At 43.7% G+C, this 144,179-nt stretch overlaps 3 protein-coding genes across 6 annotated transcripts in view; 2 read left to right on the forward strand and 1 right to left on the reverse strand.

Annotated features, from left to right (window-relative positions):
• Positions 1-54,997: 54,997 nt before the first annotated feature.
• On the reverse strand, positions 54,998-59,858 carry prorsd1 (prolyl-tRNA synthetase domain containing 1). The gene is made up of 4 exons (XM_075483396.1): positions 59,728-59,858; positions 56,527-56,652; positions 56,360-56,449; positions 54,998-55,474 (listed from the first exon to the last, which is right to left on the reverse strand). The coding sequence occupies exons 1-4, from the start codon at positions 59,806-59,808 to the stop codon at positions 55,262-55,264; spliced, it is 510 nt and encodes a 169-aa protein (XP_075339511.1). The 5' UTR covers positions 59,809-59,858; the 3' UTR covers positions 54,998-55,261.
• Positions 59,859-77,833: 17,975 nt separating this feature from the next.
• On the forward strand, positions 77,834-118,182 carry LOC142399042 (melanopsin-A-like). Its single transcript, XM_075483409.1, has 11 exons — positions 77,834-77,902; positions 95,873-96,015; positions 100,625-100,758; positions 106,011-106,214; positions 112,666-112,837; positions 113,015-113,173; positions 114,513-114,620; positions 115,720-115,915; positions 116,001-116,162; positions 116,293-116,349; positions 117,685-118,182. The coding sequence occupies exons 2-11, from the start codon at positions 95,879-95,881 to the stop codon at positions 117,847-117,849; spliced, it is 1,494 nt and encodes a 497-aa protein (XP_075339524.1). The 5' UTR covers positions 77,834-77,902; positions 95,873-95,878; the 3' UTR covers positions 117,850-118,182.
• A 5,660-nt stretch (positions 118,183-123,842) lies between these two features.
• Positions 123,843-144,179, forward strand: part of LOC142388581 (LIM domain-binding protein 3-like) — a 65,339-nt gene continuing 45,002 nt past the window's right edge. For 3 of the 4 annotated variants that reach the window (XM_075474022.1, XM_075474004.1, XM_075474030.1), the window contains exons 1-2: positions 123,843-123,958; positions 135,562-135,747. In XM_075474022.1, the coding sequence (XP_075330137.1) occupies positions 135,652-135,747 (96 nt within the window). In that variant the 5' untranslated portion in view covers positions 123,843-123,958; positions 135,562-135,651. Of the gene's footprint in view, positions 123,959-135,353; positions 135,462-135,561; positions 135,748-144,179 lie in introns of those variants that run through there. The other variant, XM_075474013.1, reaches the window with a different exon arrangement.

The raw sequence follows: 144,179 nt of genomic DNA on the forward strand, positions 1-144,179 counted from the left end.
AAACGATGTTTGTTAACGGATGAAACGATGTTTGTTAACGGATGAAACGATGTTTGTTAACGGATGAAACGATGTTTGTTAACGGATGAAACGATGTTTGTTAACAGATGAAACGATGTTTGTTAACAGATGAAACGATGTTAACGGATGAAACGATGTTTGTTAACAGATGAAACGATGTTAACGGATGAAACGATGTTTGTTAACGGATGAAACGATGTTTGTTAACAGATGAAACGATGTTTGTTCAGGGATGAAACGATGTTTGTTAACAGATGAAACGATGTTTGTTAACGGATGAAACGATGTTTGTTAACAGATGAAACGATGTTAACGGATGAAACGATGTTTGTTAACGGATGAAACGATGTTTGTTAACGGATGAAACGATGTTTGTTAACAGATGAAACGATGTTTGTTAACAGATGAAACGATGTTTGTTAACAGATGAAACGATGTTAACGGATGAAACGATGTTTGTTAACGGATGAAACGATGTTAACGGATGAAACGATGTTTGTTAACAGATGAAACGATGTTTGTTAACGGATGAAACGATGTTTGTTAACGGATGAAACGATGTTTGTTAACGGATGAAACGATGTTTGTTAACAGATGAAACGATGTTTGTTAACAGATGAAACGATGTTTGTTAACAGATGAAACGATGTTAACGGATGAAACGATGTTTGTTAACGGATGAAACGATGTTTGTTAACGGATGAAACGACGTTTGTTCAGGGATGAAACGACGTTTAACGGATGAAACGACGTTTAACGGATGAAACGATGTTTGTTCAGGGATGAAACGATGTTTAACGGATGAAACGACGTTTGTTCAGGGATGAAACGACGTTTGTTCAGGGATGAAACGACGTTTAACGGATGAAACGACGTTTAACGGGTGAAACGACGTTTAACAGATGAAACGATGTTTAACAGATGAAACGATGTTTGTTAACAGATGAAACGATGTTTGTTAACAGATGAAACGATGTTTGTTCAGGGATGAAACGATGTTTGTTCAGGGATGAAACGACGTTTAACGGGTGAAACGATGTTTGTTCAGGGATGAAACGATGTTTAACGGATGAAACGACGTTTGTTCAGGGATGAAACGACGTTTGTTCAGGGATGAAACGACGTTTAACGGGTGAAACGACGTTTAACTGATGAAACGACGTTTAGCGGATGAAACAACGTTTAACGGATGAAACGATGTTTGTTAACAGATGAAACGACGTTTAACGGATGAAACGATGTTTGTTAACGGATAAAACGATGTTTGTTAACAGATGAAACGATGTTTGTTAACAGATGAAACGATGTTAACGGATGAAACGATGTTTGTTAACAGATGAAACGACGTTTAACGGATGAAACGATGTTTGTTAACGGATGAAACGATGTTTGTTAACAGATGAAACGATGTTTGTTAACAGATGAAACGATGTTAACGGATGAAACGATGTTAACGGATGAAACGATGTTTGTTAACAGATGAAACGATGTTTGTTAACAGATGAAACGATGTTAACGGATGAAACGATGTTAACGGATGAAACGATGTTTGTTCAGGGATGAAACGATGTTTGTTAACAGATGAAACGATGTTAACGGATGAAACGATGTTTGTTAACAGATGAAACGATGTTAACGGATGAAACGATGTTTGTTAACGGATGAAACGATGTTTGTTAACAGATGAAACGATGTTAACGGATGAAACGATGTTTGTTAACAGATGAAACGATGTTAACGGATGAAACGATGTTTGTTAACGGATGAAACGATGTTTGTTAACAGATGAAACGATGTTTGTTAACGGATGAAACGATGTTTGTTAACGGATGAAACGATGTTTGTTAACAGATGAAACGATGTTAACGGATGAAACGATGTTTGTTAACAGATGAAACGATGTTAACGGATGAAACGATGTTTGTTCAGGGATGAAACGATGTTTGTTAACAGATGAAACGATGTTTGTTAACGGATGAAACGATGTTTGTTAACAGATGAAACGATGTTAACGGATGAAACGATGTTTGTTCAGGGATGAAACGATGTTTGTTCAGGGATGAAACGATGTTTAACGGATGAAACGACGTTTGTTCAGGGATGAAACGACGTTTGTTCAGGGATGAAACGACGTTTGTTCAGGGATGAAACGACGTTTAACGGGTGAAACGATGTTTAACGGATGAAACGACGTTTAACTGATGAAACGACGTTTAGCGGATGAAACGACGTTTAGCGGATGAAACGACGTTTGTTAACGGATGAAACGACGTTTAACGGATGAAACGATGTTTGTTAACAGATGAAACGATGTTAACGGATGAAACGATGTTTGTTAACAGATGAAACGATGTTTGTTAACGGATGAAACGATGTTTGTTAACGGATGAAACGATGTTTGTTAACGGATGAAACGATGTTTGTTAACGGATGAAACGATGTTTGTTAACGGATGAAACGATGTTTGTTAACAGATGAAACGATGTTTGTTAACAGATGAAACGATGTTAACGGATGAAACGATGTTAACGGATGAAACGATGTTTGTTAACGGATGAAACGATGTTTGTTAACGGATGAAACGATGTTTGTTAACGGATGAAACGATGTTAACGGATGAAACGATGTTAACGGATGAAACGATGTTTGTTAACGGATGAAACGATGTTTGTTCAGGGATGAAACGACGTTTGTTCAGGGATGAAACGACGTTTAACGGATGAAACGACGTTTAACGGGTGAAACGACGTTTAACAGATGAAACGATGTTTAACAGATGAAACGATGTTTGTTAACAGATGAAACGATGTTTGTTAACAGATGAAACGATGTTTGTTCAGGGATGAAACGATGTTTGTTAACAGATGAAACGATGTTTGTTCAGGGATGAAACGACGTTTAACGGGTGAAACGATGTTAACGGATGAAACGATGTTTGTTAACGGATGAAACGATGTTTGTTAACGGATGAAACGATGTTTGTTAACGGATGAAACGATGTTTGTTAACAGATGAAACGATGTTAACGGATGAAACGATGTTAACGGATGAAACGATGTTTGTTAACGGATGAAACGATGTTTGTTAACAGATGAAACGATGTTTGTTAACAGATGAAACGATGTTTGTTAACAGATGAAACGATGTTAACGGATGAAACGATGTTAACGGATGAAACGATGTTTGTTAACGGATGAAACGATGTTTGTTAACGGATAAAACGATGTTTGTTAACGGATGAAACGATGTTTGTTAACAGATGAAACGATGTTTGTTAACAGATGAAACGATGTTAACGGATGAAACGATGTTAACGGATGAAACGATGTTTGTTAACGGATGAAACGATGTTTGTTAACAGATGAAACGATGTTTGTTAACGGATGAAACGATGTTTGTTAACGGATGAAACGATGTTTGTTAACAGATGAAACGATGTTAACGGATGAAACGATGTTTGTTAACAGATGAAACGATGTTTGTTCAGGGATGAAACGATGTTTGTTAACAGATGAAACGATGTTTGTTAACGGATGAAACGATGTTTGTTCAGGGATGAAACGATGTTTGTTAACAGATGAAACGATGTTTGTTAACAGATGAAACGATGTTAACGGATGAAACGATGTTTGTTCAGGGATGAAACGATGTTTGTTCAGGGATGAAACGATGTTTAACGGATGAAACGACGTTTGTTCAGGGATGAAACGACGTTTGTTCAGGGATGAAACGACGTTTAACGGGTGAAACGATGTTTAACGGATGAAACGACGTTTAACTGATGAAACGACGTTTAGCGGATGAAACGACGTTTAGCGGATGAAACGACGTTTGTTAACGGATGAAACGACGTTTAACGGATGAAACGATGTTTGTTAACAGATGAAACGATGTTAACGGATGAAACGATGTTTGTTAACAGATGAAACGATGTTTGTTAACGGATGAAACGATGTTTGTTAACGGATGAAACGATGTTTGTTAACGGATGAAACGATGTTTGTTAACGGATGAAACGATGTTTGTTAACGGATGAAACGATGTTTGTTAACAGATGAAACGATGTTTGTTAACAGATGAAACGATGTTAACGGATGAAACGATGTTAACGGATGAAACGATGTTTGTTAACGGATGAAACGATGTTTGTTAACGGATGAAACGATGTTTGTTAACAGATGAAACGATGTTAACGGATGAAACGATGTTAACGGATGAAACGATGTTTGTTAACGGATGAAACGATGTTTGTTCAGGGATGAAACGACGTTTGTTCAGGGATGAAACGACGTTTAACGGATGAAACGACGTTTAACGGGTGAAACGACGTTTAACAGATGAAACGATGTTTAACAGATGAAACGATGTTTGTTAACAGATGAAACGATGTTTGTTAACAGATGAAACGATGTTTGTTCAGGGATGAAACGATGTTTGTTAACAGATGAAACGATGTTTGTTCAGGGATGAAACGACGTTTAACGGGTGAAACGATGTTAACGGATGAAACGATGTTTGTTAACGGATGAAACGATGTTTGTTAACGGATGAAACGATGTTTGTTAACGGATGAAACGATGTTTGTTAACGGATGAAACGATGTTTGTTAACAGATGAAACGATGTTAACGGATGAAACGATGTTAACGGATGAAACGATGTTTGTTAACGGATGAAACGATGTTTGTTAACAGATGAAACGATGTTTGTTAACAGATGAAACGATGTTAACGGATGAAACGATGTTAACGGATGAAACGATGTTTGTTAACGGATGAAACGATGTTTGTTAACGGATGAAACGATGTTTGTTAACGGATGAAACGATGTTTGTTAACAGATGAAACGATGTTTGTTAACAGATGAAACGATGTTAACGGATGAAACGATGTTAACGGATGAAACGATGTTTGTTAACGGATGAAACGATGTTTGTTAACGGATGAAACGATGTTTGTTAACGGATGAAACGATGTTTGTTAACAGATGAAACGATGTTTGTTAACAGATGAAACGATGTTAACAGATGAAACGATGTTAACGGATGAAACGATGTTTGTTAACGGATGAAACGATGTTTGTTAACAGATGAAACGATGTTTGTTCAGGGATGAAACGATGTTTGTTAACAGATGAAACGATGTTTGTTAACAGATGAAACGATGTTAACGGATGAAACGATGTTAACGGATGAAACGATGTTTGTTAACAGATGAAACGACGTTTAACGGATGAAACGATGTTTGTTAACGGATGAAACGATGTTTGTTAACAGATGAAACGATGTTTGTTAACAGATGAAACGATGTTAACGGATGAAACGATGTTAACGGATGAAACGATGTTTGTTAACAGATGAAACGATGTTTGTTAACAGATGAAACGATGTTAACGGATGAAACGATGTTAACGGATGAAACGATGTTTGTTAACAGATGAAACGATGTTTGTTCAGGGATGAAACGATGTTTGTTAACAGATGAAACGATGTTAACGGATGAAACGATGTTTGTTAACAGATGAAACGATGTTAACGGATGAAACGATGTTTGTTAACGGATGAAACGATGTTTGTTAACAGATGAAACGATGTTAACGGATGAAACGATGTTTGTTAACAGATGAAACGATGTTAACGGATGAAACGATGTTTGTTAACGGATGAAACGATGTTTGTTAACAGATGAAACGATGTTTGTTAACGGATGAAACGATGTTTGTTAACAGATGAAACGATGTTAACGGATGAAACGATGTTTGTTAACAGATGAAACGATGTTAACGGATGAAACGATGTTTGTTCAGGGATGAAACGATGTTTGTTAACAGATGAAACGATGTTTGTTAACGGATGAAACGATGTTTGTTAACAGATGAAACGATGTTAACGGATGAAACGATGTTTGTTCAGGGATGAAACGATGTTTGTTCAGGGATGAAACGATGTTTAACGGATGAAACGACGTTTGTTCAGGGATGAAACGACGTTTGTTCAGGGATGAAACGACGTTTAACGGGTGAAACGATGTTTAACGGATGAAACGACGTTTAACTGATGAAACGACGTTTAGCGGATGAAACGACGTTTAGCGGATGAAACGACGTTTGTTAACGGATGAAACGACGTTTAACGGATGAAACGATGTTTGTTAACAGATGAAACGATGTTAACGGATGAAACGATGTTTGTTAACAGATGAAACGATGTTTGTTAACGGATGAAACGATGTTTGTTAACGGATGAAACGATGTTTGTTAACGGATGAAACGATGTTTGTTAACGGATGAAACGATGTTTGTTAACGGATGAAACGATGTTTGTTAACAGATGAAACGATGTTTGTTAACAGATGAAACGATGTTAACGGATGAAACGATGTTTGTTAACAGATGAAACGATGTTTAACGGATGAAACGACGTTTGTTCAGGGATGAAACGACGTTTGTTCAGGGATGAAACGACGTTTAACGGATGAAACGACGTTTAACGGGTGAAACGACGTTTAACAGATGAAACGATGTTTAACAGATGAAACGATGTTTGTTAACAGATGAAACGATGTTTGTTAACAGATGAAACGATGTTTGTTCAGGGATGAAACGATGTTTGTTAACAGATGAAACGATGTTTGTTCAGGGATGAAACGACGTTTAACGGGTGAAACGATGTTTGTTCAGGGATGAAACGATGTTTAACGGATGAAACGACGTTTGTTCAGGGATGAAACGACGTTTGTTCAGGGATGAAACGACGTTTAACGGGTGAAACGACGTTTAACGGATGAAACGACGTTTAACTGATGAAACGACGTTTAGCGGATGAAACAACGTTTGTTAACGGATGAAACGATGTTTGTTAACAGATGAAACGACGTTTAACGGATGAAACGATGTTTGTTAACGGATAAAACGATGTTTGTTAACAGATGAAACGATGTTTGTTAACAGATGAAACGATGTTAACGGATGAAACGATGTTAACGGATGAAACGATGTTTGTTAACAGATGAAACGACGTTTAACGGATGAAACGATGTTTGTTAACGGATGAAACGATGTTTGTTAACAGATGAAACGATGTTTGTTAACAGATGAAACGATGTTAACGGATGAAACGATGTTAACGGATGAAACGATGTTTGTTAACAGATGAAACGATGTTTGTTAACAGATGAAACGATGTTAACGGATGAAACGATGTTAACGGATGAAACGATGTTTGTTAACAGATGAAACGATGTTTGTTCAGGGATGAAACGATGTTTGTTAACAGATGAAACGATGTTAACGGATGAAACGATGTTTGTTAACAGATGAAACGATGTTAACGGATGAAACGATGTTTGTTAACGGATGAAACGATGTTTGTTAACAGATGAAACGATGTTAACGGATGAAACGATGTTTGTTAACAGATGAAACGATGTTAACGGATGAAACGATGTTTGTTAACGGATGAAACGATGTTTGTTAACAGATGAAACGATGTTTGTTAACGGATGAAACGATGTTTGTTAACAGATGAAACGATGTTAACGGATGAAACGATGTTTGTTAACAGATGAAACGATGTTAACGGATGAAACGATGTTTGTTCAGGGATGAAACGATGTTTGTTAACAGATGAAACGATGTTTGTTAACGGATGAAACGATGTTTGTTAACAGATGAAACGATGTTAACGGATGAAACGATGTTTGTTCAGGGATGAAACGATGTTTGTTAACGGATGAAACGATGTTTGTTAACAGATGAAACGATGTTAACGGATGAAACGATGTTTGTTCAGGGATGAAACGATGTTTGTTCAGGGATGAAACGATGTTTAACGGATGAAACGACGTTTGTTCAGGGATGAAACGACGTTTGTTCAGGGATGAAACGACGTTTAACGGGTGAAACGATGTTTAACGGATGAAACGACGTTTAACTGATGAAACGACGTTTAGCGGATGAAACGACGTTTAGCGGATGAAACGACGTTTGTTAACGGATGAAACGACGTTTAACGGATGAAACGATGTTTGTTAACAGATGAAACGATGTTAACGGATGAAACGATGTTTGTTAACAGATGAAACGATGTTTGTTAACGGATGAAACGATGTTTGTTAACGGATGAAACGATGTTTGTTAACGGATGAAACGATGTTTGTTAACGGATGAAACGATGTTTGTTAACGGATGAAACGATGTTTGTTAACAGATGAAACGATGTTTGTTAACAGATGAAACGATGTTAACGGATGAAACGATGTTTGTTAACAGATGAAACGATGTTAACGGATGAAACGATGTTTGTTAACGGATGAAACGATGTTTGTTAACAGATGAAACGATGTTTGTTCAGGGATGAAACGATGTTTGTTAACAGATGAAACGATGTTTGTTAACGGATGAAACGATGTTTGTTAACAGATGAAACGATGTTAACGGATGAAACGATGTTTGTTAACGGATGAAACGATGTTTGTTAACGGATGAAACGATGTTTGTTAACGGATGAAACGATGTTTGTTAACAGATGAAACGATGTTTGTTAACAGATGAAACGATGTTAACGGATGAAACGATGTTTGTTAACGGATGAAACGATGTTAACGGATGAAACGATGTTTGTTAACAGATGAAACGATGTTTGTTAACGGATGAAACGATGTTTGTTAACGGATGAAACGATGTTTGATAACGGATGAAACGATGTTTGTTAACAGATGAAACGATGTTTGTTAACAGATGAAACGATGTTTGTTAACAGATGAAACGATGTTTGTTAACAGATGAAACGATGTTTGTTAACAGATGAAACGATGTTAACGGATGAAACGATGTTTGTTAACGGATGAAACGATGTTAACGGATGAAACGATGTTTGTTAACGGATGAAACGACGTTTGTTCAGGGATGAAACGACGTTTAACGGATGAAACGACGTTTAACGGATGAAACGATGTTTGTTCAGGGATGAAACGATGTTTAACGGATGAAACGACGTTTGTTCAGGGATGAAACGACGTTTAACGGATGAAACGACGTTTAACGGGTGAAACGACGTTTAACAGATGAAACGATGTTTAACAGATGAAACGATGTTTGTTAACAGATGAAACGATGTTTGTTAACAGATGAAACGATGTTTGTTCAGGGATGAAACGATGTTTGTTAACAGATGAAACGATGTTTGTTCAGGGATGAAACGACGTTTAACGGGTGAAACGATGTTTGTTCAGGGATGAAACGATGTTTAACGGATGAAACGACGTTTGTTCAGGGATGAAACGACGTTTGTTCAGGGATGAAACGACGTTTAACGGGTGAAACGACGTTTAACTGATGAAACGACGTTTAGCGGATGAAACAACGTTTAACGGATGAAACGATGTTTGTTAACAGATGAAACGACGTTTAACGGATGAAACGATGTTTGTTAACGGATAAAACGATGTTTGTTAACAGATGAAACGATGTTTGTTAACAGATGAAACGATGTTAACGGATGAAACGATGTTTGTTAACAGATGAAACGACGTTTAACGGATGAAACGATGTTTGTTAACGGATGAAACGATGTTTGTTAACAGATGAAACGATGTTTGTTAACAGATGAAACGATGTTAACGGATGAAACGATGTTAACGGATGAAACGATGTTTGTTAACAGATGAAACGATGTTTGTTAACAGATGAAACGATGTTAACGGATGAAACGATGTTAACGGATGAAACGATGTTTGTTCAGGGATGAAACGATGTTTGTTAACAGATGAAACGATGTTAACGGATGAAACGATGTTTGTTAACAGATGAAACGATGTTAACGGATGAAACGATGTTTGTTAACGGATGAAACGATGTTTGTTAACAGATGAAACGATGTTTGTTAACGGATGAAACGATGTTTGTTAACAGATGAAACGATGTTAACGGATGAAACGATGTTTGTTAACGGATGAAACGATGTTTGTTAACAGATGAAACGATGTTTGTTAACGGATGAAACGATGTTTGTTAACGGATGAAACGATGTTTGTTAACGGATGAAACGATGTTTGTTAACAGATGAAACGATGTTAACGGATGAAACGATGTTTGTTAACGGATGAAACGATGTTTGTTAACAGATGAAACGATGTTTGTTAACAGATGAAACGATGTTTGTTAACGGATGAAACGATGTTTGTTAACAGATGAAACGATGTTAACGGATGAAACGATGTTTGTTAACGGATGAAACGATGTTTGTTAACAGATGAAACGATGTTTGTTAACGGATGAAACGATGTTAACGGATGAAACGATGTTTGTTAACAGATGAAACGATGTTTGTTCAGGGATGAAACGATGTTTGTTAACAGATGAAACGATGTTAACGGATGAAACGATGTTTGTTAACGGATGAAACGATGTTTGTTAACAGATGAAACGATGTTAACGGATGAAACGATGTTAACGGATGAAACGATGTTTGTTAACAGATGAAACGACGTTTAACGGATGAAACGATGTTTGTTAACGGATGAAACGATGTTTGTTAACAGATGAAACGATGTTTGTTAACAGATGAAACGATGTTAACGGATGAAACGATGTTAACGGATGAAACGATGTTTGTTAACAGATGAAACGATGTTTGTTAACAGATGAAACGATGTTAACGGATGAAACGATGTTAACGGATGAAACGATGTTTGTTAACAGATGAAACGATGTTTGTTCAGGGATGAAACGATGTTTGTTAACAGATGAAACGATGTTTGTTAACGGATGAAACGATGTTTGTTAACAGATGAAACGATGTTAACGGATGAAACGATGTTTGTTCAGGGATGAAACGATGTTTGTTCAGGGATGAAACGATGTTTAACGGATGAAACGACGTTTGTTCAGGGATGAAACGACGTTTGTTCAGGGATGAAACGACGTTTGTTCAGGGATGAAACGACGTTTAACGGGTGAAACGATGTTTAACGGATGAAACGACGTTTAACTGATGAAACGACGTTTAGCGGATGAAACGACGTTTAGCGGATGAAACGACGTTTGTTAACGGATGAAACGACGTTTAACGGATGAAACGATGTTTGTTAACAGATGAAACGATGTTAACGGATGAAACGATGTTTGTTAACAGATGAAACGATGTTTGTTAACGGATGAAACGATGTTTGTTAACGGATGAAACGATGTTTGTTAACGGATGAAACGATGTTTGTTAACGGATGAAACGATGTTTGTTAACGGATGAAACGATGTTTGTTAACAGATGAAACGATGTTTGTTAACAGATGAAACGATGTTAACGGATGAAACGATGTTAACGGATGAAACGATGTTTGTTAACGGATGAAACGATGTTTGTTCAGGGATGAAACGACGTTTGTTCAGGGATGAAACGACGTTTAACGGATGAAACGACGTTTAACGGGTGAAACGACGTTTAACAGATGAAACGATGTTTAACAGATGAAACGATGTTTGTTAACAGATGAAACGATGTTTGTTAACAGATGAAACGATGTTTGTTCAGGGATGAAACGATGTTTGTTAACAGATGAAACGATGTTTGTTCAGGGATGAAACGACGTTTAACGGGTGAAACGATGTTAACGGATGAAACGATGTTTGTTAACGGATGAAACGATGTTTGTTAACGGATGAAACGATGTTTGTTAACGGATGAAACGATGTTTGTTAACGGATGAAACGATGTTAACGGATGAAACGATGTTTGTTAACGGATGAAACGATGTTTGTTAACAGATGAAACGATGTTTGTTAACAGATGAAACGATGTTAACGGATGAAACGATGTTAACGGATGAAACGATGTTTGTTAACGGATGAAACGATGTTTGTTAACGGATGAAACGATGTTTGTTAACGGATGAAACGATGTTTGTTAACAGATGAAACGATGTTTGTTAACAGATGAAACGATGTTAACGGATGAAACGATGTTAACGGATGAAACGATGTTTGTTAACGGATGAAACGATGTTTGTTAACAGATGAAACGATGTTTGTTAACGGATGAAACGATGTTTGTTAACGGATGAAACGATGTTTGTTAACAGATGAAACGATGTTAACGGATGAAACGATGTTTGTTAACAGATGAAACGATGTTAACGGATGAAACGATGTTTGTTCAGGGATGAAACGATGTTTGTTAACAGATGAAACGATGTTTGTTAACAGATGAAACGATGTTAACGGATGAAACGATGTTTGTTCAGGGATGAAACGATGTTTGTTCAGGGATGAAACGATGTTTAACGGATGAAACGACGTTTGTTCAGGGATGAAACGACGTTTGTTCAGGGATGAAACGACGTTTAACGGGTGAAACGATGTTTAACGGATGAAACGACGTTTAACTGATGAAACGACGTTTAGCGGATGAAACGACGTTTAGCGGATGAAACGACGTTTGTTAACGGATGAAACGACGTTTAACGGATGAAACGATGTTTGTTAACAGATGAAACGATGTTAACGGATGAAACGATGTTTGTTAACAGATGAAACGATGTTTGTTAACGGATGAAACGATGTTTGTTAACAGATGAAACGATGTTTGTTCAGGGATGAAACGATGTTTGTTAACAGATGAAACGATGTTAACGGATGAAACGATGTTTGTTAACAGATGAAACGATGTTAACGGATGAAACGATGTTTGTTAACGGATGAAACGATGTTTGTTAACAGATGAAACGATGTTAACGGATGAAACGATGTTTGTTAACAGATGAAACGATGTTAACGGATGAAACGATGTTTGTTAACGGATGAAACGATGTTTGTTAACAGATGAAACGATGTTTGTTAACGGATGAAACGATGTTTGTTAACAGATGAAACGATGTTAACGGATGAAACGATGTTTGTTAACGGATGAAACGATGTTAACGGATGAAACGATGTTTGTTCAGGGATGAAACGATGTTTGTTAACAGATGAAACGATGTTTGTTAACGGATGAAACGATGTTTGTTAACAGATGAAACGATGTTAACGGATGAAACGATGTTTGTTCAGGGATGAAACGATGTTTAACGGATGAAACGACGTTTGTTCAGGGATGAAACGACGTTTGTTCAGGGATGAAACGACGTTTAACGGGTGAAACGATGTTTGTTCAGGGATGAAACGATGTTTAACGGATGAAACGACGTTTAACGGGTGAAACGACGTTTAACGGATGAAACGACGTTTAGCGGATGAAACAACGTTTGTTAACGGATGAAACGATGTTTGTTAACAGATGAAACGACGTTTAACGGATGAAACGATGTTTGTTAACGGATAAAACGATGTTTGTTAACAGATGAAACGATGTTTGTTAACAGATGAAACGATGTTAACGGATGAAACGATGTTAACGGATGAAACGATGTTTGTTAACAGATGAAACGACGTTTAACGGATGAAACGATGTTTGTTAACGGATGAAACGATGTTTGTTAACAGATGAAACGATGTTTGTTAACAGATGAAACGATGTTAACGGATGAAACGATGTTAACGGATGAAACGATGTTTGTTAACAGATGAAACGATGTTTGTTAACAGATGAAACGATGTTAACGGATGAAACGATGTTAACGGATGAAACGATGTTTGTTAACAGATGAAACGATGTTTGTTCAGGGATGAAACGATGTTTGTTAACAGATGAAACGATGTTAACGGATGAAACGATGTTTGTTAACAGATGAAACGATGTTAACGGATGAAACGATGTTTGTTAACGGATGAAACGATGTTTGTTAACAGATGAAACGATGTTAACGGATGAAACGATGTTTGTTAACAGATGAAACGATGTTAACGGATGAAACGATGTTTGTTAACGGATGAAACGATGTTTGTTAACAGATGAAACGATGTTTGTTAACGGATGAAACGATGTTTGTTAACAGATGAAACGATGTTAACGGATGAAACGATGTTTGTTAACGGATGAAACGATGTTAACGGATGAAACGATGTTTGTTCAGGGATGAAACGATGTTTGTTAACAGATGAAACGATGTTTGTTAACGGATGAAACGATGTTTGTTAACAGATGAAACGATGTTAACGGATGAAACGATGTTTGTTCAGGGATGAAACGATGTTTAACGGATGAAACGACGTTTGTTCAGGGATGAAACGACGTTTGTTCAGGGATGAAACGACGTTTAACGGGTGAAACGATGTTTAACGGATGAAACGACGTTTAACTGATGAAACGACGTTTAGCGGATGAAACGACGTTTAGCGGATGAAACGACGTTTGTTAACGGATGAAACGATGTTTGTTAACGGATGAAACGATGTTAACGGATGAAACGATGTTTGTTAACGGATGAAACGATGTTTGTTAACGGATGAAACGATGTTTGTTAACGGATGAAACGATGTTTGTTAACAGATGAAACGATGTTTGTTAACAGATGAAACGATGTTTGTTAACGGATGAAACGATGTTTGTTAACGGATGAAACGATGTTTGTTAACGGATGAAACGATGTTTGTTAACAGATGAAACGATGTTTGTTAACAGATGAAACGATGTTTGTTAACAGATGAAACGATGTTAACGGATGAAACGATGTTTGTTAACAGATGAAACGATGTTAACGGATGAAACGATGTTTGTTAACGGATGAAACGATGTTTGTTAACAGATGAAACGATGTTTGTTCAGGGATGAAACGATGTTTGTTAACAGATGAAACGATGTTTGTTAACGGATGAAACGATGTTTGTTAACAGATGAAACGATGTTAACGGATGAAACGATGTTTGTTAACGGATGAAACGATGTTTGTTAACGGATGAAACGATGTTTGTTAACGGATGAAACGATGTTTGTTAACAGATGAAACGATGTTAACGGATGAAACGATGTTTGTTAACGGATGAAACGATGTTAACGGATGAAACGATGTTTGTTAACGGATGAAACGATGTTAACGGATGAAACGATGTTTGTTAACGGATGAAACGATGTTAACGGATGAAACGATGTTAACGGATGAAACGATGTTTGTTAACGGATGAAACGATGTTTGTTAACGGATGAAACGATGTTTGTTAACAGATGAAACGATGTTAACGGATGAAACGATGTTTGTTCAGGGATGAAACGATGTTAACGGATGAAACGATGTTTGTTCAGGGATGAAACGATGTTTAACGGATGAAACGATGTTTGTTCAGGGATGAAACGATGTTTAATGGATGAAACGATGTTTGTTCAGGGATGAAACTATGTTTAACGGATGAAACGATGTTTGTTAATGGATGAAACGATGTTTGTTCAGGGATGAAACGATGTTTGTTAATGGATGAAACGATGTTTGTTAACAGATGAAACGATGTTTGTTAATGGATGAAACGATGTTTGTTAACAGATGAAACGATGTTTGTTCAGGGATGAAACGATGTTTGTTAACAGATGAAACGATGTTAACGGATGAAACGATGTTTGTTAACGGATGAAACGATGTTTGTTAACAGATGAAACGATGTTTGTTCAGGGATGAAACGATGTTAACGGATGAAACGATGTTTGTTAACGGATGAAACGATGTTTGTTAACAGATGAAACGATGTTTGTTAACAGATGAAACGATGTTAACGGATGAAACGATGTTTGTTAACGGATGAAACGATGTTTGTTAACAGATGAAACGATGTTTGTTAACGGATGAAACGATGTTTGTTAACAGATGAAACGATGTTAACGGATGAAACGATGTTTGTTAACGGATGAAACGATGTTAACGGATGAAACGATGTTTGTTCAGGGATGAAACGATGTTTAACGGATGAAACGATGTTTGTTCAGGGATGAAACGATGTTTAATGGATGAAACGATGTTTGTTCAGGGATGAAACGATGTTTAACGGATGAAACGATGTTTGTTAACAGATGAAACGATGTTAACGGATGAAACGATGTTTGTTAACGGATGAAACGATGTTTGTTAACAGATGAAACGATGTTTGTTCAGGGATGAAACGATGTTTGTTAACAGATGAAACGATGTTAACGGATGAAACGATGTTTGTTAACGGATGAAACGATGTTAACGGATGAAACGATGTTTGTTCAGGGATGAAACGATGTTTAACGGATGAAACGATGTTTGTTCAGGGATGAAACGATGTTTAATGGATGAAACGATGTTTGTTCAGGGATGAAACGATGTTTAACGGATGAAACGATGTTTGTTAATGGATGAAACGATGTTTGTTCAGGGATGAAACGATGTTTGTTCAGGGATGAAACGATGTTTGTTCAGGGATGAAACGATGTTTGTTCAGGGATGAAACGATGTTTGTTAACGGATGAAACGATGTTTGTTAACGGATGAAACGATGTTTGTTCAGGGATGAAACGATGTTTGTTCAGGGATGAAACGACGTTTGTTAACGGATGAAACGACGTTTAACGGATGAAACGACGTTTGTTAACGGATTAAATGAAGCTGAACAGGAAACATGCTGAGTTGTAAATCTCAGGACTTCCCGGTGAGCAGACAGCAGCTTCCCAGCAGAGCTCCTGAGGACTCAAACGTGTCCGAACCGGCTCTGCGGGTCCTGAGAACCTCCAGGTGGTTTCAGAAAAGTCAGTTTGGATTAAAAAGCCCTGCAGCCGCTTCGTGCTGTGGCATCAGAGCAGTTGTTTACTACACCGGGGATCAGCTGACAGCCTCCTCCCTGCAGCAGTGTTTACACAACCCGGAGCGACCTTTTCACCTGAAGAGCGGTGAAGGATTCCCCGTCAGCCTGCTGGAGACTGACGTGTTGGCTCTGTGAGGCCGTAACAGGAATCCTGAGGATGTAAACGATTAAAGTTCAGCCCGATTCTGAGGTCTAAGGTTGCAACGAGTGTCTGAGATGTGAATGAAGTCGGTGCGTGAGAGGTAACCTGCAGGTCAGAGCAGGAGGTGAGGGGGGATTAGGCTGATCAGACTGCTCAGGATTACACCGTCTGTCTGCGTGTGAGCGTGCACGTGGGTGTGTGAGCGTGCACGTTCAGTCAGGAAAGGTGATAAAATCACCTGGAAACAAACAGAAACCTGCTGAACTTCTCATCTCTGAGCACGTTTACAGAAAGTGAATCCAGAACCGGACTTTAGTCGGATTAAAAAGGTTGAAGTAGAATTGTATATAGCTGATGTTTATTCTCTAGTTTTATTCTATTCTATTTGCTTGTTTTTCCTTTAATTGTTTACATATCTTTTATACTGTACGCTAATTTCCCAAATTGGGATGAATAAAGTATTTATCTATCTTCTTCTCAAACTGGACCGACACACCAGGAAGTCAGAGTGAGATGAAGGAACCACGGAGAAGATGTTTAAATCCCACAGAAGCATCCGTCCCAGGAAAAGAGAGGCTGAGCGACAGGTATTCAGCGGCTTCTGGAGCCTCAAGGATCCTCAAGCAAGGGTTGGAATAAAAGCTGAAACAGACTGAACCAGGAACACAAAAAGCTTTTCTATCATCAGAGGAAGCGTTTAAAGATCCGTCAGAGAATCAGAATCCTTAAAAACAGACACACGGGCTGTGTTCGAAACCGCCTACTTCTCATACTTCTCCTACTACTCCTACTACTCCTACAAACTTTAACTTTTTTTAAGTTCCCGGATGCATACTAGATTCTCTGAAATGTTGGGTATGCATCATGAGGTTACTACTCATACTCAAACTACCCAAGATGCAACGTAACGTGACGTCGCCGATCGTCATTTCCTGTCAAAACGGCAGTTTCAAGCTAGCTACAACGAGGGTAGGTTCACTTCCTGTTTTCAAAACAAAAGCACCAATTGTATGGTAATGGCTTTCCCTATGATAAAAGGCAACGGGTATTTTATTTTGTGAAAATAACAGGAAGTGCGTTAGCTCACTGCGGCTAGCTTTAGTAGCGCCGAATTCATGGGAACAAAATTGTAAACAGCCGGTATTTTGTCAGGTTTTCAACACGTTGGGGATCTAAACGACTACTTTCTCACCTGAAAATGTTTCAAATGTTGCTAAAGTTTACAGAGTTTAGAGCTTAAGGGAAATCAGCTTCAGGCCGGCTGATTTCGGCTCGGGCAGGAGCGAAATGCATTGTGGGTAAACGCTCTGTATTCTGTCTGATCGATGAGTATGCAGAATAGAAGTATGCAGTATGTAGTATGTAGTCGGCGGTTTCGAACACAGCCATGCTTTTATCTTCCATCAGAGCAGCTGTTTTATTTGAAGGAAAACCTCCAAACTCATCGAATTTTATTATCTAATCATTTCGGCTCAAACACGACGGTCGCTGATGGGATTGATGGGACCGATCGATCAGATTGATTGGATCGATCAGCCTGATCGGTGTCCCCCAGCAGAGGCACTAACCGCAGGTCAGAGGTTGTTTCCGGTCCTGCTGAGCAACCCTCGGGTGTAGAACTGCTTATGTAACTTAACGGCAGTCTGCCGCAGAGGATTAACACACACGCACACGTGCACGTGCACACACACACACACCCCTGAGCACTATAATCACCTCTAATTCGGCAGGCTGGCTCCGAGCAGCCGCCCTGCAGGGCTGACAGAGCTGAGAGTGGGCCGGGGGCCCCGGCCCCAACCCTGATAAACAGTCCAACTCTGTTTGTGTCACCTGTTGACACTTTTTTCCTTTAAAATCTGGCAGCCATCGACTTCTCTGTTAAAGTTTTTCACGATGAAACACGAACCTCCAGCACGGCTCTGATCTAAAATCTTTTCCTGGTTTCCATTTGCAACTTTAACTTAAATAATCTAAATAATTTAAGGGATTTTTGGGCCGTTTTTCTGCCTTATTTTCCTGTTTTGTTGCTCCAGGTTCTGGAAAAAGTTCCCCCTGATACAGGTGTTTTCTGTGGGCTCACCGAGCCTTCCACACGGCCTCAGATCCTCTTCACTGAGGACGGAACTCGTCACTCTAACTGGGATTTCTGCTGCCGTCTCCCAGCAGGAAACAGACCTATTAATAAGTCATCAATAAGTCTGGAAATTAAGCGCATGAGAGGAACAACACTCAATACTGAGAGGAGATGAGGACTGACCCGTGTTTTTAGGAAGTGAAGCTGCTCTGGATGCTGACCTGCTTGGCAGCGACTCCGAGGGAAGATTTAGAGCTGGTGAATTTGCAGCCGTCCTTCGGCCCCCGAAATAACTGAGAATTTGGGAATGTGGAGCACTTTAATCACATCGTTTCCCTCAGTGAAAGGAGGGATTAGGGGAACAGTTCAGAGCTGCAGGTGGCAGAACATCATCGTCCCGGAGAGACGGCCGAGGACCAAGAAACCATCTAAGTTAAAGGTTAAAGGAACATTTCAGCCCAAAGCACAAGGAGCTTTTTAAGGCTGAAAGGTTATTTCAGGAGTGAACGGCCGCCCGCAGAGAAGTAGAACCAGAAGGTTTCCACTTTATTCTGATTTTAGTTCCTATTCAGAGCTGATTTACTGACTCCTACTGATAGTTCACGTCAGTCTAAATCAGAGATGCTCACTGTGCGGCTCGCACTCGCATAGCAGCTTATAACAATATGGTAACAATAACAATGCATTTTTTCAAATAACACACAGCGAATACTGCACAGTATTAAGTATTTTTATTAAGTTTGCGTTTTTGTAGTTTTAAGTATTTTTATTAAGTATTATTTAAGGCTTAATGTTTTTTCCTAAAGGGGGAAATGTTAAACCTGGCAACGCAGCCCGCTTAAACCACCCTCACACTTGACCGCAGAGCACATTAGCTCCTTTAGCCAGAGCACGCTAGCTCCTTTAGCCAGAGCACATTAGCTCCTTTAGCCAGAGCACGCTAGCTCCTTTAGCCAGAGCACATTAGCTCCTTTAGCCAGAACACGCTAGCTCCTTTAGCCAGAGCACATTAGCTCCTTTAGTCAGAGCACATTAGCTCCTTTAGCCAGAGCACATTAGCTCCTTTAGCCAGAGCACGCTAGCTCCTTTAGCCAGCGCGAGATGCAGGCACAATGGGTCGGTTTTTATTTAAAAAAGGGCAAAAACCAGCACAGAAACCAGCACAGAAACCATGCTCATCCTGAATGTCTCACTGTGATTACAACAACAAACTACAAATACAACATGAAGAAAGTCGAGGACATGCAGGCCAGCTTCTGCTCATCCCAGTATTAAGGTAAATGTGTCTGAATTGATAATGTATTGGCTGTGTTGTTGCTTTTTCTGTGGGATGTTTCATATGTAAATAAAGCAGCTCCCATTCACAGATATTCTTTTTAGGGCTGGGCGAGTTAACTCGTTATTATCGCGTTAACTGGGCTGCTCAACCCACTACGCCACGGACCACCCCTGTTTTATTATTTATTTTATTATTGTAAAAGTCTGTTGCTCACAGGCTTTTATTCTGTAAAAGTCTGTCTCTCACAGGCTTTTATTCTGTAAAAGTCTGTTGCTCACAGGCTTTTATTCTGTAAAAGTCTGTTGCTCACAGGCTTTTATTTTGTAAAAGTCTGTTGCTCACAGGCTTTTATTCTGTAAAAGTCTGTTGCTCACAGGCTTTTATTTTGTAAAAGTCTGCTGCTCAGAGGCTTTTATTATTGTAAAAGTCTGTCTCTCACAGGCTTTTATTCTGTAAAAGTCTGTCTCTCACAGGCTTTTATTCTGTAAAAGTCTGTTGCTCACAGGCTTTTATTCTGTAAAAGTCTGTTGCTCACAGGCTTTTATTTTGTAAAAGTCTGTTGCTCACAGGCTTTTATTTTGTAAAAGTCTGTCTCTCACAGGCTTTTATTCTGTAAAAGTCTGTTGCTCACAGGCTTTTATTTTGTAAAAGTCTGTTGCTCACAGGCTTTTATTTTGTAAAAGTCTGTCGCTCACAGGCTTTTATTTTGTAAAAGTCTGCTGCTCACAGGCTTTTATTTTGTAAAAGTCTGTTGCTCACAGGCTTTTATTTTGTAAAAGTCTGTTGCTCACAGGCTTTTATTTTGTAAAAGTCTGTTACAACAGGCTTTTATTTTGTAAAAGTCTGTTGCTCACAGGCTTTTATTTTGTAAAGTCTGTTACAACAGGCTTTTATTTTGTAAAAGTCTGTTGCTCTCAGGCTTTTATTTTGTAAAAGTCTGCTGCTCACAGGCTTTTATTTTGTAAAAGTCTGTTACAACAGGCTTTTATTCTGTAAAAGTCTGTTGCTCACAGGCTTTTATTTTGTAAAAGTCTGTTGCTCACAGGCTTTTATTTTGTAAAAGTCTGTCTCTCACAGGCTTTTATTCTGTAAAAGTCTGTTGCTCACAGGCTTTTATTTTGTAAAAGTCTGTTGCTCACAGGCTTTTATTTTGTAAAAGTCTGTCGCTCACAGGCTTTTATTTTGTAAAAGTCTGCTGCTCACAGGCTTTTATTTTGTAAAAGTCTGTTGCTCACAGGCTTTTATTTTGTAAAAGTCTGTTGCTCACAGGCTTTTATTTTGTAAAAGTCTGTCGCTCACAGGCTTTTATTTTGTAAAAGTCTGTCGCTCACAGGCTTTTATTTTGTAAAAGTCTGTCGCTCACAGGCTTTTATTTTGTAAAAGTCTGCTGCTCACAGGCTTTTATTCTGTAAAAGTCTGCTGCTGTCTGCTGTGGAACAGGAAAAGAAAGTAATCGGCGGATCCACCAAACATGGAGAAGGGTACGGAACTTTTACTCGGCCATTTTCATGTTAAAGTTCTTCCAGACGGCGGAGTCGACAGAACCAAAGTCATCTGTAAACTCTGCCAAGTTGAATTGTCTTCTCAGCGTAGTAGTTCCAGTCTAAAATATCACTTAAAGGCAAAACACACAACTGATAGCAGCAAGTCATTCAAGGAAACAGACAGTGGAGCGAGGCTTCTACATAAAAACTACAGAAAGATGCTGATGTTAAAAGTGTGTTTGCACAACAAATGTTATGGCACTTTCATTCATATGGCAGCACATTTAAAATAAAGCTAAATGCTAAAAGCTATACACTACTTTTGGATTCATTTTTGGATTCTGCGTACAAATGAGATTAATCGTGATTAATCAGGGAAATCATGTGATTAATTAGATTAAACTTTTTAATCGTTGCCCAGCCCTAATTCTTTTATCAGAAACTGGAGGTGAAAATCAGCCCATTTAGATTCACTGAAAGCATCTCCAGGCTGTCGCTCTGCTCTCATAAAATCCTGATTTCAGAACCACAGAATCTCCATTAAAGTGACTTAAAGACAGAGTTCAGCTGTTCTTACAGGCACCAGGAGACAGTTAAATGTGCAGGTCAAACATTAACCGTGCAGACCGAAGCCGAGGCTGAATCTGGTGTTTTTCTCAGGCTGTGTTGGGGAATAAACACCAGATAAATGAGGAACAATGGAGGGGATGGGATCCTGGGTTTGTTCAACAAAAGATACCGCTGAAGAGTAATAATACATGAGGAACATATCGGAGGTGTGAAGCAGAAGAAGAGGCCAGGGAAGCCTCGAGTTAACCATCAGAGAGACAGAAAGACTGCTCAGCTGTGTGAGAAGAAGCTGTGTGAGCATCATCAGCTTCTTCCAACTTCTTCCAACAGTTAGGAGCACAAAGAATGAGCACGAAGAAGCACGAAGAAGAAGCACGAAGAAGCAGCACAAAGAATGAGCACGAAGAAGCACAAAAAATGAGCACGAAGAAGCACGAAGAAGAAGCACGAAGAAGAAGCACAAAGAATGAGCACGAAGAAGCACGAAGAAGGAGCACGAAGAATGAGCACGAAGAAGCAGCACGAAGAAGCAGCACGAAGAAGCAGCACGAAGAAGCAGCACGAAGAAGCAGCACGAAGAAGCAGCACGAAGAAGCAGCACGAAGAATGAGCACGAAGAAAGGAGGAGCACGAAGAAGGAGCACGAAGAAAGGAGGAGCACGAAGAAGCAGCACGAAGAAAGAAGAAGCACGAAGAAAGGAGGAGCACGAAGAAGGAGCACGAAGAAGAAGCACGAAGAAGCACGAAGAAGGAGCACGAAGAAGAAGCACAAAGAAGGAGCACGAAGAAGAAGCACGAAGAATGAGCACGAAGAAGGACCACGAAGAAGAAACACGAAGGAGCACGAAGCAGGAAGGAGCACGAAGAAGAAGCACGAAGAAGCAGCACAAAGAAGGAGCACGAAGAAGAAGCACGAAGAAGGAGCACGAAGAAGAAGCACGAAGAAGGAGCACGAAGAAGAAGCACAAAGAAGGAGCACGAAGAAGAAGCACGAAGAATGAGCACGAAGAATGAGCACGAAGAAGGAGCACGAAGAAGGAGCAGCACGAAGAAGGAGCACAAAGAAGGAGCACGAAGAATGAGCACGAAGAAGCAGCACGAAGAATGAGCACGAAGAAGCAGCACGAAGAATGAGCACGAAGAAGAAACACGAAGGAGCACGAAGCAAAAAGGAGCACGAAGCAAGGAGGAGCACGAAGAAGAAGCACGAAGAATGAGCACGAAGAAGCAGCACGAAGAATGAGCACGAAGAAGCAGCACGAAGAATGAGCACGAAGAAGAAACACGAAGGAGCACGAAGCAAAAAGGAGCACGAAGCAAGGAGGAGCACGAAGAAGAAGCACGAAGAAGCACGAAGAAAGAGCACGAAGAAAGGAGCACGAAGCAAGGAGGAGCACGAAGAAGAAGCACGAAGAAGCACGAAGAAGGAGCACGAAGAATGAGCACGAAGAAGAAGCACGAAGAATGAGCACGAAGAAGAAGCACGAAGAAGCACGAAGAAGGAGCACGAAGAATGAGCACGAAGAATGAGCACGAAGAAGAAGCACGAAGAAGGAGCACGAAGAAGGAGCACGAAGAAGAAGCACGAAGAAGGAGAACGAAGAATGAGCACGAAGAATGAGCACGAAGAAGAAGCACGAAGAAGGAGCACGAAGAATGAGCACGAAGAATGAGCACGAAGAATGAGCACGAAGAAGAAGCACGAAGAAGGAGCACGAAGAAGGAGCACGAAGAAGGAGCACGAAGAAGGAGCACGAAGAAGAAGCACGAAGAATGAGCACGAAGAAGAAGCACGAAGAAGGAGCACGAAGAAGGAGCACGAAGAATGAGCACGAAGAAGGAGCACGAAGAATGAGCACGAAGAATGAGCACGAAGAAGAAACACGAAGGAGCACGAAGCAGGAAGGAGCACGAAGAAGAAGCACGAAGAAGCACAAAGAAGGAGCACGAAGAAAGGAGGAGCACGAAGAAGAAGCACGAAGAAGCACGAAGAAGGAGCACGAAGAAGGAGCACGAAGAAGAAGCACGAAGAAGGAGCACGAAGAAGGAGCACGAAGAAGGAGCACGAAGAAGAAGCACGAAGAATGAGCACGAAGAAGAAACACGAAGAAGAAGCACGAAGAAGGAGCACGAAGAAGGAGCACGAAGAAGGAGCACGAAGAAGGAGCACGAAGAAGGAGCACGAAGAAGGAGCACGAAGAATGAGCACGAAGAAGAAGCACGAAGAATGAGCACGAAGAAGGAGCACGAAGAATGAGCACGAAGAAGGAGCACGAAGAAGGAGCACGAAGAAGAAGCACGAAGAAGGAGCACGAAGAAGCACGAAGAAGGAGCACGAAGAAGCACGAAGAATGAGCACGAAGAAGCACGAAGAAGGAGCACGAAGAAGAAGCACGAAGAAGGAGCACGAAGAAGGAGCACGAAGAAGGAGCACGAAGAAGGAGCACGAAGAAGGAGCACGAAGAATGAGCACGAAGAATGAGCACGAAGAAGGAGCACGAAGAAGGAGCACGAAGAAGGAGCACGAAGAAGAAGCACGAAGGAGCACGAAGAAGAAGCACGAAGAAGGAGCACGAAGAAGGAGCACGAAGAAGGAGCACGAAGAAGGAGCACGAAGAAGGAGCACGAAGAAGGAGCACGAAGAAGGAGCAGCACGAAGAAGGAGCAGCACGAAGAAGGAGCAGCACGAAGAAGGAGCAGCACGAAGAAGGAGCACGAAGAATGAGCACGAAGAATGAGCACGAAGAAGGAGCACGAAGAAGGAGCACGAAGAAGGAGCACGAAGAAGCAGCACGAAGAAGGAGCACGAAGAAGAAGCACGAAGAATGAGCACGAAGAATGAGCACGAAGAAGGAGCACGAAGAAGGAGCAGCACGAAGAAGGAGCACGAAGAAGGAGCAGCACGAAGAAGGAGCACGAAGAAGGAGCACGAAGAAGCAGCACGAAGAATGAGCACGAAGAAGCAGCACGAAGAATGAGCACGAAGAAGAAACACGAAGGAGCACGAAGCAAAAAGGAGCACGAAGCAAGGAGGAGCACGAAGAAGAAGCACGAAGAAGCACGAAGAAAGAGCACGAAGAAAGGAGCACGAAGCAAGGAGGAGCACGAAGAAGAAGCACGAAGAAGGAGCACGAAGAATGAGCACGAAGAAGGAGCACGAAGAATGAGCACGAAGAATGAGCACGAAGAAGAAGCACGAATAAGGAGCACGAAGAAGGAGCACGAAGAAGAAGCACGAAGAAGGAGCACGAAGAATGAGCACGAAGAATGAGCACGAAGAAGAAGCACGAAGAAGGAGCACGAAGAATGAGCACGAAGAATGAGCACGAAGAATGAGCACGAAGAAGAAGCACGAAGAAGGAGCACGAAGAAGGAGCACGAAGAAGGAGCACGAAGAATGAGCACGAAGAATGAGCACGAAGAAGAAGCACGAAGAAGGAGCACGAAGAATGAGCACGAAGAAGGAGCACGAAGAATGAGCACGAAGAATGAGCACGAAGAATGAGCACGAAGAAGAAGCACGAAGAAGGAGCACGAAGAAGGAGCACGAAGAATGAGCACGAAGAATGAGCACGAAGAAGAAACACGAAGGAGCACGAAGAAGGAGCACGAAGAATGAGCACGAAGAAGAAACACGAAGGAGCACGAAGCAGGAAGGAGCACGAAGAAGAAGCACGAAGAAGCACGAAGAAGGAGCACGAAGAAAGAAGAAGCACGAAGAAGCACGAAGAAGGAGCACGAAGAAGAAGCACGAAGAAGAAGCACGAAGAAGGAGCACGAAGAAGGAGCACGAAGAAGGAGCACGAAGAAGAAGCACGAAGAAGAAGCACGAAGAAGGAGCACGAAGAAGGAGCACGAAGAAGGAGCACGAAGAATGAGCACGAAGAAGAAGCACGAAGAAGCACGAAGAAGGAGCACGAAGAAGAAGCACGAAGAAGGAGCACGAAGAAGGAGCAAGAAGAATGAGCACGAAGAATGAGCACGAAGAATGAGCACGAAGAAGGAGCACGAAGAATGAGCACGAAGAATGAGCACGAAGAATGAGCACGAAGAATGAGCACGAAGAAGCACGAAGAAGGAGCACGAAGAAGGAGCACGAAGAATGAGCACGAAGAATGAGCACGAAGAAGCACGAAGAAGGAGCACGAAGAAGGAGCACGAAGAAGAAGCACGAAGAAGCACGAAGAAGGAGCACGAAGAAGGAGCACGAAGAAGCAGCACGAAGAAAGAGCACGAAGAAGGAGCACGAAGAAGCAGCACGAAAAAGGAGCACGAAGAATGAGCACGAAGAATGAGCACGAAGAAGCAGCACGAAGAATGAGCACGAAGAATGAGCACGAAGAAGAAGCACTAAGAAGGAGCACGAAGAAGGAGCACGAAGAAGGAGCACCAAGAAGGAGCACGAAGAAGGAGCACGAAGAAGGAGCACGAAGAATGAGCACGAAGAAGCAGCACGAAGAATGAGCACGAAGAAGCAGCACGAAGAATGAGCACGAAGATGCAGCACTAAGAAGGAGCACGAAGAATGAGCACGAAGAAGAAGCACTAAGAAGGAGCACGAAGAAGAAACACGAAGAATGAGCACGAAGAAGCAGCACGAAGAAGGAGCACGAAGAATGAGCACGAAGAATGAGCACGAAGAAGCAGCACGAAGAAGGAGCACGAAGAAGCAGCACGAAGAAGCAGCACGAAGAAGCAGCACGAAGAGGGACCACGAAGAAGAAACACGAAGGAGCACGAAGAAGGAGCACGAAGAAAGGAGGAGCACGAAGAGGGACCACGAAGAAGAAACACGAAGGAGCACGAAGAAGGAGCACGAAGAAAGGAGGAGCACGAAGAAGGAGCACGAAGAAAGGAGGAGCACGAAGAAGGAGCACGAAGAAGCAGCACGAAGAATGAGCACGAAGAATGAGCACGAAGAATGAGCACGAAGAATGAGCACGAAGAAGGAGCACGAAGAAGCAGCACGAAGAAGGAGCACGAAGAAGGAGCACGAAGAAGCAGCACGAAGAATGAGCACGAAGAAGCAGCACGAAGAAGGAGCACGAAGAATGAGCACGAAGAATGAGCACGAAGAATGAGCACGAAGAAGGAGCACGAAGAAGCAGCACGAAGAAGGAGCACGAAGAAGGAGCACGAAGAAGCAGCACGAAGAATGAGCACGAAGAAGCAGCACGAAGAAGGAGCACGAAGAAGCAGCACGAAGAAGCAGCACGAAGAAGCAGCACGAAGAATGAGCACGAAGAAGAAACACGAAGAATGAGCACGAAGAAGGAGTCACGAAGAAGGAGCACGAAGAAGGAGCACGAAGAAGGAGCACGAAGAATGAGCACGAAGAATGAGCACGAAGAATGAGCACGAAGAATGAGCACGAAGAAGGAGCACGAAGAAGCAGCACGAAGAAGCAGCACGAAGAAGGAGCACGAAGAATGAGGAAGAAGGAGCACGAAGAATGAGCACGAAGAAGAAACACGAAGAATGAGCACGAAGAAGGAGTCACGAAGAAGGAGCACGAAGAATGAGCACGAAGAAGAAACACGAAGAATGAGCACGAAGAAGAAACACGAAGAATGAGCACGAAGAAGGAGTCACGAAGAAGGAGCACGAAGAAGGAGCACGAAGAAGCAGCACGAAGAATGAGCACGAAGAATGAGCACGAAGAATGAGCACGAAGAATGAGCACGAAGAATGAGCACGAAGAATGAGCACGAAGAATGAGCACGAAGAAGGAGCACGAAGAAAGAGCACGAAGAAGGAGCACGAAGAAGGAGCACGAAGAAGAAACACGAAGAAGGAGCACGAAGAATGAGCACGAAGAAGAAACACGAAGAATGAGCACGAAGAATGAGCACGAAGAAGAAACACGAAGAAGGAGTCACGAAGAATGAGCACGAAGAATGAGCACGAAGAAGGAGCACGAAGAAGGAGCACGAAGAATGAGCACGAAGAAGGAGCACGAAGAAGGAGCACGAAGAAGGAGCACGAAGAATGAGCACGAAGAAAGAGCACGAAGAAGGAGCACGAAGAAGAAACACGAAGAATGAGCACGAAGAATGAGCACGAAGAATGAGCACGAAGAAGAAACACGAAGAAGCACGAAGAAGGAGCACGAAGAAGCACGAAGAAGGAGCACGAAGAAGCACGAAGAATGAGCACGAAGAAGCACGAAGAAGGAGCACGAAGAAGAAGCACGAAGAAGGAGCACGAAGAAGGAGCACGAAGAAGGAGCACGAAGAAGGAGCACGAAGAAGGAGCACGAAGAATGAGCACGAAGAAGCACGAAGAAGGAGCACGAAGAAGGAGCACGAAGAAGAAGCACGAAGGAGCACGAAGAAGAAGCACGAAGAAGGAGCACGAAGAAGGAGCACGAAGAAGGAGCACGAAGAAGGAGCACGAAGAAGGAGCACGAAGAAGGAGCACGAAGAAGCAGCACGAAGAAGGAGCACGAAGAAGGAGCACGAAGAAGAAGCACGAAGAATGAGCACGAAGAATGAGCACGAAGAATGAGCACGAAGAAGGAGCAGCACGAAGAAGGAGCACGAAGAAGGAGCACGAAGAAGGAGCACGAAGAATGAGCACGAAGAAGCAGCACGAAGAATGAGCACGAAGAAGCAGCACGAAGAATGAGCACGAAGAAGAAACACGAAGGAGCACGAAGCAAAAAGGAGCACGAAGCAAGGAGGAGCACGAAGAAGAAGCACGAAGAAGCACGAAGAAAGAGCACGAAGAAAGGAGCACGAAGCAAGGAGGAGCACGAAGAAGAAGCACGAAGAATGAGCACGAAGAAGGAGCACGAAGAATGAGCACGAAGAATGAGCACGAAGAAGGAGCACGAAGAAGGAGCACGAAGAATGAGCACGAAGAATGAGCACGAAGAATGAGCACGAAGAATGAGCACGAAGAAGAAGCACGAAGAAGGAGCACGAAGAAGGAGCACGAAGAAGGAGCACGAAGAAGGAGCACGAAGAATGAGCACGAAGAATGAGCACGAAGAATGAGCACGAAGAATGAGCACGAAGAATGAGCACGAAGAAGGAGCACGAAGAATGAGCACGAAGAAGGAGCACGAAGAAGGAGCACGAAGAAGGAGCACGAAGAAGGAGCACGAAGAATGAGCACGAAGAAGGAGCACGAAGAAGGAGCACGAAGAATGAGCACGAAGAATGAGCACGAAGAAGAAGCACGAAGAAGGAGCACGAAGAAGAAGCACGAAGAATGAGCACGAAGAAGGAGCACGAAGAATGAGCACGAAGAATGAGCACGAAGAAGAAACACGAAGGAGCACGAAGCAGGAAGGAGCACGAAGAAGAAGCACGAAGAAGCACGAAGAAGGAGCACGAAGAAAGAAGAAGCACGAAGAAGCACGAAGAAGGAGCACGAAGAAGGAGCACGAAGAAGAAGCACGAAGAAGAAGCACGAAGAAGGAGCACGAAGAAGGAGCACGAAGAAGGAGCACGAAGAAGAAGCACGAAGAAGAAGCACGAAGAATGAGCACGAAGAAGCAGCACGAAGAATGAGCACGAAGAATGAGCACGAAGAAGAAGCACGAAGAAGGAGCACGAAGAAGGAGCAAGAAGAATGAGCACGAAGAAGAAGCACGAAGAAGGAGCACGAAGAAGGAGCAAGAAGAATGAGCACGAAGAATGAGCACGAAGAATGAGCACGAAGAAGCAGCACGAAGAATGAGCACGAAGAATGAGCACGAAGAAGAAGCACGAAGAAGGAGCACGAAGAAGGAGCACGAAGAAGGAGCACGAAGAAGGAGCACGAAGAATGAGCACGAAGAAGGAGCACGAAGAAGGAGCACGAAGAAGGAGCACGAAGAATGAGCACGAAGAATGAGCACGAAGAAGAAGCACGAAGAAGGAGCACGAAGAAGAAGCACGAAGAATGAGCACGAAGAAGGAGCACGAAGAATGAGCACGAAGAATGAGCACGAAGAAGAAACACGAAGGAGCACGAAGCAGGAAGGAGCACGAAGAAGAAGCACGAAGAAGCACGAAGAAGGAGCACGAAGAAAGAAGAAGCACGAAGAAGCACGAAGAAGGAGCACGAAGAAGGAGCACGAAGAAGAAGCACGAAGAAGAAGCACGAAGAAGGAGCACGAAGAAGGAGCACGAAGAAGGAGCACGAAGAAGAAGCACGAAGAAGAAGCACGAAGAATGAGCACGAAGAAGCAGCACGAAGAATGAGCACGAAGAATGAGCACGAAGAAGAAGCACGAAGAAGGAGCACGAAGAAGGAGCAAGAAGAATGAGCACGAAGAATGAGCACGAAGAATGAGCACGAAGAATGAGCACGAAGAAGGAGCACGAAGAAGGAGCACGAAGAATGAGCACGAAGAATGAGCACGAAGAATGAGCACGAAGAATGAGCACGAAGAATGAGCACGAAGAATGAGCACGAAGAATGAGCACGAAGAAGGAGCACGAAGAATGAGCACGAAGAATGAGCACGAAGGAGCACGAAGAAGGAGCACGAAGAAGAAGCACGAAGAAGCACGAAGAAGGAGCACGAAGAAGGAGCACGAAGAAGCAGCACGAAGAAAGAGCACGAAGAAGGAGCACGAAGAAGCAGCACGAAAAAGGAGCACGAAGAATGAGCACGAAGAAGGAGCACGAAGAAGCAGCACGAAGAATGAGCACGAAGAATGAGCACGAAGAAGAAGCACTAAGAAGGAGCACCAAGAAGGAGCACCAAGAAGGAGCACGAAGAAGGAGCACGAAGAAGGAGCACGAAGAAGGAGCACGAAGAATGAGCACGAAGAAGCAGCACGAAGAATGAGCACGAAGAAGCAGCACGAAGAATGAGCACGAAGATGCAGCACTAAGAAGGAGCACGAAGAATGAGCACGAAGAAGAAGCACTAAGAAGGAGCACGAAGAAGAAACACGAAGAATGAGCACGAAGAAGCAGCACGAAGAAGGAGCACGAAGAAGGAGCACGAAGAGGGACCACGAAGAAGAAACACGAAGGAGCACGAAGAAGGAGCACGAAGAAAGGAGGAGCACGAAGAGGGACCACGAAGAAGAAACACGAAGGAGCACGAAGAAGGAGCACGAAGAAAGGAGGAGCACGAAGAAGGAGCACGAAGAAGGAGCACGAAGAAGGAGCACGAAGAAGGAGCACGAAGAAGGAGCACGAAGAATGAGCACGAAGAAGGAGCACGAAGAAAGAGCACGAAGAAGGAGCACGAAGAATGAGCACGAAGAAGGAGCACGAAGAAGGAGCACGAAGAAGGAGCACGAAGAATGAGCACGAAGAAGAAACACGAAGAAGCAGCACGAAGAATGAGCACGAAGAATGAGCACGAAGAAGCAGCACGAAGAATGAGCACGAAGAAGCAGCACGAAGAAGGAGCACGAAGAAGGAGTCACGAAGAAGGAGCACGAAGAAGAAGCACGAAGAATGAGCACGAAGAAGGAGTCACGAAGAAGGAGTCACGAAGAAGGAGCACGAAGAATGAGCACGAAGAAGGAGCACGAAGAATGAGCACGAAGAAGGAGTCACGAAGAAGGAGCACGAAGAAGGAGCACGAAGAATGAGCACGAAGAAGGAGTCACGAAGAAGGAGTCACGAAGAAGGAGCACGAAGAATGAGCACGAAGAAGGAGCACGAAGAATGAGCACGAAGAAGGAGTCACGAAGAAGGAGTCACGAAGAAGGAGCACGAAGAATGAGCACGAAGAATGAGCACGAAGAATGAGCACGAAGAAGGAGCACGAAGAAGGAGCACGAAGAAGCAGCACGAAGAAGGAGCACGAAGAAGGAGCACGAAGAAGGAGCACGAAGAATGAGCACGAAGAAGGAGCACGAAGAAGAAACACGAAGAATGAGCACGAAGAATGAGCACGAAGAATGAGCACGAAGAAGGAGCACGAAGAATGAGCACGAAGAAGAAACACGAAGAAGGAGCACGAAGAATGAGCACGAAGGAGCCACGAAGAAGCAGCACGAAGAATGAGCACGAAGAAGAAGCACGAAGAATGAGCACGAAGAAGGAGCACGAAGAAGGAGCACGAAGAAGGAGCACGAAGAAGAAACACGAAGGAGCACGAAGAAGGAGCACGAAGAAGGAGCACGAAGAATGAGCACGAAGAAGAAGCACGAAGAATGAGCACGAAGAAGAAACACGAAGGAGCACGAAGAAGAAGCACGAAGAAGAAGCACGAAGAAGAAACACGAATGAGCACGAAGAAGGAGCACGAAGAATGAGCACGAAGAAGAAGCACGAAGAATGAGCACGAAGAAGAAACACGAAGGAGCACGAAGAAGGAGCACGAAGAAGGAGCACGAAGAAGGAGCACGAAGAAGAAACACGAATGAGCACGAAGAAGGAGCACGAAGAAGAAGCACGAAGAATGAGCACGAAGAAGAAACACGAAGGAGCACGAAGAAGGAAGGAGCATATATATATGCTATATATATCATGTTATAGCTCATGCTAACATGTTTTCATCCTTTTCAGCCTGATGGATGCAGCTGCTCTGATTTCACTCCAAAACAACCAACTAATCCCCAAACTTTTCCCTGGGAGCTGCGGCCGTCACACCCCCTCCTGTGGAGGTATTGTTCTAATTTCTCTCTCCCACATTCCACCCAGCAGCGGCAGCAGCTCCCATCAGTTGGGTGAGTAAACAGTAAATCACCCAGACTGGGAGGAGCTCCTCCTCCTCCTCTTTCAGCACATTATTCTCCCATGAATCCTCTGATTTAAAGCTCTGACGGAGCATCTCTGCACAGAAAGCCCTCGGAGGCACTTTGTGCATGAGAAGTTTCTGCTCAGTCCAGCATGATTCAGAACCAGGAGCCACACTTCTGCAGGATGTCTGATGGATGACGCAGGAAACGAGCCCACAAACTCATTTCCAATGAACAGTTTCCCCCTTTACACATGCACACACCTGACACTGGAAACTTTCTGTGATTAACTGCCACAGAAAACAGGCAAACTCATGGGAATCAGGTACTTTTATCATCCAATCAGGTACTTTTATCATCCAATCAGGTACTTTTATCATCCACATGAACCTCTGCTCACACAGGAAGAAAGAAGCTGATAAATCCCTTTTAAAACGGCTCTGTTGGGTGGAAACTGCAGCCGGGAGTGGGAGCACCATGAGAGCAAAGCCAGGACCGGTGTAAAAGCTGAAATAACCGGAGCAAAACAGGCCGAAACCCGTTTCAACACATGAGCAGAAACACGGCAGCGATGAGGCGTTAAAACGGCCCCTTTTTAAAGGGAGTCCGGCGCGGCGCCTGCTCCGCACCGGGGATACATTACATCACTTCCAGCAAACTTCACCGAGAACAATGAGGGCAAAACGGCATCAGTGGCCCGTTCCCCCCCGGTAATGTCTCATGTGCTTTGGATAAAAAGCCCAGAAAACACGGAACCCGTGAGAACATTTGCCCCCAGTGCTGGTGACGACAGAACCGGTTTGTGAACCGGTACCGACGGCGTAGTAGCAGCCGGTGAATGAGAGTAACGGCTGCTCCGTCTGGAAGCATCACGGCGGGCACGCAGGAGGGAAAACGGTCCGACAAACAACATGGAGGCGCGGGAGGAGCTCACCTGTGGCCGAGGAGGAGCAGAGGAGAGGCGGACAAGGCGACCCGTTGGTCCCGGAGGAGCTGCGGCTGGAGTCCCGGATCCCGACGAGAAGCGGCGGTTATTGTGTTTAAAGCGGCAGGACGGAGGGGGCGGGGCTATAAAGCGGCAGGACGGAGGGGGCGGGGCTACTACCTGCGGCAAGGGGCGCGTGCGCAAGAGCGAGCGCGTGTGTGTGACATGTCAGCAGAGAACCAAAGTGTTTATGGAGGTAAACAGAACCGGAGAGTACTAATACTACAACAACAGTAGTAATACTACAACAACAGCACTAATACTACAACAACAGTAGTAATACTACAACAACAGCACTAATACTACAACAACAGTAGTAATACTACAACAACAGCACTAATACTACAACAACAATAGTAATACTGCAGTACTAATACTACAACAACAGCACTAATACTACAACAACAGCACTAATACTACAACAACAGTAGTAATACTACAACAACAGCACTAATACTACAACAACAGTAGTAATACTGTGGTACTAATATTACAACAACAGCACTAATGCTACAACAATAGTACTAATACTACAACAACAGTAGTAATACTGCAGTACTAATACTACAACAACAGCACTAATACTACAACAACAGCACTAATACTACAACAACAGTAGTAATACTACAACAACAGCACTAATACTACAACAACAGTAGTAATACTGCAGTACTAATACTACAACAACAGCACTAATACTACAACAACAGCACTAATACTACAACAACAGCACTAATACTACAACAACAGTAGTAATACTGCAGTACTAATACTACAACAACAGTAGTAATACTACAACAACAGCACTAATACTACAACAACAGTAGTAATACTGTGGTACTAATATTACAACAACAGCACTAATGCTACAACAATAGTACTAATACTACAACAACAGCACTAATACTGCAGTACTAATACTACAACAACAGCACTAATACTACAACAACAGTACTAATACTACAACAACAGCACTAATACTACAACAACAGTAGTAATAAAGCAGTACTAATACTACAACAACAGCACTAATACTACAACAACAGCACTAATACTACAACAACAGTAGTAATAAAGCAGTACTAATATTACAACAACAGTAGTAATACTACAACAACAGCACTAATACTACAACAACAGTAGTAATACTGTGGTACTAATATTACAACAACAGCACTAATGCTACAACAATAGTACTAATACTACAACAACAGTAGTAATACTGCAGTACTAATACTACAACAACAGCACTAATACTACTACAACAGTACTAATACTACTACAACAGCACTAATACTACAACAACAGCACTAATACTACAACAACAGTAGTAATACTGTGGTACTAATATTACAACAACAGCACTAATGCTACAACAATAGTACTAATACTACAACAACAGTAGTAATACTGCAGTACTAATACTACAACAACAGCACTAATACTACAACAACAGCACTAATACTACAACAACAGTAGTAATACTACAACAACAGCACTAATACTACAACAACAGTAGTAATACTACAACAACAGCACTAATACTACAACAACAGTACTAATACTACAACAACAGCACTAATACTACAACAACAGTAGTAATACAGCAGTACTAATACTACAACAACAGCACTAATACTACAACAACAGTAGTAATACTACAACAACAGCACTAATACTACAACAACAGTAGTAATACTGTGGTACTAATATTACAACAACAGCACTAATGCTACAACAATAGTACTAATACTACAACAACAGTAGTAATACTGCAGTACTAATACTACAACAACAGCACGAATACTACTACAACAGTACTAATACTACTACAACAGCACTAATACTACAACAGCACTAATACTACAACAACAGTAGTAATACTGCAGTACTAATACTACAACAACAGCACGAATACTACAACAACAGTACTAATACTACTACAACAGCACTAATACTACAACAACAGCACTAATACTACAACAACAGTAGTAATACTGCAGTACTAATACTACAACAACAGCACTAATACTACAACAACAGTAGTAATAATGTGGTACTAATATTACAACAACAGCACTAATGCTACAACAATAGTACTAATACAACAACAACAGTAGTAATACTGCAGTACTAATACTACAACAACAGCACTAATACTACAACAACAGCACTAATACTACTACAACAGTACAAATACTACAACAACAGCACTAATACTGCAACAACAGCACTAATACTACAACAAGAGTACTAATACAACAACAGCACTAATAGTACAACAACAGTACTAATACTACAACAGCACAAATACTACAACAACAGTAGTAATACTACAACAACAGCACTAATACTACAACAACAGTAGTAATACTGCAGTACTAATACTACAACAACAGCACTAATACTACAACAACAGCACTAATACTACAACAACAGTAGTAATACTACAACAACAGCACTAATACTACAACAACAGTAGTAATACTACAACAACAGCACTAATACTACAACAACAGTACTAATACTACAACAACAGCACTAATACTACAACAACAGTAGTAATACTACAACAACAGTAGTAATACTACAACAACAGCACTAATACTACAACAACAGTAGTAATACTGTGGTACTAATATTACAACAACAGCACTAATGCTACAACAATAGTACTAATACTACAACAACAGTAGTAATACTGCAGTACTAATACTACAACAACAGCACGAATACTACTACAACAGTACTAATACTACTACAACAGCACTAATACTACAACAACAGCACTAACACTACAACACCAGTAGTAATACTGCAGTACTAATACTACAACAACAGCACGAATACTACTACAACAGCACTAATACTACAACAACAGCACTAATACTACAACAACAGTAGTAATACTGCGGTACTAATACTACAACAACAGCACTAATACTACAACAACAGTAGTAATAATGTGGTACTAATATTACAACAACAGCACTAATGCTACAACAATAGTACTAATACAACAACAACAGTAGTAATACTGCAGTACTAATACTACAACAACAGCACTAATACTACAACAACAGCACTAATACTACTACAACAGTACAAATACTACAACAACAGCACTAATACTGCAACAACAGCACTAATACTACAACAAGAGTACTAATACAACAACAGCACTAATAGTACAACAACAGTACTAATACTACAACAGCAGTACAAATACTACAACAACAGCACAAATACTACAACAGTAGTAATACTGCAGTACTAATACTACAACAACAGCAATGATACTACAAATACTACGGTACTAATACAACAACAGTACTAATACTACAACAACAGTACAAATACTACGGTACTAATACTACAACAACATTAGTAATACTACGCTACTAATACTACAACTGTACAAATACAACAGCACTAATACTACAACAACAGTAGTAATACAGCAGTACTAATACTACAACAACAGCACTAATACTACAACAACAGTAGTAATACTACAACAACAGCACTAATACTACAACAACAGTAGTAATACTGTGGTACTAATATTACAACAACAGCACTAATGCTACAACAATAGTACTAATACTACAACAACAGTAGTAATACTGCAGTACTAATACTACAACAACAGCACGAATACTACTACAACAGTACTAATACTACTACAACAGCACTAATACTACAACAACAGCACTAATACTACAACAACAGTAGTAATACTGCAGTACTAATACTACAACAACAGCACGAATACTACAACAACAGTACTAATACTACTACAACAGCACTAATACTACAACAACAGCACTAATACTACAACAACAGTAGTAATACTGCAGTACTAATACTACAACAACAGCACTAATACTACAACAACAGTAGTAATAATGTGGTACTAATATTACAACAACAGCACTAATGCTACAACAATAGTACTAATACAACAACAACAGTAGTAATACTGCAGTACTAATACTACAACAACAGCACTAATACTACAACAACAGCACTAATACTACTACAACAGTACAAATACTACAACAACAGCACTAATACTGCAACAACAGCACTAATACTACAACAAGAGTACTAATACAACAACAGCACTAATAGTACAACAACAGTACTAATACTACAACAGCAGTACAAATACTACAACAACAGCACAAATACTACAACAGTAGTAATACTGCAGTACTAATACTACAACAACAGCAATGATACTACAAATACTACGGTACTAATACAACAACAGTACTAATACTACAACAACAGTACAAATACTACGGTACTAATACTACAACAACATTAGTAATACTACGCTACTAATACTACAACTGTACAAATACTACGGTACTAATACTACAACAACAGTACAAATACTACAATAACATACTACAACAACAGTATTAATACTACAACAACAGCACTAATACTACAACAACAGTACTAATACTATGGTACTAATACAACAACAACAGTACAAATACTACAGTACTATTACTACAACAACAGTCCAAATACTGTGGTACTAATACTACAACAACAGTACAGATACTACAACAACAGTACTAATACTATGGTACTAATACTACAACAACAGTACAAATACTATGGTACTTATACTACAACAACAGTACAAATACTACAACAAAAGCACTAATACTACAACAACAGTAGTAATACTATGGTACTAATACTACAACAACGGTACTAATACTACAACAACAGTACAAATACTACGGTACTAATACTACAACAACAGTACAAATACTACAATAACAGTACTAATACTACAACAACAGTACAAATACTACGGTACTAATACTACAACAACAGTACAAATACTGCAGTACTACTAAAACAACAGTACTAATACTACAACAACAGCACTAATACTACAACAACAGTAGTAATACTATGGTAATAATACTACAACAACAGTACAAATACTACAACAACAGTAAAAATACTGCAGTACTACTACTACAACAACAGTACTAATACTGCAACAACCGTACAAATACTACAACAGCAGTACAAATACTGTGGTACTACTACTACAACAACAACAACAGTACAAATACTACAACAGCTGGGGGGCCTCTGTGCTGGGGGCCTCTCTGCCCGGGGCCCTCTGCTGGTGGCCTTTGCTGGGGCCCTGTGCTGGGGGCCTCTGTGCTGGGGTTCCTCTGCTGGGGGCCTCTGTGCTGGGGGCCTCTCTGCTGGGGGCCCTCTGCTGGTGGCCTTTGCTGGGGCCCTGTGCTGGGGGCCTCTGTGCTGGGGGCCTCTCTGCTGGGGGCCTCTGTGCTGGGGGCCTCTCTGCTGGGGGCCCTCTGCTGGTGGCCTTTGCTGGGGCCCTGTGCTGGGGGCCTCTGTGCTGGGGGCCTCTCTGCTGGGGGCCCTCTGCTGGTGGCCTTTGCTGGGGCCCTGAGCTGGGGGCCTCTGCTGAGGGCTCTGTGCTGGGGGCCTCTGCTGGGGGCCCCTGTGCTGGGGGCCTCTGTGCTGGGGCCCTGTGTTGGGGCCCTGTGCTGGGGGCCTCTGTGCTGGGGCCCTGTGTTGGGGCCCTGTTCTGGGGGCCCATCTGCTGGGGGCCCTGTGCTGGGGCCCTGTGCTGGGGCCCTGTGCTGGGGCCCATCTGCTGGGGGCCCTCTGCTGGGGCCCTGTTCTGGGGGCCCATCTGCTGGGGGCCCTGTGCTGGGGCCCTGTGCTGGGGGCCCTGTGCTGGGGGTCAATCTGCTGGGGGCCTCTGCTTGGGGCCCTCTGCTGGGGCCCTGTTCTGGGGGCCCATCTGCTGGGGGCCCTGTGCTAGGGCCCTGTGCTGGGGCCCTGTGCTGGGGGCCCTGTGCTGGGGGTCCATCTGCTGGGGGCCCTGTGCTGGGGCCCTGTGCTGGGGGCCCTGTGCTGGGGGTCCATCTGCTGGGGGCCTCTGCTTGGGGCCCCTGTGCTGAAGGTCACGGCGTGTAATTAGATCGCTGTAAACGTATCGATCAGCTGGAGGGGACGACAGAGGAGTCAGAGCTGAGAGCAGCAGCACCACATCCATCAGGTTATCGATCGGGTTATCGATCGGGTTATCGATCGGGTTAGCAGCACAGGGCGGCCCGGCAGGATCAATACAGGGCAGCTCCCACTGCAGGAGCAGCCGAGGACTCAGAGGGCCGACCCGTGTGTTCTGATCCGAGCTCAGAGAGAGAGGTGGCTGCTGCGTCTGCTCTGGCTCTGATGCTGGTTCTGATGCTGGTTCTGGTTGTCAGGATCTGGGTTTCTGTGCTCTCAGGTTAGTAAAGAAGCTAACGCACCACGTCTTAAAGGGACAGTTCGCCTCTTTAAAGGGACAGTTCTCCTCTTTAAAGGGACAGTTCTCCTCTTTAAAGGGACAGTTCTCCTCTTTAAAGGGACAGTTCGCCTCTTTAAAGGGACAGTTTGCCTCTTTAAAGGGACAGTTCTCCTCTTTAAAGGGACAGTTCTCCTCTTTAAAGGGACAGTTCGCCTCTTTAAAGGGACAGTTTGCCTCTTTAAAGGGACAGTTTGCCTCTTTAAAGGGACAGTTCTCCTCTTCTGACATGAAGCTGTGTAACATCCCATATCAGCAACATCATTTCTGAACATCTTCTTACCCCCTGCTGCGTCCTGTGAGCAGAGTTCCAGCCTCGTTTTGGTGTTGATGAAGGTAGTCCGGCTAGTTGGCTGGGGTTTAAAAAATAAAGCGTTTTGCTTCTCAGAACAATATGCGTTCAACAGAGTAATACATTTGCATCACAAAATGGTTCTCCAGGAAAAAGTCAGACCTCACAATCTCTTGGCCCTATTTTCTCTCTCTTCGTATTACTGCCTGCTGCCGCCTGCCGACAGCCGCGCCTGTTACGCTGTTTGCTGCTCGGAAGCAGGGGACTGCTCGGTCTGCACAGCAGGTAAAGGAAAGGAAAGGAAACAAAAGGAAAGGAAACAGAAGGAAAGGAAAGGAAAGGAAAGGAAACAAAAGGAAAGAGAAAGAAAGGAAAGGAAACATAAGGAAAGGAAAGGAAAGGAAAGGAAACAAAAGGAAAGGAAACATAAGGAAAGGAAAGGAAACAAAAGGAAAGGAAACAGAAGGAAAGGAAAGGAAAGGAAAGGAAACAAAAGGAAAGAGAAAGAAAGGAAAGGAAACATAAGGAAAGGAAAGGAAAGGAAAGGAAACAAAAGGAAAGGAAACATAAGGAAAGGAAAGGAAACAAAAGGAAAGGAAAGGAAAGGAAACAAAAGGAAAGAGAAAGAAAGGAAAGGAAACAAAAGGAAAGGAACGGAAAGGAAAAAAGAAGGAAAGGAAAGTACTAATACTACAACAATACTACAACAACAGTACAAATATTGTGGTACTAATACTACAACAACAGTACTAATACTGTGGTACTAATACAACAACAACAGTACAAATATTGTGGTACTAATACTACAACTACAGTACTAATGCTGTGGTACTAATACTACAACAACAGTACAAATACTACAACAACAGTACTAATACTACAACAACAGTACCAACACTACAACAACAGTACCAACACTAAAAAAACGGTACCAACACTACAACAACAGTACTAATACAACAACAACAGTACAAATATTGTGGTACCAATACTACAACAACAGTACTAATACAACAACAACAGTACAAATATTGTGGTACCAATAATACAACAACAGTACTAATACTACAACAACAGTACCAACACTAAAACAACGGTACCAACACTACAACAACAGTACTAATACAACAACAACAGTACAAATATTGTGGTACTAATACAACAACAACAGTACAAATACTACAACAACAGTACTAATACAACAACAACAGTACAAATATTGTGGTACTAATACTACAACAACAGTACAAATACTACAACAACAACAGTACTAATACAACAACAACAGTACAAATATTGTGGTACCAATACTACAACAACAGTACTAATACTACAACAACAGTACTAATACTACAACAACAGTACCAACACTACAACAACAGTACCAACACTAAAACAACAGTACTAATACTACAACAACAGTTCTAATACAACAACAACAGTACAAATATTGTGGTACTAATACTACAACAACAGTACCAACACTACAACAACAGTACTAATACTACAACAACAGTACCAACACTACAACAACAGTACTAATACAACAACAACAGTACAAATATTGTGGTACTAATACTACAACAACAGTTCTAATACAACAACAACAGTACAAATATTGTGGTACTAATACTACAACAACAGTACCAACACTACAACAACAGTACTAATACTACAACAACAGTACCAACACTACAACAACAGTACCAACACTACAACAACAGTACTAATACTACAACAACAGTACCAACACTACAACAACAGTACTAATACTACAACAACAGTACCAACACTACAACAACAGTACCAACACTACAACAACAGTACTAATACTACAACAACAGTACCAACACTACAACAACAGTACCAACACTACAACAACAGTTCTAATACAACAACAACAGTACAAATATTGTGGTACTAATACTACAACAACAGTACCAACACTACAACAACAGTACTAATACTACAACAACAGTACCAACACTACAACAACAGTACTAATACTACAACAACAGTACCAACACTACAACAACAGTACTAATACTACAACAACAGTACCAACACTACAACAACAGTACTAATACAACAACAACAGTACCAACACTACAACAACAGTACTAATACTACAACAACAGTACCAACACTACAACAACAGTACTAATACAACAACAACAGTACCAACACTACAACAACAGTACTAATACTACAACAACAGTACAAATACTGTGTTACTAATACTACAACAACAGTACAAATAGTGTGGTACTAATACTACAACAACAGTACAAATATTGTGGTACCAACACTACAACAACAGTACTAATACTACAACAACAGTACAAATAGTGTGGTACTAATACTACAACAACAGTACAAATATTGTGGTACTAATACTACAACAACAGTACCAACACTACAACAACAGTACTAATACAACAACAACAGTACCAACACTACAACAACAGTACTAATACTACAACAACAGTACCAACACTACAACAACAGTACTAATACTACAACAACAGTACCAACACTACAACAACAGTACTAATACAACAACAACAGTACCAACACTACAACAACAGTACTAATACTACAACAACAGTACAAATACTGTGTTACTAATACTACAACAACAGTACAAATAGTGTGGTACTAATACTACAACAACAGTACAAATATTGTGGTACCAACACTACAACAACAGTACTAATACTACAACAACAGTACCAACACTACAACAACAGTACCAACACTACAACAACAGTACTAATACTACAACAACAGTACCAACACTACAACAACAGTACCAACACTACAACAACAGTTCTAATACAACAACAACAGTACAAATATTGTGGTACTAATACTACAACAACAGTACCAACACTACAACAACAGTACTAATACTACAACAACAGTACCAACACTACAACAACAGTACTAATACTACAACAACAGTACCAACACTACAACAACAGTACTAATACTACAACAACAGTACCAACACTACAACAACAGTACTAATACAACAACAACAGTACCAACACTACAACAACAGTACTAATACTACAACAACAGTACCAACACTACAACAACAGTACTAATACAACAACAACAGTACCAACACTACAACAACAGTACTAATACTACAACAACAGTACAAATACTGTGTTACTAATACTACAACAACAGTACAAATAGTGTGGTACTAATACTAGAACAACAGTACAAATATTGTGGTACTAATACTACAACAACAGTACAAATATTGTGGTACCAACACTACAACAACAGTACTAATACTACAACAACAGTACCAACACTACAACAACAGTACCAACACTACAACAACAGTACTAATACTACAACAACAGTACCAACACTACAACAACAGTACCAACACTACAACAACAGTTCTAATACAACAACAACAGTACAAATATTGTGGTACTAATACTACAACAACAGTACCAACACTACAACAACAGTACTAATACTACAACAACAGTACCAACACTACAACAACAGTACTAATACTACAACAACAGTACCAACACTACAACAACAGTACTAATACTACAACAACAGTACCAACACTACAACAACAGTACTAATACAACAACAACAGTACCAACACTACAACAACAGTACTAATACTACAACAACAGTACTAATACTACAACAACAGTACAAATACTGTGTTACTAATACTACAACAACAGTACAAATAGTGTGGTACTAATACTACAACAACAGTACAAATATTGTGGTACTAATACTACAACAACAGTACAAATATTGTGGTACTAATACTACAACAACATGAAGAAGGAAAGGAAAGCTCTGACTTTTTCCTGGAGAATCATTTTGTGATGCAAATGTATTACTCTGTTGAACGCATATTGTTCTGAGAAGCAAAATGCTTTATTTTTTAAACCCCAGCCAACTAGCCGGACTACCTTCATCAACACCAAAACGAGGCTGGAACTCTGCTCACAGGACGCAGCAGGGGGTAAGAAGATGTTCAGAAATGATGCTGCTGATATGGGATATTACACAGCTTCATGTCAGAAGAGGCGAACTGTCCCTTTAAAGAGGCGAACTGTCCCTTTAAAGAAGTGAGTTCATAGTTTCCAACCTGAGCAGCCTGCTGCTGCTGCAGGTCAGAGGTGGCTGGTGTGCTGCTGGTGTGCTGCTGGTGTGCTGCTGTAAAAAACACAGATGAACTCTCCTTCCTGCCTCAGAGCTCCAGAGGAACAGCAGCCTGGGACCGGCGGGCCGCGGCCGCCCTGCGGTCAGCTGTGGATCTGTGATGTTTGATGGAATAACAGCAGCAGCTGCAGCTCAGATCTGGGTGGAGTTCCCATCCGAACCGCAGCGCAGCCTCAAACATTCCTCTGCTGCAGACTGCTCCGCCTGGCTTCCATTAACCCGGCTGAGCGGCACCAAACTGGGCTGATCCGGATCAAACGGAGGCCTGGTTCAGAAGCGCCTTTCCTTCTCTCAAAGCTAAAGAAAGGCAGGGTTTTAATCCGTCCAAACGTTCCTGCTGCTGCTTCAAACAAAAAGCTTCTGTCTGCAGACTGCTGCCAAGGAGGCCGGGTTCAAGGTTTCCCTTCAAGTTTAAACGTTTCAGGAGACAGAATCAGCTGTTACCATGGAAACATCTGCAGATATTCACTTTAAAGCTGCTCAGAACTGAACTAACTCTGGTTCTGCCTCAGATTCTGGGTTTATGTTCATGTTGGAACATGTTTCAGTGAATCTCTGCAGCTGTTACCATGGAAACATCTGCAGATATTCACTTTAAAGCTGCTCAGAACTGAACTAACTCTGGTTCTGCCTCAGATTCTGGGTTTATGTTCATGTTGGAACATGTTTCAGTGAATCTCTGCAGCTGTTACCATGGAAACATCTGCAGATATTCACTTTAAAGCTGCTCAGAACTGAACTAACTCTGGTTCTGCCTCAGATTCTGGGTTTATGTTCATGTTGGAACATGTTTCAGTGAATCTCTGCAGCTGTTACCATGGAAACATCTGCAGATATTCACTTTAAAGCTGCTCAGAACTGAACTAACTCTGGTTCTGCCTCAGATTCTGGGTTTATGTTCATGTTGGAACATGTTTCAGTGAATCTCTGCAGCTGTTACCATGGAAACATCTGCAGATATTCACTTTAAAGCTGCTCAGAACTGAACTAACTCTGGTTCTGCCTCAGATTCTGGGTTTATGTTCATGTTGGAACATGTTTCAGTGAATCTCTGCAGCTGTTACCATGGAAACATCTGCAGATATTCACTTTAAAGCTGCTCAGAACTGAACTAACTCTGGTTCTGCCTCAGATTCTGGGTTTATGTTCATGTTGGAACATGTTTCAGTGAATCTCTGCAGCTGTTACCATGGAAACATCTGCAGATATTCACTTTAAAGCTGCTCAGAACTGAACTAACTCTGCTTCTGCCTCAGATTCTGGGTTTATGTTCATGTTGGAACATGTTTCAGTGAATCTCTGCAGCTGTTACCATGGAAACATCTGCAGATATTCACTTTAAAGCTGCTCAGAACTGAACTAACTCTGGTTCTGCCTCAGATTCTGGGTTTATGTTCATGTTGGAACATGTTTCAGTGAATCTCTGCAGCTGTTACCATGGAAACATCAAAGTTCAAAGTTCAGTTTTATTGTCATTGCACAAATAGTATAAAAAAAAAATATACATTAGACAACGAAATTAAGTTACAAACTCTCACCTCAGTGCCAAGGAATAAATAATAAATAAACAAGACATGTAACTTATCAAATAGACAAACACACAAAAAAGGACACTATACTAATTTACACAAAAGTGACCGTAAACAGATACATATGCGTCAGTATGAGAGAGAGAATATTGCACTTTCCGTATATTGCACATGTATTTCCAGAGCTTATTTCAACTGTTATTGCACATGAGAGATGTTGTGGAAGATTGTGTCATGTGTTTTCATTTAACAGAGCTATGGCCCTGTTGTAGAAGCCATCTCTGAGTCTGTTAGTGCGTGTTTTGAGCATCCTGAAACGTCTGCCAGAGGGCAGTAGCTGGAACACCCGATGGCCTGGGTGGGACCTGTCTTTCAGGATGCTGCGTGCCTTTCTCAGGCAACGGGTGCTGTGGAGGTCCTGTAGGGAGGGAAGGGGGTGGCCGATGATTTTCTGGGCCGTGTTAATGACCCTCTGCAGTGTCTTCCTTTGTGCCATGGTGCAGCTGGAAAACCACACACATAGACAGTAGGTCAGCACACTCTCGATGGAGCAGCGGTAGAAGACAGTCAGCAGCTCCCTCTTTAAGTTGGTCCTCTTGAGGATCCTCAGGAAGTGGAGCCGCTGTTGGGCTTTCTTCACAACCGCCGAGGTGTTGGAGCTCCATCTGAGGTCTGTGTCCATGTGCACACCCAGGAACTTGAAGCTGTGCACCCTCTCCACAGACTCCCCGTGTATGTGGATGGGCTGCAGGTCAGTCTTCCTCCTTCTGTAGTCCACAATCATCTCCTTTGTTTTTGCAGATATTCACTTTAAAGCTGCTCAGAACTGAACTAACTCTGGTTCTGACTCAGATTCTGGGTTTATGTTCATGTTGGAACATGTTTCAGTGAATCTCTGCAGCTGCTTCCTGTTTTTATATAAAACAGAAAGAAATGAGGCTCATCAGGACAGAAGTCCTGTTTTACAGATGCTTTAATGCTCTTCCAGCTCAGCTGACAGAAGATGAAACATGACAACAGAAGCTCAGACCGACGGGAACGACAGCTAAAGTGGAGCCGGATGTTTCCAGCAGTGGAAAACATTTCAGCCTGTTTTTAAGCTGGTGGTGAGAAGTTCCTCTGCAGTGTGACAGAAACTCTGATGTCACTCATCACTGCAGCGACGGCTGCTTTCAGCTCCTAAAGTCAACAAACGGGTTCTCTGAAACACGCCGATAGTTCCAAACCATTTCAGCCGTCTCTGTGCAGCTGAGGAGCAAAACACAGGATCAGTTAGTCTGAGATCAGAAGGATCTCTGCAGGAAGAGTTCAGTTTCCCCAGAGGAGGATCCAGAGTGGCAACCTCAGCATCAGGTCAAAGGTCAGAGGTCAGCGCACATGCAGTCAGCGACGCTGAGCAGGAAAACAGAAACATTTACCCATCAGTTACGTTAAACTCCAGAAAAGTTGGGACGCTGTAATGAAAGTAACGATGTTCAGATCTGATAAACGGATGTTTCATCAGCAACGTACGAGCTCGTCCTGAATCCGGTTAGATAAATATTGCACGTGTCCCGACTCTTTTGGAACTTTTTGCTTCGGATTCTCGTGTTTTCACCAAAAATCTGATTTTTTTTTTTCGTTCAGAAAATGTAAAACATGTTTTCTGTCACATCCAGATAATGAAAAGTTAGTAAAAACATGGTCAGAATTTAAGGTTTAATACTTTTGGAGATAAGAAAGAAAGATGGCGTCCACCTTAAAGGTTAAAGGTTAACCCTGATGCGAAGGAGCGTTTTCAGAATAAATAAAAGAAAAATGTAATAATTTATGCTTTATGAATCTTCTTAAATAACCTTTTCTTGGCACACATAAAGCAACATTTCCAACTTCCCTCCCTTCTCCTGAAGGATCTGTGTTTATTCTGTAAACCGTGAAGTTAAACTGCTCGGCTTGTTTTAATCACGCCTTTCTGCACACAAACAACAACCTTCCAGTCCTGACCCGGTTACTGTGGGACGTTTTCTGAGTGATTTCCTGCTCCCAGCTCCTCACACGATGCTGTGAGGATGAACAAAGTGCTCAGTGAACTGAAAGCTGCTCCATCTGAGCACAAAGAGACGGAAACTGTGTCGACCTGCTGCTCAGAACAAGGTTCATGGGGGAGCCGCTCGCCCTGTTCCCACAGCGACCGCTGACATCACCGATGCTCCCCAAACCCCCCAAACAGACGGCAGGTGTAATCTGCAGTTTGACCTGAAGGTGGCAGCGTGGCCTCACTGTTCCAAACCCAAACTCTGTGAGAATGAGCCTGAGGAGGAAGTTTGTGTCGCGCTGCAGTGACATTCAGACAGATGGGCTGTGTTCAAAACCGCCTACTGCATACTCATCGATCAGACAGTATGCAGAGCGTTTACCCACAATGCATTTCGCTCCTGCCCGAGCCGAAATCAGCCGGGCTGAAGCTGATTTCCCTTAAGCTCTAAACTCTGTAAACTTTAGCAACATTTGAAACATTTTCAGGTGAGAAAGTAGTCGTTTAGATCCCCAACGTGTTGAAAACCTGACAAAATACCGGCTGTTTACCATTTTGTTCCCACGAATTCGGCGCTACTAAAGCTAGCCGCAGTGAGCAACGCACTTCCTGTTATTTTCACAAAATAAAATACCCGTTGCCTTTTATCATAGGGAAAGCCATTACCATACAATTGGTGCTTTTGTTTTGAAAACAGGAAGTGAACCTACCCTCGTTGTAGCTAGCTTGAAACTGCCGTTTTGACAGGAAATAACGATCGGCGACGTCACGTTACGTTGCATCTTGGGTAGTTTGAGTATGAGTAGTAACCTCATGATGCATACCCAACATTTAGGAGAATCTAGTATGCATCCGGGAACTTCTGCTTACTCAAACTCGCATACTAACTCAAAACGTTGGTAGGAGTAGTAGGAGAAGTATGCGGTTTCGAACACAGCCATACACTCTGAGTCTTTGTGTAATTATATAAAACATGCAGTTCAGTTCATCAGTTATTGAAAAACAAAAACAAAAACAAACAAACAAAAACACAAACAAAAAACAAAAGCAAACAAACAGAAACAAACAAAAACAAAAAAACACAAACGTGATCACGTGATCTCAGCTGTTTGGGAGCTGCTTTACGGTTCTGGATGGAACTGATCCTGCTGCTGAAGAACCACAGTGAGGATTCTGTGGGAATCAGCAGAACCAGCTTGTGTTTCTTTGGGTCTTTCCTGTAGTTTCTTCTTTGGTTCTGGTAGTTTTTCCACACACCCGAATCTCGGTTGTCTCACCTGCTCTCCTCATCACCTCCATCAGGATTGGTCCTCTTTAGTTTTCTCTCTGTCAGAACCTTCTGGCTCCGGTGGTTCTGGTCGGGGTTCTACCTGATCTGCGTGGTTCCTGGACCTTTCTTCCCCAGCAGCACCTTTACGGTGACAGTTTGATCATCCAGCTGAACATTAAACACCGTCATGTGACACCTGAGTGTGTGTTCACCTCAGCGTGTCACTGTACTGTTTGCTCTCGCGGTCACATGACGCTAACACACACACTGACCCTCAGATGCCCTGGATGTGTGTTTGCTCTCAGCTGCTCATCACTCAGTGAGGTCACATGGCCCTGAAAGGATCGGATTATTGGCTAAACTACAATCAGACTGAGTTATTAAGTGCATGTAGACACCTTAAGGCTGATTTATGGTCGGAAACCAGGTCGTCTGCGTGTGTGTCGCAGTTAACGCAGACATGCCCCCCCCCCTTACGCAGACACTCTGGTGCACCTCCTCAAAACTGTAACTCACCGCAGAGAGTGCCGCAGATATCGCCGCAGGGAGGAGAGAAAGGAGTCTTCTGATTGGTCAACTCTACATCCGCTCTACACTATGCGTATTTCCGGTTTGCTAACCGGCTGACGCTAACCGTGCTAACCGTGACGATTCGTTCGCCTCTCTGCCAGCTCCAGTAGTAGCAATATTTCTTCTATTTCTAGATCGATCAGCTGCATCTCAATCAAAGTGCGCATTCGTCCAGTCGCCATTGTTGTTGAATGACCTCCGTAACCGTAACACCCACAATCCTAGCTTGTTCGTGATTGTCCCTCTTGCGTTGTGGCGTGGGATTAACATAGCGCAGACAGCGCTTCAAAAGTAGGCATAAATCAAAAATAACTGCGTCGTGTCTGCGACACACTGCTGCGAGAGTATACACGAGCCTTTAATCTGACTAAGAACTGGATCGGATGGGATTCAGACCCCGAGATAACTGGGTTGAAAGTCACTCTAAACCTGCTTGTAGACGCTGAAGCTCGTGGTGAATCAGACTTTGCGTTCTGCGCATGCTCCAGATGTTTTCCCGGGGTCGTGACCCGGAAGTCAAAGGAGACGATATTCCTGTTGTTGTCGCCGTCAGAAAGAAACAAACAACGCGATGGAGAATGCTCCGTTGGGCATCGAGTTTGTGCAACAAGCAGCTCATCACAGAGCAAATGTAGAGGGACGTAGCTTCATCTGGCTCTGCGTTCTCCATCTTTCTCCAATGCCTGAGTTTGTTCAAAACTGCATACTTCTCCTGCTAACTTTCTGAGTTAGTAAGCGAGTTTGAGTAAGCAGAAGTTCCCGGATGCATACTAGATTCTCCTAAATGTTGGGTATGCATCATGAGGTTACTACTCATACTCAAACTACCCAAGATGCAACGTAACGTGACGTCGCCGATCGTCATTTCCTGTCAAAACGGCAGTTTCAAGCTAGCTACAACGAGGGTAGGTTCACTTCCTGTTTTCAAAACAAAAACACCAATTGTATGGTAATGGCTTTCCCTATGATAAAAGGCAACGGGTATTTTATTTTGTGAAAATAACAGGAAGTGCGTTGCTCACTGCGGCTAGCTTTAGTAGCGCCGAATTCGTGGGAACAAAATGGTAAATAGCCGGTATTTTGTCAGGTTTTCAACACGTTGGGGATCTAAACGACTACTTTCTCTCCTGAAAATGTTTCAAATGTTGCTAAAGTTTACAGAGTTTAGAGTTTAAGGGAAATCAGCTTCAGGCCGGCTGATTTCGGCTCGGGCAGGAGCGAAATGCATTGTGGGTAAACGCTCTGCATACTGTCTGATCCATGAGTATGCAGTATGCGTTTTGGAACACAGCCCCTGAGTTTGTTGTTGTTGTTGTTGTTGGTGGTGAAGAGGTCAACAGGAAGTGGCTCTATTAGCAACAGCTGGAATGGGTACAGCGCCACCTCTCATACCGGGGTATGACACGCTTTGTGCCTCTGATCCCATTCATTCAGCGCCAGATATCCAAGGAGAATTACCCTTTAATAACTCAGTCTGATTGTAATTTAGCCAATAATCTGATCCTTTCAGAGCCATGTGACCCCACTGAGTGACACACCGACTCCTTCAGATCAGGACAGGCAGAGTTACAGGATGCTCTTCATCCTCATCCTCCTCTGCAGATCTGAGGCTTCCACTTCTCAGACCATCAATTCAAAACATCATATTTCTGTGGGGTTCCAGAAGAGAAAGTTAATCTGAACGAATCCTGAACACAACCTTAGAAACTCGCTCTGTTCCAGGACAAAGCTCCTCGGTCGGGCATCAAAGTGAAGCTCACCGCAGCGTGTGATGGTGAACACGATGCCTCTGATGTCTGAACTCTGCTCTGAGTCTGTCCCACAGCTGGAACATCTGGAACAGCTGCCTGCAGGGCTGCTGCCGCGGCTTCCAGAAGATCAAACCAGGTTCAAATGTTTAAAGAGAAGAAATCTCTGAGGACATTTAGATCTGTTTTACAGGATTGATGTGAGGAAGGAGAGCTGAACACATTTAGATGTTACAGATGTTACAGATGTTAAACACGTGTTTTATTAGAGTTTTTTTAGGGCTGGGCAACGATTAAAGTCTTTAATCTAATTAATCACATGATTTCCCTGATTAATCACGATTAATCACATTTGTACGCAGAATCCAAAAATGAATCCAAAAGTAGTGTATAGCTTTTAGCATTTAGCTTTATTTTAAATGTGCTGCCATATGAATGAAAGTGCCATAACATTTGTTGTGCAAACACACTTTTAACATCAGCATCTTTCTGTAGTTTTTATGTAGAAGCCTCGCTCCACTGTCTGTTTCCTTGAATGACTTGCTGCTATCAGTTGTGTGTTTTGCCTTTAAGTGATATTTTAGACTGGAACTACTACGCTGAGAAGACAATTCAACTTGGCAGTGTTTACAGATGACTTTGGTTCCGTCGACTCCGCCGTCTGGAAGAACTTTAAAATGAAAAAATGGCCGAGTAAAAGTTCCGTACCCTTCTCCATGTTTGGTGGATCCAAAGATTACTTTCTTTTCCTGTTCCACAGCAGACAGCAACAGACTTTTACAAAATAAAAGCCTGTGAGCAGCAGACTTTTACAGAATAAAAGCCTGTGAGCAACAGACTTTTACAAAATAAAAGCCTGTGAGCAACAGACTTTTACAAAATAAAAGCCTGTGAGTAACAGACTTTAACAAAATAAAAGCCTGTGAGCAACAGACTTTTACAGAATAAAAGCCTGTGAGCAGGCGCCCCATGTACAGAGGCTATAGTCCTCGCTGCAGCTGGCCCCGTTCCAGTCCCGCATCAGACGGCCCTGTGCTGCTTGTTGTTCCCACTCTCTCTGCTTCCTGTCTCTCTGAACTTTCCTGTCCATTAAAGGCACAAAAGCCCCAAAAAATATTTATCGGCGTTTAACGCGATAATAATGAGTTAACTCGTCTTCCTCCTCCTCTTCCCAGCAGAGCTCTTAGATCCAAGGACTCAGGCCAGCTGGTCCAGTCCAGAGTCCAGACTAAACATGGAGAAGCAGCATTTAGCTGTTATGCTGCAAACAAGTGGAACAAACTGCCAGTGGAGATTAAACTTTCACCAAATGGAGACATTTTAAATCCAGGTTAAAAACATTTCTGTTCTCATGTGTCTATGCATGAAATCTGCACGATATCTTTTTTTTTTTTTTTACATATATATCTTTATTAGGTTGTCAATATACAATCCAAGATCAATCTGAAAGGATACATTTCACCTATTTTTCCCCTTTTAGAACTCCCACAACCCAGAGTCACATAACAATGGGTAATGATAATAAGCAAACACAACTGTATCCCCACCCCAAAGAAAAAAATAAATAATAATAATAAAAGGGAACATTCAGAGGAGTCCAAACAGCACAGATACACTATGACCACCACTACACTGGATCATAGACACTCGGGCTTCTTCCAGAACTCTGACAGGATATATACACACCAACATCTGAATTAGCACCAACCATCCTAATCATTCATCATCTGGAGATGGAATGACATGAAGTCCTTTAGCCAAGAGTTAGGGGAGGGAGGATTCTCATCCTTCCAATGAAGTAAAACACGTCTACGAGCTCCCAAAGATGCAAAAGCCGTGCGATTATTTTCCCTGTTGGTGAAGAGTGTGAAACCAAAGATGGAGGTTAAAGGGCTCGGAGGCACTGGCTTGTTTAGAGCTTTTGAAAGAGGAGGACCAATAAGAGCTCGATCTCAGGCAAGAAAAACACACACATGTGTGTGACGAGCTGGTCTGCACGGTATCTTTGAACTTATCTGGACTGTTGCTTGTTTTTAAATTCATTTAAATGATTTTATTTGTTTCTCTTTATATTCTTTTATGTATTTTAATGCTTCTTCCACTCCCTGCTGCAATGCTTTTATTTTATGTAAAGCACTTTGAACTGTTTGTACATGAAATGTGCTATATAAATAAATTTGATTTGATTTCCTCTTCCTCTCAGCAGCAGGTGACTCAGCCAGAGGATGACATCATCTCTGTCAGCACACACACCTGTTTCCTGAACAAAGCCCCCCCCCCCCCTCCTCCTGCCTGCTCCCTGCACTTCCTGGTTCTCTTAAAGGGGCAGCACCACTCTGAAACAACAGGTGAGTCTCCTCTGACATCATCAGTTCTTATTATTATAATATAATTATTTCCAGATGATTCTTCATTCATTTAACAACAGAAATCTGTTTATTTAGTTTGAACCTCAGATATTCAGATCAACAAAGAAAAGCAGCTGAAACCATCACTGATAGTTGAATATATTTCAGAAACCGTCTTTAATGTCAGAATCTCCTTTTTAATCACAGTTTAAAATAAACCAGCGAACACGTGTGGATGATGAGATTTATATGAAAAAATGATCAATATTAAAACAACAGATTCAGACGCTCAGTAAAAACATCTTTAATTTACAGCAAAGCTTCATCAAATGTTCAGTTTCGTCTGAACCTTCAGGATTCAGTTCATGTTTCACCAAATAAATTCAGAAAAACCCGTTTTAACCCTTTAAGGCAAAGTTTAGTCTGCAGCTCCTCCCTGAAGGCCGCCAACACCCACATTTTAACCCGCTCCGGGTCCAGGACTCGGCCCCGGGACTCGGCCCCCGGAACTCGGCCCCAGGACTCGGCCCCCGGACTCGGCCCCGGGACTCGGCCCCCCGGGACTCGGCCCCGGGACTCTGCCCCCCGGGACTCGGCCCCGGGACTCTGCCCCCCCGGACTCGGCCCCGGGACTCGGCCCCCGGAACTCGGCCCCAGGACTCGGCCCCCGGACTCGGCCCCGGGACTCGGCCCCCAGGACTCGGCCCCGGGACTCGGCCCCCGGAACTCGGCCCCAGGACTCGGCCCCGGGACTCGGCCCGGGACTCGGCCCCCGGGACTCGGCCCCCGGACTCGGCCCCGGGACTCGGCCCGGGACTCGGCCCCCGGGACTCGGCCCCCGGGACTCGGCCCCGGGACTCGGCCCCGGGACTCGGGCCCCGGGACTCGGCCCCGGGACTCGGCCCCCGGGACTCGGCCCCCGGGACTCGGACCCCGGGACTCGGGCCCCGGGACTCGGCCCCCGGACTCGGCCCCCGGACTCGGCCCCCGGGACTCGGCCCCCGGACTCGGCCCCCGGGACTCGGCCCCCGGGACTCGGCCCTACTCAAAGCTCTCCAGGATGGGCTCGTGTCCCGTGTCTCTGAGGAAGCGCAGCAGGTCCTCCGGTCCGAGGCCCATGGTGGCGGCGTTGGTCATGGGGTGGAAGTAGACCATCTGATGCCCCCCCTCCACCAGGTCCCGGTCCAGAACAAACTTCACGCTCCGGTCTTTATCGAACAGCAGAGCGAGAGCCGTGGCGCAGCCCTGACCCACCTGGGAGGAGGCGGGAAGAGAGTCAGACAACGAGAAAAAATGACCCGAAAGAGAAGAAGAAACGATGCAAAAATACAGAAAAGCACAAAAACAGAACTGCAAAGAAACAAAGTGAAAACTAAAACAAAGCGTCTCCATGGTAACCGTTCTGCTTTTAGAACCCGTCGCACAACTGCTGCAAATGTTGATGCTGAAGAGTGGAAACTACTTCCTGTTTACCAGCAGTGACACCTGCTGGTCAGAGTGAGAACTGCAGCCAGTCCAATCACAGCTGAGGACACGAGTCATGTGACCAACCCCTTTAATTCTTCCTGGTTCTGAAAGTAGTCGTTTAGATCCCCAACGTGTTGAAAATACCGGCTATTTACAATTTTGTTCCCACGAATTCGGCGCTACTAAAGCTAGCCGCAGTGAGCTAACACACTTCCGGTTATTTTCACAAAATAAAATACCCGTTGCCTTTTATCATAGGGAAAGCCATTACCATACAATTAGTGCTTTTGTTTTGAAAACAGGAAGTGAACCTACCCTCGTTGAAACTGCCGTTTTGACAGGAAATAACGATCTGCGACGTCACGTTACGTTGCATCTTGGGTAGTTTGAGTATGAGTAGTAATCTCATGATGCATTTAGGAGAATCTAGTATGCATCCGGGAACTTACTCTTACTCAAACTAGCATACTAACTCAGAAAGTTAGTAGGAGTAGTATGCGGTTTGGAACACAGCTGTTGTTTCCTGCTCAGACTACTTCTTCTACTGACTTACAACCCTAAAAGCGTAGCCTGTACCGCCCCCTGTGGTGATGTTTATTCACTTCAAACTGTGACAGGAAACGAGTTGGATTTGTGTTTGTTTAATTTAAGCCTGAGCAGAGTTTTTCCAACCTTGAGCTTTTCCAACATGGCTGCCTCGTCTGCAAAGCGCAGGTTGCCGCTGCCGACGCCGAGCTTCTTGGCGAGGTCGTTGAGGTTCACCTGCAGACAGACGGAGAGGGTCGGGGTCGTCTCAGGTATCCAGGTGTGGCGTTTAAACCGGTAAAAGCGGCGCTCACCTGGCGGTCGTGGCGGGCCGACACCAGCCACAGGCTCTTCTTCTTCTTGTCCTTCAGGAAGAGGTTCTTGGTGACGGCGCCGCTCACGTCTTGCAGGTGGGGCATCATCTCCTCCACCGTGAACACCTGCGGGCGGGCGGGGCGGAGGTCACAGTAAGGTCAGATGTCACAGAAAGGTCAGAGGTCACAGTAAGGTCAGAGGTCACAGTAAGGTCAGAGGTCAGCGGGGAACCCGCCCTGCGTGGCGTTCTGCAGGTTCATCACATCTCTGAACTTTTAAACCAGACACTTTTTACCGTTTTTACAAACATGTGTTGTGCCCCTGTAAACATGCGTTGTGCCCCTGTAAACATGCGTTGTGCCTCTGTAAACATGCGTTGTGCCCCTGTAAACATGCGTTGTGCCCCTGTAAACATGCATTGTGCCCCTGTAAACATGCGTTGTGCCTCTGTAAACATGCGTTGTGCCCCTGTAAACATGCATTGTGCCCCTGTAAACATGCGTTGTGCCCCTGTAAACATGCGTTGTGCCCCTGTAAACATGCGCTGTGCCCCTGTAAACATGCGTTGTGCCCCTGTAAACATGCATTGTGCCCCTGTAAACATGCGTTGTGCCCCTGTAAACATGCATTGTGCCCCTGTAAACATGCGTTGTGCCCCTGTAAACATGCGTTGTGCCCCTGTAAACATGCATTGTGCCCCTCTAAACATGCATTGTGCCCCTGTAAACATGCATTGTGCCCCTGTAAACATGCGTTGTGCCCCTGTAAACATGCGCTGTGCCCCTGTAAACATGCGTTGTGCCCCTGTAAACATGCGTTGTGCCCCTGTAAACATGCGTTGTGCCCCTGTAAACATGCATTGTGCCCCTGTAAACATGCGTTGTGCCCCTCTAAACATGCATTGTGCCCCTGTAAACATGCGTTGTGCCCCTGTAAACATGCGCTGTGCCCCTGTAAACATGCGTTGTGCCCCTGTAAACATGCGTTGTGCCCCTGTAAACATGCGTTGTGCCCCTGTAAACATGCGTTGTGCCCCTGTAAACATGCGTTGTGCCCCTGTAAACATGCGTTGTGCCCCTGTAAACATGCATTGTGCCCCTGTAAACATGCGTTGTGCCCCTGTAAACATGCCTTGTGCCCCTGTAAACATGCCTTGTGCCCCTGTAAACATGCGTTGTGCCCCTGTAAACATGCGTTGTGCCCCTGTAAACATGCATTGTGCCCCTCTAAACATGCATTGTGCCCCTGTAAACATGCATTGTGCCCCTGTAAACATGCGTTGTGCCCCTGTAAACATGGGCTGTGCCCCTGTAAACATGCGTTGTGCCCCTGTAAACATGCATTGTGCCCCTGTAAACATGCGTTGTGCCCCTGTAAACATGCGTTGTGCCCCTGTAAACATGCGTTGTGCCCCTGTAAACATGCGTTGTGCCCCTGTAAACATGCGTTGTGCCCCTGTAAACATGCATTGTGCCCCTCTAAACATGCATTGTGCCCCTGTAAACATGCGTTGTGCCCCTGTAAACATGCGTTGTGCCCCTGTAAACATGCATTGTGCCCCTCTAAACATGCATTGTGCCCCTGTAAACATGCGTTGTGCCCCTGTAAACATGCGCTGTGCCCCTGTAAACATGCGTTGTGCCCCTGTAAACATGCGTTGTGCCCCTGTAAACATGCGTTGTGCCCCTGTAAACATGCATTGTGCCCCTGTAAACATGCATTGTGCCCCTGTAAACATGCATTGTGCCCCTGTAAACATGCACGATTTTCATTATTTCAGCCACCTAACCTCCTTCAGCCAATGCTGCACAGGTCTACCAAAGAGTGATGTGAAGAGGTTGTATTCGCAGGCGTTAGGCACTGTGCACGTTCAGCAAATGGACCGTGTGTGATGCGTAGCGCTTGATTTGGAAGTTAAGACACTGCGGCCCGCACGTCTTATTTATCAGCGGATAGTCGCCCAACATGTTGCCAATGGAAACGCAGTCGGCTGTATGAACCACTGCACACTGATGGATTGCCGTCATCGTGGTCATGGACATAAGGAAATTCTTACAGAGTCAGAAGCAACAAGGAGAACTGAGAGTGAAGTGGAGGGAGGTGAGAGGCCGACCTATAGGTCTCTGTAATGTCTTACATCAAATAAACAGCGTCTGGTTACATGGCAGATGGAAAACGGGAGACAATATCCTATTCTGCCTATTAAAGCCTATTTACTAAACTATCTTAGGCAATACAAATGGGTAAAATGTGGGTAGGCTAGTTTAAAAGGCTACTCAATCAGGGGAAAAACTCATCAGACCATATCACGGACTCTTAATTTAGGATTCTGACTTTTTATTTTGCAATATTCCCTCTTGTAGAAGTATTTATTGACTGTGATACAGTAAGATTACAACATGTTCAGTACCTGGACTGAAATATTGTTTTTATTATTTTGTTGCACACTGTGTTCTTTAGTAATATTTCCTCTTGTAAAAGGCGGACTTGATTATGTTTGATGAGCTACAGAAGGAGGAACTAAAAACCTAAATGGCTGAACTCAAAAGTGTTTTTATTTGCTTGGATAGCCTGTAGCTCTGTTAAACCTGTTGAGGTTCATGCACATTTGAATAAATGTTCTTATACATCCAGTACAGGCTCATTTTCTGTATACAGTACACAGTGTTGGGGGGGGGGGGGGGGCGGTTCTGGGGGGCCTGGGCCCCGTACAGCTGTATGCCCAGCACCGCTCCTGGTTTAAACCCAACAGAACAGCTTCATCAAACTGCCTGCTGTGCATGGACTCTGACACGTGGACCTGTGCGCGGACTCGCTGTCCTGTGGCGCCCCCTGCCGGCCGCAGCGGGTCAGTGCGTCAGACCGGTTATAAAAGCTCCAGGAAACTAAACTTTCTGCAACATTTCCACAGATTTTACATTTCAGAGACACAATGAGCCTCACAGCTGATGGGAAAGCTGCTAAATAAACTGCATTAACCGCCGGCTCGGCCAGACTCCTTTTAAAAACGGCTAATTTTTTAACTAAACCAGCTCTGTGCGCGTGTGCACGAGAGCTCGGACGCGCTTTCCCGCAGGTTCAGCGCGTGCTGGACGTGCTGGGAAATTCGGCTCATAGAAAAAAAGTGATGGACCTCGCGCGCACTGTAAAAGAGAACTTCTGTGCGCGCGCACGTGTCCCTTGGAGGCTTCAGGACTCACCGGCGGGTGCTCCACGCAGCTGGTCGGGATGTTTAAGCTCTGCAGATGTTGCTCCAGCTGTGCGCGCAGATCCTCCGACATCTTGACGAAACCAGGAGAGCAACAAGGTGGAGGTGGAGGTGGAGCTCAGGAACAGCTGCAGCCGTAGAAAACTCTCCTTCTTGTTGGTTGGTAAAGCCCCTCAGAGGGGCTGCAGCGCCCTCTGCTGGAGGAGGACCAACAGGTGTATTATTCATGAACGTAGGAGCTATTTGTAAAGTTAGTTTTTGTTTTTTGTTTTAGTTGTAAATCTAATTTGCCAATTATGAGTAACTTTATTTATATGATTAATTTCAGTGCTTCATTTGGATTAGATTTTTTAGTTATTTGTTGAGGATACTTTGGTAATTGGGTCACACTGAAGGCACCTGGAGTCCCAGCATGCACCTGGGTGGGCCAATGTTTTTTTTTACCAGGGAAAAGGAGAGAGCAGCAGGTTTTATTTATATATTTATTTTATATATTTTTGTTTGTTTTATTGCTTTGAAATAAATCATCAGAAAACACAAGAATTCATTTTAGACATTCATCTTCTTTTGCCTGCGTTAAACCACATCCCCCATGGTGCATCAGTGGCCTTTTGATTGGTTTAAGTTTAATTAGTTTTTTATGGACAAATGGTCACTACAATGAAGAAACGAGAGAAAAGATGAACGAATAAAGCACCACTGTCAGCTCAATAGTATCACTCTAACTTCATTGGATGATGTAATGATCCACACCTGGAACGGCTTCATGTTTTAATGTTTCTAACAGCGGAAGTGGAACAAGCTGCCGTTCATCAGCCGGAGGTTCTATCAGTTTCCCAACATCACCTTAGGTGTCGCCTAAAAGCAGCGCAAAGTGGTTTAATGCATACCATTTAAAACAATGGCTCCTTTAGCGGTATTAGAAGACTTTGCAAATGGTGCAATTAGAAGAGAGCGTGTGTTTAGAGACAGAGAGGATTTGCTGGCACATGATGGCGACTCATTAGCCGTTTTGAGGGAAATCCTCCTTGAACTGTGCGCAGAGCTGCGGCCGACGTTGGAGCGCAACACAGCGAGGAGCCATGTGCACACTGGGGTTCCTATAGCAACCAGGGCATTCCACAGGTGATCTGCACACTGGGGTTCCTATAGCAACCGGTTCTCAGGTGGGTCTCTGGTGGGTCTCTGGGGGACTTTTGAACTCCTTTCTGGTCTGAATCTAAATGTTTTCCGGTCTAAATGTAAATGTTTTCCGGTTCCGGACTAAATGTAAATGTCTTCGGCGGATCTCTTTGGGCTTATTTTCATCACATGATTTCTCTCTGATGATTTCTCAGCAGTAGGTCAGCGGATAATCAACCAAATGACTTTCCGTCAGCGCGCTGACCCACAGCCCTACATATCCCATAATAAGCGAGTCCTTATAAACACGATGTGAGCGCTGATCTGTTCCTCCACTGTCAGCTGCTGGATGGGAGTGTTACCGCTGGTTCTTGTGATCCGGCTCTTCATCCTTAAGGTGCATCGCTGAGCAGACGTGAACATAAACCGGATGCTGACTCAGAAACACTTTTCAGACGGGAAGGCGCAGGAATCCTGGGAGAACTTTTCAAACTGAAAGTGACCGTAAGGATCCACAGATTCTTCCTGCCTGCAGGTTAGAGGAAATCACTTTTACTGTCTCTGTTTTACTAAAAAAAAAAAAAAAAAAAGTGCTGATTTGGTCTTTTCGGATCTCAGTTTGGTCTATTTGGAGCTCAGTTTGGTCATTTTGGAGCTCAGATTTGGTCTTTTTGGAGCTCAGTTTGGTCTTTTTAGAGCTCAGTTTGGTCATTTTGGAGCTCAGATTTGGTCTTTTTGGAGCTCAGTTTTGTCATTTTGGAGCTCAGTTTGGTCTTTTTGGAGCTCAGTTTGGTCATTTTGGAGCTCAGTTTGGTCTCTTTGGAGCTACGTTTGGTCTTTTTGGAGCTCTGATTGGTCATTTTGGAGCTAAGTTTGGTCTTTTTGGAGCTCTGATTGGTCATTTTGAAGCTCAATTTAGTCTATTTGGAGCTCAGTTTGGTCTTTTTGGAGCTCAGTTTGGTCATTTTGGAGCTCAGTTTGTCTTTTTTGGAGCTCAGTTTGGTCATTTTGAAGCTCAATTTGGTCTTTTTGGAGCTCAGTTTGGTCTTTTTGGAGCTCAGTTTGGTCTTTTTGGAGCTCAGTTTGGTCTTTTTGGAGCTCAGTTTGGTCATTTTGGAGCTCAGTTTGGTCTTTTTGGAGCTCAGTTTGGTCATTTTGAAGCTCAATTTGGTCTTTTTGGAGCTCAGTTTGGTCTTTTTGGAGCTCAGTTTGGTCTTTTTGGAGCTCAGTTTGGTCTATTTGGAGCTCAGTTTGGTCATTTTGGAGCTCAGTTTGGTCTTTTTGGAGCTCAGTTCGGTCATTTTGGAGCTGAGTTTGGTCTTTTTGGAGCTCAGTTTGGTCTATTTGGAGCTCAGTTTGGTCTATTTGGAACTCAGTTTGGTCATTTTGGAGCTCAGTTTGGTCTTTTTGGAGCTCAGTTCGGTCATTTTGGAGCTCAGTTTGGTCTTTTTGGAGCTCAGTTTGGTCTTTTTGGAGCTGAGTTTGGTCTTTTTGGAGCTGAGTTTGGTCTTTTTGGAGCTCAGTTTGGTCTCTTTGGAGCTCAGTTTGGTCATTTCGGAGCTCAGTTTGGTCTTTTTGGAGCTCAGTTTGGTCTATTTGGAGCTCAGTTTGGTCTATTTGGAGCTCAGTTTGGTCTTTTTGGAGCTCAGTTTGGTCTTTTTGGAGCTCAGTTTGGTCATTTTGGAGCTCAGTTTGGTCTTTTTGGAGCTCAGTTTGGTTATTTAGAGCTCAGTTTGGTCTATTTGGAGCTGAGTTTGGTCTTTTTGGAGCTCAGTTTGGTCTTTTTGGAGCTCAGTTTGGTTATTTAGAGCTCAGTTTGGTCTTTTTGGAGCTCAGTTTGGTCTTTTTGGAGCTCAGTTTGGTCTTTTTGGAGCTCAGTTTGGTCATTTTGGAGCTCAGTTTGGTCATTTTGAAGCTCAATTTGGTCATTTTGGAGCTCAATTTGGTCTTTTTGGAGCTCAGCTTGGTCTTTTTGGAGCTCAGTTTGGTCTATTTGGAGCTCAGTTTGGTCTTTTTGGAGCTCAGCTTGGTCTTTTTGGAGCTCAGTTTGGTCATTTTGGAGCTCAGTTTGGTCATTTTGGAGCTCAGTTTGGTCTTTGTGGAGCTACGTTTGGTCTTTTTGGAGCTGAGTTTGGTCTTTTTGGAGCTCAGTTTGGTCTTTTTGGAGCTCAGTTTGGTCTCTTTGGAGCTCAGTTTGGTCATTTCGGAGCTCAGTTTGGTCTTTTTGGAGCTCAGTTTGGTCTATTTGGAGCTCAGTTTGGTCTATTTGGAGCTCAGTTTGGTCTTTTTGGAGCTCAGTTTGGTAATTTTGGAGCTCAGTTTGGTCTTTTTGGAGCTCAGTTTGGTCATTTTGGAGCTCAGTTTGGTCTTTTTGGAGCTCAGTTTGGTTATTTAGAGCTCAGTTTGGTCATTTTGGAGCTGAGTTTGGTCTTTTTGGAGCTCAGTTTGGTCTTTTTGGAGCTCAGTTTGGTTATTTAGAGCTCAGTTTGGTCTTTTTGGAGCTCAGTTTGGTCTTTTTGGAGCTCAGTTTGGTCTTTTTGGAGCTCAGTTTGGTCATTTTGGAGCTCAGTTTGGTCATTTTGAAGCTCAATTTGGTCATTTTGGAGCTCAATTTGGTCTTTTTGGAGCTCAGCTTGGTCTTTTTGGAGCTCAGTTTGGTCTATTTGGAGCTCAATTTGGTCTTTTTGGAGCTCACTTTGGTCTTTTTGGAGCTCAGTTTGGTCATTTTGGAGCTACGTTTGGTCTTTTTGGAGCTCAGTTTGGTCTTTGTGGAGCTACGTTTGGTCTTTTTGGAGCTCAGTTTGGTCTATTTGGAGCTCAGTTTGGTCATTTTGGAGCTCAGTTTGGTCTTTTTGGAGCTCAGCTTGGTCTTTTTGGAGCTCAGTTTGGTCTATTTGGAGCTCAGTTTGGTCATTTTGGAGCTCAGTTTGGTCTTTTTAGAGCTCAGTTTGGTCATTTTGGAGCTACGTTTGGTCTTTTTGGAGCTCAGTTTGGTCTTTGTGGAGCTACGTTTGGTCTTTTTGGAGCTCTGATTGGTCATTTTGGAGCTACGTTTGGTCTTTTTGGAGCTCTGATTGGTCATTTTGGAGCTAAGTTTGGTCATTTTGGAGCTCAGTTTGGTCATTTTGGAGCTCAATTTGGTCTATTTGGAGCTCAGTTTGGTCTTTTTGGAGCTCAGTTTGGTCTATTTAGAGCTCACTTTTGTCTTTTTGGAGCTCACTTTGGTAATTTTGGAGCTCTGTTTGGTCATTTTGGAGCTCAATTTGATCTTTTTGGAGCTCAGTTTGGTCTTTTTGGAGCTCAGTTTGGTCATTTTGAAGCTCAATTTGATCTTTTTGGAGCTCAGTTTGGTCTTTTTGGAGCTCAGTTTGGTCTTTTTGGAGCTCAGTTTGGTCATTTTGGAGCTCAGTTTGGTCATTTTGAAGCTCAATTTGGTCATTTTGGAGCTCAATTTGGTCTTTTTGGAGCTCAGCTTGGTCTTTTTGGAGCTCAGTTTGGTCTATTTGGAGCTCAGTTTGGTCTATTTGGAACTCAGTTTGGTCATTTTGGAGCTCAGTTTGGTCTTTTTGGAGCTCAGTTTGGTCATTTTGGAGCTCAGTTTGGTCTTTTTGGAGCTCAGTTTGGTCTTTTTGGAGCTGAGTTTGGTCTTTTTGGAGCTCAGTTTGGTCTTTTTGGAGCTCAGTTTGGTCTCTTTGGAGCTCAGTTTGGTCATTTCGGAGCTCAGTTTGGTCTTTTTGGAGCCCAGTTTGGTCTATTTGGAGCTCAGTTTGGTCTATTTGGAGCTCAGTTTGGTCTTTTTGGAGCTCAGTTTGGTCTTTTTGGAGCTCAGTTTGGTCATTTTGGAGCTCAGTTTGGTCTTTTTGGAGCTCAGTTTGGTTATTTAGAGCTCAGTTTGGTCATTTTGGAGCTGAGTTTGGTCTTTTTGGAGCTCAGTTTGGTCTTTTTGGAGCTCAGTTTGGTTATTTAGAGCTCAGTTTGGTCTTTTTGGAGCTCAGTTTGGTCTTTTTGGAGCTCAGTTTGGTCTTTTTGGAGCTCAGTTTGGTCATTTTGGAGCTCAGTTTGGTCATTTTGAAGCTCAATTTGGTCATTTTGGAGCTCAATTTGGTCTTTTTGGAGCTCAGCTTGGTCTTTTTGGAGCTCAGTTTGGTCTATTTGGAGCTCAATTTGGTCTTTTTGGAGCTCACTTTGGTCTTTTTGGAGCTCAGTTTGGTCATTTTGGAGCTACGTTTGGTCTTTTTGGAGCTCAGTTTGGTCTTTGTGGAGCTACGTTTGGTCTTTTTGGAGCTCAGTTTGGTCTTTTTGGAGCTCAGTTTGGTCATTTTGGAGCTCAGTTTGGTCTTTTTGGAGCTCAGCTTGGTCTTTTTGGAGCTCAGTTTGGTCTATTTGGAGCTCAGTTTGGTCATTTTGGAGCTCAGTTTGGTCTTTTTGGAGCTGAGTTTGGTCTTTTTGGAGCTGAGTTTGGTCTTTTTGGAGCTCAGTTTGGTCTTTTTGGAGATCAGTTTGGTCTCTTTGGAGCTCAGTTTGGTCATTTCGGAGCTCAGTTTGGTCTTTTTGGAGCTCAGTTTGGTCTATTTGGAGCTCAGTTTGGTCTATTTGGAGCTCAGTTTGGTCTTTTTGGAGCTCAGTTTGGTAATTTTGGAGCTCAGTTTGGTCTTTTTGGAGCTCAGTTTGGTCATTTTGGAGCTCAGTTTGGTCTTTTTGGAGCTCAGTTTGGTTATTTAGAGCTCAGTTTGGTCATTTTGGAGCTGAGTTTGGTCTTTTTGGAGCTCAGTTTGGTCTTTTTGGAGCTCAGTTTGGTTATTTAGAGCTCAGTTTGGTCTTTTTGGAGCTCAGTTTGGTCTTTTTGGAGCTCAGTTTGGTCTTTTTGGAGCTCAGTTTGGTCATTTTGGAGCTCAGTTTGGTCATTTTGAAGCTCAATTTGGTCATTTTGGAGCTCAATTTGGTCTTTTTGGAGCTCAGTTTGGTCTTTTTGGAGCTCAGTTTGGTCTATTTGGAGCTCAATTTGGTCTTTTTGGAGCTCACTTTGGTCTTTTTGGAGCTCAGTTTGGTCATTTTGGAGCTACGTTTGGTCTTTTTGGAGCTCAGTTTGGTCTTTGTGGAGCTACGTTTGGTCTTTTTGGAGCTCAGTTTGGTCTATTTGGAGCTCAGTTTGGTCATTTTGGAGCTCAGTTTGGTCTTTTTGGAGCTCAGCTTGGTCTTTTTGGAGCTCAGTTTGGTCTATTTGGAGCTCAGTTTGGTCATTTTGGAGCTCAGTTTGGTCTTTTTAGAGCTCAGTTTGGTCATTTTGGAGCTACGTTTGGTCTTTTTGGAGCTCAGTTTGGTCTTTGTGGAGCTACGTTTGGTCTTTTTGGAGCTCTGATTGGTCATTTTGGAGCTACGTTTGGTCTTTTTGGAGCTCTGATTGGTCATTTTGGAGCTAAGTTTGGTCATTTTGGAGCTCAGTTTGGTCATTTTGGAGCTCAATTTGGTCTATTTGGAGCTCAGTTTGGTCTTTTTGGAGCTCAGTTTGGTCTATTTAGAGCTCACTTTTGTCTTTTTGGAGCTCACTTTGGTAATTTTGGAGCTCTGTTTGGTCATTTTGGAGCTCAATTTGATCTTTTTGGAGCTCAGTTTGGTCTTTTTGGAGCTCAGTTTGGTCATTTTGAAGCTCAATTTGATCTTTTTGGAGCTCAGTTTGGTCTTTTTGGAGCTCAGTTTGGTCTTTTTGGAGCTCAGTTTGGTCATTTTGGAGCTCAGTTTGGTCATTTTGAAGCTCAATTTGGTCATTTTGGAGCTCAATTTGGTCTTTTTGGAGCTCAGCTTGGTCTTTTTGGAGCTCAGTTTGGTCTATTTGGAGCTCAATTTGGTCTTTTTGGAGCTCACTTTGGTCTTTTTGGAGCTCAGCTTGGTCTTTTTGGAGCTCAGTTTGGTCTATTTGGAGCTCAGTTTGGTCATTTTGGAGCTCAGTTTGGTCTTTTTGGAGCTCAGTTTGGTCATTTTGGAGCTACGTTTGGTCTTTTTGGAGCTCAGTTTGGTCTTTGTGGAGCTACGTTTGGTCTTTTTGGAGCTCTGATTGGTCATTTTGGAGCTACGTTTGGTCTTTTTGGAGCTCTGATTGGTCATTTTGGAGCTAAGTTTGGTCATTTTGGAGCTCAGTTTGGTCATTTTGGAGCTCAATTTGGTCTATTTGGAGCTCAGTTTGGTCTTTTTGGAGCTCAGTTTGGTCTATTTAGAGCTCACTTTTGTCTTTTTGGAGCTCACTTTGGTAATTTTGGAGCTCTGTTTGGTCATTTTGGAGCTCAATTTGATCTTTTTGGAGCTCAGTTTGGTCTTTTTGGAGCTCAGTTTGGTCATTTTGAAGCTCAATTTGATCTTTTTGGAGCTCAGTTTGGTCTTTTTGGAGCTCAGTTTGGTCATTTTGGAGCTCAATTTGATCTTTTTGGAGCTCAGTTTGGTCTTTTTGGAGCTCAGTTTGGTCATTTTGAAGCTCAATTTGATCTTTTTGGAGCTCAGTTTGGTCTTTTTTGAGCTCAGTTTGGTCTATTTAGAGCTCACTTTTGTCTTTTTGGAGCTCACTTTGGTAATTTTGGAGCTCTGTTTGGTCATTTTGGAGCTCTGTTTGTCTTTTTGGAGCTCAGTTTGGTCATTTTGAAGCTCAATTTGATCTTTTTGGAGCTCAGTTTGGTCATTTTGGAGCTCAGCTTGGTCTTTTTGGAGCTCACTTTGGTCTTTTTGGAGCTCAGTTTGGTCTTTTTGGAGCTCAGTTTGGTCTTTTTGGAGCTCACTTTGGTCATTTTGGAGCTAACTTTGGTCATTTTGGAGCTGAGTTTGGTCATTTTGGAGCTGAGTTTGGTCATTTTGGAGCTCAGTTTGGTCATTTTGGAGCTCAGCTTGGTCTTTTTGGAGCTCACTTTGGTCTTTTTGGAGCTCAGTTTGGTCTATTTGGAGCTCAATTTGGTCTTTTTGGAGCTCACTTTGGTCTTTTTGGAGCTCAGTTTGGTCATTTTGAAGCTCAATTTGGTCATTTTGGAGCTCAGTTTGGTCATTTTGGAGCTCAGATTTGGTCTATTTGGAGCTCAGTTTGGTCTTTTTGGAGCTCAATTTGGTCTTTTTGGAGCTCACTTTGGTCTTTTTGGAGCTCAGTTTGGTCATTTTGGAGCTCAGATTTGGTCATTTTGGAGCTCAGTTTGGTCATTTTGGAGCTCTGTTTGGTCTTTTTGGAGCTCTGTTTGGTCTTTTTGGAGCTCAGTTTGGTCATTTTGGAGCTCAGATTTGGTCATTTTGGAGCTCTGTTTGGTCTTTTTGGAGCTCTGTTTGGTCTTTTTGGAGCTCAGTTTGGTCATTTTGGAGCTCAGATTTGGTCTATTTGGAGCTCAGTTTGGTCTATTTGGAGCTCAGTTTGGTCTTTTTGGAGCTCAGTTTGGTCATTTTTTAGCTCAGTTTGGTCTTTTTGGAGCTCAGTTTGGTCTATTTGGAGCTCAGTTTGGTCTATTTGGAGCTCTGTTTGGTCTTTTTGGAGCTCAGTTTGGTCTTTTTTGAGCTCAGTTTGGTCTTTTCTCTCAGCATGTTATTTTCATCATTCTGCACCTCTGATTCTGTCATTTGGAGCCACTTTGTGTCTCAGATTTGATGGTTTTTCACCTCATCTTCTGTGTTTTTTTTACTTCTTTCTCTGAGTTAAACTTTTATTTCTTTCTAATTTTCTCATTTTAGTCTTTAAATGTAAATCTTGTTTTTGCTTAAAAAATGTAAATCTAAATGTAAGAAAGGAACAAAAGTGAATGAGCAAAGACTCCACTTCACAGATTATTCTGTCCATTACTTGATGAAATTCTCCCATTATTAACTCAACACGAACAGAAACAACAGCGCAAACACACAGATCTAATTCAAAGATTATTACATGTGTTCAAGGACAAAGACTGACGTGTTGTTTCCACGTTGTTGTGATGCTTGTTGAACTGCATAAATGCTTCTTTTTCTGTTAATAAAAACGCTTTAAATCTTTTAATTTGCTGATATCGCAGCTTTTTTTGTTTTACTTCTGTTCTGTGTGCGTGTGCACGAGTGTATAAATGTTGGTATTTGTTCACACTTTGTTCAAACAGAAAAAATCATATGTTTGACATTAGAAACAATAAGAAGCCTCGATCTGTGATCCGAACAGCTTATATGTCCCATTTAAAGTCCCAGAGAAGACTCATCTTCAGCTCTGATGAACTCATCTCAGAACATCCGAACTCACTGTGGAATAACCAGAAGTCTTTGCCTAAATAAGACTAAATATTCACAGAATTATTTAAAAATAATCCACTCCTCTGTTACATATACACAGATTAATGAATGTTCCATTAACTGTATCTATCATTTTTAATATAACAGAACATACAGTATATTTTCACTACTGTTGCTTGTAAATAAGAGTTCATTCTTTATTCACTTTGTTTTTTTTCATTATTTGCACATCGTTATTGACCTTTGACCTTTGACAGAGAGCTAAACTGAGGTACGTGCGCACAGACCTGGCCAATGAAGCTGATGTGCAGATGTACAGGGACACCTCACCTCCGTGGTTCTTTACATTCGCTTTCTGTTCACATCAATAAATATATCATTTATGAGTACAAAGCCGAACAAAGAATCTTGTATGTGAAAAGTCCTCGCCCAGAATACAGCGTTCTGAAGTAGCCTTTATTGAGTGAGCTACGTGCTGTTGCCGTGGAAACTCGTTAAATTACTGAGGACACGCATCTGACAGCAGTGATGAAAAATGAGTTTTGATTAAATTGCCCACATGGATGTGTTTGATTTAAACTTAAACTCAAATTTATCACCAAAGCAGTTACTTGTTGTTTGCTGTCACATGAGTCGTTTTTAATGACAAAGAAATGAACACAAAGTACTATATTAAGAAGCAAACTAACCACAGGGACACATAACAGGTAGATAAAACAACAAATGGTGCACACAAAAATGAAAAACAAAACAAAACAGAGACACTAAATTACAGAAAAGGGAAAATGACACAAAAGAAACACAAAATACCTGCAAAAACACACAAATTTACCACAAACCGACAACAATAAGGAGATTAAACAACAGAGAATCCTTTTCTCCAATTCGGACTCAATGGGTCGCTTTTTCCAGCAGCTGCTGTATGATTGAGTTGAAGCATATGCGCCCCCTAGTGGACCAGAGAGCGGCTGCATGTGAGGTTTCAAAATGGCGTTCATAAAGATGCCAGTCGCCATGTAAAAAGAATGTATTTTACAGAACTAACCAGGAAAGAAACATTGTTAAAAGTTGTTTTTTTTTTGGAGCTCAGTTTGGTCTTTTTGGAGCTCAGTTTGGTCTTTTTGGAGCTCAGTTTGGTCATTTTGGAGCTCAGTTTGGTCTTTTTGGAGCTCAGTTTGGTCATTTTGGAGCTCAGTTTGGTCTATTTGGAGCTCAGTTTGATCATTTCTGGAGCTCAGTTTGGTCTATTTGGAGCTCAGTTTGGTCATTTTGGAGCTCAGTTTGGTCAATTTGGAGCTTACTTTGGTCTTTTTAGAGCTCAGTTTGGTCATTTTAGAGCTCAGTTTGGTCTTTTTAGAGCTCAGTATGGTCTATTTGGAGCTTAGTTTGGTCTTTTTGGAGCTCAGTTTGATCTTTTTGGAGCTCAGTTTGGTCTTTTTGGAGCTCAGTTTGGTCAGTTTGGAGCTCAGTTTGGTCTATTTGGAGCTCAGTTTGGTCTATTTGGAGCTCAGTTTGGTCATTTCTGGAGCTCAGTTTGGTCTATTTGGAGCTCAGTTTGGTCTTTTTAGAGCTCAGTTTGGTCTATTTGGAGCTTAGTTTGGTCATTTTGGAGCTCAGTTTGGTCTTTTTGGAGCTCAGTTTGGTCATTTTGGAGCTCAGTTTGGTCTATTTGGAGCTCAGTTTGATCATTTCTGGAGCTCAGTTTGGTCTATTTGGAGCTCAGTTTGATCATTTCTGGAGCTCAGTTTGGTCTATTTGGAGCTCAGTTTGGTCTTTTTAGAGCTCAGTTTGGTCATTTTAGAGCTCAGTTTGGTCTTTTTAGAGCTCAGTTTGGTCTATTTGGAGCTTAGTTTGGTCTTTTTGGAGCTCAGTTTGATCTTTTTGGAGCTCAGTTTGGTCTTTTTGGAGCTCAGTTTGGTCAGTTTGGAGCTCAGTTTGGTCTATTTGGAGCTCAGTTTGGTCTATTTGGAGCTCAGTTTGGTCATTTTGGAGCTGAGTTTGGTCATTTTGGAGCTGAGTTTGGTCTTTTTGGAGCTCAGTTTAGTCATTTTGGAGCTCAGATTTGGTCTTTTTGGAGCTCATTTTGGTCTTTTTGGAGCTCAGTTTGGTCATTTTGGAGCTCAGTTTGGTCATTTTGGAGCTCAGTTTGGTCATTTTGGAGTTCAGTTTGATCATTTCTGGAGCTCAGTTTGGTCTTTTTGGAGCTCATTTTGGTCTTTTTGGAGCTCAGTTTGGTCATTTTGGAGCTCAGTTTGGTCATTTTGGAGCTCAGTTTGGTCATTTTGGAGTTCAGTTTGATCATTTCTGGAGCTCAGTTTGGTCTTTTTGGAGCTCAGTTTGGTCATTTTGGAGCTCAGTTTGATCATTTCTGGAGCTCAGTTTGGTCTATTTGGAGCTCAGTTTGGTCATTTTGGAGCTGAGTTTGGTCTTTTTGGAGCTCAGTTTGATCATTTTGGAGCTCAGTTTGGTCTTTTTGGAGTTCAGTTTGGTCTTTTTGGAGCTCAGTTTGGTCTATTTGGAGCTTAGTTTGGTCTTTTTGGAGCTCAGTTTGATCATTTCTGGAGCTCAGTTTGGTCTTTTTGGAGCTCAGTTTGGTCATTTTGGAGCTCAGTTTGGTCATTTTGGAACTCAGTTTGGTCATTTTGGAGTTCAGTTTGGTCTTTTTGGAGCTCAGTTTGGTCCATTTGGAGCTCAGTTTGGTCTTTTTGGAGTTCAGTTTGGTCTTTTTGGAGCTCAGTTTGGTCTATTTGGAGCTCAGTTTGGTCATTTCTTGAGCTCAGTTTGGTCTTTTTGGAGCTGAGTTTGGTCTTTTTGGAGCTCAGTTTGGTCATTTTGGAGCTCAGTTTGGTCTATTTGGAGCTAAGTTTGGTCATTTTGGAGCTCAGTTTGGTCATTTTGGAGCTCAGTTTGGTCTATTTCGAGCTCAGTTTGGTCTATTTCGAGCTCAGTTTGGTCTATTTGGAGCTCAGTTTGGTCTTTTTGGAGCTCAGTTTGATCATTTCTGGAGCTCAGTTTGGTCATTTTGGAGCTCAGATTTGGTCTATTTCGAGCTCAGATTTGGTCTATTTGGAGCTCAGTTTGATAATTTCTGGAGCTCAGTTTGGTCTTTTTGGAGCTCAGTTTGGTCCATTTGGAGCTCTGTTTGGTCTTTTTGGAGCTCAGTTTGGTCCATTTGGAGCTCAGTTTGGTCTTTTTGGAGCTCAGTTTGGTCTATTTGGAGCTCAGTATGGTCTTTTTGGAGCTCAGTTCGGTCATTTTGGAGCTCAGTTTGGTCTATTTTGAGCTCAGTTTGGTCATTTTGGAGCTCAGTTTGGTCTATTTGGAGCTCAGATTTGGTCTATTTGGAGCTCAGTTTGGTCTTTTTGGAGCTCAGTTTGGTCCATTTGGAGCTCAGTTTGGTCTTTTTGGAGCTGAGTTTGGTCCATTTGGAGCTCTGTTTGGTCTTTTTGGAGCTCAGTTTGGTCTATTTGGAGCTCAGTATGGTCTTTTTGGAGCTCAGTTTGGTCATTTTGGAGCTCAGTTTGGTCTATTTTGAGCTCAGTTTGATCATTTTGGAGCTCAGTTTGGTCATTGTGGCGCTCAGTTTGGTCTTTTTGGAGCTCAGTTTGGTCTATTTGGAGCTCACTTTGGTCTTTTTGGAGCTCAGTTTGGTCATTTTGGAGCTGAGTTTGGTCATTTTGGAACTCAGTTTGGTCATTTCGGAGTTCAGTTTGGTCTTTTTGGAGCTCAGTTTGGTCCATTTGGAGCTCAGTTTGGTCTTTTTGGAGTTCAGTTTGGTCTTTTTGGAGCTCAGTTTGGTCTATTTGGAGCTCACTTTGGTCATTTCTTGAGCTCAGTTTGGTCTTTTTGGAGCTGAGTTTGGTCTTTTTGGAGCTCAGTTTGGTCATTTTGGAGCTCAGTTTGGTCTATTTGGAGCTAAGTTTGATCATTTCTTGAGCTCAGTTTGGTCTTTTTGGAGCTCAGTTTGGTCTTTTTGGAGCTCAGTTTGGTCATTTTGGAGCTGAGTTTGGTCTTTTTGGAGCTCAGTTTGGTCATTTTGGAGCTCAGTTTGGTCTTTTTGGAGCTCAGTTTGGTCATTTTGGAGCTCAGTTTGGTCATTTTGGAGCTCAGTTTGGTCTATTTCGAGCTCAGTTTGGTCTATTTCGAGCTCAGTTTGGTCTATTTGGAGCTCAGTTTGGTCTTTTTGGAGCTCAGTATGATCATTTCTGGAGCTCAGTTTGGTCATTTTGGAGCTCAGATTTGGTCTATTTCGAGCTCAGATTTGGTCTATTTGGAGCTCAGTTTGATAATTTCTGGAGCTCAGTTTGGTCTTTTTGGAGCTCAGTTTGGTCCATTTGGAGCTCTGTTTGGTCTTTTTGGAGCTCAGTTTGGTCCATTTGGAGCTCAGTTTGGTCTTTTTGGAGCTCAGTTTGGTCATTTTGGAGCTCAGTTTGATCATTTCTGGAGCTCAGTTTGGTCTATTTGGAGCTCAGTTTGGTCATTTTGGAGCTGAGTTTGGTCTTTTTGGAGCTCAGTTTGATCATTTTGGAGCTCAGTTTGGTCTTTTTGGAGTTCAGTTTGGTCTTTTTGGAGCTCAGTTTGGTCTATTTGGAGCTTAGTTTGGTCTTTTTGGAGCTCAGTTTGATCATTTCTGGAGCTCAGTTTGGTCTTTTTGGAGCTCAGTTTGGTCATTTTGGAGCTCAGTTTGGTCATTTTGGAACTCAGTTTGGTCATTTTGGAGTTCAGTTTGGTCTTTTTGGAGCTCAGTTTGGTCCATTTGGAGCTCAGTTTGGTCTTTTTGGAGTTCAGTTTGGTCTTTTTGGAGCTCAGTTTGGTCTATTTGGAGCTCAGTTTGGTCATTTCTTGAGCTCAGTTTGGTCTTTTTGGAGCTGAGTTTGGTCTTTTTGGAGCTCAGTTTGGTCATTTTGGAGCTCAGTTTGGTCTATTTGGAGCTAAGTTTGGTCATTTTGGAGCTCAGTTTGGTCATTTTGGAGCTCAGTTTGGTCTATTTCGAGCTCAGTTTGGTCTATTTCGAGCTCAGTTTGGTCTATTTGGAGCTCAGTTTGGTCTTTTTGGAGCTCAGTTTGATCATTTCTGGAGCTCAGTTTGGTCATTTTGGAGCTCAGATTTGGTCTATTTCGAGCTCAGATTTGGTCTATTTGGAGCTCAGTTTGATAATTTCTGGAGCTCAGTTTGGTCTTTTTGGAGCTCAGTTTGGTCCATTTGGAGCTCTGTTTGGTCTTTTTGGAGCTCAGTTTGGTCCATTTGGAGCTCAGTTTGGTCTTTTTGGAGCTCAGTTTGGTCTATTTGGAGCTCAGTATGGTCTTTTTGGAGCTCAGTTCGGTCATTTTGGAGCTCAGTTTGGTCTATTTTGAGCTCAGTTTGGTCATTTTGGAGCTCAGTTTGGTCTATTTGGAGCTCAGATTTGGTCTATTTGGAGCTCAGTTTGGTCTTTTTGGAGCTCAGTTTGGTCCATTTGGAGCTCAGTTTGGTCTTTTTGGAGCTGAGTTTGGTCCATTTGGAGCTCTGTTTGGTCTTTTTGGAGCTCAGTTTGGTCTATTTGGAGCTCAGTATGGTCTTTTTGGAGCTCAGTTTGGTCATTTTGGAGCTCAGTTTGGTCTATTTTGAGCTCAGTTTGATCATTTTGGAGCTCAGTTTGGTCATTGTGGCGCTCAGTTTGGTCTTTTTGGAGCTCAGTTTGGTCTATTTGGAGCTCACTTTGGTCTTTTTGGAGCTCAGTTTGGTCATTTTGGAGCTGAGTTTGGTCATTTTGGAACTCAGTTTGGTCATTTCGGAGTTCAGTTTGGTCTTTTTGGAGCTCAGTTTGGTCCATTTGGAGCTCAGTTTGGTCTTTTTGGAGTTCAGTTTGGTCTTTTTGGAGCTCAGTTTGGTCTATTTGGAGCTCACTTTGGTCATTTCTTGAGCTCAGTTTGGTCTTTTTGGAGCTGAGTTTGGTCTTTTTGGAGCTCAGTTTGGTCATTTTGGAGCTCAGTTTGGTCTATTTGGAGCTAAGTTTGATCATTTCTTGAGCTCAGTTTGGTCTTTTTGGAGCTCAGTTTGGTCTTTTTGGAGCTCAGTTTGGTCATTTTGGAGCTGAGTTTGGTCTTTTTGGAGCTCAGTTTGGTCATTTTGGAGCTCAGTTTGGTCTTTTTGGAGCTCAGTTTGGTCATTTTGGAGCTCAGTTTGGTCATTTTGGAGCTCAGTTTGGTCTATTTCGAGCTCAGTTTGGTCTATTTCGAGCTCAGTTTGGTCTATTTGGAGCTCAGTTTGGTCTTTTTGGAGCTCAGTATGATCATTTCTGGAGCTCAGTTTGGTCATTTTGGAGCTCAGATTTGGTCTATTTCGAGCTCAGATTTGGTCTATTTGGAGCTCAGTTTGATAATTTCTGGAGCTCAGTTTGGTCTTTTTGGAGCTCAGTTTGGTCCATTTGGAGCTCTGTTTGGTCTTTTTGGAGCTCAGTTTGGTCCATTTGGAGCTCAGTTTGGTCTTTTTGGAGCTCAGTTTGGTCTATTTGGAGCTCAGTATGGTCTTTTTGGAGCTCAGTTCGGTCATTTTGGAGCTCAGTTTGGTCTATTTTGAGCTCAGTTTGGTCATTTTGGAGCTCAGTTTGGTCTATTTGGAGCTCAGATTTGGTCTATTTGGAGCTCAGTTTGGTCTTTTTGGAGCTCAGTTTGGTCCATTTGGAGCTCAGTTTGGTCTTTTTGGAGCTCAGTTTGGTCCATTTGGAGCTCTGTTTGGTCTTTTTGGAGCTCAGTTTGGTCTATTTGGAGCTCAGTATGGTCTTTTTGGAGCTCAGTTTGGTCATTTTGGAGCTCAGTTTGGTCTATTTTGAGCTCAGTTTGATCATTTTGGAGCTCAGTTTGGTCATTGTGGCGCTCAGTTTGGTCTTTTTGGAGCTCAGTTTGGTCTATTTGGAGCTCACTTTGGTCTTTTTGGAGCTCAGTTTGGTCATTTTGGAGCTGAGTTTGGTCTATTTGGAGCTCAGTGTGATCATTTTTGGAGCTCAGTTTGGTCTTTTTGGAGCTCAGTTTGGTCCATTTGGAGCTCTGTTTGGTCTTTTTGGAGCTCAGTTTGGTCCATTTGGAGCTCAGTTTGGTCTTTTTGGAGCTCAGTTTGGTCTATTTGGAGCTCAGTATGGTCTTTTTGGAGCTCAGTTCGGTCATTTTGGAGCTCAGTTTGGTCTATTTTGAGCTCAGTTTGGTCATTTTGGAGCTCAGTTTGGTCTATTTGGAGCTCAGATTTGGTCTATTTGGAGCTCAGTTTGGTCTTTTTGGAGCTCAGTTTGGTCCATTTGGAGCTCAGTTTGGTCTTTTTGGAGCTCAGTTTGGTCCATTTGGAGCTCTGTTTGGTCTTTTTGGAGCTCAGTTTGGTCTATTTGGAGCTCAGTATGGTCTTTTTGGAGCTCAGTTTGGTCATTTTGGAGCTCAGTTTGGTCTATTTTGAGCTCAGTTTGATCATTTTGGAGCTCAGTTTGGTCATTGTGGCGCTCAGTTTGGTCTTTTTGGAGCTCAGTTTGGTCTATTTGGAGCTCACTTTGGTCTTTTTGGAGCTCAGTTTGGTCATTTTGGAGCTGAGTTTGGTCTATTTGGAGCTCAGTGTGATCATTTTTGGAGCTCAGTTTGGTCTATTTGGAGGTCAGTTTGGTCTATTTGGAGCTCAGTTTGGTCTATTTGGAACTCAGATTGGTCATTTTGGAGCTCAGTTTGGTCATTTTGGAGCTCAGTTTGGTCATTTCTCTCAGCATGTTATTTTCATCATTCTGCACTTCTGATTCTTTCATTTGGAGCCACTTTGTGTCTCACATTTGGTAGTTTTTCACCTCATCTTCTGTGTTTTTTTTTACTCCTTTCTCTGAGTTAAACTTTCATTTATTTCTGAATTTCTTATTTTAGTTTAAATGTAAATCTTGTTTTTGCTTAAAAAATGTAAATCTAATTGTAAGAAATGGATGTGAGGTTTCAAAATGGCGTCCATAAAGATGCGGGTCGCCACGTAAAAAGAATGTATTTTACAGAACTAATAAAACTTGGTACTAAACCTGCGTCCCACAGATGAAAAAGCATGAATGATTCTACTGTGCATGGCCTGATATCCACCCCGCTCCCTCCTGATGAGGAGTTTGTAACACTTGAATACATCCGCTGGCTGCAGAGAACAACATGGCTCTATGCAAGGACAAGCCAAGAAGGCTTGTTGAAGGACAACAGACACAAAACAAACCAAATGATCTCAGAGAGAAACACATCAGGCCCAGAAAAGAGACGAAATACAACAAGAAGATGGAAAATCATCACAACATGTTCAATTCAATTCAATTTAGTTTTATTTATATAGAAACATTACAACAAATGTCATCTCAAGGCACTTAAATAATAAAGTCCAATTCAATAATTACAATTATTATTATAAATTATTATTACGTTATAAATCATAACTATTATAACCGGTAACCACAGAAAAGCGAACCCAGGGACCATGAAATGACTCTAAAGTGACCTGATGACGTAATGAACATCCGCTCCGCACAGCTGGGGCTCAGTGTCAGTCTGATCTCACGCAGGTGCGCAGCACACCTGTTGTCATGGTGACAGCTGTCAGTCAGACCCACGTTGAGCCTTTCTCTCCCTCCTCGTGCAGGCGGAGCGCGTGAGGAGGAGCGAGGCAGAGGAGGCACGATGGACGGCGGGGAGAGCGCGCGGCAGAGCAACACCTCCTGCAGCGACCGCGAGACGAACTGCGCGGCGGCGCGAGGCACGGACACCCTGGCGCTGTCATCAGTGCCCGCGTGGAGGGACAACAGTTCGGTTGTAGATGCGCTCCGGCGCGTGGAGCTCCAGCTTCCCGCCACAACGGTGAGGAACTTTCTGCCTTTTCTCTGGTTAAAACAGGTTAAAACTGGTTAAAACTGCTTTAAACTGGTTAAAACTGGTTAAAACTGCTTTAAACTGGTTATAGGTTTAAACTGGTTATGGGTTTAAACTGCTTTAAACCGATTATGGGTTTAAACTGATTATGGGTTTAAACTGGTTATGGGTTTAAACTGCTTTAAACTGATTATGGGTTTAAACTGATTATGGGTTTAAACTGGTTATGGGTTTAAACTGCTTTAAACTGCTTTAAACTGATTATGGGTTTAAACTGGTTATGGGTTTAAACTGGTTTAAACTGGTTTAAACTGCTTTAAACTGGTTATGGGTTTAAACTGGTTTAAACTGGTTATGGGTTTAAACTGGTTTAAACTGGTTTAAACTGCTTTAAACTGGTTATGGGTTTAAACTGGTTTAAACTGGTTATGGGTTTAAACTGGTTTAAACTGGTTATGGGTTTAAACTGGTTATGGGTTTAAACTGCTTTAAACTGCTTTAAACTGGTTATGGGTTTAAACTGGTGGTGGGTTTAAACTGGTTTAAACTGGTTATGGGTTTAAACTGGTTTAAATTGGTTATGGGTTTAAACTGGTTTAAACTGGTTATAGATTTAAACTGGTTTAAACTGGTTATGGGTTTAAATTGGTGGTGGGTTTAAACTGGTTTAAACTGGTTATAGATTTAAACTGGTTTAAACTGGTTATGGGTTTAAACTGGTTATGGGTTTAAACTGGTTTAAACTGGTGGTGGTTTTAAACTGGTTTAAACTGTTTATGGGTTTAAATTGGTTATGGATTGGAACTGGTTTAAACTGGTTATGGGTTTAAATTGGTTATGGATTGGAACTGGTTTAAACTGGTTATGGGTTTAAACTGGTTTAAACTGGTGGTGGGTTTAAACTGGTTTAAACTGGTTATGGGTTTAAATTGGTTATGGATTGGAACTGGTTTAAACTGGTTATAGATTTAAACTGGTTTAAACTGGTTATGGGTTTAAACTGGTTATAGGTTAAAACTGGTTATAGGTTAAAACTGGTGGTGGGTTTAAACTGGTTTAAACTGGTTATGGGTTTAAACTGGTTATGGGTTTAAACTGGTTTAAACTGGTTATAGATTTAAACTGGTTTAAACTGGTTATGGGTTTAAACTGGTTATAGGTTTAAACTGGTTATAGGTTAAAACTGGTGGTGGGTTTAAACTGGTTATGGGTTTAAACTGGTTTAAACTGGTTATGGGTTTAAACTGGTTTAAACTGGTTATAGATTTAAACTGGTTTAAACTGGTTATGGGTTTAAACTGGTGGTGGGTTTAAACTGGTTTAAACTGGTTATGGGTTTAAACTGGTTTAAACTGGTTATAGATTTAAACTTGTTTAAACTGGTTATGGGTTTAAATTGGTTATGGATTGGAACTGGTTTAAACTGGTTACGGGTTTAAACTGGTTTAAACTGGTTATGGGTTTAAACTGGTTATAGGTTAAAACTGGTTATAGGTTCAAACTGGTTATGGGTTTAAACTGGTTTAAACTGGTTATAGATTTAAACTGGTTATGGGTTTAAACTGGTTATAGGTTTAAACTGGTTATAGGTTAAAACTGGTTATGGGTTTAAACTGGTTTAAACTGGTTATGGGTTTAAACTGGTTATGGGTTTAAACTGGTTTAAACTGGTTATGGGTTTAAACTGGTTATGGGTTTAAACTGGTTTAAACTGGTTATGGGTTTAAACTGGTGGTGGGTTTAAACTGGTTTAAACTGGTTATAGATTTAAACTTGTTTAAACTGGTTATGGGTTTAAACTGGTGGTGGGTTTAAACTGGTTTAAACTGGTTATGGGTTTAAATTGGTTATGGATTGGAACTGGTTTAAACTGGTTATGGGTTTAAACTGGTTTAAACTGGTTATGGGTTTAAACTGGTTATAGGTTAAAACTGGTGGTGGGTTTAAACTGGTTATGGGTTTAAACTGGTTTAAACTGGTTATAGATTTAAACTGGTTTAAACTGGTTATGGGTTTAAACTGGTTATGGGTTTAAACTGGTTATAGGTTTAAACTGGTTATGGGTTTAAACTGGTTTAAACTGGTTATGGGTTTAAACTGGTTTAAACTGGTTATGGGTTTAAACTGGTTTAAACTGGTTATAGATTTAAACTGGTTTAAACTGGTTATGGGTTTAAACTGGTGGTGGGTTTAAACTGGTTTAAACTGGTTATGGGTTTAAACTGGTTTAAACTGGTTATGGGTTTAAACTGGTGGTGGGTTTAAACTGGTTTAAACTGGTTATAGATTTAAACTTGTTTAAACTGGTTATGGGTTTAAACTGGTGGTGGGTTTAAACTGGTTTAAACTGGTTATGGGTTTAAATTGGTTATGGATTGGAACTGGTTTAAACTGGTTATAGATTTAAACTGGTTTAAACTGGTTATAGGTTAAAACTGGTGGTGGGTTTAAACTGGTTATGGGTTTAAACTGGTTATGGGTTTAAATTGGTTATGGATTGGAACTGGTTTAAACTGGTTATGGGTTTAAATTGGTTATGGATTGGAACTGGTTTAAACTGGTTATGGGTTTAAACTGGTTTAAACTGGTGGTGTGTTTAAACTGGTTTAAACTGGTTATGGGTTTAAACTGGTTATGGATTGGAAGTGGTTTAAACTGGTTATGGGTTTAAACTGGTTTAAACTGGTTATGGGTTTAAACTGGTTATAGGTTAAAACTGGTTATAGGTTAAAACTGGTGGTGGGTTTAAACTGGTTTAAACTGGTTATGGGTTTAAACTGGTTATGGGTTTAAACTGGTTTAAACTGGTTATGGGTTTAAACTGGTTTAAACTGGTTATAGGTTAAAACTGGTGGTGGGTTTAAACTGGTTATGGGTTTAAACTGGTTTAAACTGGTTATGGGTTTAAACTGGTGGTGGGTTTAAACTGGTTTAAACTGGTTATAGATTTAAACTTGTTTAAACTGGTTATGGGTTTAAACTGGTGGTGGGTTTAAACTGGTTTAAACTGGTTATGGGTTTAAATTGGTTATGGATTGGAACTGGTTTAAACTGGTTATAGATTTAAACTGGTTTAAACTGGTTATAGGTTAAAACTGGTGGTGGGTTTAAACTGGTTATGGGTTTAAACTGGTTATGGGTTTAAATTGGTTATGGATTGGAACTGGTTTAAACTGGTTATGGGTTTAAATTGGTTATGGATTGGAACTGGTTTAAACTGGTTATGTGTTTAAACTGGTTTAAACTGGTGGTGTGTTTAAACTGGTTTAAACTGGTTATGGGTTTAAACTGGTTATGGATTGGAAGTGGTTTAAACTGGTTATGGGTTTAAACTGGTTTAAACTGGTTATGGGTTTAAACTGGTTATAGGTTAAAACTGGTTATAGGTTAAAACTGGTGGTGGGTTTAAACTGGTTTAAACTGGTTATGGGTTTAAACTGGTTATGGGTTTAAACTGGTTTAAACTGGTTATGGGTTTAAACTGGTTTAAACTGGTTATGGGTTTAAACTGGTTTAAACTGGTTATGGGTTTAAACTGGTTATGGGTTTAAACTGGTTATGGGTTTAAACTGGTTATGGGTTTAAACTGGTTTAAACTGGTTATGGGTTTAAACTGGTTATGGGTTTAAACTGGTTATGGGTTTAAACTGGTTATGGGTTTAAACTGGTTATAGGTTAAAACTGGTGGTGGGTTTAAACTGGTTATGGGTTTAAACTGGTTTAAACTGGTTATGGGTTTAAACTGGTGGTGGGTTTAAACTGGTTTAAACTGGTTATGGGTTTAAATTGGTTATGGATTTGAACTGGTTTAAACTGGTTATGGGTTTAAACTGGTTTAAACTGGTTATGGGTTGGAACTGGTTATGGGTTTAAACTGGTTTAAACTGGTTATGGGTTGGAACTGGTTATGGGTCTAATCATTACTCACTTGGCGGTGTGTTTAATGGAAACGCGCAGTGCACGTGGCAGAACCGTGAACATCCTTAAAGCTGAGTTCTCTGCTGTTTCATGATGAAAACTGTTGGTTTTAGTAAATACAAATGAAATCCAGCTTTTTTCTCATAAGTTTGTTGTGGCCTCAGACTGTATAAAAATACAGCTGCTCATTATATTTGACTGGCACACATGAGTGAAATATGATTGGACCACACATGATATAAGCTATCTATTGATCGGATGAAATGACCTATTTCACTCTGGCAGCAGCAGAGAACAAGAACAGAACATCCCAGCACATTAAAAACACCAGAAATAAATAATTAAATATGATTCAGTTTGAGCCTTAAGCAGCTGCAGGAATTTTACTGTGATGGAGTTTAATAAATGCAGTTAGAGGTGATGAATAAATATAGTTTGTCCTGATCAGCCTCATCTCTGTGACCTTTAAAGTGTCCTGATCACCAAAACAGTCAAATTAATATATGAAATTCAGTTTAAAAAAAATCCTAATCCCTAAAAAATGAACTTTATCACGTCTAAAAGTAGGAAAAAAACAGACAATAATAAGAATTATATGTTATTCAACATCAAGAAAAAGTAAATAAGATTCAATTTAAAGCTTAAAAAAGGAATATAAGATATAATCTAATGACTAATTATGGAACAATCAATATAAATGAAATGATTAAACTGTTTTATGCCACCAGAAATGAATAATCTAGAAGCTCTTTGTGGGTTTTAGGCTGGAATTAAGATTTGTTCCCATTTCTTTAGCTGCATGTGTGAAAAACAGCAAAGATAACACAGTGTGACAGACAGAAAACAGGATTTCTGCAGCGACAAGGTGATTCCCAAAGAGCTGTTAGCTGAAAACTCGGCATATCTCAGCATGGTGTGCAGTGTGTCCTTAAAACATTTGAGGAAACTGGACAAGTGGAGGACAGAAGAAGAAGTGTCAGGCCTAAAGAACTATCTCTATCAGCCAGCTGCTGTGGACAGATGTTAGCAGGGCTGTTGCCCAGCCTGCCGGCCTCTGGATCATCAGCCAGCTGCTGTGGACAGATGTTAGCAGGGCTGTTGCCCAGCCTGCCGGCCTCTGGATCATCAGCCAGCTGCTGTGGACAGATGTTAGCAGAACTGTTGCCCAGCCTGCCGGCCTCTGGATCATCAGCCAGCTGCTGTGGACAGATGTTAGCAGGGCTGTTGCCCAGCCTGCCGGCCTCTGGACCATCAGCCAGCTGCTGTGGACAGATGTTAGCAGAACTGTTGCCCAGCCTGCCGGCCTCTGGATCAGCAGCCAGCTGCTGTGGACAGATGTTAGCAGGGCTGTTGCCCAGCCTGCCGGCCTCTGGATCATCAGCCAGCTGCTGTGGACAGATGTTAGCAGGGCTGTTGCCCAGCCTGCCGGCCTCTGGATCATCAGCCAGCTGCTGTGGACAGATGTTAGCAGGGCTGTTGCCCAGCCTGCCGGCCTCTGGATCATCAGCCAGCTGCTGTGGACAGATGTTAGCAGGGCTGTTGCCCAGCCTGCCGGCCTCTGGATCATCAGCCAGCTGCTGTGGACAGATGTTAGCAGGGCTGTTGCCCAGCCTGCCGGCCTCTGGATCATCAGCCAGCTGCTGTGGACAGATGTTAGCAGGGCTGTTGCCCAGCCTGCCGGCCTCTGGATCAGCAGCCAGCTGCTGTGGACAGATGTTAGCAGGGCTGTTGCCCAGCCTGCCGGCCTCTGGATCATCAGCCAGCTGCTGTGGACAGATGTTAGCAGAACTGTTGCCCAGCCTGCCGGCCTCTGGATCATCAGCCAGCTGCTGTGGACAGATGTTAGCAGGGCTGTTGCCCAGCCTGCCGGCCTCTGGATCATCAGCCAGCTGCTGTGGACAGATGTTAGCAGGGCTGTTGCCCAGCCTGCCGGCCTCTGGATCATCAGCCAGCTGCTGTGGACAGATGTTAGCAGGGCTGTTGCCCAGCCTGCCGGCCTCTGGATCATCAGCCAGCTGCTGTGGACAGATGTTAGCAGGGCTGTTGCCCAGCCTGCCGGCCTCTGGATCATCAGCCAGCTGCTGTGGACAGATGTTAGCAGGGCTGTTGCCCAGCCTGCCGGCCTCTGGATCAGCAGCCAGCTGCTGTGGACAGATGTTAGCAGGGCTGTTGCCCAGCCTGCCGGCCTCTGGATCATCAGCCAGCTGCTGTGGACAGATGTTAGCAGAACTGTTGCCCAGCCTGCCGGCCTCTGGATCATCAGCCAGCTGCTGTGGACAGATGTTAGCAGGGCTGTTGCCCAGCCTGCCGGCCTCTGGATCATCAGCCAGCTGCTGTGGACAGATGTTAGCAGGACTGTTGCCCAGCCTGCCGGCCTCTGGATCATCAGCCAGCTGCTGTGGACAGATGTTAGCAGGAGTATTGCCCAGCCTGCCGGCCTCTGGATCAGCATATTGACGTGTGTCCTCAGAACATCCATCGATGCATCTGTGAAAGCTGTATCGATGGCAGCGTGTATCGTGTTGTACAACTTATTTAGCCGTCAACTCTCATTCACCCTCACAGCAACTTTCCACTGACTGCGGTCAGCAGCTCGTATTCAGAAGGTTTTTTTATTTTAAATTATTTTAGTATTATTATCATTTTAAATTATATAGCTGTTGTATGTCTTTTAATTTATTCTTGTATTTTATTCTTTTAATTTTTTGTTTTTATTTTTCTGTACAGCACTTTGGTCAACTGAGGTTGTTGTAAAGTGCTTTATAAATAAAATTGGATCGAAGCTTTTCACCAGCTTTGAGTTCCATCACAGAGGTGGAGGAGTGGCTGTCCTAGCCTGGGTGCCAGCCGAACTTAGCCCCGCCCAGCCGAACTTAGCCCCGCCCAGCCGAACTTAGCCCCGCCCATAAAAGTTTTGGTGGGGAAGTTCGGTCTGGCTCTGCTCAGTTGGGAAATCATTATGCCCGACCAAGAATCGGTCGACCCGATCAGATTGCCAGGGCGGGCTTTATACGATGATGGACAGATGATCAACAGGGACATTATCGACTACGTCACTAAAGAGCGCTTGGTTTGACTTCGTTTGAAACAAACATGGCCGCCGCTGGAGAGCTAGGGTGTGTAGATTCTGCCATCGAGTCTGTTCTACAGGATCTCCACATTGCATTCATTTTGAAAGACGAACAGAGGAACGCGATAAAGGCTTTTATCGATAGAAAAGATGTTTTTGCCGTCCTTCCTACAACAAGTGTGTGTCGCTTAATCTACGTCACATACTACGTTGCTCTGATTGGTTGTAGGTCTATCCAATTGAGCGAAGAGGCATTTTTTCTCCTGGTTCGGTTGAAACACGGCCCATACTGAAATCTCTATCCAGCGGTATCAGACTCACATTCTGACTAGAATCGTGAGTATGACGTAGTCAGGCTATGGCTGTCCTCCCCAGCAGCTTCTCCTTCCTGCTCATCACCAGAGAAACGTTTGTTATTGGCACCACAGGGCAAAAATATATAAGATAGTACCAAAGAAACTCAGAGAGATTAAACAAAAAAAGTCCCCTTTTATTTTTATTTTACTTAAATAAATTTAAGTAAACGGGTGGATATGTGGCAGCTTCTGTGTGAAAATCAGACGGGATGGTCTCTGAAATCTGACCTGAGCTCATGGAGCTGCTCGCTGTGGGTCCTCAGAGGACGTGGGAACCAGTCAAACTTTATTTAAACCCGTCCTCACCCGGGTAATCTGTGAATAATCCCCTCCTGAAACGGGTGTTTTCAAACTCCAAAGGACTCTGGTGTCATCGCTGTAATAAAGTCCTGATCTGTTGTTCTTCTCTGAGGAGTTCAGGGACGGGTCAGCATCAAACGGCTTTAATCCAGCCGGAGGTTTGATCTCTGAGAGGAGAAGAAGAAGAAGAAGATTTTTAGCAAAACGTTTATTAACACAAATTTTACTATAAACTTTCCACAATCACATCAAAAGAAAACATAAAACAATAAATATTCACATTATCAATTCATTATAATTTAGTTCTCCCTGCTCAGAAATGGTGCACAATACATTCTGAAAACCCCACAGTTGTAAAAAACTATTTAAGTCCCCAGTGGCTCTGCGGAACAAAAACTCTAACCTCAACCTTGCCTTAACGTTACACTTCCACAGATTCACGGCATCGAGTTGAGGTCCAGCCTGCAGTCTGTCTCTGCGAGTGATATATATATATATATATAGCCATTTTGGCCTCTGCAATTAAATAATTTAAAATCCGTGATTTAACGCTGGTGGCTCGACTGTAATGCACACCGTTGATGAAAATGGCGTTGGTAAAAACTACGCCAAAGAGGCTAAAAACTCTCATTAGAAAAACTAAAAACCCAGTCAATCGTACACACTCTATAAACACATGAAAAACACTCTCAGGCAGACCACAAAAAGGACACTCGATTAAAACCCCAGGACTGATGACCGATGAAAACGAGTCTGTAGCGATGGCGCCGTGAAGAACTCTCCACTGAAGGTCACCAGTCCGTTTCTTGGTTGGAGGCTTGTACAGAGTCCGCCACTGTGGTTTCTGTCCTCTGAGTTTGTCGCTCCAGACACTGCCGGGTCTGTTATGGAGTGTTCTCTTGTTCAGGATCTTTGTACACTGTTGGTATATTACTTTTGGACCAGTTTTACATAAATCCAGTCTTGGGTTCGTGCAATGTAGCAGAGGACCGCTTTCCTCCTGAAAGTTCACGTCCAGGAAAACATCCGGGAACGGGTCAGTCGCGTCCGGCTGCCACCTTTCTGCGGCGTGCTGCTGCAGGAGCCGCCTCTCCCCAGCCGTCAGCCGCTCCAGGAAGCGCCGTACCAGTCTGGCGGACCGGACCCCGAGCAGCAAGCTGCCCTCCTGGACGTTAGCGAAGTCCGGTCCGGCCGCCCGCACCAGCCGCCGCAGGGTCAGCGTCCCGGATCCAGCCAAGGCCCCACGCAGGCCCGGGACACTGTTGTCACTTACATCCAGCCTGGCTCCACACACCAAAGGTTCTTCTGAAAGCCAATGCAGAGAATTACGCGTTGTTGCTCTTTGCAGCTTAAAAAGAGCACAGGATTTAAAAACACCCTGATAGAACTGAGGCAACCCTTTTAACTTTAAAAGACTCAAATCAGTTAAAAACAGAGCAGAATCCAACCCCAGAAAATTAACACATCTGAGAATGCAGCTGGCAACGTCCCTCCACACCGGAGCTCCATTCAGATATTTCTGTACAAATTGCAACCTTAAAGGAAAACTCCGGGGCCTTAGAAGTGCATTCCCATTGCTAGAGGTTGTCAAATACTGACAGTAGGACACAGAGAGGTGCAAATCGGCGCTCCCTGTGTGGAGATAGCGCTGTTTGGGCAGCCTGTCATGCGAGGCTAATACATGGTGGCTAAGGGGCAAATGCTAAACCTTCCACGTAAAACAACAACTTGCACACTGCAGAAACGTCACATCGACTCTTTTGGGCTTTCACATGCGCGAGCCTACAACCAGCCGGTGAGTGACATGCTGTTTATAAAGTTGTTTTGTAACGTCCCCATGCCAGTAATGTGAGAACCATGCATATGGTTTTGATGGTAAGGCTTGTGACTTTATTGTCGGATGGTTTATAAAGTAGTGTGACGTTTCTGCTGTGTGCAAGTTGTTGTTTTACGTGGAAAGGTTAGCGCTTGCCCCTTAGCCACCACGTATTAGCCTCGCATGACAGGCTGTGCGGACAGAGCGATCTCCACACAGGGAGCGCAGATTTGCACCGGTCTGTGTCCTACTGTCAGTATTTGACAACCTCTAGCAATGGAAACGCGCTTCAAATGCCCCGGAGTTTTCCTTTAAAGTTGCTGTCCTACTGGCCAGGTGGACGAGGCCCTGGCCTCCCTCCTCTCTTGGTAAAAACAATACAGACTGTGGCACCCAGTGTAGACCGTTCCAGAAGAAATTGACCATGTCTGACTGTATCTTGACAAGTAGGCCAGATGGTGGGTCCATAACAGAGAGTTTGTGCCACAGCTGCAATGCAACCAGGTTATTTAAAACCAGCACCCTGCCCCGATAGGACATTTGTGATTGCAGCCACTTTCATTTCAATAATTTATTCGTTATTTTCTGCTCGACGTTTTCCCAGTTTTTGTTTACAATATCTTTACTGCCTAAAAACACACCAAGATATTTAAGACCGTCTTTTTTCCATACCAGGCCTTGAGGGAGAACCGGGAGCCCTGCAGACCACTCGCCAACAGCCAGGGCTTCGCTTTTCCCCAGTTCACCCTCGCAGCAGACAGGGCAGAGAACTTATCTGTGATCTCGGTTAAAACATTGACATCTTTCTGATCTTTTATAAAAACAATAACATCGTCAGCGTAGGCAGATAAAACCATATTGTTACTAAAACCAGGTAAAACCAGACCACAAACAGTCGAGCGTATTTTCTGGAGGAGGGGCTCCAGGGAGAGTGCGTAGAGCATCCCAGAGAGCGCGCAGCCCTGCCGGACGCCTCTACGCACCCTAAAAGGAGCACACAGGCTACCGTTGATCTTCAGCACACTCTCAATATCACTGTACAGTACCTGGATCTTGGCAATAATTCCTTCGCCGAACCCAAACCCCCTCATGGTTTTCCAGAGGAAGCCGTGTTCGACGCGGTCAAATGCTTTTTCTTGATCTAATGAAATCAAGCCAGCTTGTAAACCCAATGAACCGGAGACTTCCAAAATATCTCGAATTAGGCAGATGTTATCTACCATGGACCTGCTGGGGACGCAGTAGGTCTGGTCCCGGTGGATGACCTGCTCCATAGCTCTTCCCAGCCTCGTGGCCAGAGCCTTGGAGAGAATTTTGTAATCGGTACAGAGGAGGGACACGGGGCGCCAGTTCTTGATGTCCTGCAGGTTTCCCTGTTTGGGAAGCAGGGCGACGACCGCTCTGCGGCAGGACAAGGGGAGTGAACCAGTGTGCAGACTCTCATTGTACACGTCGAGCAGGTCTGTTGCCAGAACGTCCCAGTGGGCCCTGTAGAACTCGACCGTGAGTCCGTCAACGCCCGGGGACCTCTGGCCCTGCATGCAGAGGAGGGCTGTGTGGAGCTCCTGAAGCCCCAGAGGGCGCTCCAGCTCGACATTTGTCTCCTCCGAGACTCGGGGTAGTTCACTGCAGAACTCTTTGACCCGTAGAACTCCACAGCCCTCCTCCTGATCTGACCTGGTTCACTCAGCTGCTGCCCTGTGTCCGACAGCAAGGAGTGGATCAGCTTCCTCTGCCCGTGCTTCCTCTCCAGGCTGAAGAAGAAAGCAGATGGAGCATCCATCTCTGTGATGTTCTGTATCCGGGACCTGACCAGTACGCCTTGAACTTTGCTTTCCAGCAGGTTTGCTAACGTTAGCCTTTTCGATTTGAGAGCTTCAATGTGCTCTCGATTTCCTGTGGATTCACTAAGTCGTTCTAGTTCCACAACATTCATCTCCAGATCTCTGATAGATCCGGTAATGCCACGGGTGACGTTCAGAGTGTGCTGTTGACTCAGCAGTTTTATCTGTACCTTCCCATAATCCCACCACTGTCTCAGACAGGCAAAATCTGACTTCCTCTGTCTGAAACCAGTCCAAAAATAACTTAAAGTCTCTTTAAAACCTTTATCGTAATTTAGAGCTGAATTAAAATGCCAGTACGCACTTCTAGGTAAAATGTTTCTGATTAAAACACTCCCTAAAAGCAACGAGTGATCCGTAAAAGCCACCGGTAAAATCTGGCATGTTTTAATCGCGTTAAAATGGTGTTTAAAGCAATAAAAACGATCAAGGCGGGCTAAAGAGATGCGGTTTTCCTTAATGTGGGACCATGTGTACTGCCTGGAGCCTGCATGCATCCTCCTCCATACGTCCACCAGGCCATGAGACGGACCAGCTGTCGCAGAACGTGTTGGGCTGCTGCATGATTACGATCTAAAAACTCATTTTCAGTACAATTAAAATCACCACCTATTAAAACATCGTCCTCAGATCCACAATCACCCAACCTTTCCCCAATTTCCCCAAAGAAACGCCTTTTCTCTGCATTGGTGATCGGAGCATAAATATTGATTAAAAACTAAACTAAAATGATCAAACTGTGTCTTGACTAAAAGACACCTCCCCTGGATGACATGTTCAATTTCTGTATTATTTGGGGTGAAAGCTCTAGAAAAAAGGAAGCCCACCCCTCCACTCTTGGAGGTGCCGTGACTTCATGAATATCTTCAAATTTTCATTTTCCATACCTACAAAAAAATACGTTCCCAGGCCCTCCTAACATGTTCCTCTTCATTGTTAACTCTAGCCAACATGCGTTCATATGATGCAACTTCTGACAACATTTCCATCCACTTTTTAACATCTGGGGCGACTGTACTCTTCCACACTCTGAGGATCGCTCGGGCAGCTGTGACCGTTCCAACTTTTAAAATCCCTCCTTCATATTTAGATATATTTAGGATTCCTGTTTGGTCCCCTAACACAGGGGTTCCCAAACTTTTCCACGCCAAGGCCCCCCAAACAGTATCAGCTTCTGGCCCCCTTTGCAAACCGCAGACAATGCTACAAAAATATGTAAAGAAACATCAACTTTCAGAAGGTATTTTCTTTCTTTTCCTCACGGACAGCAGCTGGCTGATTTTAGGTTGTTGCTGCTTCTGTGCTCGTTTTGGCTCTTTTGTCCTTTTGTTTGAACCCATCTTAGTGATTTAGGCTCTTATTTCCTACGTCTCTCTGAGGTTTCATTTTAATCTCTTTCGTGTCTGATGGTTTTGCATCCCTTTCTTATTCAGTTATTTGTCTCCATGAATATGGTTATCATCCCCGGTTATCTCAGTGTGGTGTTTTACCTCTATTTCACATCTTTTCTTTAAATTAATCTGTCTTCCATCCATGTCCCAAAGTGGCAGTCAGCTTCACTTCAGAAATCATTTTATGGAGTTTGATAGAAAACGCGGAGGTAAGTGTGGCATGTTGGGACGTGGCGGCCATCTTGTGAGGTCGGCTCTGTTACCTGGTTCTGCTGTCATGGTAACCTGGTTTCCTTTGGTTCTGTTCTGCTAAAAGTTGGTCAATAAGCTTCCAGTTACCCCACAGTCCTCGGCTGTGTTCGAAACCGCATACTCCTACTACTCCTACTACTCCTACTACTCCTACTACTCCTACTACTCCTACTACTCCTACTACTTCTACTACTCATACTACTTCTACTACTCCTACTACTCCTACTACTTCTACTACTCCTACTACTACTACTCATACTACTTCTACTACTCCTACTACTACTACTCCTAGTACTCATAGTACTTCTACTACTTCTACTACTCCTACTACTCATACTACTTCTACTACTCATACTACTTCTACTACTCCTACTACTCCTACTACTCCTACTACTCCTACTACTCCTACTACTCCTACTACTCATACTACTTCTACTACTCCTACTACTACTACTCCTACTACTCATAGTACTTCTACTACTTCTACTACTCCTACTACTCATACTACTTCTACTACTCATACTACTTCTACTACTCCTACTACTCCTACTACTCATACTACTCCTACTACTCCTACTACTTCTACTACTCCTACTACTACTACTCCTACTACTCCTACTACTCCTACTACTTCTACTACTCATACTACTCATACTACTCCTACTACTTCTACTACTCATACTACTTCTACTACTCCTACTACTCCTACTACTTCTACTACTCCTACTACTACTACTCCTACTACTCCTACTACTCATACTACTTCTACTACTCCTACTACTACTACTCCTACTACTCCTACTACTCATACTACTTCTACTACTCATACTACTCCTACTACTCCTACTAATACTACTTCTACTACTACTACTACTCCTACTACTCATAGTACTTCTACTACTTCTACTACTTCTACTACTCATACAACTTCTACTACTCCTACTACTCCTACTACTTCTACTACTCCTACTACTACTACTCCTACTACTCATACTACTTCTACTACTCATACTACTCATACTACTCCTACTACTTCTACTACTCATACTACTTCTACTACTCCTACTACTCCTACTACTTCTACTACTCCTACTACTACTACTCCTACTACTCCTACTACTCATACTACTTCTACTACTCCTACTACTACTACTCCTACTACTCATAGTACTTCTACTACTTCTACTACTCCTACTACTCCTACTACTCATACTACTTCTACTACTCATACTACTTCTACTACTCATACTACTTCTACTACTCCTACTACTCCTACTACTCATACTACTCCTACTACTCCTACTACTTCTACTACTCCTACTACTACTACTCCTACTACTCATACTACTTCTACTACTCCTACTACTACTACTCCTACTACTCCTACTACTTCTACTACTTCTACTACTCCTACTACTCCTACTACTCATACTACTTCTACTACTCATACTACTTCTACTACTCCTACTACTCCTACTACTCATACTACTCCTACTACTTCTACTACTCCTACTACTACTACTCCTACTACTCATACTACTTCTACTACTCCTACTACTACTACTCCTACTACTCCTACTACTTCTACTACTTCTACTACTCCTACTACTCCTACTACTCATACTACTTCTACTACTCATACTACTTCTACTACTCATACTACTACTACTCCTACTACTCCTACTACTCCTACTCCTCCTACTACTACTACTCCTACTACTCCTACTACTCATACTACTTCTACTACTCCTACTACTACTACTCATACTACTTCTACTACTTCTACTACTCCTACTACTCATACTACTTCTACTACTCCTACTACTCCTACTACTCCTACTACTACTACTCCTACTACTCCTACTACTTCTACTACTCCTACTACTACTACTCCTACTACTCATAGTACTTCTACTACTCCTACTACTCCTACTACTCATACTACTTCTACTACTCATACTACTTCTACTACTCATACTACTTCTACTACTCCTACTACTCCTACTACTCCTACTACTCATACTACTCCTACTACTCCTACTACTTCTACTACTCCTACTACTACTACTCCTACTACTCATACTACTTCTACTACTCCTACTACTACTACTCCTACTACTCCTACTACTTCTACTACTTCTACTACTCCTACTACTCCTACTACTCATACTACTTCTACTACTCATACTACTTCTACTACTCATACTACTACTACTCCTACTACTCCTACTACTCCTACTCCTCCTACTACTACTACTCCTACTACTCCTACTACTCATACTACTTCTACTACTCCTACTACTACTACTCATACTACTTCTACTACTTCTACTACTCCTACTACTCATACTACTTCTACTACTCCTACTACTCCTACTACTCCTACTACTCCTACTACTACTACTCCTACTACTCCTACTACTTCTACTACTCCTACTACTACTACTCCTACTACTCATACTACTTCTACTACTTCTACTACTTCTACTACTCCTACTACTCATACTACTTCTACTACTCATACTACTTCTACTACTCATACTACTTCTACTACTCATACTACTCATACTACTCCTACTACTCCTACTACTACTACTCCTACTACTCATACTACTTCTACTACTCCTACTACTCATACTACTTCTACTACTCATACTACTCCTACTACTTCTACTACTCCTACTACTCATACTGACTTTTGATTGAGTGAAATTCCGTGAGTAACTACCATGAGATGAGGGAATGGAAACCAGGAGCGACGGGATGGAAAGACAACAGAAGAAGTGTACAAATAGGACAGGAAGTAACTAACTACGGAGCAAGAGGAAAGCCAGAACAAAGGAAAACACAAAACTATCAGGAAATGGTCCAAAACAACCCAAATAAAGACAAAATAACCAAAATAAATTACCACAATTCTACCAAAAACCATGAAATTTTAGTTTATTCGTACGGCACAATTCAACAACGAGGTGATTCAAAGGGCTTTACAGAGACATTAAAACAGGAGAAATAAAAAGCATGATTTAAATTTTAAACAAAAAAGAAAGAAATAAGAACAACAGATCATATCAGGAGTTAAAATGTGATTAAGTTTTGAAACTTGAAATTCAAACGCAGCAGAAAATAGGTCTTCAGCCTGAACACACTGTTTCAGCTGATCTTATATTTAGTTGATGTCAGTTATTCTTTGTCTCCATGATTATGGTTATCATCCCCAAAATAACCAAAACAAATTCTACCAAAAACCATGAAATGAAGTAAAGGAGGAAGCTGAATCTGCCGGATACTGAACATCTGGAAGCTAAACAGATGTTAACCAGCCGGTTATGAATGCTTCAACAGGCTCCGAACATCTGCAGATTAGTTCTGTGTCCCCGGGCTTTATGGGGCAGACAGACAGGAAGTGATGGGCGGAGCCTCAGGGCGGCGGGCGGGCGGGTCACATGTCCGACTCCATCAGCATCATCAGCGCCTTCTCTGAGCTCGCAGCTCAGCTACTGAACACACTTACAGATGTGATGCCGGGTCCGGTCTGACGGGAGCATTTCCACGCCAGCCTCTGATTGGCCGGATGGAGAGTTGGTGTCACTTTGGGTGACGGTCGGGAGCCGTGGCAACGCGCCGAAACGTTCACCCGCCATGACGGCCGGGAGGCGTTCCAGGAGGCCACAGTCTGTATCATTAAAGGCACAGTTCGCCTCTTTAAAGGGACAGTTCGCCTCTTAAAAGGGACAGTTCGCCTCTTTAAAGGGACAGTTCGCCGCTTTAAAGGGACAGTTCGCCTCTTAAAAGGGACAGTTCGCCTCTTTAAAGGGACAGTTCGCCTCTTTAAAGGGACAGTTCGCCTCTTTAAAGGGACAGTTCGCCTCTTTAAAGGGACAGTTCGCCTCTTTAAAGGGACAGTTCTCCTCTTTAAAGGGACAGTTCGCCTCTTTAAAGGGACAGTTCGCCTCTTTAAAGGGACAGTTCGCCTCTTTTGACATGAAGCTGTGTAACATCCCATATCAGCAACATCATTTTTGAACATCTTCTTACCCCCTGCTGCGTCCTGTGAGCAGAGTTCCAGCCTCGTTTTGGTGTTGATGAAGGTAGTCCGGCTAGTTGGCTGGGGTTTAAAAAATAAAGCGTTTTGCTTCTCAGAACAATATGCGTTCAACAGAGTAATACATTTGCATCACTAAATGGTTCTCCAGGAAAAAGTCAGACCTCACAATCTCTTGGCCCTATTTTCTCTCCCTTCGTATCACTGCCTGCTGTGCAGACCGAGCAGCAAACAGCGTAACAGGCGCGGCTGTCGGCAGGCGGCAGCAGGCAGTGATACGAAGGGAGAGAAAATAGGGCCAAGCGATTGTGAGATCTAACTTTTTCCTCTCTGCTTCTGTGTTTTATCTCAGTTTCTGTTCCATAAATAATGAGACGGTGTGACGTGTTTTAACACCTGCTGAGGAGCCGATGAGTTTTATCATGTTAACTTCCTGTTTTCAACAGTTTCTCTGATGAGATCTTTCTGTCTGGCTGAGGATAGATGAGCCTCAACAGAAAGCTTTTAACAGTTTGAGCTGCTTACGGCTCTCCGAATCTGAGTTTTTATCGGATTAGAACCACTCCGGATATTAAACATCCGTAAACTGAGTCCTCTGATCTGCCAGAACGAACCAAATGGAGCTGATGCAGCCTGATGAATCAGTCTGAAGGCGCTCGGCCTGCTTAGATAACCCTGCTGCACACGTTCATGCCTGTTTGAACATAATCATGTTAATAACGCTTATTTTTCTGCTTCAGGATCCAGAAAAGAAACAGATTAACTGTCATTTTAATGGAAAACGGTCTGAAATGTCATGTTTTCCTCACGTCTGAATACAAAGCCGCCGAATTATAACCGACTCGCACATTATGTGGCTTTGTTGTGGTTAAACAGCTCAAATTAAAGATAAGATTAAAGGAAACGTGTCTGGTTTCAGGTCTGTTTATAAACCTGCAGCCTGCACTTCCTCCTCCTGTCCTCCAGGTGGCGATGGCGCCCGGCAGCCCGCACCCCTTCCCCACGGTGGATGTGCCCGACCACGCCCACTACACCATCGGCTCCGTCATCCTGGTCATCGGCATCACCGGGGTGGTCGGAAACTTCCTGGTTATTTACGCCTTCAGCAGGTACGACTTCCTGTAGTTTATGATTTATTTATTTATTTATTAAGAAAAGCTGCTGCAGAATGTTCCTGCACACACATTTAAAGGTTTATTTTCCCAGTTTACCTGTAAATCATACAGTCCCACTGCAGCTCTGAGGGTTGGTTGTGTTGTGCACTGAAATAAGATCAATCACTCGGGTATTCAGGTTAAAAACTGATAGAAAAGTGTCATAAATAAGGGTCTTTTTTACTTTATGACCTGTAGTAATAATAATAATAATAATAATAAAATAATCTGTAGTAGTAATAATAATAATAATAATAATAATAATAATATGATAAAAAGAATAAAATTGTGCAAATAAAAAAATATATAATAATAAACATAATAAAGTTTGTTGTGCAAATAAAATAATAATAGTAAACAGAATAAAGTTTGGTGATGACGCTGGCTTCTGTATCAAATGACAAATATTAAATGGAAACTAAGATTATCGGGTTTAATTTGTCAAAATCATTGATATGAAACTTAAAATAAATATTTTTTTTACCATATCTTGTACACATGAGAAATATGCTGATGTCACCGTACTGTAGTGCACGTTATTTTCAGCACATTAAGTAATTACTCAGTTTATTTGTAAGTTACTGTAAAGTTCTGATTTTTATCAACAGAAATGTGTAAAAAAGTGTGACTGAACATACTGTTAATGAAATATTAACATATTAATGGCATATTGTCTTCATATTAGTGGTTTGTAGTCTTATAAAACAAAGTAAGAACATTTAATTTTACTAATAAAACATGTAAATTAGTTCATACGCAGCCATGTACTGAAGGGTATTAAGTTTACTTTAAGTTGTACAAAAGTACAATAAACTCACTTCAAATTCTGTTTTTTTACAACTTAAAAATAAAGAAAAAAAAGGTAGAAAATGATTAGTGAATATGATTAGAGAAGTTTGTTGTCCAAATAAAATAATAATACTAATAATAAAAATAATAGTTTATTGTGCAAATAAAATAATAATAATAAAAAATAATAAAGTTGTGCAAATAAAATAATAATAAAAAATAATAAAGTTGTGCAAATAAAATAATAATAATAATAATAAGAAGAAGAATAATAATAAGAATAATAAAAATAATAAAATTGTGCAAATAAAAAAGAATAATAAAAATAATAAAGTTGTGCAAATAAAATAATAATAAACAGAATAAAGTTCGGTGTGCAAATAAAAGAATAATAATTAAAAAAAGAATAAAGTTTGTCCAAATAAAATAATAATACTAAAAATAAAAATAATAGTTTATTGTGCAAATAAAATAATAATAATAAAAAATAATAAAGTTGTGCAAATAAAATAATAATAATAATAATAAAAGAATAAAATTGTACAAATAAAAAAAGAATAATAAAAAGAATAAAGTTGTGCAAAGAAAAGAATAATAATAATAAACATAATAAAGTTTGTTGTGCAAATAAAAGAATAATAATAATAAACAGAATAAAGTTTGGTGATGGCGTTGGGCTTCTGTTGAGGCTCTGACTGATGGATTTTCCCCTGAAGTGGTTTTAAACTGCTGTTGAGTTTCTGAGACCTCAGAAGCTCTGCGTAACGACTCGCTGCTCATGGAGCAAACTCTCCATCTGTCCTCCATCAGAAAACCTCTCTGTCTGTCTGTCAGAGGCCGATGTTACGACTCCTCTGAGGAAGTTTAAGAAGCCGCCATCGATCGGCCCACTTCTGGAACGACCATTGATCTGCTCGCAGTGAAATTAGGCCGGATTTAGGACGCGTGTTCCATTGATTAAACCTTCGTTTGCAGCGTGCTTTTGTCCACGTTAAATCCGTCCTATTAAACAAGCCTCCACATCGATTCTTCCTCACTTGAAGTTGGATTGATTTGGTCCTGAAAAAGAAAGAAAGATGCATAAACACACGACTTCTGCTCATTTCAACCAAAGCAAATCTCCCTTCTTTTTTTTTTTTTGTAACAGATTTTTTTATTTGACATAATAAACACAGAGGGGGTGTACATTATATACAGTTATACATGCTTAAAGTTCTTTAAAAGTCCTTTCTCTCTCTTTTTCTTTTCTTCCACTGAACAGACCTTTGTAAATTTCAGTCACTGTTTTGCACCTTTGCGTCATATTTCTGCGAATCCAATCCTCCTCTTCTCCGCTCTATATATATATATATGTATATAACGAGCATTCTGCGTTAATATGAGGACTTTACAGGTGAGAAAAACAACCATACAAAAAGAAAAAGAAAGAACTTACTCTCCTGTAATAAATAATAATAATAATATAAAATAAATTAATAATAATTAAAAAATTAACATTAAAAATAATAAGAAAAACCAGAATATAGAGGTAACTAGAGTCCCGGCATTGCCTGTACTAATAATGACCATCCTTTATCAAACATGTCTGTCTTCAGCCGGAGTCTTGCTGTGATTTTTTTTTTTTTTTTTTCCATGATAAACACGTTTTCTCTCCATTGCATGATGCTCGGAGGCTGTGGTTTCAGCCAGGAAGCTGTCAGTCTTCTTTGCTATCAGCAGCAGGATTCTCAGGACATATTTACATATATATCTTTATTAGGTTAATATACAATCCAAGATCAATCTGAAAGGATACATTTCACCTATTTTTCCCCTTTTAGAACTCCCACAACCCAGAGTCACATAACAATGGGTAATGATGCTAATAAGCAAACACAACTCTATCCCCACCCCAAAGAAAAAAATAAATAATAATAATAAAAGGGAACATTCAGAGGAGTCCAAACAGCACAGATACGCTATGACCACCACTACACTGGATCATGGACACTCGGGCTTCTTCCAGAACTCTGACAGGATATATACACACCAACATCTGAATTAGCACCAACCATCCTAATCATTCATCATCTGGAGATGGAATGACATGAAGTCCTTTAGCCAAGAGTTAGGGGAGGGAGGATTCTCATCCTTCCAATGAAGTAAAACACGTCTACGAGCTCCCAAAGATGCAAAAGCCGTGCGATTATTTTCCCTGTTGGTGAAGAGTGTGAAACCAAAGATGGAGGTTAAAGGGCTCGGAGGCACTGGCTTGTTTAGAGCTTTTGAAAGAGGAGGACCAATAAGAGCTCGATCTCAGGCAAGAAAAACACACATGTGTGTGTGTGTGTGTGTGACGAGCTGGTGGCAGAAAGCATCTGTCACATGTGTCACTTGTGTTGAAAAGTTTTTTAAGCTTAGCTTTAGAAAAATGTATCCTGTGTAAGACCTTAAACTGGATTAATGTCAGACTGGCACACGAAGAGGTGGAGTTAACCCTTTCTCAGTACATATTTAGAGCTCTTATCTGTCATACCGTCAGGAATTAGACCCAAAATGCAAAGTGCTGCTTCCAGATGGAGGTTAATGCCCATAATCTGTTTCATTTCCTTTTGAATATTCTTTTTAAATTTTTTTTTTTTATGTATATAGCGCCAAATACAACAGTCATCTCAAGGCACTTAGATAATAAAGTCCAATTCAAGCCAATTGGAATTCAATTCATTGTAATCATAATTATTCATAAAATAATCCAATTCGTTCATATAGAGCCAATTCAAAAACACTTTCCGAGCTAAGGAAACCAACAGATTGCACCGAAACAAAGTTTCAGTTTGGATATTCTTCCAAAAATCCTGTGTTTTTTGGGCAATCCCAGAATATATGAGCGGAGTCGCCCACTGCTCCACACCCCCTCCAACAGAAATCAGTTGTATTGCTTAATTTCCATGTAAAAGTAACACATTTTCACTTTCCAGTCGAATTCCCTCCATGTTGGACTATTAGTTAGTTTATGTCCCTCTTTAAATGTTTCCTCCCACTCACAAATCTCCCATTTTTTTAATTGGTGTAAAACTCTGAAGCTTCATGCAGGAGATGAACTGTTAGAAGTTCAAATAAAGACGATTTAGATGGTTTTTAAGGGCTGAAAAAGGGACGAGGGAGGGTCTTAACATTGTGTTTACTCCCTTTGTCCTACGGGTCAGAAATGCCCCGCCCCACCAAAGCCCCAAAATAAAGCAACTTAATTTCATTTTAAATCCCAAATCTATTTTTTATGATGAAACCACCTGTTATTTATCTATTCAACTAAATTCAATACATGTTTTATCATGTATTTTTTGTTACACAATACAAAAAGACAATCACCAGTTTTCAGGACTACACTTTTTTTTTTTTTGGTCAGTTGGACCAACAGTTTTCTTGTTTTCTCAGTTTTCTTTTACATAATAAAGGTTTATTATTGCTATTATATAAATGTGAAGTAATTACTTCTGAATTAATTATACTGAAAGGGAAAAAAACAGTGAACTTTTTTCTGCTGTTTAAATGTTTTTATAATTCAAAAATAAAAAATGACCCATAAGACAATCTTTGTACCCTAGTGGTGTACAGCCCACATGGAGACATAAACAGAAATAAAGTGTGACTTTTTCTAATGATGGGGTCCCTTTAGGAGAAGTCATAAAAGATAGTTGAAGGTATTTTTTCTACAGCTAAACATGGTGGCTCACTTTGGACCTGCAGGACAACAGGAGGGATATGAAAGAAGCTAAAATGTGTTTGTGTGCTGCAGGAGTCGCAGTCTGCGGACGCCGGCCAACATGTTCATCATTAACCTGGCCATCACCGACCTGCTGATGTGCATCACCCAGTCGCCCATCTTCTTCACCACCAGCATGCACAAGAGGTGGATCTTTGGAGAGAAAGGTACGCCTTCACCAATGGGAGAGCGGGGATTATGGGCCCACTGGCCCCTGAAATACCGGGCACTTAAGAGGATTTAGCATTTTTCTTTTGTTTATTTTTACCAGGAAGTGCCTCTGAGGTCAAATATAACTCATGCAAGAGAGGCTACAGACTGCAGGAATAACCAGGTCAGCAGTGTTAGCTGCTGAGGAGAAAAGAAGACAAGCTAGCTAACGGATGATCCAGTTAGCTTTGAGGTGTCGGTAACCAAAGCAGGAGATGGTTCAGCAGACTTCAGTCTTTTTTAAAATTTATTTATTTTAATTCATTTCTTTTTCTTCTTCTTTTTTTTAAATGTCTTTTTTTCTTTTTTCTTTATTTAAAAATCAACTCTTTAATATCCAGTAAAATGCGAGATGTTCTTCAAACAGCACGAAGGCCTTTTCTGCTAACCGGGCTGATTAAGCAGCTGCTGTCCAAAGCTAGGAAGTGAGCAGCATAGAGATGCTCGTCACCTTCTGGCGCCACTTTCCTCTTTGTTAGCACCAGAGGTGGGCAGAGCAGCCAAAAACTGTACTAAAGTAAAAGTACTGTTACTTTAGAATAATATGACTCCAGTAAAAGTAAAAAGTATTCATCCAAATAATTACTTGAGTAAGAGTAAAAAAGTGCTCGGTGAAAAAACTACTCGCGTACTGAGTAACTGTTGAGTAACGTCTGATTTATTTGTTAACAAGCATTCAATCAGACAGACAAAAATACTAAATAATCATCTTTAGGCAGATTAGAGTTCATCCAATTGATAAAATAAATTAAAATGAATTAATTAATCACAAAATATCTTAAATTAAAATAATCCAGGTAAATTCAAGAACTTCAATAAAAAATAAAAGAGACTTAGGAAATGTTTAAAACATATGTAACCCATATGTAACCTAAAAAACAAACATTCACCTATCCATGGGGGGAAAACGAGTTTAGGAAACTTAGCGCTACATGTTTCCTCAAGTTAGATGTTGAGTTTCTGCTGAAATGTGCTTTTGTTTTGGTTGCCACAGAAGACACATAATGTAGCTGCTGTTTCTCACTCTTTGTAAGGTAAACATGCTTTCAGTATGAGGCCTCGTCTGCGTCTTCATTTCCCACCGTTGGTTCTGACATTTTTCATCTGTTTCTTTCTTTGTTTGCTACGACTGCTAATGCTAAAGCTAACCCGTCCCGCCGCTGAGATTGAGTACGGTCACGTGACCAGACTGCACGGCTGCGTCTGATTGGTGGAGCACAGTCAGGTGGTAGAGCCTTTGGCGGAAGTCTCTCTCTCTGTCAGAATAAAACATTAAAATGAGGCGTACGCGGGGGATAAAAATAATGAGGCGTAGAATACCAAAGAGGTAAGAAGAAAAGTAACCAGCTTATTGTAGCCTAATGTAGCGGAGTAAGAGGACAGCTTCTGCTGCACACATCTACTCAAGGAAAAGTAAAAAGTATAGAGATTTAAAACTACTCCTACAGGTATAATGTTTTCAAAAACTTACTCAAGTAAATCTAACTTGTTACTGCCCACTAGAGATGGGACCAAGTCACACATGTGCAAGTCTTCGCTTTTAAGTATCAAGTAATTTTTTCTTGGTCAAGTCAAAGTCAGCTCACCTTATTATTGCAGTTTTACCTGCAGAATCTGATCTTAATAAAGTGAAAACACAAAGATATAAGTAACTGTCAGTAAACATCATTGGCCAATGTGTCCAACCTGTCCACCCCGTATCATATCAAGCTAACGTTAGCTAACTACCGGCTAGGCTAACAGGATAATATTAGCTAATTTAACAGCACTTACTGGTCAGAATGGATCTTCAAATGACGAACAAAGTTGGAAGTTGTCGTCTGGCTGTCTGAGATGTTGATGCCGCATGTCTTGCACTGAGCTGTTCGTCTTTTGCCGTCAAAATGGTGATTACGAAAGCCGAAGACGACGACTCTCGGTCCCGCTGACATGTTGATGCATATCTGATATGAGTTTATTCTCTCTAATAAACACTAAGGTATGCAGAGAGGGCATGGCTGACTGACAGGGTAGGGATCCAATCAGGACGCCATCCTCAGCCTGCGCTCCTACCGGGTAATCCATGCTATTTTTTAATTAATTAATTAATTTTATATTTAAACTGAAAACATGAACTGAATAACTCTCAAGTCATTCAAGTGCCGAGTCTTTAACTTCCAAGTCACAAGTCATAAAAACAGCGACTGGAGTCCCCGTCTCTGCCACCCACCTCTGGTTAGCATCTGTGGTCAAACTAAGTGTTAAACTTGGACAGTGTTTTCTTTCTGTGGATCAACATTCCAACTTTAATATCCTGTAGAATACCAGATGTTCTTCAAACAGCACGAAGGCCTTTTCTGCTAACCGGGCTGATTAAGCAGCTGCTGTCCAAAGCTGACAGGAGACCCTCTGGGGCAGACTTTATTTATCAGATAATTATTAGATTAAACAGAGACTTGTTCCTCTGAAGCACTTTTTCTTATCGGTGGCTCTGAAGCAGCAGCTCAGAACGACCCAGAATCACCTGGAATCCTCCAGATTAAACCACGTAAAACACACCTGTTCCGTCTCTGAGCTGCTGGTGTTTGAGCCTCTTTCTGCTCGATGCGTTTATTGTCTGGCTACAAGCTCAGGATTGTTCATTTTGGACTCACTGCCACCCAAACTGTGTCTGTGGAGCTCCAACTGATACATGTGAAAGAAATGTGAAAGAAATGTGAAAGAAATGTGAAAGAAATGTGATCTGAAGCCTAAGGTTGTAATATCTCTGGCTGATGTGATTAAGACGTGTTGGTTTCTCTTTGTTTGCATAAGAATAGGAAACATCTGTCTTTCTCTGCTTTTCCCTCAAGTTTCAAACCTCTGGGGTCTTTTTTAATTTCCCACCCAGAAAGTGAGAAATAATGACCTAAAGTCAAAGAAAACAGAGAAATGTTTGGTTTTAATATGTGAGAGCGGTTGGAAGATTTACCTCCTGAATCAGTTTATGTGTGGATGGATGGATGGGTGGATGAGTGGATGGATAGGTGGATGGATGGATGAGTGGATGGATGAGTGGATGGATGGATGGATGGATGAGTGGATGGATGGATGAGTGGATGGGTGGATGGATGAGTGGATGGATGGATGGATGAGTGGATGGATGAGTGGATGGATGGGTGGATGGATGGATGGATGGATGAGTGGATGGATGGATGGATGGATGAGTGGATGGATGAGTGGATGGATGGATGGGTGGATGGATGGGTGGATGGATGAGTGGATGGATGGGTGGATGGATGAGTGGATGGATGGATGAGTGGATGAGTGGATGGATGAGTGGATGGATGGGTGGATGGATGGGTGGATGGATGAGTGGATGGATGGATGGATGGATGAGTGGATGGATGGGTGGATGGATGGATGGATGGATGAGTGGATGGATGGGTGGATGGATGAGTGGATGGATGGGTGGATGGATGGATGGATGATGAGTGGATGGATGGATGGATGGATGAGTGGATGGATGGGTGGATGGATGAGTGGATGGATGGGTGGATGGATGGATGGATGGATGAGTGGATGGATGGGTGGATGGATGAGTGGATGGATGGGTGGATGGATGGATGGATGATGAGTGGATGGATGGGTGGATGGATGAGTGGATGGATGGGTGGATGGATGGATGGATGATGAGTGGATGGATGGATGGATGGATGAGTGGATGGATGGGTGGATGGATGAGTGGATGGATGGGTGGATGGATGGATGGATGGATGAGTGGATGGATGGGTGGATGGATGAGTGGATGGATGGGTGGATGGATGGATGGATGGATGAGTGGATGGATGGGTGGATGGATGAGTGGATGGATGGGTGGATGGATGGATGGATGATGAGTGGATGGATGGATGGATGGATGAGTGGATGGATGGGTGGATGGATGGATGGATGATGAGTGGATGGATGGATGGATGGATGAGTGGATGGATGGGTGGATGGATGAGTGGATGGATGGGTGGATGGATGGATGGATGATGAGTGGATGGATGGATGAATGGATGAGTGGATGGATAGGTGGATGGATGGATGAGTGGATGGATTAATGGATGATGAGTGGATGGATTAACGGATGGATGGATGAGTGGATGGATGGATGAGTGGATGGATTAACGGATGAGTGGATGGATTAACGGATGGATGGATGAGTGGATGATAGGTGGATGGATGGATGAACAAATGATTGGGTGGATGGATGGATGGGTGGATGAGTGGATGGATGAGTGGATGGATGGGTGGATGGATGAGTGGATGGATGAGTGGATGGATGGATGTGTGGATGGATGGATGAGTGGATGGATTAACGGATGGATGGATGAGTGGATTGATGAGTGGATGGATGGATGAGTGGATGGATGGATGAGTGGATGGATTAACGGATGGGTGGATGGATGGGTGGATGAGTGGGTGGATGAGTGGATGGATTAACGGATGGATGGATGAGTGGATGGATAGGTGGATGGATGGATGAACAAATGATTGGATGGATGAGTGGATGGATTAACGGATGGATGGATGAGTGGATGGATGAGTGGATGGATGAGTGGATGGATTAACGGATGGATGGATGAGTGGATGGATGATTGGATGGATGAGTGGATGGATTAACGGATGGATGGATGAGTGGATGGATGAGTGGATGGCTTAATGAGTGGATGGATGAGTGGATGGATGGATGAACAAATGATTGGATGGATGGGTGGATGGATGAGTGGATGGATGGATGGATGAGTGGATGGATGGATGGATGAGTAGATGGATGAGTGGATGGATGGATGAACAAATGATTGGATGGATGGGTGGGTGGATGGATGAGTGAGTGGATGGATGGATGGATGAGTGAACAAATGATTGAATAGATGAATGAACAGATGGATGAACAGATGGATAGATTAATAGATGAATAGATGGTTTGATGGATGGATGAATAGATGAACAGATGAATGAATAGATGGATGAATAGATGAATAAATGGATAGATGGATGAATAAATGGATAGATGGATGAATAGATAGATGAACACATGAATAGATGGATGAACAGATGGATAGATGGATGAATAAATGGATAGATGGATAGATGGATAGCTCACAGATGAAATCCCTGATGTTGAATTAATACTGAAAAAGACTGAAAGTGTGTGCAGTTAAACTCTGAAGCTAATCTAGCTGCTGATGTCGTCTGTCTGCAGGCTGTGAGCTTTACGCCTTCTGCGGCGCCCTCTTTGGGATCTGCTCCATGATCACGCTGACGGTGATCGCCATCGACCGCTACTTCGTTATCACGCGACCCCTGACCTCCATCGGCATGCTGTCGAAGAAACGGGCCCTCGCCATCCTCACGGCGGCCTGGGCCTACTCCTTGGGCTGGAGCCTGCCGCCGTTCTTCGGCTGGAGTGAGAAAACACACACCGGACCACTGGTTCATAGCTGAAGTCATTCAGGGGCTGTTTTCACATGTTTTATATGTTCAAACCATTTTTAAGGAGTGTAAAAGTTTATGTTGCTGCTGACTGACCCTCTGTTGTCCTGCAACTGCTTCATTTGGCAGCCGATTGAAACATGTATGTGATGGTCCTTGGGGATCATTTTAAAAGGGGACAAAAATGTCCCTTTTCAGAAATTAAGGAGTTTTTTTTTTTTTTTTTAAATCGGGCATAACAAAAAAATTAAAAATCCCTAAAAATCAATGTTGTTGCTGATCATTGACATATCCCAGACCATAATTATCCCTACTCAATAATTCCACTTTGCATTCCATATTTTGAAAATAATGGCACCTAAAGGCTTAAAATGTCCCCTTTTTAAAATGATCCCCAAAACATCATATGTTAATATTTTTTTCCACTTTTTTTTCATAAATCTTTTATTCCACTTCAGTTCTGATCATAACCATTGAAAACTTGGTGGTTATGATAATTCCACTTTGCATTCCATATTTTGAAATACTGGCACCTAAAGGCTTAAAATGTGGGCTTAAAAGTTCAAATTGGTATTTAAAGGGTTAATTTTTTTGAAAATAATTGAAAACTTGTGAGCTGTCACCTTACCATGGTGGGGGGGTTTGCGTGCCCCAATGAGTCTGGGAGCTATGTTGTCTGGGGCTTTAAGCCCCTGGTAGGGTCACCCATGGCAAACAGATCCTAGATGAGGGACCAGACAAAGAACAGCTCACAAGACCCCTATGATGAGTGATACTTTTGGACACCGTGTTCCCTTGCCCGGACGCGGGTCACCGGGGCCTCCCCCTGGAGCCAGGCCCAGGGGTGGGGCCCGCCGGCGAGCGCCTGGTGGCCGGGTCTGTGCCCGTGGGGCTCGGTCGGGCACAGCCCGAAGAAACGACACGGGTCCCCCTTCCTACGGGCTCACCACCCGTGGGAGGGGCCATGGGGGTCGGGTGCAATGTGAGCTGGGCGGCAGCCGAAGGCGGGGACCTTGGTGGTCTGATCCTCGGCTACTGAAGCTGGCTCTTGGGACGTGGAACGTCACCTCTCTGCTGGGGAAGGAGCCTGAGCTGGTGCGCGAGGCTGAGCGGTTCCGGCTAGATATAGTCGGACTCACCTCGACGCATGGCTTGAGCTCCGGAACCAGCCTCCTCGAGAGGGGTTGGACTCTCTTCCACTCTGGAGTTGCCCGCGGTGAGAGGCGTAGAGCAGGTGTGGGCATACTTATTGCCCCCCGGCTGTGCGCCTGTACATTGGGGTTCACCCCGGTAGAAGAGAGGGTAGCCTCCCTCCGCCTTAGGGTGGGGGGATGGGTCCTGACTGTTGTTTGTGCTTATGCACCGAACGGCAGTTCAGAGTACCCACCCTTTTTGGAGTCCCTGGAGGAGGCACTAGAGAGTGCTCCTCCGGGAGACTCCCTCGTCCTGCTGGGGGACTTCAATGCTCACGTGGGCAATGACAGTGAGACCTGGAGGGGCGTGATTGGGAGGAACGGCCCCCCCGATCTGAATCAGAGCGGTGTTTTGTTGTTGGACTTCTGTGCTTGTCACGGATTGTCCATAACGAACACCATGTTCAGGCATAAGGGTGTCCATATGTGTACTTGGCACCAGGACACCTGAGGCCGCAGCTCGATGATCGACTTTGTGGTCGTATCGTCGGACTTGCGGCCGTATGTCCTGACATTCGGGTGAAGAGAGGGGCGGAGCTGTCAACTGATCACCACCTGGTGGTGAGTTGGCTCCGCTGGTGGGGGAGGAAGCCGGTCAGACCTGGCAGGCCCAAACGTATTGTGAGGGTCTGCTGGGAACGTCTGGCGGAATCCCCTGTAAGGAGGAGTTTCAACTCCCACCTCCGGCAGAGCTTCAACCATGTCCCGGGGGAGGTGGGGGACATTGAGCCCGAATGGTGTCCCGGGGGAGGTGGGGGACATTGAGCCCGAATGGGCCATGTCCCGGGGGAGGTGGGGGACATTGAGCCATGTTCCATGCCTCCATTGTTGAGGCGGCCGACCGGAGCTGTGGCCGCAAGGTGGTCGGTGCCTGTCGTGGCGGCAATCCCCGAACCCGCTGGTGGACCCCAGTGGTGAGGGAGGCCGTCAAGCTGAAGGAGTCCTATCGGCCTTTTTGGCCAGTGGGACTCTGGAAGCAGCTGATGGTACCGACAGGCCAACCGGAACGCGGCCTCGGCGGTTGCTGAGGCAAAAACTCGGGCTTGGGAGGAGTTCGGGGAGGCCAGGGAGAACGATTTCCGGACGGCCTCGAGGAGATTCTGGTCCACCATCCGGCGACTCAGGGGGGGGAAGCGGTGCACCGTCAACACCGTGTATGGTGAGGGCGGGGCTCTGCTGACTTCAACTAGGGACGTCGTGAGTCGGTGGGGGGAATACTTCGAGGGCCTCCTCAATCCTACCGACACGCCTTCCAATGAGGAAGCAGAGTTGGGCCTCCCATTTCTGGGGCTGAGGTTGCCGAGGTGGTCAAAAAGCTCCTCGGTGGCCCCGGGGGTGGATGAGGTCCGTCCTGAGTTCCTCAAGGCTCTGGATGTTGTGGGGCTGTCTTGGTTGACACGCCTCTGCAGCATCGCGTGGACATCGGGGGCAGTGCCTCTGGACTGGCAGATCGGGGTGGTGGTCCCCCTCTTTAAAAAGGGGGACCGGAGGGTGTGTTCCAACTATAGGGGGATCACACTCCTCAGCCTCCCTGGTAAGGTCTTTTCGGGGGTACTGGAGAGGAGGATCCGCCGGATAGTCGAATCTCGGATTCAGGAGGTGCAGTGTGGTTTTCGTCCTGGCCGTGGAACAGTGGACCAGCTCTATACCCTCCGCAGGATCCTGGAGGGAGCATGGGAGTTCGCCCAACCGGTCTACATGTGTTTTGTGGACTTGGAGAAGGCGTTCGACCGTGTCCCTCTGGGACTCTTGTGGGGGGTGCTCCGGGAGTATGGAGTGCCGGACTCCTTGATATGGGCTGTTCGGTCCCTGAATGACCGGTGTCAGAGTTTGGTCCGCATTGCCGGCAGTAAGTCGGACATGTTTGCTGTGAGGGTTGGACTCCGTCAGGGCTGCCCTTTGTCACCGATTCTGTTCATAATTTTTATGGACAGAATTTCTAGGCGCAGCCAGGGCGTTGAGGGGGTCCGGTTTGGCGACCTCAGAATCGGGTCTCTGCTTTTTGCGGACGATGCGGTTCTGTTGGCGTCGTCGGGCCGTGACCTTCAGCTCTCACTGGAGCGGTTCGTAGCCGAGTGTGAAGCGGCTGGGATGAGAATCAGCGCCTCCAAATCTGAGACCATGGTCTTCGGCCGGAAAAGGGTGGAATGCTCTCTTCGGGTCGGGAATGAGATCCTTCCCCAAGTGGAGGAGTTCAAGTATCTCGGGGTCTTGTTCACGAGTGAGGGACCAATGGAGGAGATTGACAGACGGATCGGTGCGGCGTCCGCAGTGATGCGGGCTCTGCACCGGCCCGTCGTGGTGAAGAAGGAGCTGAGCCAGAAGGCCAAGCTCTCGATTTACCGGTCAATCTATGTTCCTACCCTCACCTATGGTCACGAGCTGTGGGTAGTGACCGAAAGAACGAGATCGCGAATACAAGCAGCCGAAATAAGTTTCCTCCGCAGGGTGTCTGGGCTCTCCCTTAGAGATAGGGTGAGAAGCTCGGTCATCCGGGAGGGGCTCGGAGTAGAACCGCTGCTCCTCCGCATCCAGAGGAGTCAGATGAGGTGGCTCGGGCATCTGGTTAGGATGCCTCCTGGACGCCTCCTCGGTGAGGTGTTCCGGGCCCGTCCCACTGGGAGGAGGCCCCGGGGAAGACCCAGGACACGTTGGAGAGACTATGTCTCTCGGCTGGCCTGGGAACGCCTCGGGGTCCCCCCTGAAGAGCTGGAGGAAGTGGCCGGGGACAGGGACGTCTGGGTCTCTTTGCTCAAGCTGCTGCCCCCGCGACCCGATCCCCGGACCAGCGGCAGATAATGGATGGATGGATGGATGGATGGATGGATGGATGGATGGATGGATGAAAACTTGGTGTTTATGATCAGAACTGAAGTGGAATAAAAGACACACCGAATACACAATAAAAGAAAACACACCGACACACACCGGAGAAGTGACCCCTGACATGTTGGTCAGCGCTGCTCACTGATCTATATTATAGGGAATTATTCACTGAGTCTGGTCCTTTCTTTCTTTAGCACGTTTCTTGTGTTTACCTTGAAGCCACCAATGAAGCAGACATGATTCTGTTCTGTTTCTGTCATCTGATCCACAATAAAAACACATTTCGGACCTCACACTGTGGGGAATCTCCTCTGCTGTGTGTGTCCTGCTGTCTTTTATCTGCACCGATTCTTATCTAACTTGTTGTTCAGCTCAGGTTCGCTGCCTGTGGAGAAAATGTGCACGAATCCCACGAGCGGTAGCCTTTAGCAGCTCACCTTTAGCAGCTCACCTTTAGCAGCTGACCTTTAGCAGCTAGCAGCTCACCTTTAGCAGCTCACCTTTAGCAGCTCACCTTTAGCAGCTCACCTTTAGCAGCTCACCTTTAGCAGCTGACATTTAGCAGCTCACCTTTAGCAGCTCACCTTTAGCAGCTCACCTTTAGCAGCTAGCGGCTCACCTTTAGCAGCTGACCTTTAGCAGCTGACCTTTAGCAGCTCACCTTTAGCAGCTAGCAGCTCACCTTTAGCAGCTCACCTTTAGCAGCTCACCTTTAGCAGCTGACATTTAGCAGCTCACCTTTAGCAGCTCACCTTTAGCAGCTCACCTTTAGCAGCTAGCGGCTGACCTTTAGCAGCTGACCTTTAGCAGCTAGCAGCTCACCTTTAGCAGCTCACCTTTAGCAGCTGACCTTTAGCAGCTGACCTTTAGCAGCTAGCAGCTCACCTTTAGCAGCTGACCTTTAGCGGCTCACCTTTAGCAGCTGACCTTTAGCAGCTAGCGGCTCACCTTTAGCAGCTCACCTTTAGCAGCTGACCTTTAGCAGCTCATCTTTAGCAGCTGACATTTAGCAGCTCACCTTTAGCAGCTAGCGGCTCACCTTTAGCAGCTGACCTTTAGCAGCTAGCAGCTCACCTTTAGCAGCTCACCTTTAGCAGCTCACCTTTAGCAGCTCACCTTTAGCAGCTAGCAGCTCACCTTTAGCAGCTGACCGTTAGCAGCTAGCAGCTCACCTTTAGCAGCTCACCTTTAGCAGCTCACCTTTAGCAGCTGACCGTTAGCAGCTAGCAGCTCACCTTTAGCAGCTCACCTTTAGCAGCTAGCAGCTCACCTTTAGCAGCTGACCTTTAGCAGCTCACCTTTAGCAGCTGACCTTTAGCAGCTGACCTTTAGCAGCTCACCTTTAGCAGCTCACCTTTAGCAGCTCACCTTTAGCAGCTGACCTTTAGCAGCTGACCTTTAGCAGCTCACCTTTAGCAGCTAGCAGCTCACCTTTAGCGGATCACCTTTAGCAGCTAGCAGCTCGCCTTTAGCAGCTCACCTTTAGCAGCTAGCAGCTCACCTTTAGCGGCTCACCTTTAGCAGCTAGCAGCTGACCTTTAGCAGCTGACCTTTAGCAGCTGACCTTAAGCAGCTGACCTTTAGCAGCTCGCCTTTAGCAGCTCACCTTTAGCAGCTAGCAGCTCACCTTTAGCGGCTCACCTTTAGCAGCTAGCAGCTCACCTTTAGCAGCTCACCTTTAGCAGCTAGCAGCTCGCCTTTAGCAGCTCGCCTTTAGCAGCTCACCTTTAGCAGCTAGCAGCTCACCTTTAGCGGCTCACCTTTAGCAGCTAGCAGCTCGCCTTTAGCAGCTCACCTTTAGCAGCTAGCAGCTCGCCTTTAGCGGCTCACCTTTAGCAGCTAGCAGCTCGCCTTTAGCAGCTCGCCTTTAGAGGCTCACCTTTAGCAGCTAGCAGCTCGCCTTTAGCAGCTCACCTTTAGCAGCTAGCAGCTCGCCTTTAGCGGCTCACCTTTAGCAGCTAGCAGCTCGCCTTTAGCAGCTCACCTTTACCAGCTAGCGGCTCACCTTTAGCAGCTAGCAGCTCGCCTTTAGCAGCTCGCCTTTAGCGGCTCACCTTTAGCAGCTGACCTTTAGCAGCTCACCTTTAGCAGCTCGCCTTTAGCAGCTAGCAGCTCACCTTTAGCGGCTAGCAGCTCACCTTTAGCAGCTAGCGGCTCACCTTTAGCAGCTCACCTTTAGTGGGCTCACCTTTAGCAGCTCACCTTTAGCAGCTAGCGGCTCACCTTTAGCAGCTGACCTTTAGCAGCTAGCAGCTCACCTTTAGCAGCTCACCTTTAGCAGCTAGCAGCTCACCTTTAACAGCTAGCAGCTCGCCTTTAGCAGCTAGCAGCTCACCTTTAGCAGCTCACCTTTAGCGGCTCACCTTTAGCAGCGTGTGATGCGTTTCTGAACCTTTCCCCCGTCAGGCGCCTACGTCCCAGAGGGCCTGCTGACCTCCTGCACCTGGGACTACATGACCTTCACCCCGTCGGTGCGGGCGTACACCATGCTGCTCTTCATCTTCGTCTTCTTCCTGCCGCTCTTCATCATCATCTATTGCTATGTCTTCATCTTCCGCGCCATCCGATCAACCAACCGGTCAGTTTGGCAAAAGATGTTGAAGTTTTTGTTCATTTTTAGGCCCTTTAATGGATGTTTGGATGTTAATGTCACCACCTGTGTTCACATGTGTGATTATTGTAGCTGTTATTGTCTGATGTGTGGTGGGGGAGCCGGCAGGTAAATCTCAGCGTGTTTGTTTCGTTTCGTTTGCAGGGCGGTGGGGAAGATCAACGGCAGCGCTCGGGACTCGGTGAAGAGTTTCCACCGGCTGCAGAACGAGTGGAAGATGGCGAAGATTGCTCTGATCGTCATCCTGCTCTACGTCATCTCCTGGTCGCCGTACTCCACCGTCGCCCTCACCGCCTTCGCCGGGTAAAACTTTATTCATCTGGAGCTCCTCTGATGTCCGCAGACTTTGATCCTTATTGATCCCAAACGAGCTAACGTTAGCTGGGACACATTTAAAGGGACATCCCATATCAGCAACATCATTTCTGAACATCTTCTTACCCCCTGCTGCGTCCTGTGAGCAGAGTTCCAGCCTCGTTTTGGTGTTGATGAAGGTAGTCCGGCTAGTTGGCTGGGGTTTAAAAAATAAAGCGTTTTGCTTCTCAGAACAATATGCGTTCAACAGAGTAATACATTTGCATCACAAAATGGTTCTCCAGGAAAAAGTCAGACCTCACAATCGCTTGGCCCTATTTTCTCTCCCTTCGTATCACTCCCTGCTGCCGCCTGCCGACAGCCGCGCCTGTTACTGTGTTTGCTGCTCGGAAGCAGGGGACTACTCGCTCTGTACAGCACGCAACTCGCATACTAACTCAAGAGTTAGTATGCGAGTTTGAGTAAGCGAGAAGTTCCCGGATGCATACTAGATTGGCTGAAATGTTGGGTATGCATCATGAGGTTACTACTCATACTCAAACTACCCAAGATGCAACGTAACTCGGGCAGGAGCGATGAGTATGGTAGTATGCAGTATGGAAGTATGTCGTATGGGGTTTCGAACACAGCCAATGTTCATAAACGATATTGATAATATGGGATGTCATACAGCTTCATGTCAAGAGGCGAACTATCCCTTTAACACAAAAAAACACTGAATTTAGTGTTGTTTAGAAGTCTGAGAGCTGAAAACAGCAGATAATCAGATCTGAGGGGTTAAAATGATAAACGGTCATCAGACCGGTTTCTGTTAGCATGGAGGGGGCGGGGCTAATCTCAGTTTTAATAAAGTAACTTTACCTTTAAATACTTCCATTAATCCAACTTGACAACAAGTTGGTGACTTTTTCCACTGGGTTGATCAACTTTTAGACCTTTGGTGATTTATTTATCGACATTAGCGACTGGCTAACCTTTGGCTTCCCTGTTCGGTGCACCTTTCTTTAATCCGTGGAGCTGATTCAGAGTTCAAACTTTGTGATCTCTGGACACGTTTGTTCAGGTGGAAATCAAGAAATGGATTAAACTTCCTCCTCCTTTTCTCCATTGTGTTCCTGCTCTGCATCCTACTACTACCACCACTACTACTACTACTACTTCTACTATTTCTACTACTACCACTACTACCACTACTACTACTTCTACTATTTCTACTACTACTACTACTACTACTAGGTGGAAGTTAGAAAGGTTTATGGACAGAATGCACCCGGTGAATGGTTCTCCACCAGGTGAACTGACAAACTGTTTCTGTTTCCGGCTGCAGGTACGCAGACATGCTGACTCCCTACATGAACTCGGTGCCCGCCGTCATCGCCAAGGCCTCGGCCATCCACAACCCCATCATCTACGCCATCACACACCCGAAGTACAGGTGACCGCCTACAGGCCTCTGGGCCAACATTAAAGCGTTTCAGTACCATCCCTGTTCCGTGTTCAGCTGCTGCTGAGTCGTACAAACTGCTGCTGCTCTGCGCTGTTTAACGGGATCACAGCTCAGTGAAGCGTCCAACCTTTGAAGCTCCGCCTCCAACTGGCTGAAACAGTTAACCTGGATGGGAACTGGGCCGCACGGAATGAGACGCCTAACGTCTCTTAACCTGACTCTGAGCGTTGCTTTGATTCTTTGATGTATTATTGGATACAGATTATTACTCCTTTGGGGCGTCTTGGGGCGTCTTTAAGGCGTCTTTGGGGCGTCTTTAAAGGACAAGACCGGTTTTTTGACATTGGGCCCTTGATTTCACATTATAACATGATGTTCTACTCACCCCTGCTTGTTGTTGGTAATTTGGAGCTGTTCCGAAGATATTCGAGAGGTGTCTGGCTGCTCTCTTGAGATATTCGGCCATGAAACGGTTTCCTATGGGCAAGCTTATACAGGCACAAACTATGATGTTTATAATTTATTAATTACTGTACACTAGCACTGATAACGTGGAGGTGCGTCGCTTACTTAAAAAAATCCGGGTTACTGTAATTTTGAATTTTTGTCGTAAAGTGGGTGTTACTGACGTCATCATCGTGCTACTACCACAGACAAACACACACAGACCAACAACAAGCAGGGGTGAGTAGAACATCATGTTATAATGTGAAATCAAGGGCCCAATGTCAAAAAAACGCTCTTGTCCTTTAAGGCGTCTTTGGGGCGTCTTGATGCATCTTTGGGGCGTCTTTGGGGCGTCTTTGGGGCTTCTTTGGGGCGTCTTTGGGGCGTCTTTCAGGCGTCTTAGAGACGTCTTTGGGGCGTCTTTGAGGCGTCTTTGGGGCGTCTTTGAGGCGTCTTTGAGGCGTCTTTGGGGCGTCTTTGTGGCGTCTTTGAGGCGTTTTTGGGGCGCCTTGATGCATCTTTGAGGCGTCTTTCGGGCGTCTTTGGGGCATATTTGGTGCGTCTTTGGGGCGTCTGAGTCCATAAGATGTTGATCAACATTCAGTCCACCTGGCGCTAAAGTCTGGGCCTCTCTCTGTAGGCTGGCGTTGGCGAAGTACATCCCATGTCTTGGTACCCTGCTCTGCGTCCACCCTCGCGACCTGCGTTCGGCCAGCAGCAGCTTCACATCGACACGCCGCTCCACCGTGACCAGCCAGAGCTCCGACATCAGCAGCCAGTACAGGAGACGGAGCACCGTCAAGTCCCGCCTCTCCTCCGCCTCCGACAGCGAATCGGTGAGCTCCAAACTGCTCCTGTTGTGATGTAAAACCGAACTCTTCCACGACGTTGGTCTGATGGCGTTGTGGTTCACCTCTGCAGGGTCTGACGGACACGGAGGCCGATCTGTGCAGCCTGGGCTCCCGGCCGGCCAGCCGCCAGGTTTCCTGTGACATCAGCAGAGACACTGAGCTGCCCGACTTCCAACCGTCCTCCAGCTTCAAGTCCAAGATCAAGAACCACGACTCGGGCATCTTTGAGAAGGTAAAGTCCCGTCAGAGTCCACTCAGCTGCTGTGATTAAAGTCTAATTCATTGAACTGTTGGTATTTAGATTAGCAGGATGTTTTCTCTGTTATTTTGGGCTCATTTTATGTTTAATGTGTCTCCTCCAGACGTCCTTTGACACCATCTCGATGGGAGGAGTCAGCGAACGCAGCAGCATCCCAAATGTGAGTTCTGTGACTGTTTCTGAGCGTCTTTAAGTCGCTGATGAGCTCAAGTTTTAAATGGATCCAGCTGTTGTCCACATCTGTATTCAACCATGTCCCTTTGTGGACATTTTGTGTCTTTGTAGGCGTTCTTGTGGTTGTTTCCTGTAGCTGTGATGAGTCTTTCTTCTGATCTTTTTCCACACTGCAGCTGTTTTTTTTGTCTCTTTTTGAATGCTTTGAGCATTTGTTGTTTCCCTTTGAGTTGTTTATAGTTTATTTGTGGACTTTTTGCACATGTTGATGGCTGTTTTTGTCTGGCTTTGCAGCACATTCTGTGTCTCTGTGTTTGTTACCACAACTTGCTCATCAAGTCAACATCTCACTCCAGACTGGAACATTTCCAAAGGCCTTAAAAACTGCTGTCATTAAGCCTCTTCTAAAGAAGAGCAGTCTGATGCCACAGTACTGAACAACTACCGGCCCATATCAAACCTGCCATTCTTAGGCAAAGTCCTAGAAAAAGTTGTATACCAACAGCTTAGTGACTTTCTCCTGTCTAACAATGCTTTTGATACTTTCCAATCAGGCTTTAGGCCCCACCACAGCACTGAGACAGCTCTGATCAAGGTGACAAACGACATCCGCCTGAACACAGATGCAAGTAAAGTCTCAGTCTTAGTTCTGCTGGACCTGAGTGCTGCCTTTGACACAGTTGACCATGCGACCTTATTACAGAGGTTAGAAGACTGGGTGGGAATCTCTGGTCGTGCTTTAAACTGGTTCAATTCCTATCTGGAGGACAGGAAATATTTTGTTGAAATTGGTAACCGTGTCTCAGACCAAATGGCTATGACCTGTGGGGTTCCCCAGGGGTCAATCCTGGGACCCGTATTGTTCAATCTGTACATGCTTCCACTAGGCCAGCTAATACGCAGCTATAATGTGTCCTACCACAACTATGCAGATGACACTCAGATCTACGTGTCACTGACGGCAGGAGAACACGGGCCTGTAGATACACTGTGTCACTGCATGGAACAGATCAGTGTGTGGATGCAAAACAATTTCCTCCAGCTAAACTCAGACAAAACTGAAATCATTGTGTGTGGCCCACAGAAACAAAGAGAAAGTGTTATCAGTCACCTTGAGACTCTCTCTCTAAAACCTAACTATCAAGTTAGAAATCTCGGGGTAATATTGGACTCAGACCTGAATTATTAGTCTGAGTATTGAGTCTTTTAGGCGTCTTAAGTGGCCGTCTGGAGCAGCCGTGCAGCTCACTCCTCAGTCGCCTCTCAGACTTTGTGCTTCAGTGAAATAAAAGTTAACCATGACCAACTTTCTCTCTGACAGAACGCAGATTTCATAGATGGACACATGACGAGAGGCGCGATCGGTCGAATCCCGAGCATCGTCATCACCTCTGAGTCCAGCCCCTTCCTTCCCATTGGACGGACTGGTTCTCGCACCACCCGACCCAAGACGGCCAACAGCAACACGGGGGCGGGGCCTGCGTAGAGCTCCGCCCCCCTTTTCAAACCGATGCAGCCGTGGGACCGGCTCACTTCCTGTCAGAGCTTTTATTTCTCAGAAACAAACGGAGCCAACAGAAGAAGGAGATTATAGATTTATTTTTAATGTTTTTATTTCCTGTTTACTCGGATTTAGACGGATTTGGAGCCAACTTTCCAAACAAAAGAGCAACGATCAGCATTCAGAGCAACTCAACACATTGTGTTAGTTCTTTCCTGCATCCCACCATCACACAACTGTTGGTGTTCTTTGGTCTGTCCTTGGTTGGTCGTATTTAGTGATTCGTCTGTGAACTTTCCTGTTTGGGATCTTGTTTTTAGCTGTTGCCTGTTTCAGCCTCTGGAATGATGTGAAAGGTTAAACATTTTCTGCTTCTGAGAGCAAAGATCCCACCAGTGACACACTTCTGTTTGAAAGCCAAAGAGTGGACAACCAAATCCTCCAAACAGCTTGGATCTCTCCACGTGTCGAGGTGGAGAACTCTTCATGTCCGGATGCAAAAATCTTTGTGTTTGTATCAGTGCTAAACTCATCTGTGAAAAGATAGAAATGTGTGAAAAAAAACAGGATTCTGTTATTTAAACCTTTGAGCTTTTGGTGGAGAGCAGATGTAACAGATTAGTGGCTTTTAGGTCATGATGATTCTGCTGCATGATGGGAAAATACAGACAGTTTTATACATAATACAGAACTGAACAGAAGTCCTGATCAGCCTCGTTTCTGTGACCTGAAGCCATTTAAAACTGGATCTTTAGGCACTTTGTTCCCAGCAGCCTGTCACACATTCTCAGACAAGCAACAAAAAATTATTAGATTTTTACATTAATTTACTCAAATAGTGGCCTAAAATGAACAGAAACAGACATTTAATTATCATTTCTTGTATAACAATTAATTTCCAACTACATTTGTATGACTTTGACAGCCATATTAAGTATTTTATGTGGGTTTTTGAAGCATTTTTGTCATGAGACGCCTCTTATTTCTTTATATTTTGCATCCAAGCAGCTTAAGTGATCTTCAGCAATAGTTTCAACACTTTCTGAAGGTTTTTCATCGTTTTTCTTTGGACATTTTCTGCCTTTTTCCTCATTTTCAGTCCATTATTTCTTCATTAAGCCACTTAACTCTGAGCTATGAAGCATTCAGGCAGGAAAAAGGCTCCTAACTCAAGGGATGAACCAGTGTTGTGTCCAATTTAGCAAAGAAGCCGTTTTAAACTGGATCTTTAGGCACTTTGTTCCCAGCAGCCTGCCACAGAGACACATCATTTGTTCCCATTTCTTTAGCTGCATCTGTGAAAAACAGCTTCATAGTTTCAGCTTTTTTGTACATTTACGTTAAAACTGCTTTCAGTTACCAAAAGAGTCAAATTAATATAAGAAATTCAGTTTAAAAAAAATCCTAATCCCAAAATAATGAACGTTATCACGTCTAAAAGTAGGAAAGTAGGAAAAAAACAGACAATAATAAGAATTATATGTTATTCAACATCAAGAAAAAGTAAATAAGATTCAATTTTAAAGCTTAAAAAAGGAATATAAGATATAATTGGATATTGGAACATGTTTCAGTGAATCTCTGCAGCTGTTTTTATATAAAACATAAAGAAATGAAGCTGATCAGGACCTTTACTGGATGAAGTTTATTATCAGCAACAACCTAATTTAACCCAGAAACGACAGCATCGTTGAGCTGTAGCTCATCAGATAACATTAGCCTGAACCTAAAATGATTTTAACCTTTTAGAAACCGAACTGTCAGGTTCAGGTACTGAGATAAAAGAAGCCACATGGTGCTTTGTTCAATCCTTGTGGTTGTGATTAAGCTGGAGTAGGGAAGCAGTTTAATTCTGTTTCCAGTCTTTATGCTAAGCTAAGCTAAGCTAACAGAGAGGCTGTTCAATCACAATCGAAAGGATTTTTCTTTGTTTTATGTCAGAAGGCCTGTGGATGCACTTTGCTTCAGAAACCAGATATATTCAGTGTTATTTCTCTTTAAAGGTTTACTGGAGTTGTTTCATTTGTTTTCTCCTGTTTGTGTCGCTCTTTTCCTCCTTATCTGAGCTGGATTTTGCTACAGGAGGATGTTGTTGAACGTGATTGTGACATTGCTGATGTTTGTTCAGGGAGTTAAAAGGGACATAACTATTAGCTGTAACGCAGCTTTGGATTAGCCAGCCTGACACGTTGGTTTGTGGGAAGCTGGCTGTACTTTCCCAAAGAATTTAAATGTTAAATAACTTTTAAACAAGTTGTTATCAAGTCAGTGAACCAAACTGAATGAAGCTCGATCAACAGAAAAACAGGAAAGGCTGCTTAACTGAAGCATTCGCACGCAGGCTAACGCTAAATGAACATGTTACTAAAATGTTATAGCTAGGGCATTAGCATTAGCACTAGCTAAAACACAAGCTAAAAAATTATTGTTAGCTAATCCTAATTTCTTACTTTGCTAGTAAAAAACACATTTCTTTAGCCACTGAGTTTTTTGGTAAAATGATGATTAATAGCTATTTGCTATTAAATGGAAGGTCTGATGAAGCATTAGCTCCTGGCTGGTCTGTAGCCATTCATCCATGAATCCAGCTAAATCCCCACAAGTGTCGAGTTCTTATTTAATCTATACAAACCTTTGTGTCTGAGATAAACAGGTTGATGTTCAAATATACTGAATATAAATGTGTGTTTGATATATTCTTGTGTATTAAAGTTTTTGCTCTGAGAAGCTGATGTTTAAAACGGAAAGGAAGATTATTTATGTACGTTTCTTGTTTACCTCAGTGTTTCTCTCTTTTATTTTTCTAAATAAATATTATTCACTGTGCAGCGCCACTCATGTGTTTTCACCACTGCAGAGGCCACATTTTACATGTTTCTAACATCAACCTCAACATAAAAACACTCTCAGGTGACGAAAGTTTTAATGTTATTCAGGAGTTACTTTAATCTCTGGGATATTTCATCATTTTAATCTTCATCAGGTGGTCTGATGAGAAGTTTTTCTTTTATTCCCCCAAAGCTGAAGCAAAAAACACCTCAAATATCAACTTTTTTTGTTCATTAGTGAAACCTGAAACGATTAATCGCATTTGTACGCAGAATCCAAAAATGAATCCAAAAGTAGCGTATAGCTTTTAGCATTTAGCTTTATTTTAAATGTGCTGCCATATGAATGAAAGTGCCATAACATTTGTTGTGCAAACACACTTTTAACATCAGCATCTTTCTGTAGTTTTTATGTAGAAGCCTCGCTCCACTGTCTGTTTCCTTGAATGACTTGCTGCTATCAGTTGTGTGTTTTGCCTTTAAGTGATATTTTAGACTGGAACTACTACGCTGAGAAGACAATTCAACTTGGCAGAGTTTACAGATGACTTTGGTTCTGTCGACTCCGCCGTCTGGAAGAACTTTAACATGAAAATGGCCGAGTAAAAGTTCCGTACCCTTCTCCATGTTTGGTGGATCCGCCGATTACTTTCTTTTCCTGTTCCACAGCAGACAGCAACAGACTTTTACAAAATAAAAGCCTGTGAGCAACAGACTTTTACAAAATAAAAGCCTGTGAGCAACAGACTTTTACAATAATAAAATAGATCATAAAACAGGGATGGTCCGTGGCGTAGTGGGTTCAGCGGGCCCCGGTTCGAGTCCCGCATCGATCGGCCCTGTGCTGCGTGTCGTTCCCCCTCTCTCTGCCCCCTGCTTCCTGTCTCTCTGAACTTTCCATTAAAGGCACAAAAGTCCTCAAAAATAATAAAAACTTTTTTTAATAAAAACCTGTGTTAATGTGTCGGCGTTAAATAATCGACGAGTTAACGCGATAATAACGAGTAAACTCGCCCAGCCCTAATAATAACAATAATAATAATAATAATATGCAACCTTTACTTTTAAACTGTAAAAATATTATTACGACAGTGATGATCATGCAAGGAAAATAATAATTTCCCAGCCCTGGATGTGTAGCTGTGGATGCTAACCCGAGCTAAGTGCTGTGCATACATGCAGCCAGTAAAATGGCGTCCCTGAGAAGGATTGTTGGAGGATGTTTCTCAGCCGTAACCACAGTCATGTTCTATGACTCCCTCCTTCTTCTCGGGGATTCTCACGTGAAACACTCGAGGATGGCGTGGAGGCGCTCATCATTTCCTGAGGCCGGTTATGCTGTTCTGGGTCATATTTCAGGATATTTCTCAGACCACACTGACTGGGAGACTTGTTGCGTGACTGTTGACATGAGTGAGCAGTTATTTCTGCTTCTGTGGAACAGGATCGATGGCTGCTGCCTGGAAAAGCATCGCAGCACGGTTGTGTTTCTGGTCAGCGAGCACGGCTCGGCCATGTGGAAGCCGGTCTGCACGAGCACCTGCTGCTGCCCCACACACCAGCTAATTTACCCCAGCCAGGGGGTGGGAGTGAGGGTCTGATGCATTCACTGTAACACAGCGCAGATGCTGCTGCTGCCCCACACACCAGCTAATTTACCCCAGCCAGGGGGTGGGAGTGAGGGTCTGATGCATTCACTGTAACACAGGGCAGATGGTGCTGCTGCTGCCCCACACACCAGCTAATTTACCCCAGCCAGGGGGTGGGAGTGAGGGTCTGATGCATTCACTGTAACACAGGGCAGATGGTGCTGCTGCTGCCCCACACACCAGCTAATTTACCCCAGCCAGGGGGTGGGAGTGAGGGTCTGATGCATTCACTGTAACACAGGGCAGATGGTGCTGCTGCTGCCCCACACACCAGCTAATTTACCCCAGCCAGGGGGTGGGAGTGAGGGTCTGATGCATTCACTGTAACACAGGGCAGATGATGCTGCTGCTGCCCCACACACCAGCTAATTTACCCCAGACAGGGGGTGGGAGTGAGGGTCTGATGCATTCACTGTAACACAGCACAGATGGTGCTGCTGCACAGCAGTCTGAGTTTCTGCAGGATTCACCAGAACCAGGCGGTTCCATCACTGTGGAACATTAAACAAGCTGAGAGGTTACAGCAGAACAAAGATCCTGTCTGACATGTTCAGAAAAATGCTGCAAGGAGCAAATTTACAGTTCACACATGAAAACATAAGCAAGATAAACGACCACTTTATTACCTATAATGTCCTTAAAGTCTCAGGAACAGTTTACTGAATATTATATTGCATGTCCAGGCTGGTCTTACTTTGGATAATTATTTATAACGTCCTTAATGCCTTTATTAAACTTTTTCAGGTTTATATCCACATATCACAGCTGAATTCTGATCAAAAGAGAAAAAGATCTGAACTACCTCTGTAATATTGAGCTAATATTGAGGTGTTTGGGAGGAGAGAGACGGAGCTCTGCTGTCTGATAAATACTTTAAATGAACTGATAAATACTTTAATGAACTGATAAATACTTTAATGAACTGATAAATACTTTAAATGAACTGATAAATACTTTAATGAACTGATAAATACTTTAATGAACTGATAAATACTATAAATGTTAGATTTAACAGCAGTTGAAGTGTATTTCTCAGAGTTTTTCAGGCCTTCTCTCTGGCTGCCTGCTGCCTCTTTAAATAAAAACCCTGCTAATGAAAAGCCGAAGCTAACACCCCCCCTCCTGCCCCTCCTCCCCCCGGCCTCCCTCTCCTCCCCCCCGGCCTCCCTGCTGCTCTGTGGCCGGGTCGGGGTCCGGAGCAGGTTCCCCGGAGCAGGACAGGCCGTCCCGGAGCTGCAGGCGGACAGACACCGGCGGCAGGTACTTCCACTCTCTGTTTCTGGGCTTCCTCTTCCTCCTCATCCTCACAGCAGGGGCAGCAGGGGCAGCTCGGGCCGCAGGGGCAGCTCGGGCCGCCCGCCGGCTCGCAGTTCGCGGCTCGCGCGGCCGGGTCACACCGGCTGCTTCCCCCCGCTGAGGCGGCCGCTGCTCGGCTCTGAGGCCTGACACCGCTCCCGGTTCTGCTCTCACCTGTCGGCTTTGTGTTATTTTACAGGGTGTTCACTGGGTTTGGTGCGCGGAGCGGCCCGGCCGGGAGGAGCAGAGAGCGGGAGCAGGTGGGCGGAGTCAGGCAGATCACCTGAGATCACAGGTGAAGGCTGCTGGAGCTGGCGGGAGGTGGGTGTTGATGAGCTTCAGAGCAGCTTCAGAGCAGCACAGACACATCACTGAAAGTGTTGTGTCTGTGTTGTATATATTATATTGTTTATATATAAATATATACATTTTTTTTAATATATATATATATTTAATATATTTATATATTTATACATATATTTTATATAGATAGATAGATAGATAGATAGATAGATAGATAGTTAGATTTAATATTTTTATATATATATTTCAGTCTGTTGACTTTGAATAGAATAAAAAAATTAGGAAAACTTTAAGGAAGCTGCTTCTGCAGAGGCGCTGTTAGCATCTGGAAACACTGGGGGCCCAGCCCAGGAATTTTTACGGTTTCACTCCAGAATGATGAGATTCATGGAATTCATGACTAACCGTGACATCATAGCTCTGTGTGAGAGGACTAATGCTGCACGACTGCTCTCTGAGTCACAGACATAATATAAAGCGGGTGCGGTGCTTGCTACAAACATGGAGCGGTGCATGCTACAAACACAGAGCGGTGCTACAAACAGGGAGCGGTGCATGCTACAAACACAGAGCGGTGCATGCTACAAACACAGAGCGGTGCATGCTACAAACAGGGAGCTGTGCATGCTACAAACACAGAGCGGTGCATGCTACAAACAGGGAGCTGTGCATGCTACAAACACAGAGCGGTGCGTGCTACAAACAGGGAGCGGTGCGTGCTACAAACACGGAGCGGTGCGTGCTACAAACACGGAGCGGTGCGTGCTATAAACACGGAGCGGTGCGTGCCACAAACAGGGAGCAGTGCCTGCTACAAACAAGGAGCGGTGCGTGCTACAAACATGGAGTGGTGCGTGCTACAAACACAGAGCGGTGCTACAAACATGGAGCGGTGCTACAAACAGGGAGCGGTGCATGCTACAAACACAGAGCGGTGCTACAAACATGGAGCGGTGCTACAAACAGGGAGCGGTGCATGCTACAAACATGGAGCGGTGCTACAAACACGGAGCGGTGCATGCTACAAACACAGAGCGGTGCTACAAACATGGAGCGGTGCATGCTACAAACACGGAGCGGTGCGTGCTACAAACACAGAGCGGTGCATGCTACAAACACGGAGCGGTGCGTGCTACAAACACGGAGCGGTGCGTGCTACAAACACGGAGCGGTGCGTGCTACAAACAGGGAGCGGTGCGTGCTACAAACACGGAGCGGTGCGTGCTACAAACACAGAGCAGTGCGTGCCACAAACAGGGAGCGGTGCGTGCTACAAACACAGAGTGGTGCATGCTACAAACACGGAGCGGTGCATGCTACAAACACGGAGCGGTGCGTGCTACAAACACAGAGCGGTGCGTGCTACAAACACGGAGCGGTGCGTGCTATAAACACGGAGCGGTGCATGCTACAAACACAGAGCGGTGCGTGCCACAAACAGGGAGCGGTGCCTGCTACAAACAAGGAGCGGTGCGTGCTACAAACACAGAGCGGTGCTACAAATAGGGAGCGGTGCATGCTACAAACACAGAGCGGTGCTACAAACATGGAGCGGTGCATGCTACAAACACGGAGCGGTGCATGCTACAAACATGGAGCGGTGCGTGCTACAAACATGGAGCGGTGCTACAAACAGGGAGCGGTGCATGCTACAAACACAGAGCGGTGCTACAAACATGGAGCGGTGCATGCTACAAACACGGAGCGGTGCGTGCTACAAACATGGAGCGGTGCTACAAACAGGGAGCGGTGCATGCTACAAACACAGAGCGGTGCTACAAACATGGAGCGGTGCATGCTACAAACACGGAGCGGTGCATGCTACAAACATGGAGCGGTGCTACAAACACGGAGCGGTGCATGCTACAAACACGGAGCGGTGCATGCTACAAACAGGGAGCTGTGCATGCTACAAACACAGAGCGGTGCTACAAACATGGAGCGGTGCATGCTACAAACACGGAGCGGTGCGTGCTACAAACACAGAGCGGTGCATGCTACAAACACGGAGCGGTGCGTGCTACAAACACGGAGCGGTGCGTGCTACAAACACGGAGCGGTGCGTGCTACAAACAGGGAGCGGTGCGTGCTACAAACACGGAGCAGTGCGTGCTACAAACACAGAGCAGTGCGTGCCACAAACAGGGAGCGGTGCGTGCTACAAACACAGAGCGGTGCATGCTACAAACACGGAGCGGTGCATGCTACAAACACGGAGCGGTGCGTGCTACAAACACAGAGCAGTGCGTGCCACAAACACGGAGCGGTGCGTGCTACAAACACAGAGCAGTGCGTGCTACAAACAGGGAGCGGTGCGTGCTACAAACACGGAGCGGTGCGTGCTACAAACACGGAGCGGTGCGTGCTACAAACACGGAGCGGTGCATGCTACAAACACAGAGCGGTGCGTGCTACAAACAGGGAGCGGTGCATGCTACAAACACAGAGCGGTGCGTGCTACAAACAGGGAGCAGTGCGTGCTACTAACACGGAGCGGTGCGTGCTACAAACACGGAGCGGTGCATGCTACAAACACAGAGCGGTGCGTGCTACAAACAGGGAGCGGTGCGTGCTACTAACACGGAGCGGTGCGTGCTACAAACACGGAGCGGTGCGTGCTACAAACACGGAGCGGTGCATGCTACAAACACAGAGCGGTGCGTGCTACAAACACGGAGCGGTGCATGCTACAAACACAGAGCGGTGCGTGCTACAAACAGGGAGCGGTGCGTGCTACTAACACGGAGCGGTGCATGCTACAAACACAGAGCGGTGCGTGCTACAAACAGGGAGCGGTGCGTGCTACAAACACGGAGCGGTGCGTGCTACAAACACGGAGCGGTGCGTGCTACAAACACGGAGCGGTGCGTGCTACAAACACAGAGCAGTGCGTGCCACAAACAGGGAGCGGTGCGTGCTACAAACACGGAGCGGTGCATGCTACAAACACAGAGCGGTGCGTGCTACTAACACGGAGTGGTGCATGCTACAAACACAGAGCGGTGCGTGCTACAAACAGGGAGCGGTGCGTGCTACAAACACGGAGCGGTGCATGCTACAAACACGGAGCGGTGCGTGCTACAAACACGGAGCGGTGCGTGCTACAAACACGGAGCGGTGCGTGCTACAAACACGGAGCGGTGCGTGCTACAAACAGGGAGCGGTGCATGCTACAAACACAGAGCGGTGCGTGCTGCAAACACGGAGCGGTGCGTGCTGCAAACAGGGAGCGGTGCGTGCTAGAAACACGGAGCGGTGCGTGCTATAAACACGGAGCAGTGCGTGCTACAAACACGGAGCGGTGCGTGCTACAAACACGGAGCGGTGCGTGCTACAAACACGGAGCGGTGCGTGCTACAAACACGGAGCGGTGCGTGCTACAAACAGGGAGCGGTGCATGCTACAAACACGGAGCGGTGCGTGCTACAAACAGGGAGCGGTGCATGCTACAAACACAGAGCGGTGCGTGCTGCAAACACAGAGCGGTGCGTGCTGCAAACACGGAGCGGTGCGTGCTACAAACACGGAGCGGTGCGTGCTACAAACATGGAGCGGTGCATGCTACAAACACAGAGCGGTGCATGCTACAAACACAGAGCGGTGCATGCTACAAACACGGAGCGGTGCATGCTACAAACAGGGAGCGGTGCATGCTACAAACACAGAGCGGTGCTACAAACACGGAGCGGTGCATGCTACAAACACAGAGCGTTGCGTGCTACAAACACAGAGCGGTGCTACAAACATGGAGCGGTGCATGCTACAAACACAGAGCGGTGCTACAAACACGGAGCGGTGCATGCTACAAACACAGAGCGGTGCGTGCTACAAACACAGAGCGGTGCTACAAACACGGAGCGGTGCTACAAACACGGAGCGGTGCATGCTACAAACACAGAGCGGTGCATGCTACAAACACAGAGCGGTGCTACAAACATGGAGCGGTGCATGCTACAAACACAGAGCGGTGCATGCTACAAACACAGAGCGGTGCATGCTACAAACACGGAGCGGTGCATGCTACAAACAGGGAGCGGTGCATGCTACAAACACAGAGCGGTGCTACAAACATGGAGCGGTGCATGCTACAAACACAGAGCGGTGCATGCTACAAACACAGAGCGGTGCATGCTACAAACACGGAGCGGTGCATGCTACAAACAGGGAGCGGTGCATGCTACAAACACAGAGCGGTGCTACAAACACGGAGCGGTGCGTGCTACAAACACGGAGCGGTGCGTGCTACAAACACGGAGCGGTGCGTGCTACAAACACAGAGCGGTGCATGCTACAAACAGGGAGCGGTGCTACAAACACGGAGTGGTGCGTGCTACAAACACGGAGCGGTGCTACAAACACGGAGCGGTGCATGCTACAAACAGGGAGCGGTGCTACAAACACGGAGCGGTGCGTGCTACAAACACAGAGTGGTGCTACAAACACAGAGCGGTGCGTGCTACAAACACGGAGCGGTGCATGCTACAAACAGGGAGCGGTGCTACAAACACGGAGTGGTGCGTGCTACAAACACGGAGCGGTGCTACAAACACGGAGCGGTGCTACAAACACGGAGCGGTGCGTGCTACTAACAGGGAGCGGTGCTACAAACACGGAGCGGTGCGTGCTACTAACAGGGAGCGGTGCTACAAACACGGAGCGGTGCGTGCTACTAACGCGGAGCGATGCTCAACCAGCCGAAACAACACCGAAGTGCACCTTTTGTGACATAATTTTGTCCACCACCTTGGGGCACTTATTTAACGCCCGGGTTGATGTTTAATAGACATCCGTGGAAAAGGTGACAGAATGCGGCCCCAGATTAAAGGGATGGTTGTAGCACCGAAGTTTTTCCGATCTTGGCCGAACAACAAAGCAAGGCTGCTCAATTTCTCCATCGATAAAATAAATTCACAACTCTACAACATAAAAATTCATAAAAATTAATGTAGAATATAGCATATACTTTGTTGTCTACAGTAGTAGATCAACCCTCATCTTACTTTGAAGCTCCCAGATCAAGGAAGTGACGTTGACGCAGCTTTAGCTGCAGAGAAGCTATCAGGCTTGTGTTGATAATAATAAACTCCTGGACTATGTACAAACTTCCAAATACATCGTTTTGTGAGTACAGACCATATTTGTACTGCTGTAGAAGTTTGGTGTCATGGCATGTGATTTTAGTTTGGTAATTTTGGAGATACTGCCAGGATCCATTAGCGCTTGTACTAAGCTATTCGGGATAACTCAGTAACTCAGCTGATGTTCGGCCAAGATCGGAAAAACTTTGGGTGGGCTACTTGGCTGGATGTCACGGTTCAAATGACCCGGTGAATCTACTCCGAACTATCACTTTAAGTCCTTCTTCAGTCTGGCCCTGGAACAAACAGCTTCTTTGTGAAAAATACGAGTCGTTTGAATCTTTTCTTCCTAACTTACTGCAGACCTTAATGATTTGTTGGCATCATTTCAGAGTGGAACTGAAATGTCTTCGTTCCTTTCACGCTGTGTGACTAACGTCTATATTATCCTGAGCTGACCTTTAATCTGAGGAGGGAGCTCAATTAATGAAGCTGTTTAAAATGACAGGTCAGCTGTGTTGCTAAAGCACAGAGATCACTATCACCCCCCCCCCCATCAGGCATTCCCTCACACTCCATTAACCCCGGGCTCATGTAGCTGCGAGCGGCGGCGCTGCTTCCCCATAAACTCAGACATTTCAGAAGGTCGACTGATATCTGCGGCTGATTTCTGACCCGTGAGATCCGACCCACAGCTCGGTTTTCCAGATGTGACCTCCAGATGTCTTCAGATAGATTAAGTCATGGTGAGAAACCCAGTTCTTCGTATCCGAGTCTACATTTCCATCCAGGTGTCTGATCAGGTGCCTGCAGCTGCGTTTAATTTCTGAGCTTCGATCATCTTTACCATCAGAGAAATGTTCCAAAAATGTTGTATAAAGTGCACAGCTCTCACGTTTTAACATGTTCGTTTGTTTCTGTTTGTCTAGCTGTGTCGTCCTTCCGGTTCAAAGGTCGGACCACCGGTCCAATCAGCGACGATTCATGTCATTTCACACTGTCCCTTTTTTCCCCCAGAAAATAATGTAAGTGTATCACATCGAATCGTCTCGAATTTAATCGTATCGAATCGAATCGAATCGAATCGCATCGCATCGCATCGAATCGAATCGATTTGTTTAGAATTGAATCGAATCGAATTGTATCGCATCGCATCGCATCGAATCGTATCGCATCGAATTGAATCGAATCGTATCGAATCGAATTGTATCGCATCGCATCGCATCGAATCGAATTGTATCGAATCGTATCGCATCGAATTGTATCGCATTGAATAGAATTGTATCGAATTGAATCGAATCGCATCGAATCGAATTGTATCGCATCGAATTGTATCGCATCGCATCGCATTGCATCGATTTGTTTAGAATCTAATCTAATCGAATTGTATCGAATCATATCAAAACACATTGAATTATATCGCATCGAATTGTATCACATCGTATCGAATCGTATCGAATTGCATCGAAAAAAATACAGGATATTTCAGCACAGCTTGGGCTGTTGGAACATTCGTGCTCACATTTTATATATTTATTGTTTTAAACTGTTTTTCTTTCAAATTATATAATATTGTGTTTAGATTCTGGAGGGAATCCAGCAGAACTGATTCATTCAGTCCAGCTGTTGTTTTCTGAACGGTTGGTGTTGGCGACACCTCAGCTGTATGTGTGTGTGTTGTTGCTAAAATAAAAAACCATTAGCTCGACATCCATCCGTCACCGTGCAGACAGGAGCTGCTTCTGCTTTCAGCTCAGAAGGATTCGTTTTCAGAACCAACATCAGCATCCTGCTGCAACAAAAACCCACTGCACCTCCAACTGGGGACTGATCCAAGGCTGGAAATAGTCACCAACAAAAGCAGCCTTCCCTCGGGTTTGGGTGACACCGTGTGCTCGGGGGACGGGCTCCTACACAGCAGCGGGGGCACAGTGGCGTCCATGTTGATCTGCTCGGGAAACCAACAGAAGGATGACCAGGTGTAAACTTTAAGGTCTTCAGAAAGGCAGCAAAGCTTCGGCAGCTGCTGCAGGCACAGATTTAAGCAGCGCCGGTCCAGTTGGTGGCGTCACACCAGAGCCTGTTGAAGCCTTGAGGTTTGGGTTTGCTGCTTCCTCTCACGTCTTTGGAGCTTGAAAATCTGAAATACATGAAATGAAAGTCAGCTCTTCCAAATCTTAAGGATGTCTGGATCTTGTTGTCAGTTATGGTGAGTGGGAGTTAGAGATGGACAGAAGGATGAGGGGGTTCATCTGGTTAGGATGCCCCCTGGGAGGAGGCCCCGGGGCAGGCCCAGAACTCTCTGGAGGGATTATATGTCCTTTATGGGCTGGAAACGCCTCGGGATCCCCCACCAGGAGCTGGGGAGAGGGATGTCTGGGTCTCCTCATAGACCTGATGATCATAGACCTGATGATCATAGACCTGATGATCACAGACCTGATGATCATAGACCTGACGATCACAGACCTGATGATCATAGACCTGATGATCACAGACCTGACGATCACGGACCTGATGATCATGGACCTGATGATCATGGACCTGATGATCATGGACCTGATGATCTCAGACCTGATGATCACAGACCTGATGATCATAGACCTGATGATCACAGACCTGATGATCATAGACCTGATGATCACAGACCTGATGATCATAGACCTGATGATCATGGACCTGATGATCTCAGACCTGATGATCATAGATCTGATGATCTCAGACCTGATGATCATAGACCTGACGATCATAGACCTGACGATCATAGACCTGATGATCACAGACCTGATGATCATAGACCTGATGATCTCAGACCTGATGATCATAGACCTGACGATCATAGACCTGACGATCATAGACCTGATGATCACAGACCTGATGATCTCAGACCTGATGATCATAGACCTGATGATAAAAGACCTGATGATCATAGACCTGATGATCATAGACCTGATGATCTCAGACCTGATGATCATAGACCTGATGATAAAAGATCTGATGATCATAGATCTGATGATCATAGATCTGATGATAAAAGACCTGATGATCATAGACCTGATGATCATAGACCTGATGATCATAGAACTGATGATCACAGACCTGATGATCATAGACCTGATGATCACAGACCTGATGATCATAGAACTGATGATCATAGACCTGATGATCATAGAACTGATGATCATAGATCTGATGATCATAGACCTGATGATCACAGACCTGATGATCATAGACCTGATGATCTCAGACCTGATGATCATAGACTTGATGATCATAGACCTGATGATCACAGACCTGATGATCATAGAACTGATGATCATAGATCTGATGATCATAGATCTGATGATAAAAGACCTGATGATCTCAGACCTGATGATCATAGACCTGATGATTATAGACCTGATGATCATAGAACTGATGATCACAGACCTGATGATCATAGATCTGATGATCATAGACATAATGATCATAGACCTGATGATCACAGATCTGACGATCACAGACCTAATGATCTCAGACTAATGATCTCAGACCTGATGATCATAGACCTGATGATCATAGACCTGATGATCATAGACCTGATGATCATAGAACTGATGATCACAGACCTGATGATCACAGACCTGATGATCACAGACCTGATGATCTCAGACCTGATGATCATAGACCTGATGATAAAAGACCTGATGATCATAGATCTGATGATCATAGATCTGATGATAAAAGACCTGATGATCATAGACCTGATGATCATAGACCTGATGATCATAGAACTGATGATCACAGACCTGATGATCATAGACCTGATGATCACAGACCTGATGATCATAGAACTGATGATCATAGACCTGATGATCATAGAACTGATGATCACAGACCTGATGATCATAGACCTGATGATCTCAGACCTGATGATCATAGACTTGATGATCATAGACCTGATGATCACAGACCTGATGATCATAGAACTGATGATCATAGATCTGATGATCATAGATCTGATGATAAAAGACCTGATGATCATAGACCTGATGATCATAGACCTGATGATCATAGAACTGATGATCACAGACCTGATGATCACAGACCTGATGATCATAGAACTGATGATCATAGACCTGATGATCATAAACCTGATGATCATAGAACTGATGATCACAGACCTGATGATCACAGACCTGATGATCATAGATCTGATGATCATAGAACTGATGATCATAGACCTGATGATCACAGACCTGATGATCATAGATCTGATGATCATAGATCTGATGATCATAGATCTGATGATCATAGATCTGATGATAAAAGACCTGATGATCATAGACCTGATGATCATAGACCTGATGATCATAGAACTGATGATCACAGACCTGATGATCACAGACCTGATGATCATAGATCTGATGATCATAGACATAATGATCATAGACCTGATGATCACAGATCTGACGATCACAGACCTAATGATCTCAGACTAATGATCTCAGACCTGATGATCATAGACCTGATGATCATAGACCTGATGATCATAGACCTGATGATCATAGAACTGATGATCACAGACCTGATGATCACAGACCTGATGATCACAGACCTGATGATCATAGAACTGATGATCATAGACCTGATGATCATAGAACTGATGATCATAGACCTGATGATCACAGACCTGATGATCACAGACCTGATGATCACAGACCTGATGATCATAGAACTGATGATCATAGACCTGATGATCATAGAACTGATGATCATAGACCTGATGATCACAGACCTGATGATCACAGACCTGATGATCACAGACCTGATGATCACAGACCTGATGATCATAGAACTGATGATCATAGACCTGATGATCACAGACCTGATGATCATAGATCTGATGATCATAGATCTGAAGATCACAGACCTGATGATCACAGACCTGATGATCATAGACCTGATGATCACAGACCTGATGATCATAGACCTGATGATCATAGACCTGATGATCATAGACCTGATGATCACAGACCTGATGATCACAGACCTGATGATCATAGACCTGATGATCACAGACCTAATGATCATAGACCTGATGATCACAGACCTAATGATCATAGACCTGATGATCATAGACCTAATGATCATAGACCTGATGATCATAGATCTGATGATCATAGACCTGATGATCGCAGACATGATGATCATAGACCTGATGATCATAGATCTGATGATCATAGACCTGATGATCGCAGACATGATGATCATAGACCTGATGATCACAGACCTGATGATCACAGACCTGATGATCATAGACCTGATGATCACAGACCTGATGATCATAGAACTGATGATCACAGACCTGATGATCATAGACCTGATGATCATAGACCTGATGATCATAGACCTGATGATCATAGAACTGATGATCATAGACCTGACGATCACAGACCTGATGATCACAGACCTGATGATCATAGACCTGATGATCACAGACCTGATGATCACAGACCTGATGATCACAGACCTGATGATCATAGACATGATGATCACAGACCTGATGATCATAGACCTGATGATCATAGACATTGTAGGCGTTGTTATGCCTACCCCGCTCTGCTGCAATTCATCACGGGTAACGTCGTGCGGAAGCCAGTATGTTATTCAACTGTTCTCAGCCGGACACTATGTTGCCCACAATGCATTGCGCACATAATGTCAAAACCATTTCTGTCTGGTGATACATGATTTAAGCGGCACCAGCGAGAATACAGGAGGGAGGAACTTTCTCTCGTTGCGTTTCAAAACAAAAAACAGATGTCACTCAGTTTTCAATGGAAAACAAATTTTAACGTTCATTTACAGTGATGTCTGCCGTTCATGACACATAATGTGAACTCATTCACGTTCAAGTTCTTTATTAAAAAATGGGTTGCGTTCAGTTCAACGTTCACAAAAAAATGAGCGTGTTAAATGAACGCGTTCTTTTGAACTCGTTCACGCACAACACTGCCTCCTGATGCCCCGCCTCCTGATGACCTTTCAGCTATCGGAGACACTCAGCTCGTGACCTTTCGGTTTCGGCTTTATCACCGTTGAGATAACGAGACGTTTCCTCTCGCTGCTCCTGATTGGCTCAGACAGACCCTGTGGGGAGGGGGGGTTGTGGGAGGTTGGGGTGAGGGAGGGGGGAGTCTAGAAGAATCTGCTGGGTCTATATTAGCCCGGTGAATCACGGCAAGCCTGGCATACCGGGTGTCCCCTTTCTCGCCATATAAGTCCAGCCCCCCTCCTTCCCCTTCGGCCCCCATCTGCCCTGCCTCACCCGCCTCCCCCCCGGCCTCCCCCCACAATGCCACAGAGCTATCTCTGGCTATTCTTAGAGTGTCCCTTCAGCTCTGAGCTCCGGTCCCTCTTCTTTCTCTCAGCTGCTGCAGCTCTCCCTGCTCTTTCCTTCGGTTTGTGCATTTCTCACCCTTTTCTCACCCTTTTCCTCACCCTTTTCCTCTCCTCAATGCTTTTTTCTCCTCACCTCATTTCATCTCTGTCCTCTTTCAGAGCTTCCACCCATCCCGCCTCTCCAGCCGCTGTGGGGTGCCACTCAGAAACCTGCCTTCAGTTCGGGGGACCTTTTATTCGTCTGGAAGAATGAGCGCCTACACCGTGTCGCTGCCCGGCCCCGGGCCCTGGGGCTTCAGGCTGCAGGGGGGCAAGGACTTCAACATGCCGCTGACCATCTCCCGGGTAAGAAAAGCTGAGAAAAATGTTCACTTTTACCTTTGCAGCGCTGCCTCCTACTTCTGAGTTTGGCCTCAGAGTTGATTTGATGTGACGTTTCTGTGCAGAAGTGAATCTGATGGGAAACGATGAGGTGTGACCGAAGGGTTTAAGACTCTGTGGCTGTGTTCGAAACTACAAACTACATACTTCCATTCTGCATACTGATCGATCAGTCAGTATGCAGAGCGTTTACCCACAATGCATTTTCAGGAGAGAAAGTAGTCGTTTAGATCCCCAACGTGTTGAAAACCTGACAAAATACCGGCTATTTACAATTTTGTTCCCATGAATTCGGCGCTACTAAAGCTAGCCGCAGTGAGCAACGCACTTCCGGTTATTTTCACAAAATAAAATACCCGTTGCCTTTTATCATAGGGAAAGCCATTACCATACAATTGGTGCTTTTGTTTTGAAAACAGGAAGTGAACCTACCCTCGTTGTAGCTAGCTTGAAACTGCCGTTTTGACAGGAAATGACGATCGGCGACGTTACGTTACGTTGCATCTTGGGTAGTTTGAGTATGAGTAGTAACCTCATGATGCATACCCAACATTTAGGAGAATCTAGTATGCATCCGGGAACTTCTCGCTTACTCAAACTCGCATACTAACTCAGAAAGTTAGTAGGAGTAGTAGGAGAAGTATGTGGTTTGGAACACAGCAAAAGTCATAGCTGCAGGTCCTGCCTCTTGCTGTCAGAGTAAAGCCAAATACCCCCTGGAGCAGAGTATGTAATGTGTCTGCTGCTCCACTGAGCCACAAAGCTGTGAGGGAAGCCGGGACATAAAGTTCCAGAACGCTTCCAGATTCATTTCAAGTCGTTTGCTTCCTGTTTCTCATCAATTGTCTGCTGTTGTACAGAAGCTGTGGCTAAAGGGGTGAGCTCTGCGGCCCCCGGTGGCCCCTGAAAGCAGAGCCCGCGGGCTAAAACTGGAGCTGGTGTTGGTTTCAGAGCCTCGTCTCTGAATAGACGGAGGGAGAGCCTCCTCCTTCAGTGGTCCAGTGAGGAAGCAGAGATGGATTCAGTTGTGTGGGACTCAGAGACCAAAGAACTGAGGAACTGGGATAGGAAGCCTGGAGCTTCTCTGCAGGCGTATTCACTTTGCCTGCTCCGTGGGCCCTTTGTCCTCAATCAGGAAGTTTTATTTAAACTTATTATTTGCAAGTTAGCACTTGCTAAAACATTTTAGCAACATGTTCATTTAGCGTTAGCCTGCGTGCGAATGCTTCAGTTAAGCAGCCTTTCCTGTTTTTCTGTTGATCGAGCTTCATTCAGTTTGGTTCACTGACTTCATAACAACTTGTTTAAAAGTTATTTAACATTTAAATTCTTTGGGAAAGTACAGCCAGCTTCCCACAAACCAACGTGTCAGGCTGGCTAATCCAAAGCTGCGTTACAGCTAATAGTTATGTCCCTTTTAACTCCCTGAACAAACATCACCAATGTCACAATCACATTCAACAACATCCTCCTGTAGCAAAATCCAGCTCAGATAAGGAGGAAAAGAGCGACACAAACAGGAGAAAACAAATGAAACAACTCCAGTAAACCTTTAAAGACAAATAACACTGAATATATCTGGTTTCTGAAGCAAAGTGCATCCACAGGCCTTCTGACATAAAACAAAGAAAAATCCTTTCGATTGTGATTGAACATCCTCTCTGTTAGCTTAGCTTAGCTTAGCTTAGCTTAGCATAAAGACTGGAAACAGAATTAAACTGCTTCCCTACTCCAGCTTAATCACAACCACAAGGATTGAACAAAGCACCGTGTGGCTTCTTTTATCTCAGTACCTGAACCTGACAGTTCGTTTTCTAAAAGGTTCAAATCATTTTAGGTTCAGGCTAATGTTATCTGATGAGCTACAGCTCAACAATGCTGGCAGGCAGGCTGTCGTTTCTGGGTTAAATTAGGTTGTTGCTGATCATAAACTTCATCCAGTAAAGGTCCTGATCAGCTTCATTTCTTTATGTTTTATATAAAAACAGCTGCAGAGATTCACTGAAACATGTTCCAACATGAACATAAACCCAGAATCTGAGGCAGAACCAGAGTTAGTTCAGTTCTGAGCAGCTTTAAAGTGAATATCTGCAGATGTTTCCATGGTAACAGCTGCAGAGATTCACTGAAACATGTTCCAACATGAACATAAACCCAGAATCTGAGGCAGAACCAGAGTTAGTTCAGTTCTGAGCAGCTTTAAAGTGAATATCTGCAGATGTTTCCATGGTAACAGCAGCATAGATTCACTGAAACATGTTCCAACATGAACATAAACCCAGAATCTGAGGCAGAACCAGAGTTAGTTCAGTTCTGAGCAGCTTTAAAGTGAATATCTGCAGATGTTTCCATGGTAACAGCTGCAGAGATTCACTGAAACATGTTCCAACATGAACATAAACCCAGAATCTGAGGCAGAACCAGAGTTAGTTCAGTTCTGAGCAGCTTTAAAGTGAATATCTGCAGATGTTTCCATGGTAACAGCAGCATAGATTCACTGAAACATGTTCCAACATGAACATAAACCCAGAATCTGAGGCAGAACCAGAGTTAGTTCAGTTCTGAGCAGCTTTAAAGTGAATATCTGCAGATGTTTCCATGGTAACAGCTGCAGAGATTCACTGAAACATGTTCCAACATGAACATAAACCCAGAATCTGAGGCAGAACCAGAGTTAGTTCAGTTCTGAGCAGCTTTAAAGTGAATATCTGCAGATGTTTCCATGGTAACAGCTGCAGAGATTCACTGAAACATGTTCCAACATGAACATAAACCCAGAATCTGAGGCAGAACCAGAGTTAGTTCAGTTCTGAGCAGCTTTAAAGTGAATATCTGCAGATGTTTCCATGGTAACAGCAGCATAGATTCACTGAAACATGTTCCAACATGAACATAAACCCAGAATCTGAGGCAGAACCAGAGTTAGTTCAGTTCTGAGCAGCTTTAAAGTGAATATCTGCAGATGTTTCCATGGTAACAGCTGCAGAGATTCACTGAAACATGTTCCAACATGAACATAAACCCAGAATCTGAGGCAGAACCAGAGTTAGTTCAGTTCTGAGCAGCTTTAAAGTGAATATCTGCAGATGTTTCCATGGTAACAGCAGCATAGATTCACTGAAACATGTTCCAACATGAACATAAACCCAGAATCTGAGGCAGAACCAGAGTTAGTTCAGTTCTGAGCAGCTTTAAAGTGAATATCTGCAGATGTTTCCATGGTAACAGCTGCAGAGATTCACTGAAACATGTTCCAACATGAACATAAACCCAGAATCTGAGGCAGAACCAGAGTTAGTTCAGTTCTGAGCAGCTTTAAAGTGAATATCTGCAGATGTTTCCATGGTAACAGCTGCAGAGATTCACTGAAACATGTTCCAACATGAACATAAACCCAGAATCTGAGTCAAAACCAGAGTTAGTTCAGTTCTGAGCAGCTTTAAAGTGAATATCTGCAGATGTTTCCATGGTAACAGCTGCAGAGATTCACTGAAACATGTTCCAACATGAACATAAACCCAGAATCTGAGGCAGAACCAGAGTTAGTTCAGTTCTGAGCAGCTTTAAAGTGAATATCTGCAGATGTTTCCATGGTAACAGCTGCAGAGATTCACTGAAACATGTTCCAACATGAACATAAACCCAGAATCTGAGGCAGAACCAGAGTTAGTTCAGTTCTGAGCAGCTTTAAAGTGAATATCTGCAGATGTTTCCATGGTAACAGCTGCAGAGATCCACTGAAACATGTTCCAACATGAACATAAACCCAGAATCTGAGGCAGAACCAGAGTTAGTTCAGTTCTGAGCAGCTTTAAAGTGAATATCTGCAGATGTTTCCATGGTAACAGCTGCAGAGATTCACTGAAACATGTTCCAACATGAACATAAACCCAGAATCTGAGGCAGAACCAGAGTTAGTTCAGTTCTGAGCAGCTTTAAAGTGAATATCTGCAGATGTTTCCATGGTAACAGCTGCAGAGATTCACTGAAACATGTTCCAACATGAACATAAACCCAGAATCTGAGGCAGAACCAGAGTTAGTTCAGTTCTGAGCAGCTTTAAAGTGAATATCTGCAGATGTTTCCATCATGCAGCAGAATCATCATGACCTAAAAGCCACTAATCTGTTACATCTGCTCTCCACCAAAAGCTCAAAGGTTTAAATATCTGAATCCTTGTTTTTTCACACCAGCTTCACATTTCTATCTGTTCACAGATGAGTTTAGCACTGATACAAACACAAAGATTATTGCATCCGGACATGAAGACTTCTCCACCTCGACGTGGAGAGATCCAAGCTGTTTGGAGGATTTGGTTGTCCACTCTTTGGCTTTCAAACAGAAGTGTGTCACTGGTGGGATCTTTGCTCTCAGAAGCAGAAAATGTTTAACCTTTGACATCCCATCAGCTGTTCTCACACAGACTCATTCATTCAGGAACAGCTGACGAGCTGCTTCCCCTCGGCACGACGTCACCAGCCCACCACAGATGACACGATTTACTGCAAACATGACCCATCCAGCCGCCTTTTTAAAGCTCCTAAACCTCCCAAACGTGTGCATATTTAACTTGTTTCTCATGCAGCATGATCTCTGCTTGTGTTCAGGGTTCAGGCTGGAGGGAGTTCTCACTTGTGTGGAGAAGTGTGGAACCTGCACGTTTTACCTTATTGGAGGGTTGTTGAAGCATCATTTCGTTGAGCTTCTCACAGCTTTTCTGAGCCGTCAGCCCCTCGCAGAGCTCAGAGAATCCTTCTGGAGGCAGTTTCTCGTGTCATTTCCACTCAACTTTGAGCACGAAACTGTGAACGTGTCCTAACTCCTGCAGAATGAGTAATAATAACCGCAGAGCTCCCCTGATGGCAGCATCTGTCTCTCCAGAACTCCAACATCCTGCTCCGCATCTTTTCCTGATATTTTCCTAAACTTTTTACTGGTCTTTTGCTGATTTTCTTTTCTGATCTTTTCCTGATCTTTTCATTAAAGGTGGGGTAGGGGATCTTTTTCTGGAGCATTTTTTTACATATTGCTTGAAATACTCTTCACACCCCCATTGCAACCAATTAATTAAAAGTTTTGACACAAATATGAAAAGTTTTAGTGGCCTCTAGAACGAACAATCCAGGAAAAACAGTATCCAATCTTACTGAACGGACCGTTAACGATGATTGGATTCTGATGCCGTCTATCAAACTGCAATCTGCTCCTCCCTCCCCCTCCTTCCCCCTGTGCGCGTACCCTGCTCCGTGAACGAATTACGCGTCCAGAAGCTAAACTAGAGCCAGCTTGGCTAGCACCTAGCATTATTAAACGTATAGTTATCATATACTAAATACTAAATACTAAATACGGCAACGATCGATGCTTGCTGTCAGAACAGCGCTCGTGCACCTTTGTGCTCGTGCACGTTCATGTACTCTAGAGGCGTGCCTTCGGGGGGAAAGTGAAGAAAAGGGTTGGGACTTTTTACCAGTGTATTTTCAAAATGCAGCTTTGCTGGACTCAAAATCCAGGATCTCCTACCCTACCTTTAAGTTTTCCTAAACTTTTGCTGATCTTTCCTGATCTTTCCTGAGAAACATTTGCTGAACTTATTTATGCTTCTCTGATGGAGTTTGGCCCAAAGCAGTGAGCCACGACCCATCCTTGTTGGAGAGGCTGAACCTTTGGTGGAAGCTGCTGTTATACCCTCACCTGTCAGCAGGTCACCTGCTGGATGGAGAAGCTTCCAGAACGCTGTTCCTTCTCTGGAAATCTTTTGGCGGACCTGTGGGCTCCATCCAAGTCTTTAAAAAGCTCTGAACCTTCTTCCTCTGTTTGAGTTAAATCTTTGAAATGATGCTCACAGAGTGAGACCACCTGAGAGTGAATCATCCTGCAGGTTCACTGGAACATACTTTAAAAGTATAGTAGAGTTCATCTGTGTTTGGTGTGGAGATCATCAGATGGATGGGTTCCTGCTCCATCCCTCTGAGCGCTGCAGCAGGAGCAGTGATGAGGACGCAGATTAAAGTCAGACGGGCTGAATCAGAGCGGAGCTGAAGATCAGCGGGACCTTTCCAAATTTTGAATTCCCACCGTTGTTCTGCTGCTAAGTGGATTAATCCGCCGCTGAAAATAGTCCCCCGGTGAGAGAAGACTGGACCCTGTGTGTTTAAAGGTCGCCTGCTGGGATCCGAGGCTGGCGTTAGGTAACAGATCGGGTCAGATGCTGCACACTTTTCAGCTAAATGAACCAATGAGACAGCGATCAGCTGCTCAGAAGCCTGAATCAGAAGTAAAGCTCAGTAACACAGCGTCTTTAACGCGCTGAGGAGAGCAAAAGGACTCCAGAGGCTGCAGGGCCTGGTTTCTCTGAGCTTTAGGTTAAAGGGACAGTTCGCCTCTTTTGACATGAAGCTGTATAACATCCCATCTCAGCAACATCATTTCTGAACATCTTCTTACCCCCTGCTGCGTCCTGTGAGCAGAGTTCCAGCCTCGTTTTGGTGCTGATGAAGGTAGTCCGGCTAGTTGGCTGGGGTTTAAAAAATAAAGCGTCTTGCCGAGGCCACTTTTTCTCCCCAGTCCTCCCCTGTTTATATGTGTTTATATGTGTTTACATGTGTTTATATGTATTTCTGGCAAAGGTTTTTACCCATTTTACCCCCTTTCATTGAAAACTGAATAAAGTCGCCTATGAATCAAACATGGAGCGTTTGTGAAAATGCACAAAGCAAATCCGGCTGGTGTGAGGAGCATTTCATTTTCTCCAGATAACGAGTTATTTATCTTGAGAAAGCGATAACGGCATCATTCGGTAACCATGGAGACGGCCTGGTCCCCTCAGCTGGTCATTGAGGTGTAAACGCCTGCTGAGCTGCAGGCGAGCCGGCCGTCTGCTTAAAGGACGCGGGCTGATATGAAAGTTATCTCTACAAGACAAACAAACTGCGATCACATAAAAACACATAAAAACACATATAAACACATATAAACACATATAAACAGGGGCGGACTGGGGACAAAAAGTGGCCTCGAAAACCATTGGTAAATTAACTCGTTATCTCCAGAAAACCATCAGAAAAAAGTTTATACGTACCACGTCCTCTGGGCTTCCGTACAAAACAATATGCGTTTAACAGAGTAATACATTTGCATCACAAAATGGTTCTCCAGGAAAAAGTCAGACCTCACAATCGCTTGGCCCTATTGTCTTTCCCTTCGTATCACTGCCTGCTGTGTAGACCATAGCCTTTGGGTATGTAGGCTGCCCGGAGGGCCGCGCTCCCAGTTGCACGAGGTTGCCTGCCCCTCAATTTTAAATGCTCACTATTAGAAAATATCGAAGAGCCAGAGGGGCGAGAGTGTAGACCGTGCAGACCGAAGTGCAGAGCGAGCAGTCCCTTGCTTCCGAGCAGCAAACACCGTAACAGGCGCGGCTGTCGGCAGGCGGCAGCAGGCAGTGATACGAAGGGAGAGAAAATAGGGCCAAGAGATTGTGAGGTCTGACTTTTTCCTGGAGAACCATTTTGTGATGCAAATGTATTACTCTGTTGAACGCATATTGTTTTGAGAAGCAAAACGCTTTATTTTTTAAACCCCAGCCAACTAGCCGGACTACCTTCATCAACGCCAAAACGAGGCTGGAACTCTGCTCACAGGACGCAGCAGGGGGTAAGAAGATGTTCAGAAATGATGTTGCAGATTTCTCAGAGCTTCCTTCAGATAAATGCCTGTCAGCTTCTCTCAGCCGCGTCATCGTGTGCTGCTGTCAGTCTGTCCACAGACAGCTGAGTGTCTCCCATAAAGTTTCAGTCTGTGAAAGGCGAGCGGATGGAACCCGACTCCGGCTGTAAGTCGCTGAGTCGGAGCTGCTGATCCCCCTGCAGCCTGTTACAGCTGCCTCATCGGGGGATCCCGCACGCCCTCACATCCGGGGACCCCGAATTAGATCTCAGACCCCCGGAGGCATGAGGCCGGCCGGCCGGGCGGGTGTTATCGGGTGTCACAACACACCTGCCATAAAAAGGTAGCAGGGTGGGGGGAAGAGGTGGGCTTCATCAGACCTGCAGCAGAAGGGACTCAGTGACTGAAAAAGAGGTGAAGAATGAACCAAAAAAGACAAAAAGAGGTGAATAATGACAAAAAAGACAAAAAGACGACAAAAAGGATGCAAATTAAAGGCAAAAGGATGATAAATGGAGGGAAAGTTCAACACAAAGTGGTGCAACAGGCTATCAGAGGGCAGAATCCAACAGAACAGCAGCAGGTGCTGAATGACTGCCAGGATATCACTGAGGCTGCTTTACTGCAACAAAGAGACTGAATCAGGACAGAGAAGGGAAGCGTCTCAGCCGGCAGGCCTTAAGTTTCCCTGCAGGTGATCTGCAGGAGCCGGAGGAACCATGTCCTGA

This window comes from Odontesthes bonariensis, chromosome 2 (assembly GCF_027942865.1).
Source record: "Odontesthes bonariensis isolate fOdoBon6 chromosome 2, fOdoBon6.hap1, whole genome shotgun sequence".
In the NCBI taxonomy this organism is placed as follows: Eukaryota; Metazoa; Chordata; class Actinopteri; order Atheriniformes; family Atherinopsidae; genus Odontesthes; species Odontesthes bonariensis.

Excerpts from the sequence above, each read along its gene's own strand:
- LOC142399042 (XM_075483409.1), top strand. The coding sequence starts at position 95,879 with ATGGCGCCCGGCAGCCCGCACCCCTTCCCCACGGTGGATGTGCCCGAC. Across the intron at positions 106,215-112,665 it reads GCCGCCGTTCTTCGGCTGGA|GCGCCTACGTCCCAGAGGGC; the intron begins GTGAGAAAACAC and ends TTCCCCCGTCAG. Across the intron at positions 115,916-116,000 it reads CCGCCTCCGACAGCGAATCG|GGTCTGACGGACACGGAGGC; the intron begins GTGAGCTCCAAA and ends TCACCTCTGCAG.
- prorsd1 (XM_075483396.1), bottom strand. The coding sequence starts at position 59,808 with ATGTCGGAGGATCTGCGCGCACAGCTGGAGCAACATCTGCAGAGCTTA. Across the intron at positions 56,653-59,727 it reads GCTGCGTGGAGCACCCGCCG|GTGTTCACGGTGGAGGAGAT; the intron begins GTGAGTCCTGAA and ends GCCCGCCCGCAG. Across the intron at positions 56,450-56,526 it reads CGGCCCGCCACGACCGCCAG|GTGAACCTCAACGACCTCGC; the intron begins GTGAGCGCCGCT and ends GTCTGTCTGCAG.